This window comes from Carcharhinus amblyrhynchos, chromosome 17, assembly GCF_965287045.1.
Source record: "Carcharhinus amblyrhynchos chromosome 17, sCarAmb.v2.hapA, whole genome shotgun sequence".
NCBI lineage: Eukaryota > Metazoa > Chordata > Chondrichthyes > Carcharhiniformes > Carcharhinidae > Carcharhinus > Carcharhinus amblyrhynchos.
The window spans coordinates 37,890,708-38,019,153 of NC_137340.1; the positions used below are offsets into that span (position 1 = coordinate 37,890,708).

General features: G+C 43.2%; 1 protein-coding gene across 1 annotated transcript; it reads left to right on the forward strand.

Moving 5' to 3' along the window:
• The first annotated feature begins 2,426 nt into the window (after positions 1-2,426).
• Positions 2,427-98,633, forward strand: LOC145354580 (coiled-coil domain-containing protein 172-like). Its single transcript, XM_080206044.1, is given in 7 exon segments — positions 2,427-2,567; positions 48,077-48,193; positions 54,829-54,994; positions 64,330-64,431; positions 75,809-75,911; positions 86,038-86,125; positions 98,532-98,633. Coding segments are annotated over 7 exon segments (819 nt in total).
• Positions 98,634-128,446: the final 29,813 nt, after the last annotated feature.

Consider the following 128,446-nt stretch of genomic DNA (forward strand, 5'->3'; position numbering starts at 1 on the left):
TCATGAACATATTTCGATTGATAAAGTGAAACTGCAGTTTCTGAGACAGTGGAGTACTGACAATCCTTTTCAGTCCGACGCAGCTTCCTTCTGCATAACGTAAGTTGTCATAAGCAACAATACTGTCAGAAATTTCCAAGTTTATATCATCAGTATAAATGGTACAATTGGACTGGTATAATAGAGGAGATGACATGAACCAGTTTTGCTTGCTTAAATTAGATTTGTTTGCAGCACCTGGATGGCAGTGAAAAAAATGATTTTAGCATTAACCCAGTAACACAAAATCTGAGTCAGCATGTGCAAGTTATCATCTTGGTGTAAACAAATATTCAATGCATTTTAAGGGTTCAAGTGCATTTGGACAATAAATGTAATGAGCATGATTTTTCTGTCCCGCGGCGTTGGTCGCGTAACGTAGCAGAACAGGAAATATTCATGAAAGTGCGAAAACATGAAACATGCCTGGCGTCGGATCTTCCGCGATTCTCCCAGGCCATTTTTCCAGCGCAGCGTCAATTATCATGAAATTGATACGATTAATATATCATTAGCAAGTTCATGCACAACCCCCTTCCCCCCCTCTCGTGTGTCGTCACGCTGCCGTCATTTACAGCTGGCCTAAAGTCTGGGTGAGGCGCAGCAGGAGTGAAAGGGGGCAAGGAGGTAACTCTTGATTAAGTAGCAGCTTCTGGAGTGCAGAAGGGTTAACCAGATTTTGCAAAGTTGCTGGGGGAGTTGGGTGAGGGGCTTGCATGAGTGCTGGGTTTTGGGAATGCCTGTGCTGCTATAGGAATCTGCAGGTTGGGGGTTGCTGTTGGCTCCAGGCTAATGATTTGTGCATTGCCCAGGCTACAGAGAGACCCCTGAGAGTGCCACATGAGATCTACCACCAACTTCATGAATATTGACCTATTTGCCCTGCTTGCTGTTCATCTGCTGGCCAGGCACTATGGCTGACTCCAGGCCCCAAAAACAATAACAGTAACAGGCAGCAGGTCTGGCAGCTGCTACCCCAATCAAGGAAGCTCAGCAGGTGTTAACTTGGCCCCTCACACTGCATTGACTCTGTAGTGCTGCCTTTGATGGGAATCCATCTTGTGATAGTCTGAAAAATGATCTACTGATTAGGTGCATTGGTCATTGCTAAATTCTCCCTTTAGTGTCCCAAACAGGGACTGTGTGATGACTAAGGGATTTTCACAGTAACCTCATTGCAGTGTTAATGTGAGCCTACCTGTAACGCTAACAAATAAGCTTTTTAAAAAAACATAGGAGGCTCCCCTTCCCACTGTCTGGCTGAACAGCAAATCATACTTGGAAAGCAATGCAGTGGTAACACCCATATTCATGCCTCAAGAATCTGCTTTGTACACTCCTGCACGTCCACATGAATGCTTTCCCTGCCTGCTGTGGCTGGCATATAAATGGTAGGTAACCCATTCAGGGGACGCATGGCACCCCAGATAGTGTTGGGTTGCCTGTGTCCACGTGTGGGGACACTGGAAGGGAGTGTGGGAGCTGGGGTAGACAACAATATAAAATTGTTTTTTTTTCTGTCACCACCCTGCTTCCCCACCTCCACTTCAGACATGGATTTTGGTTTGGCTGACATTGAGATGGCCATCACTGGTGGCTGCTGAGGAGGAGGGGTAGGAGGAAGTTATCCAGCCACTACCAGACCAGCCAGGGCCAGATGCTGCAGCAGGAGAGCAGGGAGCTGCCAGTCAGGGCCAAGGTGTGGTACTGCATCCTCCTGCAGAGGATCCCTGGCAAGGAGGAGGTAGAGACCCAGGGTCTACAAGACCTGCAGGTCCTTTGAAGGGGTGCGAGAAGCCATGTACTGCTGCAGGCTCTGGCTAAGTAGAGGTGGTTTGGCACCTGTGTCAGGTCCTCATGGACCTAGCACCTTGAAGTTCAGGAGGACACCCACTCCTGAAGGATTTGAAGGTCACAGGGGCCCTCAACTTCTATGCTGTTGGATCCTTCCAGGCATTCACTGGGGACACCTGTGATATTTCATAGCCATCAAGGCACAAGTATGCCCTGTACATACAGGCTAGCAATTACATCCAGTATGTGGAAGCCTGGGCTGAAGACTTTGTTGCCATTGCTGGTATGCCCCACATGCAGGGGTTGTGGATGGCATGCATGTTGTCCTGTGATCCTTGCTTGATCAGGGACTGTGGTTCATTAATGGGAAGGGGTTCCACTTGCTGAAAGTGCAGATGATCATGCACGTGTGTGCATGCCACCTATGACATGCTACCACATCTTGGCCCTGACTGGCAGCTCCCTGCCCTCTGCTGCAGCATTTGGCCCTGGCTGGCTTTGCAATGGCTGGATGAGTCCCTCCTCCTCATCCTCAGCAGCTGCTGAAGTTCACACATCCCTGGACTATTTGAGAACCAGTCCAGGTTGCCAGGATGGCATGTGGGGACAAGAGATACCTGCTGAGGACTTGGCTGATGATGTCAGTGTGGAGGCCTGAAACTGAGATGGAGACCTGCTATAATGAGGCTCACACTGCCACTCGGTCCATCATTGAGCAGCGCATTGGGTTGGCTGTACGAACGAGTTTTTGGTCCAGGCTGGAGGGTGATGACAATTCGCTACAAGGCATACTGTGATGCTGCCTTGGTGCGACACAAGTCTGACTCCTACTATTTGCCAATCACACTAGCACAAAGGCCCACAAAATGAGTAAGTGTTGTGGACGCAAAATGACTAAGTGTGTGGCCTAATGGGTCAGGGGGTTGTGGGGGTGGGGTGGTGTTTGACACAGGGTCCAATGGATGTTGGGGATACCAAGGAAGGCAGGCTGTCTGTCACTTTTGGCTGAAGGGCCAATATCGCACAGAACAATGTTCTGCGCTTCAGTGTGTGCGGTGTGCATTTGGTCATCCTTGTGGGGGAACAGATTAGTCACAGCTGTGAGGTGCAATGACACTTAATAAGTGATTTTCAATGTGACAGTTAACAAAACCCTAACTAGCACTACCCTTCAATGATCCTATAACTTTTTGACTGGTGTCTATTCCTATGACTAGTGTCAGATTGAAGATGGAGGCACACAGGTGGGATCTGCACCCATGGTCTGTGATGCCCTTGGCGGTGTCCTCTGGGGGAGGGGGCTGAAACCTGGATGGTCACAAGTGACTTACGGATGTAGCCATGCCACCCTATTCATCCTGCTGACCATGAAATGCTCTGATGTGAGGAAGCGGGAATTGGAAGGTCTGGGGAAGTCCAGTGACTCCTGGCTGGAAGGCCCTGGCATAGGATCCAGCCCTTTCTCCTTCTTTAGGGTGCCTGTAGGCACTGGGGACACTCCACGGGATAGCGGGGCAGCTGGACTGACTTCCAGAGGTGGCTGAGAGCCTGGTGATGTTTGGGGGGTGGGCAGGGTTGCTGAGAGCCAGTGATCTCCAGGGGGTTGAGAACATGGGCAATATCTGGAGGTGGTTAAGAACCCAGCGATGTCCAGGGGAGGCTGAAAGCCTGGCAGCAGTGTCTGAGGAGCTGAGGTCCAGTGATGTTAAGGGGTCTGAGGGTCCAACAATGTCTAGAGGAGCTGAAAGCATGGCAGTGTCTGTGGGTGGCTGAGACCCTGACAATGTCCAGGTGGGATGTGAGAGGCTGGCAATGTCTGGGGGAGGGACAGCTATTTCTATATGGGGGGAGAGGGTGATGGGAGAGAGGCCAACTCTATGTGTGGGGGGGGGAATTAAACAAATTGCCTTGTATAGTGGAAGATTGGGCATTTGCGCAATGGTGCCCTGACCATTCTACTGCTGACCTCTCTGGTGGGTTTAAGCTCTCCCCCTCCACTGGCATGAATTGCCTGATGGCCTCTGTATTGCACAAAGTGCTGTAAATTACCAAAGATCAGCTCAGTGAAACATTCCATGAAAATATAGGGTGGAATTTCCCCCCCAAAATTCAAAGTGTTGAAGGGGTGAGAAAGCACTTTGAATTTAGGGGACAAAATTCCACCCCATATTTTCACAGAAGGTTCAAAATTACTCTACAGTGGCTGGACGTTGTACCAAGCATCAACTGGTGGAATTGAAATTTGAGTAATAAAATCTGGAATTGGAAGTCAGTCTCTGTGAGCACGAAACTATCTTCATTTGTCATTAAAACTCACCTAGTTTCCCTATGTCCTGTCAGGAAGGAAATCTGATATTTTTAACCTAGTCTGGGCTATACTGACTCCAGTCTGTCCTTAGAAATGGCCAAGCAAGCCTCTAAGTTCAATGCTAATTAAAGACGGGCAACAGCATTTGGCGATAGCACTCACATCCCATGAAATAATACATTTAAAATAAAAAAAAGACCTCGAGTACAGATACTATGTTCTATCAGGATCAAAAATCAAACACTTATCACAATAGTGTGATGAAGCATGAGCAATACAGAGGTTGAAGAGCATACCAGATATAATATCGTTTCATTTTATAAGCTTCCTCTCCTTCAGAGTTTAGTTCCTCAGCAGCTGTAACCCTTTACAAATAGAAGAGGCACTTTGTGTTTGATTTACAAACTGTTTCCTTACTGGTTTTACTTACAAAAGGCACGCTTTAAGAGGAAGGTTGATTATAATTACCGATTCAGCTGATGTCCTGTGCGCTGAGCGCAGTTCCCGCGCGAGCCCTGGCCGCGTGCGGATGGCGGTTAGTTCCTAACGGTTCCCGCTCGAGGGCCAGCAAGATCCAGCGGGCTCGCACCTCGAAACAACTTCTTTAACAAAGTGCCGGCCGATTCCGTTTTTCTGGAAATGAGTCTTGACAATCTATTCGAAGAAATCCTCGTAACGGAACAGAAGGCTTTGGAAAAAAGACAATTTCTGAAGGGCGGCAAGTCAAGTTTTTCAAAAAAAAAACCCGAGTCACACACTCACCCCCGCCATCATGTTGTAGAAAACACCAAACTGGTCTGTGAGACCTGAGTCCCATTTCTACTGGAGTGTCGGGAGGGGGAGGGGGGGAAGCAAGGAGGGGAGGGGATGAGGGGGAGGAATGGAGAAGTAGGGGAGGAATGGAAGGGACGGGGTGGAGGAGGGGAGGGTGGGTGGAGAGGAGGTGGTTGAAGGTCAGGGGAAGGAGGGGAGGAGTCGGGAAAGGGTGGAAGTAGAGGGGAGAAGGGTGGGAGTGAGGGTGTGTAGGGTCGGAGTAATGGAGTAGAGGGGTGGGGAGAGTAGGGGGAGGAATGGAATGGGTAGAGAAGGGGTAGGAATGGAGTGGGGAGAACAGGGGGAGGAATGGAGTGGGAGGACTAGGGAGGGGGAGGAGGTTGGAATTGAAGGTGAGGAGACAGGGAGTGGAGGGGAAGGAGGAGCGGGGAGGGGAGGGCTGTACATGTGCTGCATCTGTGTCATGGGAAATTCTCTAATCTGAATGCTCTTTAGACTAGGGAATTTAGAACTAAAGTGCTCTGAGAAGAGGGAAAAAAAACACTGAGGCCGCAGTGCAGCTCAAGCAATGCAGAAGGCTGGGAGACAACAATGGAGACTGCTTTGTGGGCTTCCCGCTGGGCACCACAGCCTTTGCAAGTCTCAGTGGCTAAGATTATTCAGAGTAATCAACTCCGCGCTGGAAAATAGGTGTGGAACTGATTACCATATGGAAATCAGGATTGAAATTTGATTAGCAGGCCTGGAACTGAAGTCCCTGGTCCCAGTAGCAACCCCCACCCCCTCCCCACCCCCACCCCACCGTTGGGATTAGTTTACTCCAGTGGAGTTCACAACTGCTCCCCACTGATGGGGAACAGGTGGCCTGATCCTGCTGGAGGAATGAGAGACCATTGCGGTCCCATCGGGGGATCAGGAGCAAGGAGGGCTGCCTCATGGGCTTGCCAGATGGGCACCCTGGCCCTGCCCAAGGTGCAAACTGGCACTGCCCAAGGGGCATCTTGGCACTGCCCACCTGGCATCAGGCAGTGCTGAGGGGTTGGAGTTACAGGGGGGTGGGACCTATTGGAGGCAGGGTCTATTGAGAGGTCCCGCTGCCACTCTTCACAGGAATTGCAGGCAGTGGAAAGGATGACAGTGAGCAGGGCTGGCCATTCGGGTTGTGGGGGGCGGTGGTGTGGTGTCAGGACTGCGGGAGGGCGGATGTGTCGTGGCTGCCGTGGAAGGGAGGATCGGGAGATTGGGGCTGGATGGGGAAAGATCAGGGCTGGCCATGGAGGGGTGCAGTTGGGGAGATCAAAGTAATGGGAGAGGGGCACGGAACATTGGGGCTGCCCTTGGGAGGTCTGGGAAGCCAGTGAGCAGGGAGTGAAGAGTCGGTCGGCAAGTAATGGGGGGGTCGGGCTGGCTAGTGATCGGTCTGGAGGCTGGCAGTGCGGGGCCACTGCGCATGTGCCAATGGCCACCTGGCAGATAGGTATATGATGTGGAGATGCCAGCGTTGAACTGGGGTAAACACAGTAAGAAGTCTCACAATACCAGGTTACAGTCCAACAGGTTTATTTGATAGTAAATGCCACAAGCTTTCGGGACACTGTTCCTTTGTCAGGTGAGTGGAAAGCTCTGATCAGAAACAGGGCATATAAAGGCACACACAGTTCACAGAATACTGATTAGAATGCGAGTCTTTACAGCTAATCTGCTATTCACGTCTTAAAGGTGCAGACAGTGTGAGTGGAGATAGCATTAAGCATAGATTAAAGAGATGTGTATTGTTTCCAGACAGGACAATAAATGAGATGTTGCAAGTTCACACAAGTCATGGGAGTTATAGATAGTGTGACATGAACCCAGGATCCTTGTTGAGGTCGTCCTCATGCGTGTGGAACTTGGCTATCAGTCTCTGCTCAGCGACTGTGCGCTGTCGTGTGTCACGAAGGCCACCTTAGAGAACGTTTACCCGAAGATCAGAGACCGAATGCCTGTGACCGCTGAAATGTTCCCCAACCTGGAGAGAACAGTCTTGCCTGGTGATTGTCGAGCAGTGTTCATTCATCCATTGTCGTAGTGTCTGCGTGTCTCCCCAATGTACCATGCTTCAGGGCATCCTTTCCTGCAGTGTATTAGGTGGACAACATTGACTGAGTTGCAAGAGTATGTGCCATGTACCTGGTGGATGGTGTTCTCACGTGAGATGATGTCATCCATGTCGATGATCCGGCATGTCTTGCAGAGGTTGCTCTGGTAGGGTTGTGTGGTGTTGTGGTCACTGTTCTCCTGAAGGCTGTGTAGTTTGCTGCCGACAGTGGTCCGTTTGAGGTTGTGCAGTTGTTTGAAGGCAAGAAGTGGGGGTGTGGGGATGGCCCTGGCAAGATGTTCGTCTTCATCAATGACATGTTGAAGACTCCGGAGAAGATGTTGTAGCTTCTTTGCTCCAGGGAAGTACTGGACAACGAAGGTTACTGTGTCAGATGTGTCCCGTGTTTGTCTTCTGAGGAAGTCGGTGTGGTTTTTCGCTGCGGTGCGTCGGAACTGTCAATCAATGAGTCGAGCGCCATATCCTGTTCTTATGAGGGCATCTTTCAGCGTCTAGAGGTGTCTGTTGCAATCCTCCTCATCTGAGCAGATCCTGTGTATACGGAGGGCTTGTTCATAGGGGATGGCTTCTTTAATGTGTTTAGAGTGGAAGCTAGAGAAGTGGAGCATCATGAGGCTAGCTGTGGGCTTGCGGTACAGTGAGGTGCTAAGGTGACCATCCTTGATGGAGACGCGTGTGTCCAAGAATGCAACTGATTCCGGAGAATAGTTCGTGGTGAGTCTGATAGTGGGATGGAGCTTGTTGATGTCATCATATAGTTGTTTCAGTGATTGTTCACCATGTGTCCAAAGAAAAAGAATGTAATCGATGTATCTAGTATGTAGCATCGGTTGAAGGTCCTGTGCGGTGACGAAGTCTTGTTCGAGCCTGTGCATGAAGATGTTGGCATATTGAGGTGTGAATTTGGTCCCCATGGCTGTTCCGTGTGTCTGGATGAAGAACTGGTTGTTGAAGGTGAAGACATTCTGGTCCAGGATGAAGTAGATGAGTTGTAAAATTGCATCTGGAAACTGACAGTTGTCGGCGTTGAGTACTGAGGTAATTGCAGCAATGCCATCATCGTGGGGGATGCTGGTGTAGAGCGGTGAGACATCTGTTGTGATGAGAAGTGCCCCTGGTTCAACTGCTCCATGTGTGCTGAGTTTTTGTTTTGAATGATGAATCAGACTCGAAAGGTCAAATGGCATACTCCTAGTCTTCTTTATAGCTGTATATTCCCTTGTTCTCCTCAGTGACCTCATGGTTATGTGGCAGGCAATTTTTATTATGCTTTTTCTAATTTCCTGGCATTGCACTTTACTTCACACATCTTCATCTCAACATGATTCTAGCAATCTGCTGGTATGGGAATTGTTGATTCCATGTTTGTTTCATCCTGTAGGCATTGATGGCTTCCTCTCAGCTCTATACTGATGCTTTTATCATGCCTTCACAAAGTTTACTGTGTTGTAAGGTTGTTGGTGTGGCACTAAAAGGTCTGGAGGCTTGTATAGTTGAACATAAACTGTTTATTGACAATTCATAACCATATACATCTCTAAGATGTGCAGCCTTGCATGGGTACTGTCTCCATGCTGTTGGGTCCTCGACTACACACACAATTTCCTATCACATGACCCTCTACATCATTGATGGGCAACCAAGGCTAGTGAGTGGGCCACATGTGTGGCTCTCCTCAGTGGGCAGCAAGGTTGAAATCAGCATAGTGCAGTAACCATGACACCATGAATAAGATTAAATACATTTAATACATGCTGAGTATTTCATAATGTGTTACAGAACATGCTAAATCATTCATATAATAGAAATAGAATAGAATATATTCATGGAATCAGCTTCAATTGAGAGAAATATTTACAGTCACCTTACATATATTACAATTTACTGTGCGTGCTTATTAAAGCTAGTACCAGCTACCACTAAACATACATTTCTTCATTAGACAGCTGCATGCTTTAGGTATTTTATTTTTATTTATTGATATTTATTTATCTTTTATTTTTATCGATAAACTGTGCTGCTCCTGATAAACTTTACTGATGCTGTCGCAAAAACTATGCAAAAAACCTTACAGTTACCAATAAACCATAGAAGTATGTAAAGATAAGTGAGGAATCAAAATCAAGTATTTGCCTACCAATCACTTTGCTTTCACTTCCCTCTTTCCAATGCCCTTTTATCCCCAAGGCTCTGCATTCAGTCTTGCTCCCTCCCATGCCTTTCATCCCCAAACTCCGCTTTCAGCCTCGCTGTCACCCATACTCTTTTATCCCCATGTTCCACTTTCAGTCTCACCCTTTCCTGTGCCCTTTTGTCTCTTTCTTGCTCTTTCTTGCATTCTTTTGTCCTCCTGGCTCCATGCTTTCTCTCGCAAACAAAACATCTCATGGGCCACAGTCAGAATCCTGCTGCTTTTTTCTCATATTCAGAGGAATGGTTGTCTCTGCTGTTTTGTGTTGACTTTTTTGGTTTGGCATTGAAATAGTAGTCCTCTGTGTTTCCAGTACCAAGTTGACTCAATTTGATTTAGTTTATATGCTCATTTAAGTTGCATTTATCTATATCAACAACCTGTCTACTTTGTTCAGACATTATGGGTTTGTCCTGTTCCTTCTAGAGGGAATATACACTCTGTTCTTTCCAAGAGTGGACTAGGGATTACTATTTCCATGAGGTCCATCATGTTCTTCCTTGATGTTCTCATTTCAGCAGTGCCATTTTCATTTCCACTTGTTTCAGTTTTAGTCAAATGTTTATTTTGCTCTTATTTCCTAATCCTTCTTCAAGCTTATGAATCTTTTCATTCAACTCAGCAGCTACTCTGATGAGTTCAATTGTTTTTGTTTCAGAGCTGCCTGCTTTCAAAGTCTGGATTTGCTCTTCAATACTGCATGCTTCATCTTTTATTTTCTTCAGATTGGATTGAAATTCAAGAATTTCATTGCTCTTCTCATGATGAAAAATTTTTATCAGATTTGGTTGTTAATTCTGCACTCAACAACTGCTATGATTCATCAGCTATCAGTTCCTAGTCCAGGCATTTTTCATGATACTTAGTAGAAAGTTAATCAAGTTCTAATTTTTAATTGGCAACTTATTTCTGTTTATTAAAATTGGTTCACTACAGAGAACAGTGTCTCTTTAGCAGAGTCTAATTACTGTGTGCTATCCTTCATGCTCACATTCTTTAATTTTACTTTTGCCAGTTGTGACTCATGCTTCTTTGTGAGACCTTTTATTTCTTCTTGTAACTGTTCAACTTTTTTTATACATTCTATTTCTTGATTTTCATTTCAGCCATTTCATTTTTCAACAACTCAATAGTTCTCAGTAAGTTTGAGGCAGCCAGTGCCTTTTCTTTTAGGTCCTTGACCTTCAGTGACAGATTTGTAATTTTCAATCTCATGTCTGTCTTTTCTGTCTCTGAATATAGTAGAACTATTTTCATGCCCTTCATTTTGGTTTTTCTGTTTGCCAGATCTGCCTCCAGCAAAGCCTTAACTTGTTTCAGTTCTGTAATTGTGCTACTCATGGCTTCATTGTCTGCACAAGGCTTGGAAAGTTCTATGGGTTTTCCTTTCAGTGTCTTCTTTTCCACTAAGCTGGTTATTTAACTCTTGCATAGGAACATAGAAAATAGGTGAAGGAGGAGGCCATTTGGCCTTTCAAGCCTGCTCCACCATTCATCACGATCATGGCGGATTGTCCAACTCAATAGCCTAATCCTGCTTTCTCTCCATAACATTTGATTCCGTTTGCCCCACATATTATATCTCTACGTCTCTTGAATACATTCAGTGTTTTGGCATCAACAACTCCCTGTGGTAATGAATTCCACAGGCTCACCACTCTTTGGGTGAAGAAATATCTCTTCATCTCTGATCTAAATGGTCTATCCTGTATCCTCAGACTGTGATCCCTGGTTCTGGACACCACAAGTACCGGAAACATTCTTCCTGCATCTATCCTGTCATAGCCTGTTAGAATTTTATACGTCCCTATGAGATCTCCCCTCATTTGTTTGAACTCCAGCGAAAACAATCCTAACCTAGTCAATCTCTCCTCATACATCAATCCTGCCATCCCCGGAATCAGCCCGATAAACCTTCACTGCACTCCCTTGAGAACAAGAACATTCTTCCTTAGAAAAGAAGACCAAAACTGGTTCTAGGTGTGGCCTCACCAAGGCCCTGTTTAATTGCAACAACACATCCTTGCTCCTGTACTCAAAATCTCCTACAATGAAGGCCAACATACTATTTCCTTCTTTACCGCTGGCTGCATCTGCATAGTTACCTTCAATGACTGGTGCACAAGGACACCCAGGTACCGCTGCACACTCCCCTCTCCCAATATACAGCCTTTCAGGTAGTAATCTGCCTCCTTATTTTTGCTTCCAAAGTGAATAATCTCACTTTGGAGCAAATTATACTGCGTCTGCCATTGATTTGTCCATTCGGTTAGCCTGTCCAAATCATGCTGAAGCATCTCTGCATCCTCATCACATTTCATCTTCCCACTCAACTTGGTATCATCTGCAAACTTTGAGATGTTACATTTTGTTCCTCATCCAAATCATTAATATAGATTGTGAATAACTGGGATCCCAACACCAATCCCTATGGCACCCCACTATCTACTACCTGTTAATTTGAAAAGGACTCATTAATTCTTCCTCTTTGCCAACCAATTTTCTATCCATCTCAATACACTTTCCCCAACCCCATTGCTTTAATCTTGCACGATAAAGTGTTATGCAGGACTTCGTCAAACACTTTCTGCAAATCCAAATATATCACATTGACTGACTCCTTGTCAACTTTACCAGTTACATCTTCAAAGAATTCCAACAGATTTATCAGACATGATTTCCCCTTCAAAAATCCATGCTGACTCTGTCTGATCCTGCCACAGCTTTTTAAATGCTCTGCTATGAAACCCTTGATGATAGAATTTTCCCCACTACCGATATTAGGCTTACTGGTCTATAATTCCCTGCTTTCTCTCTAGCCCCCTTTTTGAATATTGGAATGACATTAGCTATCCTCCAATCTGCAGGGATTATTCCAGACTCTATAGAATCCTGGAAGATGACCACCAATGCATCCACTCTTTCTAGAGCCTTCAGTCTCTTTCTTGTACCCCTTGCCTTCCTGCTAGAATGTTGAACGTTTCTGAGTCATCTCTAGGGATTTGTTTTTTAGTTCATTCAGAGTGACATTTAATTAGCTTTGCTTCTCTTTGTAATTTTCCAGAGGAACAAGCTTTGACCTGGAGGATCTCTATAGCAAGTGGAAGTCCTTCAGCAGGTTTTCCTTTTCTTTGTGCAGTTCAGTTGCTTCATCTTGAAGTTTCTAATAATTCAACACTTTCTCTTCAACTTTTTTCTGCTGTTCAAGACTATGTTCATTTATGCTGCTGAAGGATTTTGTACTCTCTTTGCATTTGATCTAGAAGAGCAATAAGCTGTTCTTTGAATTGTTTATTGACTTGTTCAGCTCTTGCCATCACACTCTGCATTTCAGTGTCTTGCTTAGTCGTCACTGATAATTCCAACAATAGTAGTAATCAACACCTATTTTAACTTCTCATGTTTATGCAGGGCCATGTGCATATTGATTACTAAAATAGTCGTTCAGGGCAGAAACTTCCTATTTTGAGGCCAGCAATTTCTTTAATAACCTTTTCCACCTACTGTTGTGCTTAGCAGTTTTTTCAACTCAGCTTTGATATGAACATATGAAAGCTTCATTTTCTTCTTGCAGATTTTATTTCTTTTGGGTTACCTCAGGTAGCTTTCTTTCATGCATAGTCAGTTGTTCTGCTCCATGACATGTGGTTACACTTTGGGTACTGTATCAGCATTTTCAAAAACCTCTACTTTTAGGCATTTTGGCGGCTTCACAACCTCTTCTTTCCTCTGCACTTCACAACCTTTTTCCTTTGTACTAAACTCTTTGACTCAGACATTTCACTGTACTTGTAGCAGGGAATAAACAAAGAGTCTTTGAGTCCATGTCAGGCTTCAGTAAAATGGTTTTATTTCCAATGCATGAAGGAGAACCAGCCAGACCCAGTGAAGTCCAGTCTGTATCAAAACTGATTCTGAAGATACAAGGACTGTACACATTACTTACGCAGTTCTCTGGGGGTCCAGGATATTGTAATACAGGATTGATACGAATAGCTTGAATTGATTATAGTTGATCACATTAAGCAGCGCTATTGTCCTGGGTACTTTACGTTAATCAGTTGTGTCCAGCTATCCTTATCTGTCTGTTTTGTGATACAAAAGTGATGTGTGGGATAAATAGGTTTTAATGGCATGATAACAGTCCCATCTCCCCTGTTTCTAAGAAAAATGGCTTCTCTGTACTCAGTAGAGCCTTGCTAATCAGTATCAGAAGAACATAAGAAATAGGAGCAGGAGTAAGCCATCTAGCCCTTTGAGCCTGCCCCGCCATTCAATAAGATCATGGCTGATCTGAAGTGGCTCAGTTCCACTTTCCTGCTTTCTCCCCATAACCCTTAATTCCCTTGCCTACCAAAAACCTATCTATTTGTGTCTTAAATATATTTAGCGAGGTAGCCTCCACCACTTCAACGGGCAGAGAATTCCAGAGATTCACCACCCTTTGAGTGAAGAAGTTCCTCCTCAACTCCGTTCTAAACTGCCCCCCCCCACCCTTATCTTGAGGCTGTGCCCTCTAGTCCTGCTGTCCTTTCTGAGCGGGAAGAATCTCTCTACCTCTACCCTATCCATCCCCTTCATTATCTTATACGTCTCTATAAGATCCCCCCTCATCCTTCTAAACTCCAACGATGGTATCCAACAGGTATCGACCCTGCATTGTTCACTAAGGCCTTGAAATGATCTTACCTGTAAAGTAACTGTGTTGGCAACCTGAGATGTTAATTGGGTATGTCTGCCTGCAGTTACGATGGACCCTGTATTTTAACCCTTACACATTCCTTTTCCTGTTGATACATGCGCACTCTGGATTTGCGCCAATACTGGATTCTGCCCTACTACAGTACTGACATCATCTGTGACCCACCTTGTGGTTTGCTGTAGTATTGTTTCCCTTTGCTGGAGTCCCATCTTCCTTTCCTTGGAGTCTCCTCTCTGTGTTACCTGGGGTCTTCTGTCTCCCCCACCTTGGGGTCTCCTTGCTCCTTTGATGCTTTTGGAGGTGATCTAGACATTTTTAAGATCTGCAGTCTCCACAACTTGGGAGAGTACAAAATATGTGTCAGAGACCTTTAACATCTTACAACATGTCGTTGAGGATTCATCCAGAACTTGTCTGAGGATTGCTTAACCCGCAAATGCACCAAATAAACATAAAAACATTAACTTGCACTTTTTCTGATTTTTGATTTAATTCTGTCTTATGTATTCTTGTTATCGGAATCTATTCTTCTCCATGACATGCAATTTTGCATGAGTTCAAATTGATCTGGTAATTTTAATTTATGATCCATGGTTGTTTTTCATACGTGATCATCTCTTCTTTCTGGATGGCTCTGCAGCAGCCTCTTTCTTTCCTTTACTCTTCTCACACCCGCAAGATCTTGATGGGCTTCAGAACAAACCTGGCCAGATTCTTTAAAGTGTAGTGCATGTAATTAAACGTGATTTTTACTTTTAGCTCCGGTTGCTCTTTTAAAAATTTTTTATTTCATTCAGTCAAACTCAGTAATCATGTGTTATGTTGACAGCTGTTGCACCTTTCTTCTGGAAGCATTCTTTAAATAGTATGCTAGTGTTCATCCTGATTATTGCTGATTCTTAAGAGTAGTTTCTGCCTTTTTTACTGTATTTAGCTTATCCTTTTGCAATCTGATTAGTTCCTATAATTTTGCTTTCAGTCAGATCTGGCTTTTCATCTACACAGTGGATTCTTCTTCTGCACTTCAGCCTGTTTTCTTTTTGAATTTTGCGTAGTCTTTTGTGATCTGGCTAGGTCCTCTGACTCTGTGCTCAATTAGGTCCGGCTATTGTTTATTTCTTCAGTGGAGCTATTTAGGTGATCTCCAACTGTGTATTCAATTTAGATGCACTTCTACAGCTCAGACTGCAGTCTCTACTTTTGAGTACAATAAGACTCTGGGGTCCTTCTGCAGAATTTTTGCGGTTGTGGTTTGATCCTTCACTGCCATCATGTTGTAAAGTTATTTCTGAGTTTGAATCAGACATTTAAGTTGGAGGTGGCCTTTATCTTTTGGAGTCTGTTCCATCTACTCATTGTGATCATGGCTGATCTGCCATCTAACTCCATCTATCCACTTTTTTCCATGTCTCTTAATGCCTTTGATTAACAAAAAGTAACTTATCTCAGATTTAAATTTACAGTTGAACTAGCATTAATTGCTGCTTCTAAAACAGAGTTCCAAACTTCTTTGTCATTCTGGAAGTGTTTCCTAAATTCACCCCAAAAAGGTCTGGTTCTAGGTTTTCGATCATGTCCCCCATTTCTCAACTCCCAACCAGCAGAAGAAAAAAGTTACTAACTTTATTAATAAGTGTATGGAAGAATGTGTGCCAAAGGAGCAAATCCGCGTGTTTCCCAACCGGAAACCATGGAGGAACAGGGATATCCACTGCTTGCTGAATTCTAGGTCTGAGGTGTTCGAGCCAGGTGACCCTGACCTATACAAGAAAGCCAGATACAGTCTAAGGAGATCCATCAAAGATGCCAAAGACAATACTGGACCAAGCTAGAATCCCAGGCTAGCCACGCAGACCCCTGCCGATTATGGCAAAGTCTGCAAGCCAAAACAGGCTGTAAGATGAAAGCATGTAAAATCATAGCTCCAGTACACCCTACTTGATGAGCTCAATGCATTCTATGCTCGTTTTGAGCTAGAGTTCAGTGAAAGCATGACCTCCACCCTGGGAAGCCTTGGATGAATCTATATCTGAGATCACCATTGCAGATGTCAAAGCAGCTTTCTTGAAGGTCAACCCATGGAAAATAACTGGCCCAGATGGAATACTTAGATAAGATCCTGCGCGGATCAGCTGGTAGGGGTATTTGCAGATATCTTCAACCTCTCATTACAACAATCTGAGGTCCCTATCTGCTTAAAGAAGATGACCATCATCCCACTACCAAAGAAAAGCCAAGCAACATGCCTTAATGGTAATCATCTGATGGCTCTGACATCCATCATTGTGAAGTGCTTTGAAAGACTAGTCATGGCACGAATCAGTTCCAGCCTCTTGGACTGCCCGGACCCACAAAGTTTGCCTACTGCTGCAATAGGTCCACAGCAGACACCATCTCACTGGCCCTGCACTCAACCCTGGAACACCTAGATAACAAAGACACCTGTGCTAGACTCCTGTTTATTGACTGCAGCTCAGCCTTCAATACCATTATTCCTATGAAACTCACCTCCAAATTTTGTGGCCTGGGCCTCGGCTCTCCCTGTGCAACTGGATGCTGAACTTCGTAACCACAGACCATAATCAGTAAGGATTGGCAACAACATCTCCACGACCATCTTCAACACCGGTGCCCCACAAAGCTCCGTTCTCAGCTCCCTACTATACTCCTTATACACCTATGACTGTGTGGCCAAATTCCCCTCCAACTTGATTTTGCTAGCAACACCACCGTAGTGGGTCAAATGTTAAACAATGATGAGACAGAGTACAGGCATGAGATAGATAATCTGATGAACTGTTGCGGCAACAATAATCTCTCCCTCGATGTCAACAAAACAAAGGAGATTGTCATCATCTTCAGGAAGCGTAGAGGAGAACATGCCTCTGTCTACATCAACAGTAGAAAGGATCGAGAGCTTCAAGTTTTTAGGTGTCCAGATCACCAACAACCTGTCCTGGTCCCCCCCATGCTGACACTATAGTTAAGAAAGCCCACCAATGCCTCTGCTTTCTCAGAAGATGAAGGAAATTTGGCATGTCAGCTATGACTCTCACCATCATTTACAGATGCACCATAGAAAGCACTCTTTCTGGTTGTATCACTGTTTGGTATGGCTCCTGCTCTGCCCAAGACCTCAAGAAACAACAAAAGGTCTTGGTTAGTACCACTGCCTCACAGCAACAAGGCCCGGGTTCAGTTCCATCTTTGGATCGCTGTCTGTGTGGAGTCTGTACATTCTCTCAGTCTGCATGGGTTTCCTCTGGGTGCTTCCTCCCACTCTCCAAAGATCTGTGGGTTATGTTGATTGGCGGTGCTAAATTGCCCTAATTGTCAGGGGGAACTAGCAGGGTAAATGTGTGGGATTACGGGGATAGGATCTGAATGGGATTGTTGTCAGTGTAGGCTCGATGGGCTGAATGCCCTCCTTCTCCACTTTAGGGATTCTCTGATTCCATAAACAGCAAAGGAATCCTACAAGACATCGATTTATAAGAACAACTCATAGGCTGGTATTCAGGAGAGGTCAAATCCTTGACGGTCCACCATATCAGATTTAAAACAAATAAATTGCATTGCAATGTCTAAACTCATCCCACTCAAAATGAACATATTGTTAAATGGACATCTAGCACCAATGGAGGCTGATACCAGTGTGGCCATATCAGTCATCGGAGAACCAGTGTTCCATACAATTTGCTCTGGACTCCAGCTCTTAACTTTACTCAAGATCTCAACAAGGCTGGGGACCTTTACAGGAGAACCTTTGGGAATTGTGGCTACAATCTCATTCACTGTCTCCTATGAAAGGCAGCTGGTTTGGTTATCAATGACTGTAGTGACGAGCTCAGAACCAAGCCTAATTAGAGTGAAATTTTGGTTGTGAGAGATCCATCTAGATTGGCTCAACATCTTTTAATTGGAGAATGGCCGCTTTAGTGAACTCCTGCTCATGTAGCCTGAAGTTTTCCGGGAAGATCTAGGGACCATCAAAGGAGTCAAGGTGACCTTACATATTGACCATGAAGTGATTCTGTGATTTTGCAAGGCCCAGCAGTACCATTAGCCTAATGGGAAAAAGTTGAAGCAGATATCCGAAAACTGGAAGGTGAAGGGGTCATCAAACCAGTGCAATTTGCACAATAGGCAGTACTAATTGCACCAATTTTGAAGCCAGATGGATCAGTGTGCCTTTGCGGGCATTTTAAACAGGTGGTAAATTGTTTTTCACTGCAGGATGAATACCCGATCCCTTGGTTTGAAGATTTATACATGGAGTTGGCAGAAAGATTCTCGTTTTTGAAACTTGATATGAGTCACGTCAACTTACAATTACTACTTGATGAGGATTCCCAGAGGCCTTTACCAATACACTAAACTGCCATTTGGGGTATACCCGATCCCTTGGTTTGAGGATTTATACATGGAGTTGGCAGAAAGATTCTCATTTTTGAAACTTGATATGAGTCACGTCAACTTACAATTACTACTTGATGAGGATTCCCAGACGCCTTTACCAATACACTAAACTGCCTGCTGAATCTTTCAGTGAATGATGGGAAACATTTTGCAAAGTTTACGTCAGGTTACTATATATCTGGGTGTCATTCTCAAACAGGAAAAACAAATAATGATCATCTAGAGAACCTCAAGGAAGTTCTAAATCGATTTTGCAAGACAGGCATATATCTAAGAAGGGAAAAATATGTATTCCAGGCTTCCCAAGTGATCTTTCTGGGCTACAGAGTAGACAAGCCTGGTCTATATCCATCCAAGACTTGAGAGCATTCCTGGGGCTGGTAACCTATTGCGGGAAATATATCCAACCTTGCCTCCATCCTGGCTCCATTACACCAACCACTAAAGCCTTGGAAATGGTCTTCCACTCAATCCTTTGCTTTAAATAAAGTAAAGAAACAGCTTTCTTATTCAAACGTTCTGGTGCATTATGACCCCAGGAAAGAACTGTTACTGACCTGTGATGCATCCACCATGGCATCAGGATGGTATTGGCATATAGGTGGCTCAACAGAGAGGAAAATTCAGTTGTGTATGCCTCCAGGACTGTGGATCTCATGAAATGCAAATGTATCCCTATCAAAAAAATGGTTTGGTGATGATGTTTGGTGTGGAAGAATTCCACCAGTACCTTTATTGGCAGAATTTTGTAATTATCACAGACCATAAGCTACTCCTGGGACTGCTAAAGGAGGACAAGGCAATATTGCCCATAGCATCGGCTTGAATCTAGTGGTGGATGTTATTACATGCCACCTACAATAACCAAGTTGCAAATGCAGGTGCCTTGAGTCGACTACGGTTATGCAGTGGTGGTACTGCAATGAGAGAAATTATAATGGTAGTTAATTTTTTGGAGACCCTCCCAGTGGCAGCGAATAATATTTGACTGTGGACTCAAAAAGAGGCAGTCCTTGCTCAATGAAACAGCTGAGGCTGATGGGAGAAAAGGCTGTTTTGACCAAACTTCACCCATTGGAGTTAGTTGGCTGACAGGACTACTGGCATTCAGGGTTTTACACAGCAAACCAGTAATAAAATTTAAAATGTAAGAATAAATCAACATCATTTCCTCATTGCCATTAAATGTATTTTTGTATGAGCAATTGAAACTGAAAAATGACAAAACCAGGCATTCGGCATGCTTGGTTTCATTGGCCAGAACATTGAATACAGGAGTTGGAACATCTTATTAAAGTTGTACAAGACATTGGTAAGGCCATACCAACACTCTATTAAAGAAATGATATCATAAAACTAGAAAGAATGCAGAAAAGATTTACTAGAATGCTACCAGGGCTTGATTGTTTGAGTTATTAGGAGAGCTGTATAGACTAGGACTTTTTTCCCCAGGAGCGTAGGAGACTTAAGGGTGATCTTATAGAGGTCTCTAAAATAATGAGGGCTTAGATAAGGTAGAGGTAGTCAACATCTTTTCTCAAGATGTCTAAAGGCTAAAACTTGAGGGCATAGGTTTAAGTTGATAGGGGAGAGATACAAAAGGGTCCAGAGGGGCAGTTTTTTTCACACAGAAGGGGTGAGTGTCTGGAACGAGCTGTCGGAGATAATAGTAGAGGTGGGTACAATCTTGTCTTTTAAAAAGCATTTAGACAGTTACATGGGTAAGATTGGTATACAGGGACTTGGGCCAACATGGGCAATTGGTATAGACGGACTAGCATAATGGTAAAAGTGGACAAGTTGGGCTGAAGGGCCTGTTTCCATGCTGGAAATCTTTATGATTCTTTGAAACAATGGAGATCACTCAAGCTAGGTTATTATCATTTTAAACAAGTATATGTGTGCAATAACCAGTCCAGCAGAATGAGATATTAATTTTGATAGTGTTGAAGAATGTAAAGAGAGAAAACAGTTAAGAGGGTGATTCTCTCATCCCACTGCGCTGCATTTTTAATGCAGCGGGCCGGAAGACTCTAGCGGTGGCCAGTTCGCGCTGGGCGTCCAGGCCTCCACGCGTCTTCCAGCGTCAGATTTCCAGTTCCATCAGTGCAGAGCTGCTTTATATATGCAGCAGCTCATTATAATCTATCTTAAATATGACTGGTGGGCCTGGGACTGAAATCTCTGGGCCCGCGAGCCACCTTCCCCCCCCCCCAACCCTGCTAAGAGTATTACTTGCGAGGAGCTGGCAGCCCGACCCCACTGGAGGGAAGGGGGGGCAGTTGAGGCCCCAGAGGATTAGGCACTGTGGAGGATGCACCTTGGGTATTGCCACCTTGGCAATGCCAGCCTGGGCCCCCTGGCACTGCCCTAGGGGCAAAATGCTAATTGGAGATTGGGGCTGTTGGGGGTGGTGGAAAAGGTAGATCAAGGTGGCTCACAGTGTGGGCTGACGGGGGGCAGTGATACGGGGTTAACAGGGCTGGCCAGTTGTCATAGTGCTGACAGATTGGCGCAGTCTTTCTGATGGGAATAAGCCTCACCCACTGGTTTCTGGAGTGAATCATGCTAGTGCACTCTGCAGTGCACAGAGTATGGGAGATTCATTCTGAAACTCCCACTGGAAACAACAGCATGATTTACTCCAGTTTTTACGCAAATTTTTTGGGAGAATCCCACCCTAAAAGTCCAATTACACTATAGTTGTCTTCTGCAGTGATGTATAAGAATAAGAAATGCTGAATAAACAATAAAAAGTTCCAATTCAATTTTTTATTCTAGGCTCACAGTTCTAGCTATATATTATAAACTGTAACAGTCTCTGTGGCGGGAGCTCAGGGCTGCAGTTCCTTATCAGGGTTCAGAAGATGCACATTAATCATTTGAGCTGCAGAAATCAATTGCAATGGGGTAATTCTTTCATTTAGTGTGTCCAATCTAATCTTGCTGAGCCAAAGCTATAAACTTAGAAAAAATATTTTTTCCCCAATCCTGATCAACTTTTAAAAATTTATAAATTATCTATAACATATGTAAAGCAGGAATTGAAACATGTTGCTTAAGTTTAGAAATTGCATCATTTGTATTGCAGTGAAATCAGAAATAATTAGATGCAATGAAAAGCTCAGAGATACTTCAGAAAATCTGCGTATAAACAAAGCTACTTTGGAATCAAAGGTGAGCATATACTTGATTCAAAATAAGTAATTTCAGCCAGTGCTTTGTAAAGGAAGTAGATTTATTCTTTCAATTGCTGGAGTGAAGAGGGTGCAATCAAGGTCCTCCAGAGGGCTGGGTACTGGGGGAATGCCTGTTGAGTATTGCCACCTTGGCAGTGCCACCCTGGGTGATTGTGAACAACTAAGCTGGTTGGAAAATCACTATTCTTGTAAACCATAGGTATTGTATTGCCCTGAGAACTGGGAAGCAGTGTCACAAGAAGGTCAATGATTTCAACCGGCCAGCAAGGGTGAGTGTTTAACCCCATTTAGCATCTTTCCCCAAATCTTCATCAGATCCTCCAATCCCCAGCATCCTGCATGTTTCCAGTCCCTGACCCCCCAAGCACCTCCTTCCTATATCCCCCAAGAGAACCATTGCATTTGCCCTCTAAGGGCCACCATCTGATACTCTGCAAGAATCACACAACATTTCTTACATGACTCCTTCTGTCTCCACAGGAGAAGACAGGCCATAACACCAGAGAGAGGGTGAAGACAGGAGTTGGTGAGCCAGACTTCCGCATCCTCATCCTCTTTGAAGAGTGGGTGCTGGAGATGTTCAGGGGAGAGGAGATGTGGGCTGTCAGCAACAGCATGGTCAGGCTGGAATCAAGAAGCCAGCACCTGTCAATCCTCCACTCAATTTCAGGCAACTTCTTGGGGGCATGAGTTTTGAGTGTGAGGGGCAATGTTTAAAGGAGATGTAGGAAGTGAGTTTATTTCAGAGAGAGGCTGGTGGGTGCCTGGAACTCGCTGTTGGGGAAGGTTGCGGAGGCAGATACGAGAGTGACCTTTAAGGAGCATCTTTTCAGTTATGTGAATGGGATGGGAATCAAGGAATATGGTCCCTAGAAGGGTAGGGGGTTACAAATCAGATGTGTAGCCTGATTGCTGCAGGCTTGGAGGGCTAAAGGGCCTGTTCTTGTGATATAATCTTCTTTGTGCTTTGTTCTGTGTTCACTGGTGAATTGTGAATCACTTTTTTTGCATCCTGGATTCCTCTCCCTCCCTTGCACTTAACCTTGTGTCCTGTGTTGCAGGGACAGATCCGGATACCCCAGGGCCATCTGGCATTGTGGCCCCCACTGTGGCTCCCACCCATCCTGCTCCAGACAGCTCGGATGAGTCCTCGGAGTACATGGGTGAAAGGACCTCCAAGGGTGGCAACGTTTTAGCGTCAGCTTCACCTCGCAATCCACCATCCCAGATACTGACACGTCATGGGTCCAGTTAGTGGTGAGGTTTCTGGGTCACTCTCTGGTGAGCACGACACATCTGATCATGAATATCAAGCGGAGCAGGGAATGTCCGAAGCCTCTGGCATGTGGGGGCCTGCCAGAGGCGAGGACTCAGTTGGCCCCAGGCTTACATGCTGGGCCTCTGAGATCACTTCTCCCTCAGCTGCTGGAGATGCAGCAACAGAGCCAGGGAATGCAGGAACGACTGATGACACACTGGACCAACTGTGAGGCTGTTGGAAACAGTCCCAAAGCTTTCAGGTGGACCCACTATTGCCTATTTTGCGTGGTTCCAAGGCCACCACTATAAAGGTGGCACCTGCAGTGGAAAGCCTGGGATAGGGGATCCTCACCATGAGTGGCAGGTTCCAAGCAATGGCCGAGTCACAGCAGGTCATATCAGAATCCCAGTGGGGCATGGCCAAGTCACAATGGGCCACAGCTGAGGGACTGAACAGGCTTCTCTGGATTCTGTGGTCTGTGGCTGAAAGGCTCAAGAGCTTGCAGGAGACCCAGCGGGACAGTGCTGAGACACAGCAGGCTACTGCAGCAGCCCTTGAGAACGTGGCCCAGTCGCAGAGAGTCATGGCTCAGGGGCTGCAAGGCGCGGCCGAGCCTCAGATGCACTTGCTGCAGCCACTGATAGGTGGCCCCTGACTCAGGTGGCCATAGTGAGAAGTCTTACAACAACAGGTTAAAGTCCAACAGGTTTATTTGGTAGCAAATGCCACTAGCTTTCGGAGCTCTGCCCCTTCATTAGGTGAGGTATGCACCATGGTCCTGGGGGATTCTTTCAGGTCAAACCAGGTAATCATGGGTTCTGGGGAACCAATGGCCTCCTTTTCTCAGTGACACAGCATTCAGGGGGCTCCCCAACTGACATCGACATGAAACTCTTCACCGTGTTATCTCAGTGCAACTACAACTTCATAACCTTACGTGGCCTGCCACTACACCTCAGTGTCTCCCCAGAATGTACGATCATCTGGCAATCATCAATGGATGAATTCCTATTCGAGACAAATTTGAGTCAAATTAGCCACAGTAGCGTGGTGGAAAAACATTTAATGATTACAATAAAGGTGTTTAAATCATAAATTGTAACATAAAAACTTGTGACGTAAAAAGTTAAGGTGCTTAAAGATCTATCCAACTAGTGCAGCCCTAAAGCCCCAAAAGCTAGTGGTGCTTGCTACCAGATAAACCTGTTGGACTTTAACATGTTGTTGTGAGACTTCTTACTGTGTTTACCTCAGTCCAATGCCGGCATCTCCACATCAGGTGGCCATTGCAGAGGGCTTGACCACCATAGATAGGACGTAGGTGATCCTCCAAGACTGGCAGGGCCAGGAGATGCTGAAGCTTCTGGAGCTCACCGCAGAAGCACTGCAGTCGCATGGAGTGACCCAGGGGCCCCAAGGAACCCCAAGGGAGGAGAAAGGGCGCGAGACCATGCCAGGGCTTTCTAGCCAGAAGACTGGCTGTGGCGACACCTTCTGACTTCACCTTTCCTGACGCCAGGGCATCTCAGGGACAGCGGGATGAAGAGGGTGTCGTGGAAACATCTCAGATACCTGGAAGCCGGCCAGGGCCCTCAAGGTCCAGGGCTGCCAGAGGATGCCCGCCACGTGCAACACAGACAACGGGGTTAGGTAGGTGGCTGGCCACCTCCACCTCCGATGTACATTCTGGGGAGACACTGAGATGTAGTGGCAGGCCACGTAAGATTATGAAGTTGTAGTTGTACTGAGATGGCACGGTGAAGGGCTGCACTAGTTAGATAGATCTTTAAGCACCCATCACAAGTTTTTATGTTACAATTTATTATTTAAACAACTTTATTGTAATCATTAAATGTTTTTCCACCACCCTACTGTGACTAATTTGACTCAGATTTGTCTCAAATAGGAATCCTCATCCATTGATGATCACCAGAAGGATACTTCATGTCAATGTCTGTTGGGGAGGCCCCTCAATTCTGTGTTACTGAGAAAAGGAAGCCATTGGTTCCCCAGAACCCATGAGCGATTCCCTCTCCTCTCTTACCCCACACGCCCCAGGGCCCTGTATAGGGTTTTCAGATCCCTTACTTACTACACAGATGTGGGCCCAGGTGCCAGCATGCATGCAGAGCTCAGGTAGGAGTCAGACTAGTTTGCACTAGGCATCATCATAATGGTGCTAAGTGCGTTGTCATCACTCTCCTGCTTGCCAAAGAAACTCGCTAACACAGCATACCTATGACCACCACTCGGCTGTGACAATGTTGCAGGAGAAAGAAGGACTTTGGGGGAGAGGCTGGAACCCACAGACACATGTCCCTAGCGACTGAAGTGCCTGGTGATCAGGACCTCCCTAGCCACCCTCACATGCCTCACTTGAGCTGCCAGCCCTCCGGTGCCTGAGTGGTGTTGCTCGGCGTGCTGTTCTTCTTCCTCCTCCTACCCTTCCTCTTCCTCCCCCTGCTGGGCAGCCTTCTCCTCAGCGACACCCAGCTGGTTAGTTTCCATGGCCTCCTCCTCTTCCTGCAATAGATATCTCTCCGCTTTGCCAGGTTGTGCAAGGCACAGCACACCACCACAATGTGGGAAGAGATCAGAGGGCAGTATTGTAGGGTCCCACCCGAGCAGTCCAGGCACTGGAATCGCATTTTGAGGAGCCCAATGCACTTCTCCACTACCACTCAAGTGGCTACATGGGACTCATAGGGGGTCTCTGCCTCAGTCACAGGCCTCCGCACAGGCGTCATCAGCCATGTCATCCACAAGCCAACCCCGCAGCCTGGGTTCCTCCTCAAATGTCTCTGGGATGTCAGAGCTCATGACAATGAAGCTGACGTGCACGCTGCCTGGGTGTCTTGTGCAGACGTTCATAATGTACATATTGTGGTCACATACTAATAAGACATTCAGGGAGTGGAACCCGTTTTTGTTGATGAATCTTTGTGGATTCTGCATGGGGTCCTTGAGGGAGATGTGGGTGCAGTTGATGGCCCCCTGTACATTAGGCATTCCCACACTGGCTGTGAACCCTGCAGCCCGGGCTTCCTGATGGGTCCGGCCCAGGTTAGATTTGATGTACTGCCCAGCCCAGGCATACAAAGCTTCCGTAACCTGCTTGACACAGGTGCCACATACATCTCCGCTAGGGTTCTGGAAGGAGCCGGTTCAGAGCAGCCGTCAATTTGACAGCCACCATGAATGTGTGCCCCCCCACCCTGCCCTGAGGTACTAGGTGCTGCAACAGCTGGCAAAGGTGTTGTGCTGTCTGTTTTCGGAGGCAGAGCCATCAGCAGCACAGAGTCGGCACCATTGGGATCTTCACTCCCTCTTTCTCCCCTGCCCCCTCCTTCGGGCGAATGGAGGCCACCTCCTGCCTCTAGTGGTTGTCTCCCTCTACTCCTGCAAATAGTAAGGCCTGGACCTCCTGTGCCCATAATTCTTCCTCCTGCTGGTTCACCTCAGCTGCAACAGCAACCAGAAGAACAGCAGGATCAATCAGTTGCATTGCAAAGGCCATCTCGTCACTCTGAAGGTGAGGGGAGTTGGAGATGGATAGGAACATGTGTAGAGGTTAAGGAACTTTGCTTGCCCCTAGCCCATCAACAGTCACTGTCCATATTGTCCATTCCCTCAGCAACACGCTCTCCAGAATCACAGCTCCTTGAAACATTGAGAGGCTGCAGCAGTGCAATTTTCAAAGACTTTGTGCACATCCTTCAGCTGGCGGAATGCTGAGTGCACGAGGGCCCAGCAGCATTCACAAGATCTGAGGTCTGTGCTGAGACTGGGGCCGTGCTGTAAATCGGACATCGGATACCCTACTGAGCAATAGCATTCCCCCCCCGCAACACACACACACACAAACTCGCAGAGTCTCCACCGACTCAAGAAAGAAAATGGCCACAGTGAAAGGACTCCTGTAACTAGCAGAGAGCCACCGGATGCTCGGCACTTACCTCCTCAATAACCCTCAATGATGGAGTGCCCGAATGGGACTTATATGAGCATGTCTGTTTCACACCAATTCTGGATGGGCGAACACCGTGGTAAAGGGGGAAGAGCTAGTAAAGTTGGGTGTGCAGTCCATTAAGTCAGTTTAAATGCATGCAAATCTTTTAAATGGCCATCACACCAATTTTGGGCACGGTCCCAGTCGTGGCCATTTTCAGACCTTGGTAAAGGATGAACCAGTGGATCGCGCTACTCACCTCATGCCCGACTTTACCAAGAATTTGTGCCTGAAAATGGGTGCAACGCAATGGTAAAATAGGACCATAATATATCACTGTTCCTGCACTGTTACTGGTCAAATTCCTAGAACTCCCTCCTGAAAAGCACAGTGGGTGTATCTTCACTACACAGTGGTTCAAGGAGGCAGCTCACTATCACCCTTTCAAGGGCAATTATATATGGGTACTACTGATGTCCATTAAATGGAGAGAAAAGAACAATGCTTAGTTGCAGGGCACATCGAAATGTGTTGGCAAAACACACACATCACCAACACTGCTTAATTCAAAAAAAGAATTTGTTATTCCAACTTCCAGTACTTTTGTCATTGGCTTTAATAAACAAAACAGATTCAGAAATAAACAAATATCCGAGCATTTTATGGGGTTTCTTTTCGTTGTTCTGTTGAAGTTATGATCAACGGTCAGGTAAAACCTCTCAGAAAATTACCCTGGTATCATCATTGTACAGAATTACTAGAAGCACTGGGCAATATCACTCCTACATGTGTCTGGCTGTTTTCATTGGACGTAAGCTGCTGATTACTCTGCAAATGTACGTAGTGTGATGCAGTACTTGAGTTACATCATATCCTGTATCTAATTACACTTCTAGAGGCTCAGCAATTGAAAGCCATTGAAAGCATTCAAACATGCCTGTGAGGGTGGTGTGCCAAGTGCTTCCAGTAGCTCTAATTGGACAATATGAGACGCTGATTGTCTACTGTAACCTCAGCCAAAGAGTCACAGAAACCCCAGAAAATGTATAAATGTTTGTTATTTCTGTGTAATGAATCTGTTTTGGTATTTGGCTTTAACATTTCACTTCTTGCTCAATTATATAAAATTACATATTAGATGTTGCAGAAACAATAATTTTCTTAAATTATACATTGCTGGTGAGAGGCTGAATAATTTATTTAAATTGTATTTGAATGCTTTTTTGCATAAAATTAATGAACCTGGGAAGCAATCATCCGGGTTCACTTGCCTTTGTGGCCTTGCCAGGTTCTGTTTGGCGAGGAAAACAGCTGGTCCCCACGAGCTGGGATCAATTGTGATGGACTCGCCGGTAGAACTGAAGGCCATTGAGGCCCCCCAAGGTGTTCAAAGGCAAGGGAGGACTGCCCTTGGGCTGTGCCAGCCTGACATTGCCAACCTGGCATCCTGGCAATGCCCACTGTGTGCCTTGTCACTGCCCACCAGACAGTGCCAGGGAGCAGGGCCTGTGGGGTTGGGGCCTAAGGGAGAGTGGCCCAAAGGGGTGTGGCCTGAAGGGAATGGCTGATTGGGTAGGGAGGGAGGAGGCCCACTGCCACTCTGCATCACAGTTGGTGGGAAGGGAGGAGATGCCTGCAGCCATTCTGCATTGTGATTGGTGGGGATGGGAGTGATAGGTCTGGGCAGTGGGATGGGAGGGGGGCAGATGCAATATTTCTGCATGGTGTAGAGCTCGCGATCAATCGTGGGCCCTCCTGACAGCTGGTAGGATGATGTTTGGGTTGAGGCTGGCTGCAGCATCAGAAGCCTGACAGGTCTCTCTCCCTCTCAGACCTGTTAGCTCTCTGCTGTTGCAATTGTGCACGTGCAGCCACAGAGGCCTGCACAAGTGCAATAGCTCCTTTTGTTGCTGCGGCAGGCTGGCTAGCGATTTAGTGATTTTTAGCCCATTCCATTTAGTACCTAGAAGTAGTGTAACCCATTTTTTAGTTGTCTAAGTCCATGATATTCAGAGTAAAGACTTGCCCAAAAATGGGTCTGAAACTTCCCACGTTCACACTAGCTGGACATTTAGAATTTTTTCGTAAAATTAAAGTTATGATCAACGGTCAGGTAAAACCTCTCAGAAAATTACCCTGGTATCATCATTGTACAGAATTACTAGAAGCACTGGGCAATATCACTCCTACATGTGTCTGGCTGTTTTCATTGGACGTAAGCTGCTGATTACTCTGCAAATGTACGTAGTGTGATGCAGTACTTGAGTTACATCATATCCTGTATCTAATTACACTTCTAGAGGCTCAGCAATTGAAAGCCATTGAAAGCATTCAAACATGCCTGTGAGGGTGGTGTGCCAAGTGCTTCCAGTAGCTCTAATTGGACAATATGAGACGCTGATTGTCTACTGTAACCTCAGCCAAAGAGTCACAGAAACCCCAGAAAATGTATAAATGTTTGTTATTTCTGTGTAATGAATCTGTTTTGGTATTTGGCTTTAACATTTCACTTCTTGCTCAATTATATAAAATTACATATTAGATGTTGCAGAAACAATAATTTTCTTAAATTATACATTGCTGGTGAGAGGCTGAATAATTTATTTAAATTGTATTTGAATGCTTTTTTGCATAAAATTAATGAACCTGGGAAGCAATCATCCGGGTTCACTTGCCTTTGTGGCCTTGCCAGGTTCTGTTTGGCGAGGAAAACAGCTGGTCCCCACGAGCTGGGATCAATTGTGATGGACTCGCCGGTAGAACTGAAGGCCATTGAGGCCCCCCAAGGTGTTCAAAGGCAAGGGAGGACTGCCCTTGGGCTGTGCCAGCCTGACATTGCCAACCTGGCATCCTGGCAATGCCCACTGTGTGCCTTGTCACTGCCCACCAGACAGTGCCAGGGAGCAGGGCCTGTGGGGTTGGGGCCTAAGGGAGAGTGGCCCAAAGGGGTGTGGCCTGAAGGGAATGGCTGATTGGGTAGGGAGGGAGGAGGCCCACTGCCACTCTGCATCACAGTTGGTGGGAAGGGAGGAGATGCCTGCAGCCATTCTGCATTGTGATTGGTGGGGATGGGAGTGATAGGTCTGGGCAGTGGGATGGGAGGGGGGCAGATGCAATATTTCTGCATGGTGTAGAGCTCGCGATCAATCGTGGGCCCTCCTGACAGCTGGTAGGATGATGTTTGGGTTGAGGCTGGCTGCAGCATCAGAAGCCTGACAGGTCTCTCTCCCTCTCAGACCTGTTAGCTCTCTGCTGTTGCAATTGTGCACGTGCAGCCACAGAGGCCTGCACAAGTGCAATAGCTCCTTTTGTTGCTGCGGCAGGCTGGCTAGCGATTTAGTGATTTTTAGCCCATTCCATTTAGTACCTAGAAGTAGTGTAACCCATTTTTTAGTTGTCTAAGTCCATGATATTCAGAGTAAAGACTTGCCCAAAAATGGGTCTGAAACTTCCCACGTTCACACTAGCTGGACATTTAGAATTTTTTCGTAAAATTCCACCCATTGACTTCCTCTGTCACCAGGAGAAGAACAATTTCAAAGACTTCCCTGAGTACACTTATACTATCAGTCCCTAATCAATGGATCAGAGCACTCAGTGTAAGTTCTTTTCTTCTTGGGCGAATGGGATCTGTGCTGGATGTCTTCTGGCCATTGCTTGTGGGAAGCAGCCAATACCAGTGATCTTTTTAACTGCTTATCACTGTTTCCAGGCAGAAGGCTCTGCCAGGCAGTGTGTCTACTCCACTGACATGTACGATAATCATCTGAACACATTTATATGTAGCAAAGTAGGTCTTCCTACTTTGTTTCCGACACAAAAACAGACAATGCTCCTGTTTCCCTCCACTGTGGTTAAAATTTGGTTCACATTGTGCCCTATTCACATTGGTCGAGTACAATACTGGGGTGAAAATCTGGACCATTGTACTTATTTTGATGGGGCCTTAAATCCATTTTTTATTAAATAAACTCAAGATAGTGCAACTGATGGAAATCTGAAATAAAACAGAAAGTGCTGGAAGAACCCAGGGAGAGAAATATTTGTCAGGAAACAAAGGTCATTTTAAGTAATATATATTTGTATTTGTGAATATTTGAAATAAAGTATAGTTTTAAGTAAGTTTAATTTTGTGTTCCTGTTTTTGAAAGGGTCAACAAGAAAGTATGTTAAACAAAGATGGCTACGTGTCTGTGGGTTTTGATTTCATTTCAGACTCTGCCAGTATTGGTTTACGATGCAAAAGTCAACAGGGTTAAATAAAGACTAGGCTATTACTCAGCAGCCAGAGGCCATCTTAGTTTAGAAAGAGCTTTAGTTTTAAACTGGACCCAGAAACAGCTGGACAAGACCAGGGAGCAGACCTCCCAAAAGAACAAGAAGGTCCAGGAAACAGCGAGTTCAGACAAAAATTATTTCTCTGACAGGCGGTTAAGTTAAAAGAACAAAGAGCCAGTAGTTGAACAAGGTCTTGGTGGATGAAGTTAAAGTAAAAAGGAATAAATTGTTCTGAGTTAGAGACATCTTCAGTAACCAGGTTTAAAATGGGGAACCAGATATCAGTGATAAATCAAAAGTTTGATGATGTCTTACTACAGTCCATGAAGCAGTTGTATTCTGTTGGCATGACTTGGTACCTTGAATACGTATGGCAGTCCAGGGCAGAGGAATACTGAAAGAAGAATTTGAAATCCTAATTGTGGATCCTTGGTGAAGACATTGGTGAGAAAGCATTGCATGAGAGAAGTTTTCAAAGTGTGTCCTTTGAGAGTGATGATTAGAAACCTTCATATGGAAATCAAATTCTGGTGAGAGCAGTTGGCTGACGCTGTGATAAACACCTGAGGGGGGCAGTGTGGGGAGGATATGATGACAAATCCACAGCAGGTGGTATCTGTCACTTGGTTTCAGAGCAGGTTGTGCGGAACCACAGTTGGCCTGTTGTTTACAGGAACTATACTTATTGAGAACATTATAGTATAAGATACATTTTGTAACTTGTTATTATTAAAAATATACATCTATAAAGATATAGGTGGGTTGAAGGAATAAAATAGTCAATCTTTTTGTGTTTAAAGTTACGGTTTATTGAACCAGGGTTCCATTCTGGGATCAGACTGTCCAATAGTAACATCAGCTGGGACCATAACACATTTGGAGTTATTATGTTGTGGATGATAAATCTGCCTCACCCCTGACCAGCTGAGTTTTACTCGCATTTTCTATTATTTCTTATCTTAGTTAATCTGTTCCATGTCTGCTGGGAAAATTGCACAAATACCCTTGCAAGATACAAAAGCCTGTTCCTCTAACTCTGTGAACTTCAGTGGAAATGGTTATAGGAAGTAACTCATGAACTTTCAGTATTGAAATCTTTTTTGAAACCCAAATTAATATGTGATTATATCTCTACAAACTATGATGAATGTCATGAACAAATCATGGAGAACTAAGAAGAGTGTATAGTTTCATTGATTCTGGAGAGTGGGTTTTCATCTACACAGCTAACGGAAGAGGATTAAAAGTCAATGTACATATCAAGGAGGATTTACTGAAAATTGATAGTTCAGAGATGCCAATGTGCTGGATAAACCATAAAAGCTCAAGTAAAAGTTTTAAGAACAGTTAAACCCAAAAATATTTTCTGCTAGAAATTAACCTATAAACCTTATGCAAGCTAATCTGTTAAGCGCCGCCATATATAACATTCTGATCGGGGTATTCATTTTTAATTAAATATAAGATAATACTGAGAAGTAGAAAAGTTTAAAGTGAAGTATATTCTAGCAGTCTCCCACTGTTGGGACCAAATCTTTTGCTTCATGCTTAAATTCAGTGGTGGGGATGGGAAGACGGAGTGACTTCCACTGTAGAGAGGAGCAGTCTAGCTGTCAAATCGTGCTGCTCTCCTCATTAATTAAGTAGCTGCACATTTTACTTTGAATCAAGTGATGGTGTAGGAAGGAAGTTACACACTCTGCCATAATTTCTGGGCACTATATTTAAAATGAATCCGGTCAGCCATTCATTAATTGTGTCAGGACTTTAGGAGAAAAGTATCTATATGAAGGCAGCAACCTCACTTCAGTGATGTTTCCCTGGAGAATCTCCTTCAGGTCATCGAGGAAAGGTGAGACAGCTTTAAGATGGCGCTGTGCCCATGTGTCTACTGCCCTTGCCCTTATATAGAGATCATAGATTTGGAAGGTGTTGTCAATAAAAATTTGTTGACTTGTTGCAGTGCATCATGAATATGGTATATGTTGCTGCCACGCTGCATGAGGGCTATTGGAGGAAGTGAACGTTGAAGGTAGTAGATGGGATGCCAATCAAGTGGGCTTATGCTTGATTGGTTCCAGCTTCTTGAATGGAGCTGCACTTATCCAGTCAAGTGGGCAATATTCCATCACACTACTGACTTGTCCTTGTACATGTTAGTTTGACTTTGGGGAGTCAGGACTTCAGTCATTAGCCACAGAATAAGCTGACCTCAATCTTGTATTTCATCAAATGTGCTCAAATATATGTATTTATGCAGGTGGAAACAGCCCACACAGGATGGAGAGAGAGGATAGGAAGTGGAATGCCAGACCTGTAACTCCTCACTGCATTCGAGCAGTAGACTACAGGACTGGCAGGGAAGGATTGCGATCGTGGGTGTGCGGATAGTGAGGTGGACCTTTCCCAAGAACCTAGTGAAGAAACATATTATTCTGAAAACCTCAAAAAATCAAGGCGATTGAAGCTATGCAATGTTTGAGTCAGCAGGAAGAGAGAGAAGCCAGCCCCAGAAAAGAGCCTCAGCTTCCTGGAGACCTGAAAGGAAGATGACAAAACTTTCACAGCTGTGAAGCTTTCACCTGAACCTGACACACAACTCAATGGTTATATATTTGGTTTATGCTCAGGTTCACACTATGGTGGTCACCTCACAGACACAGTCCACTGCAGGAGGAGGCAGTGACAACCAAGGTCTTTGGCACTGGAGAGAGGTCACCTGCCAAGCCGGTCCGATGACGAGTCTCCAGAAGCATCCATAGAAAATAGATTAGAAATTCAGAGAGACATCTGACAGAGTTCCATGAGAAATGGAGGTGTCTGTCTGCATGCTCTCTAATGTTGTGGCTATGACAAGTGAGCACATGCAAGTCCTTATGGGAAGAATGGCAGATGCCATAGAGACCCAGGCCCAATAACTTCTGCGAGATGCACACTCAGACTTGTACACTGTGGTCATGGCTATGTTCCAGCAAAAATGGGATTGGGCTCTTTGACATCCCTCCTGATGCTCCTTTTCCTTAAGGAGTCAGGAAAGGGCCCTCAGACTCCCTAGGGCATCCACCCTGGACATTCTAAGGATGTTCCAGTATTCCCAATCTACTCTGCCTGTGACCCCATCAGCTCCGGCTGCTTAGAACACAAAGGGTGTACCTGCCCCTGAGCAGAAGATCCAAAGAAGGCTAGGGTCCTCTAGGCTTCAGATTTCCAGAGGCCATCCGGCAAAGATAATGCAGATAAGACAACATTGTATTCAACAGGTTACCTCCAGCTTTGCTGCGGAAATTAGGAATGCAACAAGACAAAGTGGTAGAGTCAGACAAGTCAGAAGTTTGAGTAAGCACTGGTGGCACAGGTGTACAATCACTCTTAGTTTTGGTTTTTGTAAATGTTTGTTTACTTGCACTGGTTAAAAATCTCCTGGATTATTCTTACTACTAGTTGTAATGGTCACATGCACTCCACTCCTTCCAGGTGAAAGACATCCTGGGGGATCAAGGACGGACATTCTTTCCCTTAAACCAAGCCCATAGATGGAGTCATCACTATTTGACAAGGGTGATGGGAGCCATGTGCAATAAGCCACCCAATCAGACTATTCCACTGCCCCTGAGACTCTAGAAAGACCATTGCCTTGTCATGATAGAAAGACTAACCACATGAATCCTTGTCCGGCAGGTCACTTGCCTCGGGCGAATAGGGGTTTGTAGTCGTATGTTGGCTACAATTCATCTGTATGTCTCTTGTTGGCATCCATCTCTCCCCTCCCTTCTTCTTTAATTCTGGATAAAGTTGATGGTAAATGGATCAGAGTGAACAGTAGCAGCTCAGACACCTTGCTGGAATGCCATTGTAATGAAAACCCTCTGGACCAGCCCTGCTGCCCTGTGGACTTCAGCAGACAATGATTATTTCAAAAGCACAAAGCTCTCATACGGTCTTGGCAGGATTATTAGAGTTTTCCTTGGTTGTAAAGTTGTTCTGACCTTCAGCTCCACCCACCTGTAAAGACTCTTCGTCCACCTTATTTTGCAGTTGGACATTGAGACTTTTGCCTTCTTGGTGAGCTGTCTGTATCTTAGAATGCTATGTGTAATATTTGAGAACATTTTCATCACCTTTTACTGTCCTCCTGTCAGCCATTAATTCCAACCTGCATCAATTCACTACAAAAGTCAGGAGATGAAGATCCCTATCTCATTTCCCAACATCGGGAAACCAGTTTTTTACGTTTCACCATATCTTCGGCACCTCATATACTATAAATACTGCTGAAGGAGGAGAAGATTCAACCTTGATTTTTGATAAAGTATATTTTGTATTCTAAGAGTTGGACTTTGCAAGACTTTGGTCTAAAATATCCCCATTAATTCAAGGTGAAACAGATTATTCTGGAGTCAGGGGTTGTGGTTGGTGGCCATACTAATCCTCTGCTTATAGACAAGCCCATGTGATCTGGTTATCATTGGGAAAGAAACCAAAACCTTTTGAAAATCAAGAGAGCTTTTTCACACTTGAATGCAGAAAACGGAATAATTACATTTTAGATTCAGAGACACAGAGACATGGGGAGAGAGATGCAAAGAGAGAGAGAGAAACAGATACAGAGAAACAGCTGATGCTTCAATATGAAAAGTACAGTACAGAACAGGTGCAATGTTTGTAGATTTAAGGAATAATGCATGTTTGTTCAGGAATACTCAGATTGAATGAGATGGTCTTTAAGATTGGTGAAAGAATGAAAGTTTCAGTCTGGTGTAACATAGAAGTGAGCCTGCTGGAAAACTGAGTAACAGAGAATTTAATCTTTAATGCTGCATATGTGCCAGAAGCATGATGTAAAGTTAAAAACACCATGGGGCATATTTTAGTTGCTTATGATAGTTATTATGGGAGTACATTTTCTTTAATTTGGTGTTGTAGTTATCTGTTGAGTAATGTTTTGTTTCTATTGAGTTTAGTTTGTTTTTCAGTGACAGTCTTAATGCAAGAAATTTTGTCTTTTGTTATTTCTGTTGGTCACTGACAAATTAGTCTCTTTTAAAAAAATGTTATTGGGCCCAATTCTCCCAAGACAATGCGCTGGTTTTTTGGCATGTCCCTTGAAAGCCAAAGCCTCCTTTGGACTGGAGCTCTGTCATGTCAAAGTAGTTTGTCTGCTGCCTGCAAACCCTGGTAGCAAGGCAATGGCATCGTCTGCAGACATAGTGTCCTTACTTTCTCTGCTGGTCCTAATCAGCCTGTGCCTACAACTCTGCCTAAGGGGGATGCCTGTGACCACCATGCCTCCTCATTCTGCTCTCTGTTCTCCTCAGAAATGGAAGTGCTCTGTGCTGAGTAGACACTAACCAAGTGCAGGTGATTGGGGCTCATCTGTGAACAAAGGGTGCCAGAGGCATCAAATCCCTAATGCTGAAAGATAGAAATGGCACTGTGATGAACCCAACACAGAAAATACTTCGTCAACACTCCAAAACACCACCTCATCTCACTCCTAGAAACTCCTAACTCCTCAACTTGCAGCAGGCTGCTTTAGTATTGGCCTTGCATGAAAAAAATCAAATCTGTTTGATCCGCCCACACATGTTACTCATACAATGTGCTTAAGATCACACAGGCCACATTAAATTCTGGTCAGTTGATTTTAATCCCTTTAACCATTTTATTTGGTTAGGGAATTAACCATACTAATCCCCTATCTCTGTCCAATCATCTGTTTGCCACAGCAGATGATGAGCATCTGATTTCAAGAAGAAACTAGAGAGAGCTCTAGGGGCCAAATGAATCAAGGGATGGGGGGGAAGGCAGGATCAAGACATTGAATTTGATGATCAAAATGAATGGTGGAACAGGCTCAAAGGACTAAATAGACTACTCTTGTTCCTAGTTTCCATGTTTCTATGTAACATTCATCCATTCCATGAGCCCATTCCCTTCCAAATTAAGTTTGACAACTTAGACATCTCTCAGCAGTCAAGGATGAGGTTTCCACCAGTAAAGCACACAGAATTCGGACTTTTGGAAAATGGAATTACACCTTTTACCTTTTTTTTCCAATCCCTGCCCTGGCATGGCAGCCACCACATGAACAGGCGCCGGAGTGTGGTAACTAGGGGATTTTCACAGTAACTTCAGTGTTAATGTAAGCCTACTTGTGACACTAATGAATAAACTTAAAACTCAAACTCTTAAGAAAAACGGACATTTTTGCCCTTGGGCACGAATTTTCTCCCTGTTTTGTCTGCAGCTATTCTAATCCCTAAAATGAATTGTTCATATTGTTCATTTAAACTGCAGCTCTTATCTCCATATATTGACAATGCACATTCTCTGATGCCTTGTTGGTTATTTGTAGTACTGGTGAGGACTTACATTTTTTAGAAGTTGATATTCTGCACTGAAGTCTGAAACCAATCAGATTCTTTCTACAAAGATCAAGAATTGAAACTCGAGGAACTGTTAGGTAACAGCCGATGTCATTGAACCTGGATTTCCTAAATGTCAATAAAGATTAGAGAAGCTTCCGAGATCTTGTCCCTTCACTTGCAATGCTACAAAGAATAGCACAGATTTTTTTTCATTTTTACAAACCATAGCATTCTCCATGGCAAAAGCATTATATTTGAAAACCTTAATATTAGTTACATATATTACAATTAAAATTATCTTTTTTCTTGGCTTATTTTCAGAGTTCTTTTGTCATTTTACTTGTCTCTTTCTATAAATTCCTTTCTGTATAGATGTATCAGAATAAGAGCTTTGTCTTGACAAATATTCTCTGAAGAAATTGTGAGTAATATTATTTAATACATGGCAATCGGTACGTAAGTGTAACTCTTTTTATTGCACTTGTCTATGAAACTTATCAATGAAACAAGTACAGTAAGCTCCCCAACAGATAAATAATACTTATCAGAATTTTAAGACTCTGTCACTACAGAGTTTAGAAATAATTGTTTTGAATGCTCCTTTAGAATTTCAAGATGAATGCCTCATGCTTCGAACTCTTAGCGTGGGATTTTCTGATTGTGCTTGCTCTGAAACCAGAAAATCCCACCTGAGGTCAATGTGTTTTTCCATGGTTCGGCCCTCACCTGCTACGATTCCTGTGGTGGGCGGAACAGGGAAACTTCCCCCTTAGGCTGTGATTTTTGGGCCCTGTTGTGGCGGGACCCACCACAGGAGATTTGGTGGCCTAGGCAAAATCCATTGACTTTCACCAAGACCAGACGATACCAGTGGCAGGTAGGGATAGAAAATCCTGCATTCAAGGTGAGAGGCAGGAAGGGAAAACTTGGGAGAATGGCCAAATGTCAGTTTGCTTGTGCATGAAAATGGTTTGAAATTTTGCACTCTCGACTTCCATGGTAACTTAGCTATTCCAGTTTAATGATTTATTCATACTGGGTGCATCACGTTGATTCTTAGGTGATTCTGAAGCTACATGGACAATCTATTAAAATGGGGGTTGATGCTGGTGGTGAAGTATTTTTAATTCCTGAGACTACTTACCAAATACTGAAACATCAACAGCGGAGTTGCCTCTCCAGGTGGTAATTTAGTTAGGAGATCCTGGTTGGAGAAGGTAAAGCTTAACTAGCGTACTGTCAACAGATTGATCAATGCCAAAACAGACCTACAACACCTTCTAGGTAAGTACAAGAGCCTTTGAAGAGACGCTTGGTTCAATGAAGGAAGTTCAAGTAAAACTCAAGATAAAGCCTAATAGTCAACAAAAGAGCCTCAAAGCGATAGTGGTGCCATGGGCAATTCATCCCAAGGTCAAAGAAGCATTAGTATAGCTTAATAATGCTGGTGTGTTAGAGCCGGAGTGACTGGCTATCCCCATTGTACCTGTCATAAAACCAAATGGTTCAGTTAGTATATGTGATTTTAAAACAACCATACATCCAGGTCCAGATGAATTGTGCCCTAGGCTGCTAGAGGAGGCAAGAGAGGAGATTGGGTTTTTTCAATTCCTCTTTGGCCATGGGGAGGTGCCAGATGACTGGAGAATAGCTAATGTTGTTCTGCTATTTAAGAAGGGTTGTGGAGGTAAGCTAGGGAACTATAGACCAATGAGTCCTGTGTCAGTGATAGGGAAACTATTGGAGAAACCTCGGAAGGAGACTGTCTATTTCCACTTGGGAAGGCAAGGCTTGATCATGGATAGTCAGCATGGCTTTGTCAGAGGGAGGTCATGCCTAACAAATTTGATTGCATTTTTTGAGGAAGTGATAGGTGCGTAGGTGAGGGTAGTGCAGTTGATGTAGCTTATATGGATTTCAGCGAAGCCTATGACAAGGTCTCACATGGGAGATTTGTAAAGAAAATAAATGCACATGGGATACAGAATAATTTGATAACGTGGATTCAAGTTGACTCAGTTGTAGGAGATAAAGGGTGATGACAGAAAACTGCTTTAGTGACAGGAAGCCAGTGTCCAATGGCATACTACAGGAATCTGTGTTGGGTCCCCTGTTATTCATCATTTATATAAACAATATTGATGACTAGGTTAGGAATAGTAAGTTCGCGGATGACATAAAATTTGGCCAGGTGGTCAACAGTGAGCTAAGTGTCTTGGCCTACAAGAAGGTGTAGACGGCATGGTCAAATGGACAGATAAGTGGCAGATGGAATTTAACCATAAAAAGTGTGAGATGATGTACTTTGGAAAGAGTAATTTAACAAGGAAGTATTCAATGAATGACAGGACACCAGGAAGTTCTGTGGAACAAAGGGACCTTGGTGTGTTTGTCCAAAGATCTCTGAAGGCAGAAGGGCATGCCAGTATGTAGTGAAAAATGCGTATGAAACACTTGCCTTTGTCAATCGAAGCATAGATTACAAAAGCAGTGAAGTCATTTTGGAGTTTTATAGAATTTTGGTGAGACCACAGCTAGAATGTGTACAATTCTGGTTGCCACATTATAGGATTCTATGATTTTGTAGAATTCCATGATTCTTTGAGTGCAGAAATTTCACCTCAGTCGTATATGATTGACCCGTTGTGCTGACATTCTGCTGCAGATTCTCTAGCCAGCAGAAACAACATGGCCTTTAAGAATCTTCTATGTTTTTATGAGATCACCTCTCATTCTTGTAAACTCCAGAGAATGCAGACCACTTTAATAGGCCTCTCATCATAGGACAATCCTGTCCTCCCAGGGAACAAGTAAACCTTTCCTATGCTTCTTCCAATGCAAGGATTTTCTTTCTTAAGCACAGAGACCAAATCTGCTCTCAGTGCTGAAATTATGATGACACCAAAGCCACAATGTCACAACATGAACAATTTATTGCAGTTCATCTTTCAATAGCCATCTTTCAATAAACTTTACAACAATCTGAGGTCCCTATCTGCTTCAAGAAGACAACCATCATACTGGTACCTAAGAAAAACCAAGCAGCGTGCCTTAATGACTATCAGCCAGTGGCTCTGACATCCATCAAAGTGCTTTGAAAGGCTAGTCATGGCACAAATCAATTCCAGCCTCCCAGACTACCTGGATCCATTACAGTTTGTCTACTACTGCAACAGGTCTCCCTGGTCTTGCACTCAACCTTGCAGTACCTAGATAACAGACGTCTATGTCAGACTCGTATTTATTGACTACAGCTCAACCTTCAACGCCATTATTCCCACACACCTCATCTCCAAACTCCATCGCCTGGGCCTGGGCACCACTCTCTGCGACTGGATTCTGAACTTTCTAACTCACAGACCACAATCAGTAAGGAGATGCAACAATACCTTCTCCATGATCATTCTCAACACTGTTGCCCCACAAGGCTGTGTTCTCAGCCACTGACTATAGTCATTATACACCTGTGACTGTGTGGCCAAATTCCTGTCCAATTTTCAAGTTTCCTGACGACACCACTGGAATGGGTCGGATCTCAAACAATAATGAGACAGAGTAGAGGAATGAGATAGAGAATCTGGTGAATTGGTATGGCAACAATAATCTTCCTCAATGTCCACAAAATGAAGGAGTAGGAATAAACGTGTCGGCCAGGATTCTTCCAAAAGAATTCTAATTGCTGAAAACTGGAATGAATCCTGCTGCCTTTTTTAGCTGGATTTTCAAAATGAATCTCCCACATTCTATGCATCACAAAGTGTCCTTGTGTGAATCATGATAAAAATCAAGAAGTAAGGTCTTTTCCCACTGGAGAGGCCAACAGCATAGCACTGAGCGGGCCACTGTGGATGCGCCAGTCTGTCAAGACTGGAGATCAGCGCATGTGCAGTAGCCCCACACTGCCAGCCTCCTGATTGCTGGTCAACTCAATTGCTGGGCAGTCCCATGACGCTGCATCACTGATGTGCGACCCTCTCCCCACCCCCTATCACTGGGCTTCTGGACATCTCTATGCCAGCTCCAACCCCCCCACCTCGATCTCCACACCCACCCATCCCTGGGCAGTCCTGATCGCCCAATTTCCATCGCCCCACTGGCAGCCCTAACCACCACCTTGCAGTCCCAATCCTCCTTTCACCTCGTTGGCCAGCTCTGATCAGCCTCTCCCTCCCTCTGCCACTGACTCCAAGTGCAGAGTGGTGGTGAGACCCCCCCACTACCACTGATCTCCGCCCACAGGCCCCAGCCCCAATAAGTCCCACCCCCTCTAGCCCTGCCCCCTTGGCACTGCCCGATGTCCAGTGGGCAGTGCCAAGGTGTCCCCTAGGTATTGGCACTTTGCTTCTTGGGCAGTGCCAGTGGGGCCTCAGCTAGTGCTGCCAAGGTGGCAATGCCCAGAGGGTACACCCCAGTACCTGACCCTCTGGGGGGCCTTGATGTCCCTCTTCACTCCAATGAAAAGGATATGGCAATAGTACAAAATGCAAAACTAAAAGCTGGGCCCAGAGATATAAAATAGAAATAGCAGAATCATTGCCAACATCTGTTGTCTTGGGAATAAAATTAGGGCAGTGGCCATGATGGTCAGTACAGTTTGTAACATTCAGTATTTACTGAGAATAAAATGGAATTAACAAGGTAAACATTCCAGTTCAGCCAACAGTCCTAAGGTGTGCAGGTTAGGTGCATTGGCCATGCTAATTTCTCCCTCAGTGTATCCAAACAGGCGCTGGAGTGTGGTGACTAGAAGGTTTTCACAGTAACTTCATTGCAGAGTTAATGTAAGTCTACTTGTGACTAATAAATAAATAAACTTTAAATAAAGAGTCTGCCCTAGAAACAGAGAAAATAGGAGCAGGAGTAGGTCATTTAGGTTTTCGAGCACGCTCAACCATTCATTATGATCATGGTTGATCATCTAACTCAATAACCTGATCCCATCTTCCACCCACATCCTTTTATTCCATTCACCCCAAGAACTATATCCAGCACCTTCTTGACAACATGCAATGCTTTGACCTTAACTACTTTCTGTGGTATCAAATTCTACAGGTTTGCCATTCTCTGGGTGAAGAGATTCTCTTCATTTCAGTACTAATAGGTTTATCCCTTATCCTTAGACCATGACCCCTGGTTCTGGACTCTCCCACCATCAGGAATATCCTTCTTGCACCTACCCTGTCTAGTTCTGTTAGTATGTTGTAGGTTTCTATGAGATCCTGCCTCATTCTTCTGAACTCCAATGAATATAATTCTAATCTCTCTTCATACGTCAGTCTTGCCATCCCAGGAATCAATCTAGTAAACCTTCTCTGTACTCCTTCTATAGCAAGAACATCCTACCTCAGATAAGGAGACCAAAACTGCACATAATGTTCCAAGTTCAGCCTCCCTGTGGCCCTGTATAATTGCAGCAAGAGGGCAAGGCAAGCTCCTGTACTCAAATCCTCTTGCTATGAAGGTCAACATACCATTTGCTTTCATTCGCCTGCTGCACCTGCATCCTTATCTTCAGCAACTAGTGTACAAGGACATCCAGATCTCTTTGCACATTTCTCTCTCTCAATTTATGGCCATTCAGATAAAATAACCTGCCTTCAAGTTTTTCTTACCAAAGTGGTTAACTTCACATTTATTCACATTATACTCAACTGCCATGCATTTGCCCACTCATTGAACTTGTCCAAATCACTATGAAACTTCTCAGTATCATCCTCAAAGCGCACCCTCCCACCCAGCTTTGTGTCATCTGCAAAAACATTTAGTTCCCTCACCTAAATCATTAACATATATTGTGAATAGCTGGGGTCTGAGTACCAATCTTGTGGTATCCCACTAGTCACTGCCTGCCATTTGGAAATGACAGGCCACTGGTCTATTTTGCTGCCCTTGAAGATAAAGATGCAGGTGTAGAGAACTAAAATGCAAACCGAGCCTCATAAATTGAGTTTTGGTAGGATTTTAAACCAGAAAGAAGGTGGGGGGAAGTTGGGAACTGATGCAAAATACGTAAGCAAGAAGGCAAAAGCAATAAGAGCTGAACATGTCAGAGCTGAGATCAGACTATTAAAGAACAAGGGTAGCATCAGTCATGTGGGAACAAGCATTGTTATAATAGAGACAAAGAAAAGGACTATTAAAGATGAAGGGCACAACTACTAAAGATTAATCAAATTGCCTGCGCAGTTTTTTTTTCAAAAATTATTTTGTAGGATCTGGTGTTACTGACAATGCAGCATTTGTTGCCCATTCCTAATTGCCCTTATGAATTTGACTACATTGGGGAATACTTATTTTTACATTTACTTTACCTGTTGGAGAGTGTCTAATTTGCACTCCAATTCAAGGACTGAACTGAAGTGTCTCAAATTAAAACAGCAGCTGTGGCAGTGCAGTACAGTCTTGCTGCCCTCAAATCCTCGCAGATTAAAGCTCTGCACACAAACTGCCGCTACCATTTCTAGTTTTTATTTATTAGTATTTTTAAATGTAACAATCGTTTGAGATCTGAGTTATATTTAGACATCCTGTAATGAGTTTGTAGCTGCTGTGTTGCTTAATTCCAGGAAAGCATGCAATGGCATCCTCTCCTCACAAGGCAGCAAAATGGGACCTTCTGTTCTAGATAAATGATTGTTTAATAAAGTATTGTCCTTTTCCAGATTTTCCTGGCATTAGTTTCTTTCTAGACAGCTCAGAATGATTGCCAAAGGATGCCTTTAAACTATATCCTAAACTGTTTTCAGGATTTTGTTTCCATTGTATTTACTTACTAGTAAAAGCACAGTCACAATAGAGCTAGTGCTATGTGTGCTTTAATTCAGTCTTGAGGTTTGGTCAATGAATATAACTTGTTGACGCTGAGGCTATACAGTATTATATACAATATTAACTACAAAACTTACTCTATTTTCATTTTAAAACATCAATATAAATGTAATTTTTTACTCAGATGTATTTCCAGTGTGTTTTCTTAAAGGGTCAGGGTAAGACTTGGGCGAAAGCCATTCATTTGGTATCAGGCATCTTCTATTCAAAAATGCATTTGGGTGTGTGTTTCAGCCTCTAGTCCACAATGTTCTCAAAATGTGATGTGCACTGCAGTGTAGGTGGTGTGCACACTCTTGTACTGAAAGTCTGTGCACAAGCAATTCCTAGGCTCATTAACTCCTTGATTCAATGCAACTTACTCACGGGACTTGGCCAACGTTGTTGACTTCATATGCTGCAGTTAAGGATGTCCCGAAGTACGCTATACCAGCGAGACTATGCAGACGCTTCGACAACGGATGAACGAACACTGTGCAACAATCACCAGGCAGGAGCACTTCCTTTCTGTCAGGGAACACTTCAGCAGTTCAGGGCATTCCGCCTCCAATCTTCGGTTAAGCAATCTCCATGGCAGCCTTCAAGACACATGACAATGCAGAATCGTTGAGCAGAAACTGATAGCCAAATTCCGCACACATGAGGACAACCTTAACCGGGATCTTGGGCTCATGTCACACTACATATAACCCCCACCATTGACCAGGGCTTGCAAAGTCCGACTAACTTGCCTGGTTTGAGACAATTCACACCTCTTTAACCTGTGATTATCCCTCTCTGCACTCGCGTTGTCTGTACCTGTGAAGACTCGCATTCCAACCATTAACTTGCAATTGAGTCTCTGTCTATATATGCCGTGTTTGTGAACCCACCTCTCCACTTATCTGATGAAGGAGCAGCACTCCGAAAACTCATGAAACGAAATAAACCTTTTGGTCTTCAACCTGGTGTTGTGAGACTTCTTACTGTGCCCACCTCAATCCAATGCTGGCTTCTCCATGTCAATGCAAATGAGGCAGTCACATCATTATGTCATCAGATTTCCTGATCATTACTCAAGTCACACAACAGCTGTTTTGAAATGGAAAATACCAGTCTATTTTTTAAAAATGCAGTCACGTCTGCCCTTTGCTACTCTCGTTGATCCACCTGTTTGCTCAGTACCTTTGTGTCCCTTATCTCTTGCCAAAATTTTTTCTCTGTGTTGGGGTTAGGGTTAGCATAGAGTGAGTAACCAGAAGCCTTTCACTGGCTATTAATGGTTTCAGCCAATGTTGTAAGTTGCGATATGTTTGTCCTTCGACATTTGGCCCTACCCGGTGTTTGCCGGGAAGAAAGTTATGACTGGTGTGAGATAGTTGAATCCCAAAATTATTAATCATTAAAATGTAAATCTAATAGTTTTCTTTTGGAAAATAATATTTTGCAATGAAGTATATGGATATTGAAACTTGTATATTAAGTGCTAAATTCTTGGGAGAAACAAGTGATTTTGGAGCTATGTTTCCCAAAACTTTTCATTACGAGTGCCTTCCATTCTTTCCTATCTGAGTCTGCTGAAGTTTAATTAATTGCTATGATTAGTCAACAGCATTGTTGTGTAATGCAACTACTGGGATGATAGAAGATGAACTCGATGAATCTTAATCTGTTCTTATCTAACAAATTTTGCATCAACATATAGCAAAGCCTATCCTGTACTTCAATTGGTAATGTCTCTGCTTAGCATGGCTAGAACAGCTGCAGAGAAATTCTTCACTGTGGCACATGTCTCATCCAACTGATGATCAAGAGGATCATCGGGATCTTAACAGCATACCTTTGTTGCTTGGAGATGTTAGGAGGGACTCTGCAGTGTGGTGCAAATTACATGTCAAGAATAACTGCTGCCTGCTGTTCACAGCTGTAACCTTCATAAAAGGCTAATCTTTGACATTGCTGGAGCGAAGCCTGTGGCTCATTTGAAACTAAAACTACAGTCACATTGATCAACACTCAGGGGACTCCTCTGTTCCTGTTGCTGAGGGCATCGGAGCACATCTTAGCATTGCCCTGTGCAACAGTTTCTAGCTTTGATAACACCAACTTAATCTCTTCAAATAAAGAAATGTTTGCTCAATTGATTATCCATCTTACACATGACAACACATCAGGCCTATATGAACAAAGAACAAAGAAAATTATAGCACAGGAACAGGCCCTTCAGTCCTCCAAGCCTGCACCGACAGGCTGCCCAACTTAACTAAAACCTCCTATCCTTCCGGGGACCATATCCCTCTATTCCCATCCTATTTATTTACTTGTCAAGACGCCCCTTAAAAGTCACCACCATATCCGCTTCCACTTCCATCCCTGGCAATGAGTTGCAGGCACGCACTACTCTCTGTGTAAAAAATCTGCCTCGTACATCTCCTTTAAATCTTGCCCTTAGCACCTTAAACCTGTGCCCCCTAGTAATTGACTCTTTCACCTCTTTCTGACTACCCACTCTGTCTGTGCCTCTCATAATCTTGTAGACTTATAAGAAAATAAGAAATAGGAGCAGGAGTAGGCCATCTAGCCCTTCGAGCCTGCCCCGCCATTCAATAAGATCATGGCTGATCTGTCGTGGCTCCGTTCCACATTCCCACCCTCTCCCCATAACCCTTAATCCCCTCGCTTATCAAAAACCCATCAACCCGTGTCTTAAAAATATTTAGCGAGGCAGCCTCCACCACCTCAACGGGCAGAGAATTCCAGAGATTCACCACCCTTTGAGTGAAGAAGTTCCGTTCTAAACTGCCCCCCCCACTTTATCTTGAGGCTGTGCCCCCTAGTCCTACTGTCCTTTCTGAGCGGGAAGAGTCTCTCCACCTCTATCCTATCCATCCCATTCATCATCTTATATGTCTCAATGAGATCTCCCTTCATTCTTCTAAACTCTAATGAGTACAAGCCTAGTTTATTCAGCCTCTCCTCATAGCTCAACCCCGGTATCAGCCTAGTAAACCTCCTCTGCACTCCCTCCAAGGCCAAAATATCCTTGCGTAAGTACGGCGACCAAAACTGCACACAGTACTCCAGCTGCGGCCTCACCAATGCCCTATACAGCCACAGCAAGACCTCCCTACTTTTATATTCAATCCCCCTCGCTATGAAGGCCAGCATCCCATTCACCTTCCTGACCACCTGCTGCACCTGCAGGCTGGGTTTTTGCGACTCATGCACAAGGACCCCGAGGTCCCTCTGCACCGTCGCCTGCTGCAGTTTTTCGCCACGTAAGTAATAGTCCTTCCTACCATTATTCCTACCAAAGTGGACCACCTCGCACTTGCCAACATTAAATTAGACTTCTATCAGGTCTCCCCTCAATTCCTTTGCTGCAACTCGATCAAGTTTGTGAGACATGAACTCCCCTTCACAAAACCATGCTGCCTCTCTCTAATACCTCCACTTATTTCCAAGTGGGAATAAATGTCTCAAAGAATCCTCTCCAATAATTTCCTTATCACTGATATAAGGCTCACCTGCCCATAATTACCTGGATTATTCTTGCTACCCTTCTTAAACAAAGGATAACATTAAAAAAGTACCCTTTTCTGCATGACTGTAATCTTGTCTTGAAAAAAATTGTAGAATGTCACTGCCTATTTGCTTTTAACGTACTTTGTTTTTAAACTGAAGTGTTAATTTATGTTTTATATTAGTGCCTGGAAAGATTTTATAGCGCGTTGTAGGGTTGAGAATAGTGATAGCCCTTACTGTTACTTTGGTGCAAGGTCAATATTCAAACAGATCATCATAAACCACCTCATTTAACTAGTCACAGAAATTCTTTTACAGATGATATTCTTTGTCTAATCAATTGAACATTATATTTACCAAAAGATGAAAGATCTTTCAGAAGAGATTTTCCAACTAGATTTGTTAAAGAAGCAGGAAGAAGGCTTGAAGAAGCAAAAAGAAGAAATAACCAAGGAAAATCATATCTTACATGAAGCTCTGGTAAGGTTTTTTTGGACGGAGCATATTTTTAATTTTGATTAGAAGTTAGAATATTACACCTTGAAGTAAGATATGATAAACTGTTGCAGTCACACTAATAGGATGAGGGAATTCAGCCTGGTGTTTTCAATTTTCCAACTGTTTTTCCCATTCTACTAATATAGCTGTGTGTTGAAGAATGGTCCCTTTCAAAATGTGTACTCATCTATTCTATACAAATATGTATTGCCCTGATTCGTATATCCATATTTTGTTTTCCTACATTTATTTCTCCTTCAATTTTGACTCAGTGGCAATTAAGGCACTGAGATGCATATCCAAACTGTTCTTGCCCAGAAAGTTAGTTGGTGTTGGAATAGAACTGGAATCAATTTTTATATACTTTTATATTTATTTGCAGAGTGATAAATTATGAGCATTTACCTCCTAACTCAACAACAATGGTTTCAGTTTGTATCCATTTAAAGACATTCAAGTAAATAAACAGTTAATGTGTACCAATTACAATAACATACAGTTAACAGATCAGCTTATATCCTTTAAAAAGACTTAATAATACGTGCAAACAAAATTTCAAAGCAAATCATTAAGAAATCTCTATATCCTGTAAAATAATAGCATAAGACATTGCTCCTCCAGGACTGCTTACAATTTGTTTTATTGAGACAAACACTTGATGATTTGCAACCAAGCAATTAACTTAAGATTTTCTTTTTCTCAACATTCAAGCAAGCAAGGCCAGTCACTCATTTCTGTTGAGTGTAGGGTTACCATATTAAGTGATTGGGTGGGATTCTCCCAAAACAATTTTCAGTGTTGAATTCATGTAAAAACTGGAGTAAATCTCACTGTTTTTTCAGTGGGACTTTCAAAATGAATCTTCGAGTGCACTAGCATGAATCTTTCGTGAAATGAATGGAAAGGCTAGCAGCGGGCCACTGCGCATACGGTGATCTGTCAGAGCTGCGATTGGCACATGCACAGTGGCCCCATGCTGCCAGCCTCCTGACCGCTGGCCAGCCCGATTGCCAGCCAGTCCCACACTAGCACACAGAATCTTCCCCATGCCCTGATCGTTGGCTATCCAGAGCTATCTGGGCCATCCTCAACACCCCCAACCCCCTGCAGCCTCAAACCACCACCCCCCACCCAAGCTGAACCCACCCTGATGGCCAGCCCCAATTTCTGGCCTCCCTTCCTCTGTCAGTCAGAGCAGTACTTTCCCTCCAACCCCCCCAGAGGCCCCACCCTCTTGGCACTGCCTGATGCCTGGTGGGCAGTGCGAAGGTTCCCCCTTGAGAATTGCCACTTTACCTGTTGGGCAGTGCCAGAGGGTCAGACTGGCATTGACTAGCTTGCAATACCCAGGACCTCACCCCCCCCCCCTTTCCCCCAACCTCCTGGGGGGCCTCCATGGCCCCACTTCACTCTAGCTGGTTGAGGCCACCAGCTCCTTGCAAGTGCAGCGGGCTGGGAGAATCACCTGCATGATCTTTATAGTGGGTATACCATTTGTTCAAGAGGTTAAATGAGAATGATAGCGATTGACACCAAGGTAGCATTTGATCGAGTGTGACATCAAGGAGACCTAACAAAATTGAAAATCCAAACATACCAATTAAAAGTCAGTGGAAATGAAGGAAATACTCTCCACTGGATGGACACATATTTAACACAATGAGAGATTATTGTGTTTGCTGGAGGCCAATTATATTTGCCTTAGGACATCACTAAATGAGTTCTTCAAGGTACTGTCCTAGACTCAAGCATCTTCAAATGCTTCAGCAATGACCTTCATAAGGTCAGTACTGGGAATATTCATAGAATCATAGAATCCTACAGTGCAGAAACAGGTCCTTCGGCCCATCAAATCTGCACCGACCACAATCCCACCCAGGCCCTATCCCCATATCCCTACACATTTATCCACTAATCCCTCTAACCTACACATCCCAGGACACTATGGGGCAATTTTAGCATGGCCAATCAACCTAACCCACACATCTTTGGACTGTGGGAGGAAACCGGAGCGCCCGGAGGAAACCCATGCAGACACGAGGAGAATGTGCAAACTCCACACAGACAGTGATCCGACCGGGATTCGAACCCAGGTCCCTGGAGCTGCGAAGCAGCAGTGCTAACCACTGTGCTACTGTGCCGCTCAATATTCGCTGAAGATTACATCATTTTCAACTCCAAAGATACTGATGCAGTCTGTGCTCATATACAGCAAAATTTGGTCAACATTCTGGTTTAATAAATAGCAAATAACAATCACACCATACAACATTCAGGCAATTACCACCTCCAATATGAGAGAATGTAACCATTCTTCCTTAACATTCAAGAATGTTACCATCGCAGAATTCTGCACCATCAAAATCCTGGAAGTTACTACTGATGAGAAACTGAACTGGACCAGTCATATAAATATTGTGACTCTAAGAGCAGAACAGAAACTGGGAATTCTGCAATGAGTAGCTCACTTACTGCCTCTCCAGAGCTTGTCCACCATCTACAATGTTCAAGTCAGGAATGTGATGGAATATTCTCCACTTGCTTGGATGAGTGGTGCTCCAGCAACATTCAAGAAACTCTCCTGCCACCCAGGATAAAGCAACCGCCTGGATTGGCACCCCTTTCATACTTCAAATGTTCATGCCCTCCATCACTGATACAAAATAGTGGCAATACATACCATATACAAAGTACGCAGCAACAATTCACCAGACCTCCTTCTCAACAGCTTTTTCTGAATCTATGACCTCTACCACAAAGAAGGACAAGAGCAGCAGATGCATAGGACACCATCACCAGTAAGTTCCCTTCCAAATCATGCACTGTCCTGACTTGGAATTATATTGTTGTTCCTTCACAGTGGCTAGATGAACCTCCTGGAACTCACTTTCTAACAGCACTGTGAGTGGACCTGCACCAGATAGGTTATAGCGGTTTAAGAAGCTGGCTCACCTACCCTTGTCAAGGGCAATTTGAGTTGGGAAACAAATGCTGGCCTTTCCAGTGATATCCATCTCTTATAAAAGAATTACTGAAATCTTCAGTACACCCATTATGTAGAATCTCATTTAAAATAGTTTTATAAAGGTAATCCCATATTCACTGCCTCCACAAAAACCAGTGTTTCAGCAATTATAATACTTTTAGCAATTACTTTTATTTTCTTGACTTCCCAAGCCAAAAGCAATCAGTTTGCAGTTTGACATATCAGAAATATTTTGAAACCAGATGCATGAGAATTCCCATCAGGAAAATTAACATGTAAAACATCACTAAAAATGATACCATAGATGCTGATGTATGTCTTGAAGCCTCAAGTTGACTTGTATACTGAGTATATTCAAAAGAATGGGCCTATAATTTTCTTGGAATGGCCATCACTGGCACTTTGACACTCTGGAGGGACCTAGCTTGGTTGAAATTCCAAAGCCCTTGTCTTGCCCAATCTCCTTTGCTCAGGCTGGGTGAGATAGAAGCAGCAAAATATGTGCCAGATGCATCACCATGGAGTAAGTGGAGCATAGAGAGGGAAGACCCTTTTTATGGCACTGACTGACTTAAAGAAGGTGTTTAAGAGAACAATTTAAAGGGAGGAAGTATGTTTGAAAGGTCAGGGGTTGGTTGAGGGGGGGCGCGGCAGTTTAGACATCAGATGGGATACAGAACCAGACCAAAGTGGGAGGGAGTGAGTACCCAGGAGATTCATTCTGGGTGTTTAAAGTAGTTACTGTAGAATTAGAATGGGTTTTTTCCCCTCCTACTGTTTCAGAATAACTACGAGAGTAAAATGGGCAGAACTATCTGAAATTAGCAATTTAAATTGCTTTTTCAGTTGGTTCTAGCCCAGTGCAATTGTCCAGGGAATTGACGCTGGGGAACCCTGTGGAACCCTGGGCTATCCTCTTTCACTCCCCTATGCTCTTGACCCCACTGCAAAAAACCCCTTCTCATTATTCAGCCTTGCCAGTCCCAAGCTTCTTGTAAGAGTCCATTCTGCTACTTCCCTCCCGTTGCGGTAGCCTTAATCAAGAAAAGTTGCTGACATCCCGAGGGTACCCACCCCCTCCCAATTTGGTCTGGTTCTGTATCCCATCTGATGTCTGAACTGCCGCCCCCTCCCCCCGCAACCTTTCAAACATACCTCCTCCCTTTAAATTGTTCTCTTAAACACCTTTTTTAAGGCAGTCAGTGCCACAAAAAGGGTCTTCCCTCTCTATGCTCCACTTACTCCATGCTGATGCATCTGGCGCATACTTTGCTGCTCCTACCTCACTGAGCCTGAACAAAGGAGATTGGGCAAGATAAGGGCTTTGGAATTTCAACTAAGCTAGGTCCCTCCAGAGTGTCAAACTGCCAGTGATGGCCATTCCAAGAAAATTACAGACCCATTGTTTTGAATATACTCAGTATACAGGTTGACTTTGGATTGATTTTGAGACATTACACACACCAGCACAAAGCCGACAGGTACGTGGCATCTTTAAACTATCATGAACCAGGTGCCATACGATTCACGTGCCGTTGATTTTACCTTGAAGGTAAAACAAAATGTTAAAATTTTACACTAATGAGTATTCATGGCACACAGCTGTATTACATGTAGGAACCCGTCATAGGCTGGTGCAATGTTTGGTATGCCACAAACACGGTGCTGACTTTATTTCTGCATTTCAACTACTATTGGGAAATTGAAATTTCCCATCTCACTTAATTACTTCATCACCTTATCCATTCCTTTGGACTTCAGAAAATGAGCCCCTTTATTTCTGGCTTTATTTCTTTTAGAAAGCAAAGCCATACCTTTTTTCTTCTTTGGTAGGTACATAACCAATTTATTCTTCCACTGGTCAGATGGTTCAGTCTCTGGGAACATTGGAGGGTAATCATATTTTGACCATTTACACTTATTTTCTGCCATTTTTCCAAATGACTAATTTCTATCAGAATATCTTTTTTTGGAAGGTAACTGTTGTTTGCTTCCAAGTCTTCTCCTTAACATCAGTGGTGAAGTGTAGAACTGGAGCCAATCTTTACTCACTTTTCTCTAATTCAGGAGGTGTATGCTTTTAATGTGTAACTAACTCAGTAACCAGCTTCTGCCTGTATCCATTTTGAAAGACTCAAACAAATCACCAGTTAATTCTGGCCTTCTGGACAGAATTAAACACAACTAATATACAATTAACAAAAGTCAAGGTAATCTGTGGCTTTGAAGGAAACCAGAAGATGGTTTTCATTTCATAATTTAATTTTTTGTTTCGTGTTTAGACATTAAATACTTGAGACAGGGTTCATATCGTGTTGCAGGGAATTGATGTTCCAATGTGAAAACAGTGGTAGAATGCTTATTCATCCTTGTAGAATCCTGCATGAATTTTTGCTGTTCATTGTGCTGTTAGAAGAAATGATGGGAGTTGAGCTATTGGCTAGAATTCATTGGTCCCACATGCTACTACTGCCAATGAGAACAGAGAATTTGGTGCTCAGCCAAAATTCCATTCACAGTAATGGTCCTGGAGAATCACAGGTGCAGGCAAGGTTTGGAAATTTCGGGCATTGTCTGGCACGTTTGGAGTGAAAATCAAAGTGTGAGTCACCTTGGTTAAACTCTTCTATGCCTTCAAGAATACAGCCAAAAAAACAGCTGGGAGCATGTCACATTCGCTGTCAAAATGGTACAGGCTTTGGATTGTTTGATGCAGAATGATAATTTGTTTACATAAAGTAATGATTATTGCTATATTGTACAGTATGTGCATGCAATTTATTGAATGAAATTTGAATATTTGAAGTATAAGTTATTACTGTCTTGTCAAATTCATTGTTATGGTTAAATAAAACAAATAATTGAACTTGAACACTGATAAACAGAGGAGACCGCAGTTATGTTCATAACCAGGTAGCCGTAGGGAGGGAGCACATGGTGTCCACCAGCACCCTTCAGGCCTTCCATGATTGGTAGCTGCCATGGGGGCTGAGGTGCATCATCATGCCAGTAATAACATTTATGTTTTGTTAGGTTTCTTTTGACATTTTGTTTTAGTTGCAATACCCCACCAGGGACAGCCACCCCTCTTTAATTTGTTTATTTCACTGTCTAGTTTAAAGATAGTTTGAAGTTTCCTTTATAACTTTTCATTTTTTTTATTACAATACCGTACAAGGGGCTGTCACTTCCTCTTTTTGATCTAATTTATTGATTTTTTTTGTTCTATTGGAAGAGTATAAATGGGGGTTAGCTGGGACAACGGGTTGTGTGGGTGGGGAGCTGTAGGAGGTTTTAAGTCAATAAAATTCCTGAATAAAGAAAAGCTATGTGTCTGGGTTTCGGCTTCAACAATCAGCTTGGATCTGATTACCGTCAGTTTCTTTGCCAGAGATCTAGAGCAGTGTAATTAATATCTTTGATTTTGAACTGACTTTTTAATTCTTGCAGAGCACAAAGATAGAAGAGCAAAGGAAATAAAATTAAATTATCCTCCTTTATTCTATGAATCTTGCACAGTTAAGCAATAGTTCAAAATAACTCATAATGAAATTGCAAATATTGACAAAACTTCAAATTGCTAACCCTTTTGGTCTTAAAACTATCTAGCAACATGTTTTCTCCCTTATAGGAGAAAAAGAAAAAGAAAATTGCTGAGGAAAGGGAGAAATTTGTTGAAGAGATTTCACAATTCAATACTGAATATGACCTACTAAGTAACAGAACAATTACAATTGAAATCAATGCAAAGTCAAAAATATTTGACTTGGAAACAGAAGCTAAGTGCCTGAAAAATGGTTAGTATGTTTCTTTTTGTCATATTTTATTAGTTTATAATGTCAACTTCAATTTATGAAACACATTTTATAATTTTTATAAATTCTTCAGATTAAGGATTAGAGAATTGCTTTAAAAAATTCTACAAAATAGCATTTACAACTGAATGACATGAAATGGCATTAGACATTGAGTTGCACACCTGTGGTGCCCATACAAAATTTTTACTGAGGTCAAGATTCCACCATACTGAATAAGCCATTGATACTGAGTTTTATTAATTTAGATGAAGTTATAGTTATAATAGTCAGCAGTACATTGATGAACAAAGTGCTAAAAAGAACATTACACATCACATAACTTCCAGATCCATTGCTTTATTTGCTGTTTCACAATTCTTGTGTGAAATATTGGTGGACAGTGCATTTGGCTTATTCAATGGTGGATCTTGGACTCAGTGCAAGTTCTGTTTGGACACTAGAGATCTGCAAAGCATTTTTTTTCCTTACTGCAACAGTATTTCTTTAAATTCCCACCTTGTGCCACTCCTTGTCTTCAGGCCATCTCTCTTGTGCTTTACTCACCCCTCTCTCTCTCTCATAACACTCCAGTACATTACCCATCCCCGTGTTTCGTATGCAATTCCTATCCATCCCTGTCATCCCAATCCCATCCCCCATTCTATACTACCATGCTGTTCTCCCATGCAGGCCATTTCCCCCTCCCTGATGCTCTCAGGCCTTCCCATGCCACATTCAGCCCTACCCCCCTGGGGTAGCCCCCTTATCCTCCCACGTTACCCACGCCCATATCATGTTGGGGCCCCCACAAATGTTGATAGCCACCCTCGCCATATTACCAGTCAGGGTAACTTTCTTCTCGGGCTTCCCTTGCCTTTGGTTATCTTTTTACTCCCACCTGAGCCCTACACGTGAAGAAGAAAGAGTCGGCACCTCAACTGACCGTATCCAGGAGACAGTAACTTGGCATTTCACCTGAATACATCCTGGACGAGAGAGGTTTGGTTCCTTATTTGATTATATGCCAGGAAGCTTTTACTTTCAGTTAGCAAACACTTCCCAATGCACCATTTTACAAACTATCATGCATCTCATCAGAGTTAAAACAAATGTCATTTTTGCTACTAGCCACTTTCCCATTCAAAAGTGGTGTGGAAAACTAAATATGCCCCACATGGGTGACATTTTTATCTCTCAGTTTAATTTAATGCAATAACTGGAGTAATTTTTCTTTATATCTGTTAGCAACCAATTTGCCACAACAATATATTTACAAATTTGTCACATATCTTTATCCCAATAGAAAGATTTCACTTTGGTTGTCACTTTCATCCCAGTTGTAACTGAAGCTAAATCCCAGGCGCAGCCATCAAAGAAACCCACCACAGACACACCTTACCATAATATTTTATTGCAACATTAGATACCAAAAGCTGTGAGTTTTTACCCATTTGTAGAAACCATGTTGAAAAAAGGGAGAAGATCCTAAGCCAACAGACACATCCCTTAAACTGACCATTCAAAACACCCTGATTAGACAAAATCTTATTATAGATAGAATCAATATAAGTTTGCCTTGCTAACATAATGGGCAGAATTTTTTGAAAATCGGCAAAGATCAATGGCAGGCAGGAAAAGTGGTATTAAGCCTCCTAATGGCTAAAGCAGCTTCCCCTGCCATATAGTACACACTTAGTCATGTGATGAAACTGTGCTTTTGGTATATTTTATGTTTCTGTAGAATGTTTAGAATGTTTAGAATGTAGAATGGAGGCTACCTCGCTAAATATTTTTAAGATGCGGGTTGATGGGTTTTTGATAAGAGAGGGGATTAAGGGTTATGGGGAGAGGGCGGGAATGTGGAACTGAGCCACGACAGATCAGCCATGATCTTATTGAATGGTGGGGCAGGCTCGAAGGGCCAGATGGCCTACTCCTGCTCCTATTTCTTATGTTCTTATGTTTAAAATTCAGCTTTATTCTGCAGGTAGTCAGTATGTCTAGAAAACATTCAACTCAAATGCTAGCAAAGTAGGGGGCAATTCTCCCAGCCCACTGCACTGCTCGAGTAGCCAGCTTCCCACTGGGTGTCATGGCCTCCATGAATCTCCGGCACTAAGGTTTCCAGCATCAAAGAATAAAGGGGGCAATTCTCCCAGCCCACTGCACTACTCGAGTAGAGACCTCCCACTGGGCATCGCAGCCTTCATGAATCTCTGGCACTAAGGCTTACAGTAGCAAAGAACAAAGAACAAGGAAAATTACAGCACAGTTACAGGCCCTTCAGTCCTCCAAGCCTGTACCGACCATGCTTCCCCACTGAACTCAAAAGCCCTACCCTTCCGGGGACCATATCCCTCTATTCCCATCCTATTCATGCATTTGTCAAGACGCCCCTTAAAAGTCACTACCGTATCCGCTTCCATTACCTTTCCCGGCAACAAGTTACAGGCACTCACTACTCTCTGTGTGAAAAATCTGCCCCATATATCTCCTTTATACCTTGCCCCTCGCACCTTAAACCTGTGCACCTAGTAATTGACCCTTCCACCCTGGAAAAAAAGCCTTTGACCACTCTGTCCATGTGTCTCATAATCTTGTAGACTTCTATCAGGTCTCCCCTCAACCTCTGTCGTTCCAGCGAGAACAAACCAAGTTTCTCCAACGTATCCTCATAGCTAATGCCCTCCATACTAGGCAACATCCTGGTAAATTTTTTCTGTACCCTTTCCAAAGCTTCCACATCTTTCTGGTAGTGTGGTGACAAGAATTGAACACTATATTCCAAGTGCTGCATAACTAAAGTTCTATAAAGCTGCAACATGACTTGCCAATTTTTAAACTCAGTGCCCGGCTGATGAAGGCAAGCATCCTGTATGCCTTTTTGACTACCTTCTCCACCTGCAGTGCCACTTTCAGTAACCTATGTACCTGTACACCCAGATCCCTTTGCCTATTAATATTCTTAAGAGTTGTGCCATTTACTGTATATTTCCTATCTGTATTAGACCTTCCAAAATGCATTACCACACATTTGTCCAGATTAAACTCCATCTGCCATTTCTTGCCCAGGTCTCCAACTGATCTATATCCTGCTGTATCCTCTGATGGTCCTCATCGTTATCCGCAAATCCACCAACCTTTGTGTCGTCCACAAACTTACTAATCAAACCAGTTACATTTCCTCCAAATCATTTATATGTATTACAAACAGCACTGATCCCTGAGGAATGCCACTTGTCACAGTCCTCCATTCAGAAATGCCCCTTCCACTGCTACCCTGTGTCTTTGACCGAGCCAGTTTTGTATCCACCTTGCCAGCTCACCTCTGATCCCATGTGACTTCACCTTCTGCACCAGTCTGCCTTGAGGGACCTTGTCAAAGGCCCTATTGAAGTCCATATAGACAACATCCCTACCCTACAAGGCCCTACCCTCATCAATCATCTTCGTCACTCCTTTGAAAAACTCGATCAAATTTGTGAGACATGACCTCCCCTTCACAAAACCATGTTGCTTCTCACTATTATGTCCACTTATTTCCAAGTGGGAATAAATCCTGTCTCAAAGAATCCTTTCCAATAATTTTCCTACCACTGATGTAAGGCTCACTTGCCAGTAATTATCTGGATTATTCTTGCTACCCTTCTTAAACAAAGGAACAACATTGGCTGGTTTACTAGGCTGATACCAGAGTTGAGGGGGTTGAGCTATGAGGAGAGGCTGAATAAACTAGGCTTGTACTCATTAGAGTTTAGGAGAATGAGGGGAGATCTCATTGAGACGTATAAGATGATGAATGGGATGGATAGGATAGAGGTGGAGAGACTCTTCCCGCTCAAAAAAGACAGTAGGACTAGGGGGCACAGCCTCAAGATAAAGAGGGGGCGGTTTAGAACGGAGTTGAGGAGGAACTTCTTCACTCAAAGGGTGGTGAATCTCTGGACTTCTCTGCCCGTTGAAGTGGTGGAGGCTGCCTCGCTAAATATTTTTAAGACGCGGGTTGATGGGTTTTTGATAAGAGAGGGGATTAAGGGTTATGGGGAGAGGGCGGGAAAGTGGAACTGAGCCACGACAGATCAGCCATGATCTTATTGAATGGCGGGGCAGGCTCGAAGGGCTAGATGGCCTACTCCTGCTCCTATTTCTTATGTTCTTATGTTCTTATCATGACCTCCCCTGTTGCCACTGAGGATATAAAGATTTCTCTCAAGGCCCCACTAATTTCCTCCCTTGCCTCTCTCAGTATTCTGAGGTATATCCCATCTGGCCCTGGGGACATATCTGCATTAATGTTTCTCAAGAACCCCAATACCACCTCCTTTTTGATCTCAACATGACTTAAACTATCTACACATCCTCTGCCAGACTCATCATCATGAAATTTGTGCAGAGCTGATTTCAATAAGGAAATCGCTATTTGCATTTGATTTGCAAGCTTGGGGCTTATTTCTCTGGCCCACTAGCGTCTCCCCCCCCCTCAATACTCCGCCCCTCCTGGGAGTAGTTCACTGTGGTGGGATTTACTCCTGTTCTTCACTAATGGGGAACAAGTAGCCTGACCCTGCCATAGGGTTAAGAGGCCTCCCTGGGAGGTGAGGGATAAGGAAGGTTGACCCTCAGGTAATAGTAGATTGGTCTGCAGCACATCCCAATGGGCAAACTGGCAATGCCCACTGGACATTGGGCAGTGCCAAGGGGGCAGGACTACAGGCTGTGGGACCAACTGGGGGAGACAGGGCCTAATGGCTGATCAGTGGTGGGACCTGCTGCCACACTACAATTGGGATCACTGGGAAAAGAAGGAAAGAGGGTGATCGGGGGCTGGCCATCCTATTTGGGGGGGGCATCAGGACTGTCGGGAGGGGCTAGGGTTGGGAGGGGAGGTGGGTGGGGACTGTCGAGGGGGAGATCAGGAGATTGAGGGTGGCCAGGGATGGTCTGGGAGGCCAGCAATCGTTGGGGGTGGGGGGGTGTGGGGGGGGGGGGGTGGGTGGGAGGTGATGTTTGGAATGCCAGCAAAAGGGAGTTATGGGGATAGCCAGCGATTGGGCTGGCCAGCAACTGGGAAGTCGGCAATGCAGTGCCACTGCGCATGTGCCGGTTTCCACTCTGACAGATCAACACAGCGGCCAGCTCAGTGCTATGGTGCCAGCCTCTCAGATTTCCAGAGTGAATCATGGTAGGCACTCTGTGATGCACAGAGTGTCAGAGATTTGTTCTGGAAATCACGCTGAAAAAACAATGGGATTTACTCCCATTTTCCCGTATGCTGGGGCCTTGGAATTTTTGGGGGGGCGAATACTGGCCGTAGCATTTGCTAAGATGGAACTGATGACTTTTGTAAACAAAAAAATTATCCACTGGGGTTTTTGATTAAAGGAATGAAATGTGGATTTTTGATTAGGTTGAGTGACATGGTCAAGTGATTTATGTGGTTAATGGGAGGAGCTAGGTTTGTAGCAGAGACACAGCTTTCAGTTTCTGGCTAGGGTTGTTTAAAGGCAGAAGTCTGCAACCCTCTCTAAAAATCAGAGCTTCATGACTGTTGACACAATTTACAATAAGTATGTTTTGGTTTGCTGACTGTATTTAAAGCAGCATTTAAGTTTTAAAAGGAATGATGTAAACTGAAAAGTTAGAAATTAGAGTTGTTACCTTTCATTTTTTAACTACTGCTCAACTATTTAGTTTTTATCATGTAACCAGCCTGGTGCTGGGAAATAACTTGAGACTGATTATAATATTTAATTTCAATTTTCAATATCATTAGTGAGCCCAGGATTGTCCATGCTTGCTAATATTTCTGCCCTTTCTGGGAGAAGTTGCCACCAGCAGGGATTAAAACATCAACTATCAATGGGACCAGGTGTGATGGCCTCGCTGGTGGGGATAGAGGCTGTTGAGGTCTCCCTGGGAGGGCAGTAGGTGGGGGCAGTATCCCTTGGGCAGTGTCTGACTCGCACTGCTGGCCTGGCATTGCCCATGGGGCACCAGGCAGTGCCAGGGAGGTGGGACCTGAGGGGGCAGGACCTTCTGGTGGTAGGACCAGATCAGGCAGGGCAATCGGTAGTGGTGGGGGGGAACCGCTGTGCACTCTGCATTGTGATTGGTTGGGGTGGGAGGGAGGGGGAGTGATTGGGGCTGGCCATGGGGATAGTGGTTGATCAGGCAGGCAATTTCTGGGCAGGGTTGGGGTCGGGGAATTCATCAAGACACCTGTAATCGGAAGTCTGGCAGTGGGGTAAGGGTCAGTGTACATGTGCCAGTATTCCTATTGGGAAACAGGCACATGCACAGTGGCCCACTCACTGGGATGATGCTGACTTCTCAGGTAGGATTAGCTCCCCCGACTCCCCCACCTTACCCACATGAATCTCCCAGCAGACTCTGATGCAAAGAATACCAGAAATTCAACTCATTAAGTGCACCCAAAGGGTGGGAAAACCTCTGGTTTTCCTGCCTGTTGGGCATTTTGTTTCTTTTTGGGAAAATCACCCTCTGTTTTTATCACGATTACTAAAAATTTGTAACATTTATCTACAAAACTGATTTTCTGAATTCAAGTTCTTCCTCAGCCTTGAATAAGGAGATATCTATTATTCCATAGAGCTAAGTCACCCGACAGTAATTCACTTTTATTTTCTACCTCATGAAGCATATTGCACACCAGGGATCGGTATCGGACCATTACACTTTTGGATATACATTAAAAAACATGTGCACTTGTCATAACATGTCAGTATTAAAATTTGCATATGGTATAGGGAGCCTGGATAACTGTAAAGAAGATTATCAGAGAATTCAGAAGGAAATGGGTGAGTTAATAGATTAGACTGATGATGTTTGTTGACATCAAAAAATTGCAAATATAACTGGCAGTATTTGATGCTCTCTCCTATGGCAAGGTTGAAATGGGGGAGAGCATTCAATTGAGCAGGATGGGGGCTGCTCCCACCTTCCCACCTCTATCCAATCTTGTTTCCCAAATTTTGCAAGGTTTTGGGCCTATCAGAGCTTAAGACGTTGGAACAGAAGTAGGCCAGCCTGCTGAGTCTGCTCCACTGTTCGATGAGATCACGACTGATCTGATATCATGCTATCAGACCCAATCGATACAGTCTAGAAGTAGAAACTCTTTCACCTGATGTTAGGAACAGTTTCCTGTCAGAGTTCACAAAATAATAATGGAACGTCTTGTTGAAGTCCTACTTGAGAGGTCTGTTACATCCAGAATCTTGGAAAAGTCAGCAATCTAGCAAAATCAAATTAACCCAGCTTGCTGATGATTTGCTATGACATCAAAAGTGATGAATTCCACAGCTCTCCAGCAAAACATGTCATTCACCTGACAGACACATGTCTGTGTTATAGTCCAGCTGATTATATCCTACGGTGTGAGTGCTGTCCTCGAAGGCATGTCCTTGGCTCATTGTCTACTGATACTTCACCTTGAGCCATTTAATTTGGTAGTGTATTTTTGTCAGTGGTGGTTAGCCAATATCTTCCATTCTCCAGGACAGAGTGAAGAGGTAGACTCTAAACAGCCAGAATGGGAACTTGCGCTGTTGGCATTATTCTGAACCACACATCAGCTGAACTATACATTTGACTGAGTTAACCAGCCCCCAGTATTCTAAGCATCCCCCACATATGCTAAAATATGCCGGCAAGTTAAAGGAAGGGACTGGTTGCCAGTCAAGAGCTACAGAGAGAGCGATATGGACAAAAGATGATGGCTGCGTATCTCCATTTAGTACTTAACAAAAGCACAAAGTAGGTTGTTGCATGAGGTTAAATCTCACGGGATCCAGGGTGAGGTATCTAATTGGATACAAAATTGGCCTCTTGACAGAAGCCAGAGGGTGGTTCTAGAGAGTCGGTTTTCAAACTGGAGGCCTGTGATCAGTGGTGTGCCTCAGGGATCGGTGCTGGGTCCACTGTTATCTGTCATTTATATTAATGATTTGGATAAGAATATAAGAGGCATAGTTAGTAAGTTTGCAGATGACGTCAAGATTGGTGGCATAGTGAACAGTGAAGTAAGTTATCTTCAATTGCAGCAGGATCTTGATCAATTGGGCCAGTGAGCTGATGAATGGCAGACGGAGTTTAATTTAGACAAATGTGAGGTGATACATTTTGATAGATTGAACCAGGGCAGGACTTACTGAGTTAATGGTAGGCATTGGGGGCAAGTTGCAGAACAAAGAGACCTAGGGGTACATGTTCATAGTTCCTTGAAAGTGGAGTCACAGGTGGATAGAGTGGTGAAGAAGGCCATTCAGCATGCTTGGTTTCATCGGTCAGAACATTGAGTACAGGAGTTGGAATGTTTTGTTGAAGTTGTACAAGACATTGGTAAGGTCACACTTGGAATACTGTGTGTAATTCTGGTCACCCTGCTATAGAAAGGATATTATTAAACTAGAAAGAGTGCAGAAAAGATTTACTAGGATGCTACCGGGACATGATGGATTGAGTTATAAGGAGAGGCTGAATAGACTGGGACTTTTTTCTCTGGAGTGTAGGAAGCTGAGGGATGATCTTATAGAGGTCTACAAAATAATGAGGAGCACAGATCAGCTAGATAGTCAACATCTTTTCCCAAAGATAGGGGGGTCTAAAACTAGAGGGCATAGGTTTAAAATGAGGGGGAGAGATGCAAAGCTGTTCAGAGGGACAATTTTTTCACACAGAGGGTGGTGAGTGTCTGGAACAAGCTGCCAGAGGTAGTAGTAGAGGCAGGCACAAGTTTGTCTTTTAAAAAGCATTTAGATAGTTACATGGGTATAGGGGATATGGGCCAAATGCAGACAATTGGGATTAGCTTAGGGGTTTCAGAAAAAGGGCGCATGGACAAGTTGGGCCGAAAGGCCTGTTCCCATGCTGTAAACCTCTATGATTCTATGATAGTAATCAATGCAAATATTGCAATGGAAATAGGCGCCAGATATTTTGACTGCATTTTTCTGCTCAGAAAAGTTAATTATGAATACACTGGCTGGAATTCTCCAGTCTCGCATGCTCTGCTACTGCTGCCAGTGGGAATTTGGCACTTATTCTATTCACTGCAGCAGGACCAGAAAATCCCAGCTGCGAGCAAGATGGGAGAATTCTGGTCAGTGCTGAAGATGGCAAGAATTTCTAGACTAGTGGCTTTTGTTTCAGCAAGGTCAATTTACTAGTTTGATATCTTGATACTTTTAATCCATTACAATTTCGAAGTAAATTTACCAAAATACATAGGTTTAAAAGTAAAATTCAAGACAAATAACTTAAAATAAAAATGCTACATGTAATGAATTTCATCATCGTGTATTGTATGATTCCAGATATGAAGTGTCTTGAAGAAAAAAATGTTCATTTGAATGCTCTCCAGAAACAGAAAAGTGAATTAAAAGAAGTTGTTCAACAACTCGGGGAAAAATTTCGAGGTTTCATAATTATTAATTATTTTTGTTTTTATGGTTCTCATTTATGATTGGTGAAGCATAATTTCTAACTAGTATTGGAATGAAGAAAATATTTAAAATGTCTATGTTCAGAATTTATATTCGTAACTAGCTATACTATATATAAGTAAACTCCCCATAATATTGCTCACAGTAAGTCAAATAATAGGGTCGGGGGGAAGTAAGGTTTACAACATACTATTTTGCATCAAGCAAAGACTGAAGTGGAAAGTTGAACAGAGCATAATGGTGGGGCTGAGAAGCAGATGAGAAAGGTGAAGAAACAATCTATACCAGGGGGCAATGGGTGGGGGGCAATGGCCAAAACTAGGAACATGGAATAAGTAGTGGATTAGACCTGAAAAGAGGCTGTTGGGTTGAGATTGGAATATTACTGAGTAGTTAGAAAAGATTAGAAGCGGAATCTGAAAATGTGATTGGGACTGGAAATTGTGACAAAAAAACAGTTGTAACTAAAGGCCCGATTTTACCATTGCGTCATGCCCATTTTCAGTCATGAACAGGTGGTAAAGTTGAGCGTGAGGCCATTTACACAATCCGCGCCTGCATCTGCACAGATGCCCACTTTACTAAGGTTCCAAAAAAGCCGCAATCCGATTCACGCCTGAAACAGGCATGCATTTAAATTGAATTAATGAAGTACCTGCCCGACTTTATCACCAGTTCTCCCTTTACCATGGACTTTGCACATCCAGATTCACCGCGAAACAGACCTGCTCAACAAAGGTCTGTTTCAGATGCTCCAGTTGCTGGAAAAGTAAGTTCAGAGCTTCCAATGGCTCTCTGATTCAGACTGATGGTGGTGGGGTGGGGGGTGGTGGTGCAGGGAGCACGTGGGTTGAGAGGCAGACCAGATCATTCTCTGACTTGGGGGGGCAGGTGGGAGAAGAGATGCTTGATCATTTTCTGGTGGGGGCGGGGGCTGGGGTGGAGTTGGAAAGAGGAGGAGGTGGGACAGATGTACCTCTGGTGGATGGAGGGGAGGGAGGCCAGATCATTGTCTGGTTGGGGTGTCGGGGGGTGCGGGGGAGGCCAGATTGTTTGATGGGGCGGAGGAAGGAGGAGATGGGTCAGATGTATCTCTCGTGGTGGCGGGGGTTGGGGGAGGAGGGAGGCCAGATCATTGTCTGGTGGGCGTGGGTAGGGAGACGGGGGAGTGGGGAAGGAGGCCAGATCATTGTCTGGTGAGCGGGAGTTGGGGGACGGGGGAGCGGGGAGGCCAGATCATTGTCTGGTGGGTGGGGGATTTGGGCGGACCGAAATTTCTCTTGCAGTGGGGGGAGTGGGGTACTATTGATCATTCTCTGGTGGGAGAGGGGGAATTAATTCTATTGCATCACCCATCTAATTCTGGTCATTCCTGTTATAAGTGCTACTTAGATTACATTTCACTCGCCATGAATGTTGTTTTTATTCCCCTACACCAGCAAGTTCAGAAGAAGTAGAACTTATTAACATTTCTGAAATTATCTTCTAACCTTAATCTGAAATAAAAACAGGAGGAGCTGGAAAAACTCAGAATCTGGCAACATCTTTGGAAAGATGAATGACTAGAAGTGTGCTGTCTGATATTCTGGGAAAGGATGTTCCACTGGTGGAATGAGCACATAATGCCAGTATTTAAAGACAAGAATAATTTATCTAAATTAGTGGTAAGAACTGAAAGTGCTGAAAGAACTCAGCAGGTCTGGCAGCATCTGTATAGAAAGAACAAATGTGACTTCTTTCATTCATCTTTCCAAAGATGTTGTCAGATTCTGAGTTTTTCCAGCTCCTCCTGTTTCTATTTCAGATTTCCATCAACACTATTTCATTTTTACCTAATTAGGGTTTTGTCACTGTAGAACTTGATCTCGATTCGCTCACTATGTGTTGAAGTTGCAGAGCGCAACTAGACACTAATGGACAAGAGGGCCACCCCTTGGGATGATGTAGCATTTCATAGTTATATAGGATATACAGCACAGAAGTAGACCATTCAGCTCAAGTAGTCCTTGCTGGTGTTTATGGTTCACTCAAATGTTCTCCTAATTATTCTCATCTAAATCTATCATTATAACCATTCTCCCTCATATGCTTATCTAGTTTTCCCTGTGACTTCCACTTTCTTTTACTGTTATTTAGGTGAAAACATTTATTCTGGATTCCCTATTGGATTTCTTATTGACTGATCATTGACCCTTAAGCTACTATTTTTGGACCATATTAAGGCATACTTTGGTTAGCTGCGAGTCGAGTGCAAAGATGGTCATTGATCTTACTGCAGACTCCATTGATATAACATATTGTTATTCATAGTGCTATACTAATGCAATATGTGAAGGCAAGCATTATCATGCTTGCCTTCACATATTGAGCAGATGCCACCAACTGGTATTGCCAACATTTTTTATTTTTCTCAAGTAGATGATTTATTTGCTTGTGACACCTTTTCAAGTTCAGGGACATCCAAAAAATTATCCTGTGATGGGGAAGGTGATGAATAAGTTATTGAAATATACAATAGTTGGAATACATTATGTACATCCTGACTTAAAAGCAAATGTGTCAAGAAAGTTGAGTTGATCATCCATACTGAGTATCTATTGTAGGGAATCCGAGTGATGATTCCTCCTCATCTTCATCAAAGAGTTCTTGAACAACCATATGAAGGACATCTTGGTATAGTCCGGATAAAGGAATTAGCACAAAGTTATTTTTGGTAGTCGAGTCTAGATGCTCAGACTGAAGAAAAAGTGGGGCAGTGTCAAATCTGTGCACTAGTGCAAAATGCACCACGGTTGTCTCCTTTGGACCCTGGGGAGTGGCCTAAACTGCCATGGCAATGATTGTATGTAGATTTTGTGTTCCGCTTGAGGGTTACATGTTCTTAAATATTATTGATGCACACTCGAAGTGGCCAGAAGTTGTAATCATGAGATCTACTACAATTGAACAAACAATTGAAAAACTTGATGAAAACTTTGCAAGATTTGATAAACTGGAATAGATTGTAATAATATTAGTTCACAGTTTACTTCACATGAGTTTGTGGATTATCCCAATGCAAATGGTATTCAGCATCTAAAATCTGCATCCTATCATCTATTAATCAATGGATTCATTGACAGATTTGTGTACTCCTTGAATCATTCTTTAAAAGCTTCAAGAGAGCAAGGTTTGTCATCACGTTGTGTGAATGACCTTTTGGCATCTTATAGAAACACTACTCATGTGATTACCCAAAGTTCACCTGCATTCCTACTCTTAAAGAGAAAGTTGGGAATTACATTTGATTTGTTATTACCTCCAGAAACTCTGAAGATATTGGGGCATCAACAACAATTTCAATTTTCTAGATGAGCAGTGAACACAAAACAAAACTCATTTCAACAAGGAGATCGGGTACTAACATGTAATTATGCCACAAGTGAGAAATGGGTACCAGCCATAGTTTTAGCAAAAACAAGTCCAACATCTTACACAGTTCAAAGATGGACTGGTTTGGCGATGCCACGCTGACCAGTTGTTGTCATCTCAAAATGATTTCTCTGGATCATCTCCAAAAGTACCAATTCTTTTAATCCCTAATATTGTGAATACTACCACAGAAGACTTAGTTGAATCTGAGTTGAACATAAGAACATAAGAACATAAGAAATAGGAGCAGGAGTAGGCCATCTAGCCCTTCGAGCCTGCCCCGCCATTCAATAAGATCATGGCTGATCTGTCGTGGCTCAGTTCCACTTTCCCGCCCTCTCCCCATAACCCTTAATCCCTTCTCTTATCAAAAACCCATCAACCCGCTTCTTAAAAATATTTAGCGAGGCAGCCTCCACCACTTCAACGGGCAGAGAATTCCAGAGATTCACCACCCTTTGAGTGAAGAAGTTCCTCCTCAACTCCGTTCTAAACCGCCTCCCCTTTATCTTGAGGCTGTGCCCCCTAGTCCTACTGTCTTTTTTGAGCGGGAAGAGTCTCTCCACCTCTATCCTATCCATCCCATTCATCATCTTATACGTCTCAATGAGATCTCCCCTCATTCTTCTAAACTCTAACGAGTACAAGCCTAGTTTATTCAGCCTCTCCTCATAGCTCAATCCCCTCAACTCCGGTATCAGCCTAGTAAACCTCCTCTGCACTCCCTCCAGGGCCAAAATATCCTTGCGCAGGTGCGGCGCCCAAAACTGCACACAGTACTCCAGCTGCGGCCTCACCAATGCCCTATACAGCTGCAGCAAGACCTCCCTACTTTTATATTCAATCCCCCTCGCTATGAAGGCCAGCATCCCATTCGCCTTCCTGACCACCTGCTGCACCTGCAAGCTGGGTTTTTGCGATTCATGCACAAGGACCCCGAGGTCCCTCTGCACCGTCGCCTGCTGCAGTTTTTCGCCACGTAAGTAATAGTCCTTCCTACCATTCTTCCTACCAAAGTGGACCACCTCACACTTCCTGCTGCTTATGTCTATGCTATTATACCACGTGCAAATGATGCAGAATTCATTCCAAGAGAAGAAGTACTACTGAAGTTTTCATATTATACTTTTAGGGTTAAGGACAGTCAAATTCCAGAATATCATATACAACAAAGAGTAGATGTACTCCTGATTGACTTCCATATTGGCTGTGTATAATGATTAATGATGCATTATACTGTGTCTAGAGTATCATATGTATGAGATCATTGTATTTGTTGTCATGACCACAGACGTAAAGGAGGAGGGATGTTAGATAAGTGGATGCATAATTGCTTTAAGAGCTGCTCATGTGATTTGATAGTGATGTCATTGGGCTGTTTCATAGGTTCCTGATTAGTTTCAGTTTCTACTCGGTACAGCTCCTCGGTAAACCTTCATTTTGTTATTTTGAATCTGTGCATAAACCATGTCTTTTTCTTTTTGTTTAAAGACCACAACACTTAACATAGGTAAGACATTATGCAAACAATCAACTATCAGCTTAAAATCTTAAACAAAGACAGGAAATGCAGGAGAAATTCAGCACATCAGGCAGCATCTGTGGAGAGAGAAACAGTTAATGTTTTGACTTCAATATGACACTTCTTCAGACCTGGAGAGAGTTAGAAATGTAATAAGTTAATACTGTTGAATTAGAGCAGTGCCTTGGCCACTGAGGTAGAGTTCTGCAGTATTTCCCTGAAAAGGTTTCCTGATTAGTATTGGTGTACTGAATGCTACACAATGTTGTGCAGCGGAGGGACGACAACTGGAAGGGGAAGAAGTTGTGCCAAGAGCTTCAACATCCAGAGGAGAGGAATATGAGAAAGATGGTAAGGAGGAGAAGGAGAAGGATGTCCCTGTTCATTCTAAAGAATCTGAATGGAGGGGCATGAGGACAGCAATGGCTGAGCAAAATTATGGTCAGGGATAGGTTGGAGGACAAGAGAGATTAAATGACAAGGATGTCATGGAACATGAGACAAAAAGGAATGTTAATGATAGTATTCATCACTAAAGCTTTGGTCCAGAGTAGGTGTTAATATCAGAATAAAGGTCAGCACTATCTGAAATCAAAAAAAAATTGAGAACAAGATAGATTCTGGCAAGTGGGGAAGAAAAACCAAAGTGGAGACAAAGAGTCCATGGTCTAAAGTTGTTGAACTCAGTGTAGTGTTGTGTCCAGAATGCTGTAAAGTGCCGAATTGGAAGATGAGCTGCTATTTTTCTAGCTTGCATTAAGCTTCCTGGAATATTGTGGCAGGCTGAGGGCAGAAATATGAGCATGAGAGCAAGATGGTGAAGTTTTAAGTGGCATGCAACCAAAAAAAGATTACGCTTGTGGACCGAGTGAAGGTGGGCATTTATGCTGCACACAAGACCCTGCCCATCTCTCTTCATATAAGTTTACCAACATATCCTTCCATCTCTTTACCATCATTTATTTTTCTGGCTTCATGTCAAATGCCACAGAGGCAGGAAACAGGAGCTGACTCTTTTTATATTAGATACCCCATCTCTCGTATAAACCTGATTTATGTTCAGATTTTTGTGGAGGTGAGTTCTTAATTGATATGGATTGGGTTTTCCTGTGAAGCCAGTGGAGGCAAAAATGGAGGTGGGTTTTGTTGGGGTTGTGTTTGTTGCAGACATTAAAAGAAGCCTGCATAGTCTTTTGTACATTAACAGCAAGTCTTTATTAACTACATGTAACTATATATACATACATAATGAAAGGTACAGGCAGGAAGCTAGCTTCATCTTAGGTCTTACTACATCTCTGGCCAACACCACACTGATCTTAGGTTGGGGTCATATGCCACCTTGTATCACTGCGTGGGTGTTTCTGTACTCAGTCTCACGTTAATTACATACAAGCTCTTCTTCTACATGTCCCCCCAAATCTTTATCTCATTGATTAGAGTCACTTCAATTTACATTGTTATCAGTTTCATACATTTACCTTATTGTTACAACATTAATGCTATTCCAATGTTACTGCTATTATATTAGCAGTAGAATTAGAATTAGAATTCCTAGTACCCCATTTGTCCCTTCATGTCCTTGAAGTTAGAGGTTCAGGCAATCTGGAAGCTTTATAACTTTTCCACGTCTTTTCTGTTGTTCTGTTGTTAGAGTGGTAGGTTCTATTGGTCTGGCTCTTGTTGGCTTGGAGGTGGAATAGGCATTTTGTTCTTCTCATCATTAGTCCTTCACTAATCAATGGAGGGAGCCTATCTAGGGAGAGTGTGGAGACTCCTCCTATACTACCTGACTGTGTCCTCTGGTGTGCCACTTTGGTAAGACCAGGATTGGTCTTACTTCTGTCAGATGACTGTTCATTGCCTCCTGAGATCAGGAATCCAAATCTTGTCACCCTACTGTGACTGTCACAAGTATCTGGTGCAGTATCACCTGTTGTAGGCAGAACCCTGCTTCTATCTATAGAACTGCTCTGTTGCTTGTACATCTTGGTAGACATTGGCTACCGGTCCTGGCAGGAGTTTCTTCAGTAGCATCAGAAGTTGTGTACAAAGTTTCCTGCCTATCAGGAACTCAGATGGGGTGAGGCTACACTGTAAGGGAGTGGATCTGTAAGTGAACTGTGTGATGAGGAAGTCCTCATTTTTCTTCAAAAGAGCCTTCATTGTGCAGATCCCTCATTTTGTTTCACCATTTGACTGTACATTTCTTGGGGAAGTAGTGCAGTGGTGGAAACCAGCTATGTATGCAAAGTGAATAAAGCATTTGTTGGAGAATTGTGAGCCCTTATCTGGAATGCCATGGCTGACAAACATCGCTTTCAGTGCTTTGATGACTGTTTCAAGGACAGCCATATGAAATTGCTTTACCTCCACCTGTCTGGAGAAGTAGTCTAGGAAGATTGGGAATGATTTGCTATTGTAGGCAAACAAGTCCATGGCCAACCTTTTCCATGATCTGTTGGAGAAATGTGTAGGAATGAATGGCTCCCTTTGGTCCAGGCTGTGTGTTGTGCAAATCTGGCAATTTGGTCTCCTTTATTGCTTTGGAGATACTCAGTCATCCGATGGAAGATTGGGCCCATGCCCTGCACTTAGTAATTACCAGATGACCCTGGTGTATCTTCTGCCCACAGAAAGCCATTCATCATAGACCAGGAGGACATATGTGACTGTAAAATGGTACTGCTTTGTGAACTACATTTTGGTTGAATCACTACTTGGTCTTTCACAAGGGTACGCTTGTTGGCAGTTGGTGTGGATGTGGGCATTCTCTTTATCACAGAGATGCCCTTGATGGATCAGTTGGGGCTTGGTCATTGTTGTCTACAAGTGTCTAGTCATAGTAGATTTCCAGCTCAGCATCAAATTCAACATCCTGTTTAGGTGGGGTGGGGTGGGGGGAGGGGCAAACATCTGCTGTAGTTGATTTCATTCCTCCAACACAGAAAGTCTCATCTGAAAATTTCATGATGTTTAGGTGAAGCCTCTGGATCTGAGGAGGCATTTTTGTGACATACTTTTCACTTAACAAGGAGACCAGTTGTTAATGGTCTACCTTAATTGTGACCTTGAGGTTGTGGTTGGATGTAGCTGAAAAACTTCTCACAGGCCCTCATGACTGAAAGAGCATTCTTCTCTGGGTGAGTCAACTTCAATGGGGCAAGAACGGAGTTGGGCTGGGTAAACTGAAACATGAGATTGGTGAGCAAAATTGTAGCTGAACAATGGGCTACCTTTAAAAAAATGTTTTGGGCACAGTTGGTGGCACAGTTAGCATTGCTGCCTCACTATTTACATGCCTATAGAAGATCCAGGTTCAATTCTGGCCTCAGGTCACTGTGTGTGTGGAGTTTGCATGTTCTCCCCATGTCTGTGTGGGTTTCTTCTGAATGCTCCAGTTTCCTCCCACAGTTCAAAGATGTTCTGGTTAGGTAGTTTAGCCATGCTAAATTCTCCCTTAGTATCCCAAGATGTGTAGATTAGGGGGAATTAGCTTTACCTGGTAAATACGTGGAGTTATGGGGACAGGGGCTAGGTGGGATTATTATTAATGTAAGTTTGATGGGCTGAATGGCCTCCTTCTGTACTGTAGAAATCCTATGATTCTATGAAAAAAGAGACCAAAATTAAGATGAAAAAGATAAAGTGTGCTTATGACAGCTGTCAGCTAGAAAATGCAATGGAGAACCAGAGGAATACAGAAGGGTCAGAGGGTAGGTGAAAAAGCATATTAGTGAAGCAAAGGAATTATAAGAAAAGACTGTTGGCCAACATAAAGAGAAATCCCAAAGTCTTTTATAGGCTTACAAATAGTAAAAGAGTGGTAAAAGAAGGAGTAGGGTCAGTGGGAACCTATAAGCAAATTTACCCATGGAAGCAGGAAGCATGGCTGAAGTATTAGATGAATATTTTGCATGTCTTTACCAAGGAGGTAGATTCTATCTAGGCCAAATTGACAGAGGAAGAAACTCAACAATGGTGCCCAACAAGGTTGTATCCTCAGTCCCTTACTATACTCCTCATACACCGATGACTGTGTGGCCGAATTCCTCTCCAACTTGATTTTCAAGTTTGCTGATGACACGACCATAGTGAGTCGGGTCTCAAAGAATGGTGAAACGGAACACAGGAAAGAGATAGAGAAACTGGTGAACTGGGGCAATGACAATAATCTCTCCCTCAATGCACCTAACCAGCACATCTTTTGGGCTGTGGGAGGAAACCCAGAGCACCCAGATGAAACCCACACAGACACGGGGAGAATGTGTGAACTCTGCATAGATAGTGATACAAACTGGTTCCTGGCACTGTGAGGCAGCAGTGCTAACCACTGTACCACCATAATATTATGTACAGTTCTGGGTGCCACACTATAGGAAAGATGTGAACGTGTTGGAGAGCGTGCGGAAGAGATTAACAAGAATGGCTCCAGTCATGCCCAGTACAAGCATGAAAATACCACATATTATAGCTGTGTATTTTTCTAATGGACACAACAATTTCTAAAATAGCATAACGTGTGACTTTGGCAATATCAACTCGAGACTGAAACTTCAATCTAATTAAAATATGAACAATCTCAGCCACTTGTGAAACTCCCAAATCCTTTTGTTAAGGATGAACTGTAAACAATCAGAAGTATGCCAGTCAATTTATCTTCTTGCCTCACCATGGACAAGCAAGATGCCAAACTCAATGTGTGTTATATAGATGAAATGAGCTTTATCAACCTTTCATTGTATTATGATGGTCCCTCATCTCAAAACACTCAAAGCTTGAAAGGCCATAACATCTGATGTGCATCGATTCAACACTCTATGTTATTTGCAAAAGATCTTTGGACTTCTATAGCTCACAGGGTTAAGGCAGCCATATTTGTTCCTGTTTTTGAAAGTTACAGAAGAGGCTGTTCAGCTCAGCAGAACAGCATGAGAGATTCCATCTGAAAAGCTATCACAGCAGCTGTAAGACAATGCAGCCAAGGTAAAACAACTATACTTTGTAAGAGGAAGAAGGAATCTTACCAACCTATTCCATCTTTAAGTTCAACTGAGAGCTGACCTCCTGGAAATTCAATTATAACCAACTTCACCGCTTTCTGAGATTCCTTGGCTTTCAGCATATTTCCACTCCAACTACAGCACCAGTTCAACTAAGTATTAGAATAACAAAAGTAGTTTTAAGAGATTTATATTTGTATTTGTAAACATTAGAACAAAGGTATAGGTGAAGTGTAACGTTTCTATGCTTGAAACGTTAAAACCTATAGTTACATTCATGCTGCACAAAGATGTTTGTATGTGTGGGGATTAGTTTTCAAATTCAACTTTGCTTAGAGAGGGTTACAGTCTGAAGAGTGAATAGATGCTGGCCAAAGTAGAAGTGGTTACTTAGCAAATGGGGTCCTTGTAAAATAGGAAATTTAGTTTTACAAACAAAACAACAAAGAACAACCCAGCACAGGAAACAGGCCCTTCGGCCCAACGAGCCCGCGCTGCCATTTCAACAAAGCATTTTCCTACACCTACCCTGCCCCGTGTGTGTGTGAATGGTACCCCTAATGTAGCCAGATTCAGGGGAGAATAGTGTAGGGTCAATTTGGTACACCAATCAGCCTAAGAGCACATCTTTGGGGTGTGGGAGGAAACTGGAGCACCCGGAGGAAACCCACGCAACCACAGGGAGAATGCGCAAACTCCCACAGACACAGGCCCAAATCCATGTATCTGCACAGCTAGCAGTGATAGTTGCTGAGCTGTTGTGGTGCCCGTCTGCTGGTCCAGGATTAAGCACACACAGTGACACAAAGTACTAGGCCACTCTCGAAACCTCCAAGAGCAGCCCACGCACGACCCACCGTGTGCATGCCCCTCGTTTGACAACTGAATTTTTTGCAGAGCCAGAAGGACATAAGGGAATGAATATCTTTAAATCTGCCAGGAGAAGCTGAACAGGACAAAGCATTTAAGAGGTAGATTATCCAAAGGATGAGGTTCAGTCCAGACGCAATATAAAAGTCCAGAAAAGTTTGGATTTAGCCTCAGCTGAAATGATTGTAATGTAATTGCATTAATGTGTCAATGAAACAAGCAAAAATTTGAGCTGGGTAACAAGAAGTCACCCTTAAATTGTGAAAGTCCAGGACATTGTGTGGTTCAGCTATCATGGGAGTAATCTGATAAAATTGGGCATAGCTTAAGGTTTGAGTTTGTATAGTACTGCCTCCTGCAATTAACTGCTGGAACTAGCATAACATTACCTGTTGCACTCAAGGGCATATATGCCTTGAATTTCAGTGCCTTCTGCTCTTTGAAGACTGCTACTGAGAATATTAGGTATTCTACGGTGATTATTTCTGTTTTGCCAGATTACCACGTTATCTGTAAGCTGATAATTACCCTTATTGTTTTTTAGGTCTTGAAGATGAACTGACTACAGTTATTTTTAACACAAAAGCTTTGGAAGAGGAAAAAGTAAAAATTTGTCAAAAACCACAGACACACCATGAGTTTTTAAGGTGAGCAAACATGGTTTAACCATGTATCTCCTGATAGAGGTTTTTTTTAAAAAAATTGGGACATGTTCTCACTTGTGCAAGAGGTTCCTTTTTTTTATAAGAAATAACTTTTTAAAAATTATTTCTCTCGCTTTTTTAAAGTTTGTTCTTGGAATGCAGCAATACTACATGTAGGTAAAGCTGGCTAAGCAAGTATTTATTGCCCATCCCTAGTTGTCTTTCAGAAAGTAGTGTTAGATCTTCTTGAATTGCGCCATCAGTGTTGAAGGTGCTTCCACAATGTTGTTAGGTTCCAGTAATGAGACCCAGTGTCATTGAAACTTTAGGAAGTTTCTCACATAAATTGGAAGAAGATGGGTATTCTGTACTGAGTGGCTCACCTCTTGACTCTCCAAAGCCTTTTCACCACCAACAAGACATAAGTTAGGAGTATGACATGCCTCGAAGTATAACACACAAGAAGCTCTCCACCATTCAGGTAAAAGCAGCTTGCTGGATCGGCACCCGATCTACTATCGCAAACATTCCTTGCCTTCACCCTCTGGTGCAATGTGTCTGCAGTGTACACCATCAAAGGCAATTTTGCACGGCTTCTTTGACAGCACTTGGCAAATGTGCAACCTCTAGCACCCAGGACAAGGACAGCAGACGTATGGGACCACCACCACTTCCAAATTTCCCTCCATGTTGCACATTATCCTAACTTCAAAATATATTGCCATCTTTCATCTCTGGGAATCAAAATTCTAAAACGCACTACCTAACAGTATAGTGAGATTGCCTTCATCACACAGATGCAGCAGTTCCAAAAATTGACTCACCACTGCCTTCTCAAGGGTAATGCAGGATGGGTACTAAATTGCTGTGCAATACATCACACTCCTGACTTTTAGCCATCTCAAATTCTGGGCGCTGAAGACTCATAGCTAACATTGAGCTGACCTTACTATCACACATCTGACAATGATGTCAGCTTCACACCCAGCTCTTGCTACCTCCACACACTTCCAGCCATTGAGCTTTGACTTGCTAGCAATGTCCACATCCTATAAATGAAAGAGTTGCAAATCTTGTTTTTTAACTCAGTCTACAAAATAGTTTTGATGAAGAACAGAGAGGTTTATTATATATACAGCAGTACTAGAGATGTAGCTGGCTGTAGAACTCATCTACCATGAGTTCTCCTTGGAGGACTACATAAATACTGAGAATAACCTTATGATAGAGAAAAATTAGTGATGAAACATTTAAAGAGAGTTGGGTTGCAGGTGCTGCCATCAGGAATGCCTTGTTAAAAAATTCATTCATAGAATGTGGGTGACACTGGCAGGGTGAAATTTTATGCTGACTCTCCTTCCTGCAGTCCATATAGTGAAGGTCTATTTTGATGCATTCAAAGGATGTGACCTTTGCTAAATAGGCCAGCATTCAGTGCCCACCTCTAACTGTCCCTGAGAAGGCAGTGGTGAGCTAACTTATTGAAACACTGCAGTCCAGATAGTGTAGGCACACCCCCCAGTGCTGTTCTTTTGATCTCCATAGGGAAACCATAATCTAAAATAAATCAATTCACCAATCCCCATATCAAGAAATTACCAATGATATATCACTTTTTCTAATGTTAACTTAACATGAATTGGAATTAACATAAATTGAACATAAACTAACAGCAAATTAACTAACATGGCAGCATGACGGCACAATGTTCAGCACTGTTGTCTCACGGCGCCAGGGACAATCTCCTCGTGTCTGTGTGAACTTCCTCCAGGTGCTCCGGTTTCCTCCCACAGTCCAGTGATGTGAGGGTTAGGTTGATTGGCCATGTTAAATTGGCCCTAGTGTCAGAGAAATTAGCACAGTAAATATGTGGGACTACAGAAATAGGGCTTGAGTGGGATTGTGGTTGGTGCAGACTTGATGGGCTGAATGGCTTCCTTCTGCACTGTAGGAATTCTATGAAATTATGGTTGGAACAAACTGTGAATTATATGTAGGATAGCAGTGACCATCACCTGAGATTCCAAGTATCCACAAGTTTGTTTGGTTCAAATGTGGATAAAAGAGCTGAATGCCAAAGGTGAGATGAGAGTGACTGCTCTTGATGTCAAGGGATCATTTGACTGAGTGTGCTGGCAAAACTGGAATCAGGGAAAGAACTGCTGGTTGGATTCATTCCTACAAAAGAAGGTGGTTGTGATGGTTCGAGGTCAATGATTTCAATTCCAAAACATCACTACAATTCTACAGAGTAGTGTTAAAGACCCAATCACCTGTAGCTGCTTTACCAATGATTTCCTTCCATCATAAGGTAAGAAGAAGGGATGTTCACTGATGTTCAACACCTTTCACAACTCCTCAGGTACTGAAGCAGTCCATGTCCAAAAACAGCAAGACCTTGACAATATCCAGGCTTCGACTGACAAGTTGCAAGTAACATTCACACCACACTGCTGCCAGGCAATTACCATTTCCAACAACTGAGAATCTAACCATTTGGAGATGTTGCATTCAATTCCTTTGTCCAAATCATTAATGTATATTGTGAACAGCTGTGATCCCAACTCTGAACCTGCAGAACCATGCAGATCATTCCAAATCAGCATGGATTCACTAAAGGGAAATCGTGCTTGACAAATCTGCTGGAATTTTTTTGAGGATGTGGCCCATAGAGTGGACAAGGATAAACCAGTGGCTATTGTGTGTCTGGAGTTTCAAAAGACTTTTGACACAGTTCCACACAAAAGATTAGTGAGCAAAATTAAAGCTCATGGTGTTGGGGGTGATCTATTGATGTGGATAGACAACTGGTTGGCAGATAGGAAACAGAGAGTGGGAATAAACAGGTTATTTTCAGAATGGCAAGCAGTGAAAGTCTATAGAATGCTGGAAAATGACCAATAGGGCCACCATATCTAAGGCCACTTCCTTAAGTACTCTGGGATGCAGAGTATCAGGCTCTGAGATTTAGCAGGTTTTAATCCCAGCAATTTCCCAAATACAATTTCCTGACTAATAAGGATTTCTCTCAGTTCCTTCTTCATGCTAGACCCTCTGTCATTTAGTATTTCTGGAAGATTATTTGTGTCCTCCTTGCTGAAGACCGATCCATACTATTTGTTCAGCTGGCCTGCCATCTCTTTGTTGCCCATTATGATTTCACCTAATTTGAACTGTAAGGGACCTACATTCATCTTCACCAGTCTTTTTTTCTTCACATGTCTATAGAAGCTTTTGTAGTGAGTTTTTATGTTTTCTGTATTCTATTTTCCCCTTGTGAGTTAAATCCTTTGTCCTCCTCTGCTGAATTTTAAATTTCCCCAGTCCTCAGGTTTGCTGCTTTCTCAGGCCAATTTATTTGCCTCTTCTTTGGCTTTAATACTATCCTGGTTTCCCTTGTTATCCATGATTGAGCCAACTTCCCCGTTTTACTCTTACACAAGACAGGGATGTACAGTTGTTGAAGTTCATCCATGTGTTCTTTAAATATCTGCCATTACCGATCTATTGTCAACCCCTAAGTATCGTCTGCCAGCTTATCCTAGCTAATGCATGTATCATAACACCAAAGTTAGTTTTCCTTAAGTTCAGGACCCTAGACTTAACTGTGTCACTTTCCATCTTAATGAAGAATTCTACCATATTAAGATCAGTCTTTCGCAAAGGATTTCACACCACAAGGTTGCTAATTAATCCTCTCTCATTACACAATACTCAGTCTAGGGTAGCCTGCTCTCTAGTTGGTTCCTTGATACGATGGTTGAGAAAACCATCCCTTATACGTCCCAGGAGATCCTCCACTATCACGTTGCTGCCAGTTTGGTGAGCCCAATCAATATGCAGATTGAAGTTACCCTAACAACGGCTGTACCCTTATTGTGTGCATCTCTAATTCCCTGTTCGATGCCATCCCCATTGGTGGTCTATACACAACTCCCACTAATGTTTTTGTCCTTTGGGTCCCATAGCTCCATCCATACAGATTCCACATCGTCCAGACTATTATCCTTCCTTACTGTTGCATTAATCTCCTTTTAACCAGCAATGTTACCCACCCCCTTTCTTTTCCATCTATCTTTCTTGAATATTGAATATCCCTGGATGTTGAGTTTCCATCCTTGGTCACCCTGGAGCCAGGTCTCCATGATCCCAATTATATCATATCTATTAATAACTGCCTGTGTAATTAATTCATCCATCTCATTACAAGTGCTCCTCGCATTAAGACACAGGGCCTTCAAGCTTATTTTTTTGGCATTTATTGCCCTCTTATAATTATGATATACTATGGCTCTTTTTGATTTTGTCTTTTATTTCTCTGCCTTCCACAATTTCCCTTACTGCCTTTTGTTTCTGTCCTCACTTCACTTCTCTCTGATTTCTGCATTGGTTTCCATCTCCCTGCCATATTAGTTTAAATCTTCCCTAACTGATAATCAAACCACCTTCCAGGACATCAATCGTATAACCATTGTTGAACTCTCCAGCATCAAAATCCTAGGGGGCAGTGGAAGTTGCTGGTTAACATTGATCAGAAACATAACCACTTTAGCTACATGAATACTGTGACTGTAACAGTAGGTCAGAGGCATCTATACTGTGACAAATAAGTAAGTAACTCAGCTTCTGAATCTCCAAAGTTCAGAAGAATGAGGGGGGATCTCACAGAAACCTATAAAATTCTAACAGGATTAGACAGAGTAGATGCATGAAGGATGTTTCCAATGGTGGGGATGTCCAGACTAAGGGTTATAGTCTAAGGATATGGGATATCTTTTTAATCTTTTAGCACTGAGATGAGGGAAAATTTCTTCAGCCAGAGTGTCTGGCCTATGGAATTCATTATCTCAGAAAGCAGTTGAGGCTAAAATATTTTATGTTTTCGAGAAGGTGTTGGATATACTTGATGCAAAAGGGATAAAAGGATATGGGGAAAGGCAGAATCAGGCTATTGAGTTGATGATCATCCATGACCATAATGAATGGTGGAGCAAGTTCAGAGGGCTAAATAGCCTACTGCTGCTCCTATTTTCTATGTTAGTTTGGAGAGTGGCATGGGGGGGAACTTCCAGGTTTCTATTTGTCTGCTGTCCTGGTCCTTCTAGATGGGAGTGATCATGGGTTTGTCTAAACAGACCTAGTGAGTTCCTGCAGTGCTTCTCATAGATGGTATACACTGCTGCACTGTTCATTGGTGGCGGAGGAAGTGAATGTTGTGCAAGGGGTGCCAATTAAGTGGGCTGCTTTGTTCTAGATGATGTCAGGCTTCTTGAGTGTTATTGGAGCTGAACTCATCCAGGTATGTGCATCCAGCACAGCCTTGACATATGCCTTGCAAAGTGGTGAACAGGCTTTGTGGAGTCAGGAGGTGAATTACTGGTCACAGAATTATTAGCCTATGACCTGCTCTTGTAGCCATAGTATTAATATTGTTTGCCTAGTTGAGTTTCTAGTTAATGGTAACCTCTAGCATGTTAACATCTTGTGGTGGCCCAAGCCGTGGAAGGGCCCAGCCTTAAGGGTCTTCTCCTCAGGAATAGAAGTTCTTTAGTGCAGCTAGAATTGGTGCGGACACAGGCAGAAGGGACTCTGAGTGGTTGCATATCCTTGAGGTGTTCTGAGTGGTACCCTGTCCCCAGGGTATCCGTCTGATGCTCATCCTTCTTATTGGTATTACAGGACCCTGCCATGATTTCAAGAGGAGATGGAACACCTGGAGGGAGATTAAGGTACCTGGCCCTACATCCTGATGGCACCCACCAGAGTGTGTGGCCACGGAGTGCATGACCAAGTACAAATCCAGCAGGACCAGCTTGGACCATCAGCCTAGGGCTTGAGCAGGTGACTGGTCTCTGGTGCCGATAACTTGGACTGTCCCTGCCTCCAACTGCTGCAGGGAATGTTCTGAAAGGTGCTCTCTAGAAAGTGACCTTGAGATTAGTCTTGAACTATATATCCCATTGAGGTATGTGCCTCTTGCTGGTAAACGGTGCAGATGAGAGACTTGACAGATCTTCCAGAGCTTGATGTGGTACTCAAGTGTGCTTTGGCACTTAAGGAGATACTGGGCTGACTAGCTGGTTTGTTGGTACCTTTAAACAAAAGGACAGTTTTAGTGGATGAGCTGAAACTAATTCAGAGTATATTGCACTCACTTTGAATTGCAGGATTGGGTGAAGTGATGCAGCTGAGATCTGTACTAGATTGTTGTAAATGGGTGAGAAGGGAGAGATGCAAAACTGTCTAGAGGGGCAATTTTTTCACACAGAAGGTGGTGAGTGTCTGGAACAAGCTGCCAGATGTGGTAGTAGAGGTGGGTACAATTTTATCTTCTAAAAAGCATTTTGATAGTTATGTGGGTACAGTGGGTATAGAGGGATATGGGCCAAATGTGGGCAATTGGGATTACTTTACGGGTTTAAAAAAAGGTGGCATGGACAAGTTGGGCCGAAGGGCCTATTTCCATGCTGTAAACCTCTATGACTCTAAATGGCCAAGCTATGCATTGCCCTGAAAATTGCATCCTGACACATTTTTTGCACTATGTGCTGTAAGATTGCATTTTCAAACTTGCTCCAAAAACAACTCAAAACTCTTCTGTTTTCTTGCTCATTTGGCACTTAGAACTTTTTCATCAAATTTTGCCCTGAGTGCTGATATATCCCCCGCTACTGGATGCATGACACCTGTGAAGAGAGTAGCCATTTGAGTACATAATGTCGTGCAGATAATTTGATATTGAAGGGAGCTGAGAACTTTCCCTGGCATAATGGATGAGATCATTCTTGTACTGGATGGTGCGTCGTAGTTGGTGACAACCATGCTAATTTCCTGGGCATTGATCTCCCAGGCCAGAGTATCATGGTTGGTGTGCTTCTTTGAACCATCCTTTAGGTAGAGAACATGTTGATGGGCCTGCACTCCCCAAATAAGGACCTTAAGGACCCTGCGCTGAAACTCAATGCTACCTTCTTCTTGAGGCTGCTAATCTTTTGCATTTGGGTTCTGAACATATTGACGTGTCTGATGAAGGCAGGTGGGCTGGAGAAAGTGATATTGACATGCTGGGCAGCTATTTAAATATTGCACTGGGACTTTGAAACCCATCAGCTGCTGACCCATCAGGAGATTCGGCAGGGAGCTCACTTGTGCATAGTTAATGAGCTTCTAAGCGCTGACTCTGATGCAGGATCACGTTATTCTGATCAGCAGGTCAGGCACGGCAAGAGCCACTGCCACTGCACCTAGTCTGGAAAAGGAAGAATTCCACCCTATTTTTCCTGTTTCTCACTTACAGACTGTCTCTGCCTGTGACTATGCCATATGCATCAAAGTACCAATCCAACAAGCCCAATACCAATGCATGTGAGAGACTGACCGTGCCCTGCACACCCTTCCCATGTGTCACTATGAATCCTTGCCTCCCTGATGTTGTGTCTCTGTGCATGCTTCTCCTCCAGTCATGTATGGGTGTGCACCTTCCCTAGTCATGCCCTGTCATTTATTTCTGGCACCCTTCCCCAGTTATCCCCCAAGTCAGATGTGTCTGTCCATCCACTCCCCCCATCGGTCCAGTTAACACCCCATGTGTTCATGATATTCAAGTAGTAATTGTGTTTCCTGGCATGATGCAGTAGGCTACCTGACGGTCCATGAAAGTAGGAAGCTGACAGTTTAAATGCATTGTTATTTTGGTGGGAAAGTGACTTCTGGCCGCACTCCAAATTTTCATGTCCTGCCCTTCATGATACCTGCCATTGGTGGGACCAAAAAATTCTGTGTATTAAATTCATTATTCAATTTGAAAAGGAAAAACTTGGAACAGCTTCTCAAGTTCTAAATTTAGTTAAGGCTGCCTTCATTAGGTAAAGGTGGTACAAGGCAATGTACTCGGCAATTAATGGGTAAAATGACAGAAGGTCAGTGGACAATATTTGAAAGGAATTTTAACATAATACTGAGCTAGTTTATAGCTCTGAGGGGCAAAGTACCATTTCTCAAACAATGTCCCTTCACTCCAGTAAAAGCAAAATTCTGCAGATTTTGTAAATCTGAAATGAAAACAGAAAATGCTAGAATAGCTCAGCGGGTCTGGTAACACCTGTGGATAGAATCAGAGTTAATATTTTGAGTCCAAATGACCCTTCTCTCCACAGATGCTGCCAGGCCTGCTGTGTTTATCCAGCATTTTTCTTCTTCACTGCAGTGTTTAGTCTTCTCCATCCAGTGAACCTCAATGCATTCTATTGATTCCAGACGTGCAGAGTATAAAGCTACGTATCTTTATATTCTGCACCTCTGGAATCAACAGAATGAAAATAATTGGATAAGTTATAATAATTGACAAGCAATTCATTCTGTCAGATTACTAGTGGTAAAGCTGAAAATTATCCCCTTCAGTTTAAACTTTTCAGAGCTTAACTATAGTTCCCACTTTATTTTTGGAAAGCGATACCAACAATGTGGAATAAATAAGCCAGCATTTGTGGGGAGGTGTTGGTGGGTGTTATAAAATGATTTGGTACTTGGAGTTTGTAATGTCCTAACAATGTTAGGCAGTTGTGGATTTTAAACAAAAAGAAAAAGATATGGTTTGCACACATCTATTCAAAATAACAGCAGGTTTATTGCAGGAATTGTTGATTGTACAGAGTATAAAATTAACCTAGAGCAGGAGCCTGTGAAACACCCCAGTGATATCACCATCAAATCCTGTGACTGGCTCTTAAAGCAATCATGCAACCAGTTACAAATACAACAGAGTTAGGCTCCAGAACACCAAGCTGACAAGGGTTTGCACCATTGACGTTAACTTGCATTTTTCTTCTCTTGGCTCTTGTTGCTTTGCCAGTTCTGCTTTCTTCCATTTCTACCCACATCCTTCTCACCTCCTCAGTTGTTTACGCATTTTCTTTGATTCATAAATGCATTTTTATGCATTTTTATATTTCCATCATTATGCTTCCTTTTGTCTCATACAAATATCATTTCTGCTATTGAACCATTATGTTCTTCACGTAAACACTTAATGAATTTTTTTTTGTGTATGCCTCTGTATAAATGCTGTTCATTTGCAGTACTTTCTTTGTTTCTGTAATATTGTTTTTTTTTCTGTTATTTGATTATCTTTTTGTTCATAACAGGTTGTATTCTTTGTTTGATTAAATATATATCTTTTTTATTCCTTCATGTAATGTAGACATTGCTGGCTCAGCCAGCATTTTTGCGCATCCCTAATTGCCCTTGAACTGAGTGGTTTGTTAGGCCATTTCAGAGGGCAGTTAAGAGTCAACCTGTGGATCTGGAGTTAAATGTAGGATAGACCAGTTAAGTATGGCAAGTTTCCTTCCCTAAATGACATTAATGAACCAGATGGGTTTTTATAATAATCAACATGGATTTGCAGTCATTGTATGACTCTTAATTCCAGGTTTGGTGGACTTCGAACCCATGTCCCCAGAACATTATCCTGGATATCTGCAGTACTAGTCTAGTTATAAAACCACTATACCACTGCATTCCTGATATGATGATCCATTTAAAATCTGTCCATCCATCATAAAAATTCAAATAAATCACTTTCACCCAAAGAAATTAAAGATTTGACTGGGTTGGTTCAATGTGCTGATTTAGTAGAAACAATTAAACTATACTCAGAGCTTTGACTGTAAATATATAACTACTACATGACCATGATTATTCTGTTATTGATACTATTTTTAATATTTTGAACTGAAAATAAGATCTGATGTGAAGTATCACTGCCTTTGAACACCAGAGAGAGATCTTGCAAGTTAAAGGCTAACTTCCAGTGCAGTATAAACAATTACCCAGACAGGAATTGCTATTATCCTGAAACTGTTATTGACACTTTACCCAGTGACTCTATGAGGATATTAAGATAGGAGAACCGAAGAAATCTACTTGTCTGCAGTCAGGTACAAAATATTAAACTTTGATAATAGAGAGAGAGAGAGAGAGAGTTTAATTATGAAGACGCTTCAAGAACTTGGAGGAAAAGACTATTTATGATAATTATTTGTCATAATTTGTTCTTTAATAAAAAATGCCAAAACTGAATTCCAGGCTGAAAAACATTATTTATTTTCTGAAAACATTTTTGCTCTAGGTTAAAGAAAGAATTGGAATTATACAAAGTAGATGATTTGGAAAGTGTTTGTGAAGCTCTTCGGACAGAGATACAATTCCTGCAATCGGTAAATGATGGTTATTTGATTTTTAAAATAATTGTTTCTGGTTTACATTTGATTGAAACTTACGTAAAATAATTTTGCATGGTACTTTAAAAAATGGGCAGACTTATTCTACTGTATATAGCCTCTTTACCATGTGTAGCCAGATTGTGGCACATTTATAATGAATGTAATAGTACCCTCTGTGACATTCCTCATGGCTGGTCTTGGAGTCCGGAAAGTTTTATAATTGTTAGTTGTTAAATTGAATTGTTCAAACTAGTTTGTCCCTTTAAGACTATTGCTCAAGCAGTCCTTGTGAAGAACAGCTTAAAAAAAACTCTTGGATAAGATTGCAGTTGACCCATTGAGAGAAGCTTCTGTTGATTGAAACGAGCTGCACCTCCTTTGTTCTTGACCTTGGGGTGAAGTTAGCAAAACAAAATCACAAAATTACTGACTTGTTTTCTGTTTTAATAAAAAGTTTGATAATCTGAAATGTAGCATTCAACATATGATGGATATGCAGTAGACACAAGGGCCAGACTGTTTTAAATCCTCTGAGGATGGAGTCAGAGGCAGTTTTGGGCATATTATCACATGGGGAAGCTTTGGAATGGAACTACAGTGTTATCATGTTAAATCCAGATTTGGGTAACAATATGGTGGGATGGAAAGGCATCTTGAACTTACAAAGATGTTAATTGGGCTGATTAATATGCATTAGAATGCTATTTTCCAGACTTGTTTGAATTTTAAAGCATCAAAGCCCGACAGGCATATTAAAGCACAAAGCACCGGTCAGTTCTGGTTTCACTTAACAGGTTGTGGATGCTTCATCATTAAAGCTTGAGATCAATAGATTTATAGTCTCTGATAGAATCAAAGGATATTGCAGAGTGGGTGGGCAAGTGGAATTAAAAGCAAATGTCAGCCATGATCATAATGAATGGCGGAGAAGTTTCTACAATCCGCAGAGCTACCCCCCTGTTTCTTATGTTCTTAATATATTGAGTAGAGAAGTCTAAGCATCATGCCTCATTTTGAGGAGGGAGGATTTCAAGTGGCAAGGCTTTAGGGCCATGCTGCTAGTGTGCCATTTGGAAGCTGACATGTATTATTTTAAAGGGATTGGGTTGGTTGGAGCAAATGTCTGAATGAAAGACATTGGAGCCAGAGAGTGCCCACCTGCCATGGGAGGTGGAACTTCTAGTGAGAAGGAGCTGACAGGGACTGAGTTGCAGCAAATAGCAGCTGCATAGCAGCAACGTGGTGACCAACTAGAGAAGTAAACTTGGAATGGGCAAGGGAGTTAAGGCAAAAAAGGGTAATGCAGGTACCCTCTGATGCATAGAAGAATGTGAACAGATTCTTCCGTACTCCTGTGAGCAGCCCAAGGATAGATGCAGAGGAGAGGTACAACAGCAGCCACAATCAACCTGAGCGACCATTGAACAGGACGTAAGTCTCTTGAAGATACAATTTAGGTACCTGGACTGACCTGGTAGCACCCATCAATATGCTTTTGCAAAGGTCTTGCATATTGTGGTGTTCTGCACAACCTGGCACTGGAGATATGGGAGGGGGAATTGAATAAGCAGGCTATAGTGGAGCATGATGTCTCCTCATGCGATGAAGTTTCAGAGGAAGCAGAGGACTAGCGAAGCTAAGGAGGTTCAGGACATACATGTACAAACACGTTTCAGATGACTCTTGCTACCTGATATTTCCAACCCAATAAAGGTCAAACTTGCTGCACTGTTGCCATTCTCTTTATTTAAAGACTCATGGCCTTGCTCCTAGTGACACCTTAATCTTTAGCATTGGAAAAACAATGGCCATGCACATAATGTTCGCTGATCAGCATTTGGGGCAAGCCCAGATCCTCTTAACATTCCAGAGGGCGCAGGTAATGGAGCGTGACAGAGTGTTGCAAACATAAGCAGACAGAAGCAGTAATGCCTTAATAGTTTAATTATCCATAAACCCCAATTGCAGCTGGTGGCTTTTCCTAATTACTTCACATGTGCTACTGAAAATGTTTTCCTTATCCTATAAGAAGGGGTGCTGCCAGACGTGATCTTGCTGGGATGACCTTGGTAGTGGTCCTCTGGCTGCCTGAGGCCTGGAGGGGACTGGAAAGCTAACGGGCTCCCGCACAAGCATTTGTTCTTCCTGCGTCTTCATGGCTACAAGAGGTGCTGGTGTCACTAGCAGAGGAGTCAAGGAGCTGCTGACTGCACCAAGAGGATCCTGAGACGTGCGCCAGATGCAGAAAACAACCACTCCTCCCTCATAAGGCACACTTGCACAACACTGTTAACTTGAGTAGTCCAAGGACCTGGTGGAGAGTTTAAGCACTTTACTTTAAAAGGGCTGTAAGGACTGGCATGCAACCAGTGCTCTTTGTGTCCTCCATCCTGGGTTGCCTTACCACTACTCAATGACGCTCATGGATAAACTCTGAATGCATCTCTAGCAATCATTAATTAGTCCATGAAAATTGCTACTCTTTCAGTGAATGGAGGCCAGGTTTCCAAAGGGAAATAGCAGCACACATGGCCTACCTCTGCAATTTCTGTCATTTTCATGCTGCTCACACAATGAGCGAAATCTTATCAAAAGATGGCAGAGTGTTGGTTCTGGTGCGAGAAACAGAATGTTTCCACTGATGGCGCAGGTGTATTTTTGGATCGAATCTTATGTCTAATTAGTAATCATTTTTATGCCCGTAAGTGCGGCATGTTTGCTCGCCCTGCAACAACTTAACTTCTGCAAACACTGGGAAATTCCATTTTAACGGCTGACCAGCACTTCTCCTGAACCTTAACTGCACCAAATGGCTCCCAGGGCTTCACTGTGAACCTGCTGAGTATGGGCTCCAGTCACACTGCAGCCATCCTCCCCTTAGTGTGAAGGCCTTCAGATTGCATAAAGGGAAAGGCAACCTATTCCTGAATCTCCTACTGTGCCCTGACAGACCGACCTCTCCTGGGACCCCTTGCCGGTGAATAGCGATCTGCCTCAGGGGTCAGTGCTGGAACCACAACTTTTCACAATATACATTAATGATTTGGAAGAAGGAACTGAAGACACTGTTGCTATATTTGCAGATAGTATAAAGATATGTAGAGGGACAGGTAGTATTGAGGAAACAGGGGAGCTGCAGAAGGACTTGGACAGGCTGGGAGAGTGGTCAAAGAAATGGCAGATGGAATACAATGTGGAAAAATGTGAGGTTATGCACTTTGGAAGGAGAAATGGAGGCATAGATTATTTTCTAAATGGGGTATGCTTCAGAAATCAGAAGCACAAAGGGACTTAGGAGTCCTTGTTTAAGATTCTCTCAAAGTTAATATGCAGATTCAGTTGGCAGTTAGGAAGGCAAATGCAATGTTAGCATCCATTTCGAGAGGGCTAGAATACCAGAGGAGGGACGTACTTCTGAGGCTGCATAAGTCTCTGGTCAGACCCCATTTGGAGTATCGTGAGCAGTTTTGGGCTCTGTATCTAAGGAATAATGTGCTAGCCTTGGAAAGGTTCCAGAAGAGGTTCACAAGAATGATCCCTCGAATGAAGAGCTGGTCATATGAGGAACGGTTGAGGACTCTGGGTCTGTACTCATTGGAGTTTAGAAGGATGAGGGGGGATCTTATTGAAACTTACTGGATACTGGGAGGCCTGGATAGAGTGGATGTGGAGAGGATGTTTCCACTAGTAAGAAAAACTAGAACCAGAGAGCACAACCTTAGACTAAGGCACAATTCTTTAAAACAGAGGAATTTCTCCAGAGTGGTGAATCTGTGGAACTCTTTGCTGCAGAAGGCTCCGGAGGCCAGGTCATCGAGTGTCTTTAAGACAGAGATAGGTAGGTTCTTGATTAATAAAGGGATCAGGAGTTATGGGGAAAAGGCAGGAGAATGGGGATGAGAAAAATAATCAGTCACGATTGAATGGCGGAGCAAACTTGATGGGCCATAGAGTCAGAGAGATTTACAGCGTGGAAATAGGCCCTTCAGCCCAACTTGTCCATGCCACCCTTTTTTTTTACAACCCCTAAGCTAATCCCAATTGCCTGCATTTGGCCAATATCTCTCTATACCCATCGTACCCATGTAACTACCTAAATGCTTTTTAAAAAATAAAATTGTACCTGCCTCTACTACTACCTTTAGCAGCTTGTTCCAGACACTCACCACCCTCTGTGTGAAAAAAATTGCATCTCTGGTCACTTTTGTATCTCTCCCCTCTCACCTTAAACCTATGTCTTTAGTTTTAGACTCCCCTGCTTTTGGGAAAAGATATTGATTATCTACCTTGTCTATGCCCCTTGTTATTTTATAGACCTCTCTAAAGTAACCCCTTAGCCTCCTACGCTCCAGAGGAAAAAATCCCAGTCTATTCAGCCTTTCCTTATAACTCAATCCATCAAGTCCCGATAGCATCCTAATAAATCTTTTCTGCACTCTTTATAGAAAGGATATTATTAAACTAGAAAGTACAAAGGGACTTAGGAGTCCTTGTTTAAGATTCTCTCAAAGTTAATATGCAGATTCAGTTGGCAGTTAGGAAGGCAAATGCAATGTTAGCATCCATTTCGAGAGGGCTAGAATACCAGAGGAGGGACGTACATATAGAAAGGATATTATTAAACTAGAATGAGGTGACCAGAATTGCACACAGTATTCCAAATGTGGCCTTACCAATGACTTGTACAACTTTAACAAGATGTCCTAATTCCTGTATTCACTGTTCTGATCGATGAAACCAAGCATGCCGAATGCCTCCTTCACCACTCTATCCACCTGTGACTCCACTTTCAAGGAGCTATGAACATGTATCCCTAGATCTCTTTGTTCTGTAGCTCTCCCCAGTGCCCTACCATTAACTGAGTAAGTCCTGCCCTGGTTCAATCTACCAAACTGCATCACCTCACATTTGTCTAAATTAAACTCCATCTGTCAACCCACTGGCCCAATTAATCAAGATCCCATTGCAATTGGAGATAACTTTCTTCACTATCCACTATGCCACCAATCTTGGTGTAATCTGCAAACTTACTAACCATGCCCCCTATATTCTCATCCAAATCATTATTATAAATGATAAATAACAATGGGTCCAGCAATGATCTCTGAGGCACAGCGCTGGTCACAGACCTCTAGTTGGAAAAACAACTCTCTACAACTGCCATCTAGCTCCTGTCAAGAAGCCAATTTTGTATCCATTTAGCTACCTCATCCTAGATCCCATGAGATTTAACTTTATGCAACAACCTACCATGTGGTACCTTGTCAAAGGTCATGCTAAAGTCCATGTAGACAACATCAACTGCACTCTCCTTATCTGCCTTCTTGGTTACCCTTCAAAAACCTCAATTAAATTTGTGAGACATGACTTTCACTCACAAAGCAATGCTGACTATCCCTAATCAGTCCTTGCATCTCTAAATACCTGTAGATCCTGTCTCTCAAAGTATCTTCCAACAATTTACTCACCACAGGTGTGAGGCTCACTGGCCTGTAGTTCCCAGGCTTTTCCCTGCAACCCTTTTTAAACAAAGGCACAACATTCGCCACTCTCCAATCTTCAGGCACCTCACCCATGACTATCGATGATTCAAATATCTCAATTAGGGGACCCGCAATTTCCTCCCTAGCCTCTCACATCGTTCTGGGATATACTTCATTAGGTCCCGTGGCATTATCTACCTTGATGTGTTTTAAGACTTCCAGCACCATCTCCTCTGTAATATGTACACTCCTCAAGATATCACTGTTATTTTCCCTAAGTTTCCTCACATCCATGCTTTTCTCAACAGTAAATACTGATGAGAAATATTCATTTAGGATCTCACCCATCTCTTGTGGATCCATGCATAGATGACCTTTTTGATTCTTAAGAACATAAGAAATAGGAGCAGGAGTAGGCCATCTAGCCCTTCGAGCCTGCCCCGCCATTCAGTAAGATCATGGCTGATCTGAAGTGGATCCATTCCACTTTCCTGCTTTCTCCCCATAACCCTTAATTCCCCTATCAGAATCCTATCTACCCGTGACTTAAATATATTTAGCGAGGTAGCATCCACCACTTCAACGGGCAGAGAATTCCAGAGATTCACCAGCCTTTGAGTGAAGAAGTTCCTCCTCAACTCTGATCTAAACTGCCCCCTCCTTATCTTGAGGCTGTGTCCTCTAGTTCTGCTATCCTTTCTAAGCAGTAAGAATCTCTCTACCTCTACCCTATCTATCCCCTTCATTATCTAATACATCTCTATAAGATCCCCCCTCATCCTTCTAAACTCCAATGAGTACAGACCCAGTCTATTTAGTCTCTCTTCATTGGCCAACCCCCTCATCTCCGGTATCAGTCTAGTGAACCTCCTCTGCACTCCCTCCAAGGCCAATATATCCTTCCGCAAGTGCGGCGACCAAAACTGCACACAGTACTCCAGCTGCAGCCTCACCAGTACCCTGTACAGTTGCAGTAAGACCTCCCTACTTTTATACTCTAAGAGCCCTACTTTCTCCCTTTTAACCTTTATGTAGGCTTTGTGGCCTAATTCTGCTCCTATGTCTGATGGTCCTGTTCTCCTCCTGTATGTGCATTGGACAAGGCAGCTCGCTATTGTGCCTGGCCTGCATGAGAGAACAGACAAGGATTTTGCATTCCTAAACACCCACATCCAAAACCAAGCAGTGTGTAGCTCCATCCATGTTCAGTGTCTTGTGATATAATCAAAGCCAGACACACAAATTTTGGTATGATCCTGGATGCGCCCCAATTTATGTTACAATCCAGTTTTGTTTAAAGAAGGCAAAGTTTGAATCCCATTTACCAACAAGGAGAATAAAGACACGAGATCTCATGGTTTTAACAAAACAAAAGTAAAACAACTTACAATGTCCATTTTATGCTCTAACATTCAGAATTATCAAGAGGTAAAGATGAAATAACAGGCAAACTGTGGTCAAACACTATAGATTAAATGGCAGATGCAACCAAGGCAGATACAGGGTTTGCAATTCTTCACTTTTTAAGGTCTCCTGACAAGACCTTACAGTCCTTCCAAAGTCTATTGGTTTCTGCGTGGCTTACCTACCTTGCTGCTAGGGAACCCTTGAGGAACATCGATTTTGGCAGGATCAGTGGCTCCTGAAGGGCCAGAAAATCCCGCCGTTTGCCTCTGAATGCCCTCAGATGTTGCTGCAACTTGGACTGCCTCAATGATTGAACATCCCCATGATGGTTCAATTTTTTTCTCTTGGGGCTGTATTCTACATGATTTAAAGGACTGTACCTCCTGTTTCTAATTATCAGCTCAAGTCCAAATCCTTTGCAAACAATGAGCTTCCCTAACTTGCCACTGCCCCAAGGTTTGTCTGAACTTGAGTTTGATTACACTGATCTTCAAATGGCTTCTAAAACTTCAGAGCCCTAACCCTCTTCAGCACAAAACTGTTGAGCTTCCACCACCTTCTCAGATCCCTTGGACTTCTCCAAAGTCTTAACAGCAGTAAAATTTCTCCCAGGGCTTCATTTTGAGTTGAAGCCGCATGAGGTGGAAACCGCAAACAATTACCTCTCCCAGGAAATTCACAAATAAATTGAAACCAAAGAACCTGGTTAAGCTCCATCCATTTCAATGACAATGTAGCTTTTCAGGGCTCACTAAACAAATTTAGCTTTAACTTCAAAAACAAAACATATTATTACCTCAATGCCCTCTCTGTTCCTTTTAGCTGCTGGTGCTCTGTGATACCTTTGTTTCAGTTGTACCTGAGTTTAATTTTTTTTGCGTTCTGAGGCAAGGGCATCAGTAATGTAAAGATGATGTAACTGGATGACTCACAAAGCTTAGTAAAGTTTCATAAGAGTTATGATCCCAGATGATACTACTGGACAAGTCCAATCCCAGGTTGGAAATTAGCTTGATAGATCCTAACTTTTATTTTTTTGTTTAGGAATATGGAGGATAGCCACAAAACAAAATCACAGAGACTGCAGATGTACTTTGAACAACAAAATCATTAAACAAGAAAATATTAACTTTACCTTTACAGATATATACAGATTTGTAAGGGTAACACAAGTTACAAAATCTATCCTATACTCTGATGTTCACAGTAAGTACACAGTCCATGCAAACCAATAGTGAACTGTGTTCAAACACACGGCACACTGAAACCAAGTGACAGATGTCATCCAAAGCAAGTTCTACAAATTTCTCATCAATTCCCCAGTTCATATCTGAACTACCTGGTCTCACTGGAACTCTGTCTTTCACACAAGGATTTCCAAAAACCACAGTTGAAGAACACACGTTGGAATCTTCTTCCACATGACACTTTCTTTTGAATATCTTCACCAATGATCCATCTCCATGGCTTCAACCTCTCCTTTTGACCTTCCGTCCTCCAGATTGCCATGTGCATTCAAGCTTCACTTTCTAGGCAATGTCTCAGATATCCAGCCATGCCAGCAGAACAGCATTGCTTCACAGGTCGTATTAAAGAATACCAGGCTGTCTCCATGAATTTTCTGGCCTCTCACAAGCCAATTTTAGTTTACATCTGCTTCCTTCAGTTTCCTTCTTTTAATTCAAAGCCTTTTCTTCTTCTCCTTCAGCTTCACTTAACAGGATCTCTTTCAGGTTACTGTCCTTAATCTTTGACTGAACTAACTTCCTGGGACTTTCAGATCTTGTTTTTGGGATTTTTTATTTGGTTTGGAACCTGCTTCTTGCAGCTCCCACTCTTGTGCTCAGCTTCTTCTGTTCTTCCTGCAGAATGGCATTTACTTCTTGATCATCTGATCTTTTAACACCATTTCACTGCTTTTTGTTTGTCCACTTGTGAAGATGCAGGGCTAACTTTAAATCTAAAAAAACACAGAAAAGAACAAACTGTGCAAGGCTGTTTACTGGCTTTTCATTTGGGTCCTGACCAACTGTGCATATACAGCTATTCTCCAGCTGGCACATGTCCAGAACCCAATGATTACAGAAAGGAGCAATCTGTATATGTGTGACCTTTGAGGACTGGCAAATGTGCAGAGACTGCTGAGGCCTACTGGAATTTGTCGTTATCTTGTCTCAAACGTCTGATCTCCATTTTAATAAGTAAGTTTTTTTTTCTGGGGCCCGTAATAAAAGGGAATGTTTTAATTAAATGGAGGAAAGTTTCTACACGTGGTGATGGGTTGCTTATCGGATTATTCTATCAATATGTGCTTATTTAGGATACACAAAGGGTTTTTATTTTAGGAGGTTTTGCTCTAACTTGTGAATCAGAAGATGTGACTGCACAACAGCTATACCTTTAAAGTCATCAAAATGCCTGCATACAGAAGAAACTCATGCCAGGAATTTCTTTGAACATTCTCTCAATCAGCAGCAAGTGGTAACTTTGGCAAAAAAATAGCAAAAACGGGTTGATTTTGACTTGAAAAGGGTTTCAATTTGTGGAAGACAGAACAAGTAAAAAACACAATTACTGTTTAATTGCAATAAGAAGTTCCAAACTATATTCTGCAATCTAAAGAGAGCACTAATTATCTTTGTACTGGGCACACCAACTGCCACCCTCCAACTCACCTGTCATTTACAGCACTGGCTTCTTTGTCTGTTTCTTCTGTGTCTGGCCTTTTAACTTTTTGTATCTTAGCTTCCTTCCTGTTGATGCAGCTTCCAGGTCAAGGGTCATATGGCCCAGTACTTCTTATTGTCCAAGAAAATTACAATTAATCTCTTTCTTACTGATTCAAATGCTTAAAAGTTAGTTTCAAAAATTCTTCAAACAAGTATTTTTTCTGACTATAATGCTTGCAGGTTGCAGGTTGTCACAATATAGCAAACTGTATTCCTTGACCTGTAACAAACCCTCTCCTGAGCTGTCCGCAATCCTCTTCCCTCCCCCCAATGCACCTTGCATTAGCTTGGATTTATTCATGTTAGAGAAGTCTCCCCTTTAACATCAAATAAGAGATTCAATTTTATTGTTCACTGTTAATTTTTATTGCATTACTACCGACTAATTAATGGAAATACAAGTATTGTCTTCCAATATAGTATTCTCCATTAAGGTTATATTGCTCAGAACTGTTTGTTTTTACATACATTGGCAATTCTTATAGGGCATGTTCACATAGAGGGTGGTGCATATTGGGACAAGCTGCCAGCGATAGTAGTAGAGGCGGGTACAATTTTGTCTTTTAAAAAGCATTTAGATAGTTACATGGGTATGATGGATATAGAGGGATATGGGCCAAATGCTGGCAATTGGGATTAGCTTAGGAGTTTTAAAAAAGAAAGGATGGCATAGACAAGTTGGGCCGAAAGGCCTGTTTCCATGTTGTAAATCGTTATGACTCTATGACTCTATAACTGGGCATTTAACAACGGATTAATTCAGCATGGCAACTAAGAAGAAACATTCTTATGTTCTTTATAATACTTATACAGTCCAAACAAATCCGAACATTATACATTCTCAAGAGACTGTTTATGGTTGTAATCTCTGAATGTTTTGTACGTTTAGTTAACACCCCCAACTATACCTCCACTCTATAATCCACCCCGCTGTTAAATCTAGCTCATAGACTGTAGTCCAACATAATAGTTCTCTTTTGCTCTGGTGAAGAGTCATCCAGACTCGAAATGTTCGCTCTGTGCTCTCTCCACAGTTGCTCTCAGATAGGCTGAGACTTTCCAGCATTTCCTGTTCTGGTTTTGGACCAACATATTCTAAGAAGGACTCTCCGAAGCTCTCCACTTCAGTGTAGATCCTCTCTATGACAATTATCACTGCCATATAATAGCCCTGGCTGCAAATCACTTGTTCCCAGCCTTTACATAACTTGATTATATTTCCTGAATTAATACTTAGTGGAGTGCCCCAGGGATCCAGTGGAGTGCCCCAGGGATCTGTTCTGGGATCCTTGCTGTTTGTAATTTTCATAAATGACCTGGATGAGGAAGTGAAGGGATGGGTTGGTAAGTTGGTGGTGTTGTGGATAGTCTGGAGGAATGTCAGAAGTTGCAGCGAGACATAGATAAGATGCAAGACTGGGCGGAGAAGCGGCAGATGGACTTCAACACGGATAAATGTGTAGTGGTCCATTTTGGCTGGTCCAATGGGATGAAGGAGTAATAATATCAAGGGTAGGACTCTTAGCAGTGTAGAGGATGAGAAGGACCTTGGGGTCCAGGTCCATAGGACTCTTAAATCGGCCTCACAGGTGGAGGATGTGGTCAAGAAGGCATTTGGTGTACTAGCCTTCATTAATCGAGGAATTGAGTTTAGGAGTCGGGAGATAATGCTGCAGCTTTATAAGACCCTTGTCAGACGCCACTTGGAGTACTGTGCGCAGTTTTGGTTGCCTCATTACAAGAAAGATGTGGAAGCTATTGAAAGGGTGCAGAGGAGATTTACATGGATGTTGCCTGGATTGGGTGGCATGCCTTCTGAGGATAGGTTGAGGGAGCTAGGTCTTTTCTCCCTGGAGAGATAAAGGATGAGAGGTGACCTGATAGAGGTTTATAAGATGTTGAGAGGTATAGATCAGGTGGATCCTCAGAGGCTATTTCCCAGGGCTGAAATGGTCGCTATGAGAGGACACAGGTTTAAGGTGCTGGAGAGTAGGTACAGAGGAGATGTCAGGGGTAAGTTTTTCACTCAGAAGGTGGTGGGTGAGTGGAATCGGCTGCCGTCGGTGGTGATGGAGGTGAACTCGTTGGGGTCTTTTAAGAGACTTCTGGATGAGTACATGGGATTTAATGGGATTGAGGGTTATAGATAGGGCTGGAAGGTAGGGATATGATCAGCGCAACTTGTGGGCCGAAGGGCCTGTTTGTGCTGTAGTGTTCTGTGTTCTAATGCTCAGAAGGCCTTGTAATTGTCTACAGTAAGTATCAACTATTTTTGATCTCGGACATACTCTCCCCATCATTATTATTCAATCATGTGAGTTTGTCAATGCATTTTTATACATCCAATCTCAGCAACTACCACAAAGCCAATTATTTACTATTCGCCCGGTGTTCCAAAATGCTGTGGCTTAAAATTATCTTGTCCCTTTAAAATGTTCACACTTTTCTCAGTGACATTTTATACAAAAACAAAGCATTGGCCTTATTACATTCACTTACCCCATCAAATTCTATGTATGTTCTGATTAAATCTCTCTATTCCAGTTTATCACTCAACATATATTTTACGTAAAATAAAGCGATTGTTGTTTCAGTGGCCATCTGGTGTTCTTTGTTATGACTCCTGGGTCAAACTATCGTTTATTAATATATTGGATAGTAATGGTATACTCGTCATTGGTATGTGAGGCCCACTTATGAGAATGATAAATGATACTGAATTCAAGAGAATATTAGATTTGAGACCTGCAAAGTTTTAACAATCCCATTTTGTCTTTTCAGAAACTATCACAGAGCAACCATCCTCAAAATGACAAGTCACAAATTTCACAATGATGTGGCTCTGACTTGTCAAATGAGCAAAAACATTTTGGAAAAAGATAACAACCATAATCAGAAAAAGAAAGAAGTAAGAAGGAGGTGGAAAAGAATGCGCAAAACTGAATTTGAAATGTGCTAATGTTCTTCCCTCTCACATTGTAGTTTCAGATTGGAAACTAAACAAAACAACTGTTTTCTTTTTTGTTACCCAAAGCATGGACTGTGTCACTATGACAAACACACACTTGTGGTTCACAGCCAGAATAATAATTCAACATGCTTCCTCTGGTTGATTAATAAAGAAGCACTGCTGTGAGAAATGAGGTATTTTAGAATGTATTCAGTCATTTTTCCCAACTGGAACATTATAGCAATATTGGTGACAGACAAAATCCACAATGTTAAATTTGACTCCATCTGTGGATGCATTCATGCTTACATTACAAGATCATAACTTTGTACAGAATTAATTTAGTTTGTAAGGCTAACTTTAACTTTCTCCTGACCCACAAAAATATTAGGCCATTCCATGCCCCAGGCTAAACCACTGGTTGGAAGTGGCCAACACTTCCACCTCAAATGGTTGCTTACTTACTGTGGACAATTTTCTTGGGTATCTGGCAGTAGCCTGGCAACTCAATCAATTTTGACTCCTATCTGTTGGCAGTGATGTCTTTCTCATCGGCTTTGAGAAGACGTCAGTGTGGGGGTATGCAAATATGGCCTGGAGGTTAACAATTTTGGGGCCACATAAGTATGGCAGTGGTTCCCCATTTGCTTTGCTCCAAGTAAGTAAATAAGTGAAAACATAGCAGATGCCCTATCTTTAATTTTAGCTGAAATGGAACTGAGGGCAAATCATTGACCATTTAGGAGATAGGTAAGGCTCTTCTATGACAAGTTGTGACTACTGATGCCCCCTCTGAGAATCTATGTTGGGGCTTCAAATCTTTGTCGTCTTTATTAATTACTTTGATGAGATAGAAAGCCACATTTCAAGCTTGCTGATGACACAAATATAGGTGCTATTGTAAGCAGTATTGATGGAAGCTTAAAATTTCAAAAATATCAATAGTTTAAGCGACTGCGCAAAGCACTGGCAAATGTATTTCAGTGCAAAAAGTGCTACTTGGCGAAACAGTAGAGGTCCAAAAACTCTTGGAGCTCCATGTATATGGATCATTAAAGTATCATGAACAGATACAGAGGAGAATCAAAACACTTTTGGAATACTGATCTTTAGATCTAGAGGACTAACTTAAAGGGAGTAAAAATTATGTTACAGCTCTACAAAACCCTGTTACATTTGGAGGACTGTGTTCAACTCTGGGTACACACCTTAGAGAAGATATTTTGGCTTTGGGAGGGAGTGCAGAATTATGATTAGACTCACAGGTTAAATTATAATGAAAAATTTTATAAACTAGGTTTACATTTCCTGGAATTTATGATGAGAAGGGTAATTTGATCAAAGCGAATTACTCATTTCAAATATTTGGGTGCGGTGCTGATGATCATATTAAAATTTGAATTTCAATATGATTAGTGGTCCAAGATGGTATTCCCTGGGCCCACTAGCGTTGCCCACCCCCCACCCCCCCTTGCTGGGAGTTGTTCCCTCCAGCAGCATTTACGGTGGCTCCCCATAAACTGGGAGCAGGCATCCTGACTCTGCTGGAGGGAACAGAAGCCACTGAGGCCCCCTGGGATAAGGGGGAAGATGCCCCTTGGGCAGTGCCAGCCTGACACTCTGAGATTGCTCAAGGAGCAAACTGACACTGTCCACTGAGCACCTTTGTACTACCCACCAGGCACTAAGCAGTGGCATGCGGGCAAGGCCAGATGGGCAGAGCATACTGAGTGGGTGGAGCTTATTTGGGGGACAATCAATGGGGGTGCGGTGACCTGTTGTCACTCTGCAATCTGGATCAGTGTGGGAGGGAGGGAGGGACGGTTATTGGGGCTGACCATCAGGGTGGGGGAGGTCAAGATTATCTGGTGGGGGATGGGAGGGTCTGATTGTCAGGGTGGGTGGTCAAGGCTGGCCATGGGAATGGGGGAAGATCGGGGCTGGCCTGGGGGGGGGTTCCAGTGGGCCAGCAATCAGGGTTGGGGGGGGGGAGCGGGCTGCAAGAGTTAGGGGATTTACAAGACTGGCCAATGATTGGAGGCCAACAATGTGGGACCACTGCACATGTACCAGTCTCCACACTGACAGATCAGTGCATGCACAGTGGCCCACACAATGCTTTGCTGCTGGCCTCCTGGGTGGGAATAAGCCCCGCTCATCACTGGCATTGCTCAGAGTGTCAGAGGTTTGTTCTAGTAATTCTCATGTTTACCTACCCTTTGGGCGCTTAGTTTTGTTTGGAAGAATCCTCGCCTCACTATCTCACGCTTAGTATCAGTTTTAAGCTTTTTTGCATCTTTGACTTATTTCGTGGTCCTTCTCTTGCAGTACTGTAATTTTTTTTATTGTTACATTTTGCCTCTGTAGCTCTGATCATTTTGTCCACTGGCCAACATTTCAACTTGTTTCACCTGATCTTTTAGTCATTCCAATGAGCACATCTCCTTTCTCCTTGCAGGATTTACAGGTGACATTAGTCCTCTTTATCACGCTTCTGGTTTGTTGTTAATTCATTCATTTGCTCTTGTTCAGTCAGTGCTTAATGATCTTAGATAGGTACTTGCCTTACATGTACAATATTATTCTTTTTAAGATCGTCATTTTGTTTTCAGTACTGAAATGTTTGCAAACATTGTCCTTCCAACACACATTAAAGATCTGTGTCCCAGATATTGCTGAACTTTATAACTGTGGTTGTTATCCATTTCTTCTATTTTATCTGGTTATGTACAAATACTAAGAAAAACTAAGTATTGTCTGTCATGATTTCTCATAGAGTCATAAAGCCTTTATGCATAGTATTCATAATTGATATTAAATTGATTAACGTCCCCCATTTAATAATCTTCCTATTTGCCCATCTTTATTATTGCTTCAAGTAATTATGACCTACATAGGGGAACCATAAAATTAACCAAAGTACCAACCAAATGTAAAATTACCAACGAGATTTCGCTTTTTGTAACTTTTACTTTAACATGAATTACTGATGCAAAATAAACATGAATAGGCAAGTGATAACTTCAAAGAAAAAGATAAATTTTATCTTACACAATGCACCTTACACAATAAGCAACATTCCCCTTCAGCATATATGACAGTACGTAACTACAAGTTCCAAAATATGTTGATCTTTATTTACAAACAGCAGTTCCAGAATCATATATGACAACAGCTTTCATTGTTTCACTGGTACAATTATCATCGACCAGGTTTATCTTTTCAAACCCTCTCTTCGTTGGGTCATGACAGTCTTGATAATGTAGCTCTCCTGAATTCCTTTTAACCAACCAGCCAAGGACACCCAGTTCCCAATCTGGTCTGTTGATGCAAACGCTCAGCTCTTTTGCATGCCTGAGCATCACCTTTTAGAATTCAGCCCTTTTTAGTTCATTCATACATCACTTTCCTAAGCATTTCTGGAACTTAATTTTTTTTTTCTTATTGCCAAGCAGAAAACCTAACTTTTCCTAGATTTTTGCTGGCTATTCTCCTCAAACAATTTCTGTGTTCCCTTTTTCACTCTGTATACTTTCTCTTTGTGTCCACATCTGTGTGCTGATCACCTTCACCCTCCAACTCTCCTGCTTGTACCTCTCCTTTGCCATTTACAGGAGTGACTTCTTTGTCTGCCTGGCTTTTTGTATCTTCCTTCCTGTTGATACAGCTTCCAGGTCAAGGATCACATGTTTCAGTATTTTAATTGTCCGACAAGGTTACGATTAATCTCTATCCTATTGATTCAAATTCTTAAAAGTTAGTTTCAAATATTCTTCAAAACATGTACAGATTCCATAGGCATTTTTAAGAAATTACAAATATCCCTTACTGTGATGCTTGCAGTTTGAAGGTTGCCACAAAATAGCAAACTATCCGCCTTGACCTGTTACAAACACTAGCTTGGATGTATTCACATTAGAGAGGTCTCCTCTTTAAAGTAGAATAACAGATTCAACTTTATTGCTCATTGATATTTTTTATTTACATTACTATCTACTGGTTAATGGAGATACAAATTTTATCTTTCAATTTCTTAATTTTCCCATTCAGGTTATCCTTTACAATTCTTATCCAGTCAAAACAAATACTGACTTTATACATTCTCAAGAGGCTAACCTATTTATGGCTGTAATCTGTAAATTTTATTAAATGTAATGAAACTTGAAATGTAACATTCACTATCCTGACTGGTGCATTTAATCCATTCAAAGCATTTAGTAGGTCATATTAATGTGTAATTATTTCAGTTGTCAAATACCATGGTTTGAAGACAAATGTATGGGTAATACTCAGTGTTTGTGTCATTTGATTGACTGTTGAATTATTTGACATGTTAAATGTTAAAAGTCTACACTGTCGTAGAGAATGATAACTATTTTATTATATAATGTCTTACTGAGAATCTACTTGATGAGAGCTTTATTCCACTCTTTTATACAGTCCATAGCTTAAAGTAGTTCTATAACAAAAGTAAAATGAAACACAAATATACTTGTACCCATCAACAAATGATAGAGGCTTTCATTCCCAGTTCAAAAAATTATAATGTGTGCACAATATATTTTATCTGCTTGAAGTCTTTAAAAAGGATCATCTCTCCAATATGCAAATTTATATGTCAGGATGTAACATTTGTGAAAGTGCCATCTTAGACCTGTTTTTCTTCAGTAATTTCAACATAATATACCAAATGTTCTGTGTTTAAAATTGTCATTTTTGTAATTAACTCATCATAATTTATTGAACAATGTAATAAAAATAAAGAACTCTGTAATTATGTGCCTTTCAAGATACCTCAAAGAACCTTGCAGCCAAGACTTTTGAAGTACAGTTACTACTGTAATATAGAATACACCCAATTTGTGCAGCAAGGTTTCAAATACAGTAAGTAGATAATGGGGATGATTTTCCTAAAAAGAAAATAAGTGCCCAATGGGCTGAAAAATGGGAGTGTTTCCTGTCTGTTTCCTGGGCGTACCTAGTCTGCTGAATTTTTGGCACTCTGTGCTTCACAGAGTCCACCAGTGGACTCATGCTGGTAAGGGAAGATGGGGCCTAATTCTGCCTGACAGGCTGGCAGCTTAGTTCTGTGCAGGCCACTGTGCATGCATCAATCTGTCAGTAGGGAGATAAGCATATGCATACTGGCCCCCCAATGCCAGTCCCCGATCGCTGACCTTCCATGTTTCCATGTGACAAAAATGGTTGACGAAGGAAGGGCCGTGGATATCGTCTATATGGATTTCAGTAAGGCATTTGACAAAGTCCCTCATGGCAGATTGGTTAAGAAAGTTAAGGCTCTTGGGGTACAAGGAGAGGTGGCTAGATGGGTAGAGAACTGGCTTGGCCACAGGAGACAGAGGGTAGCAGCTGAAGGGTCTTTTTCCAGCTGGAGGTCTGTGACTAGTGGTGTTCTGCAGTGCGCTGTACTGGGATCTCTGCTATTTGTGCTATATATAAATGATCTGGAAGAAGGTGTAACTGGTGTTATCAGCAAATTTGCGGATGACACAAAGATGGCTGGACTTGCGGATAGCGATGAACATTGTGGAACAATACAGCAGGATATAGATAGGCTGGAAAATTGGGTGGAGAAATGGCAGATGGAATTTAATCCAGATAAATGCGAAGTGATCATTTTAGAACATAGAACGTTACAGTGCAGAACAGGCCCTTCGGCCCTCGATGTTGTGCCAACCAATTAAGAAAAAAGCAATGACCCTCTAACCTAAACCATTCCCTTTCCATCCATAAACCTATCCACGGACCTCTTAAACGCCCCCAAACTTGGCGCATCTACAACTGCAGCAGGCAGGGCATTCCATACCCTTACCACCCTCTGGGTAAAGAACGTGCCTCTGACATCCGTCCTATAACTACCACCCCTTAATTTAAAGCTATGTCCCCTCGTGCTAGCTTTCTCCATCCGAGGAAAAAGGCTATCACTGTCCACCCTATCTAAACCTCTAATCATCTTGTATGTTTCAATAAGGTCTCCTCTCAGCCGCCTTCTTTCTAACGAAAACAACCTCAAATCCCTCAGCCTCTCCTCATAGGACCTTCCCTCCATACCAGGCAACATCCCGGTAAACCTCCTCTGCACCCTCTCCAATGCCTCCACTTCTTTCTTATAATGTGGGGACGAGAACTGTACACAATACTCCAAGTGCGGCCGCACCAGAGTTTTGTACAGTTGCAACATGACGTTGCGGCTCCAAAATTCAATCCCCCTACCAATAAACGCCAAGACACCGTATGCCTTCCTAACAACCTTATCGACTTGATTTCCAACTTTCAGTGATCTATGCACATATACACCTAGATCGCTCTGTTCGTCAACACTATTCAGTGTCCTACCGTCAGCCCTATACTCTACACATTTGTTATTCCTGCCAAAGTGAATTACCTCACACTTTTCCACATTAAACTCCATTTGCCACCTCTCGGCCCAGCTCTACAACTTGTTCAAGTCTCTCTGTAAACTATGACACCCCCCTTCACTATCTACCACTCCTCCGACTTTGGTGTCATCAGCAAATTTACTAATCCATCCTTCTATACCCTCATCCATATCATTTATAAAAATTACAAACAGCAGTGGCCCCAAAACAGATCCCTGAGGCACACCACTTGTAACCGAACTCCATGACGAATACTTTCCATCAACCACCACCCTCTGTCTTCTATCAGCTAGCCAATTCCTGATCCAATTAACTAAATCACCCTCAATCCCATACATCTGCATTTTCTGCAGAAGCCTTCCATGGGGAACCTTATCAAACGCCTTACTAAAGTCCATATATACCACGTCAACTGCCTTACCCCCATCCACCTCTTTGGTCACTTTTTCAAAAAACTCAATAAGGTTAGTAAGGCACGATCTACCCTTCACAAAACCATGCTGACTATCTCCAATCAATTCATTACTCTCTAAATAACTATAAATCCTATCCCTAATAATTTTTTCTAATACTTTGCCCACAACAGAAGTAAGACTCACCGGTCTATAATTCCCAGGAAAGTTTCTATTCCCCTTCTTAAACAATGGGACAACATTTGCTATCCTCCAGTCTTCTGGCACTATACCTGTGACCAACGACGACCTGAAGATCGGAGCCAGAGGCTCTGCAATCGCCTCTCTTGCCTCCCAGAGAATCCTAGGGTAAATCCCGGCCGGCCCAGGGGACTTATCTATTTTCAAACTCTCAAGAATATCTAGCACATCCTCCTTATCTACTTCAATACTATCCAGTTTACAACTCTGTAACCCAGTGTTCTCCACAACTACATTTACGTCTCCCTGTGTGAATACCGAAGAGAAATATTTGTTCAGTGCCTCTCCAATCTCTTCCGGCTCCACACATAACTTCCCACTGCTGTCTCTGACTGGCCCTAATTTTGCCCTAACCAATCTTCTATTCTTAACATATCTAAAGAAAGCTTTAGGATTCTCCTTAATCCTATCAGCCAAAGTCTTCTCGTGTCCTCTTTTAGCTCTTCTTAACTCACTCTTTAGCTCCCTCCTGGCTAATCTATAGCTTTCCAGTGCACTACCTGAGCTTTCAAGCCTCATCCTGACATAAGCCTCCTTTTCCCTTTTAACCAGCGAATCAACTCTTTTAGTGCACCACGGTTCCCTAGCTCGACCATTTCCTCCTTGCCTGACAGGGACAGGGACAGGGATTTTGGAAGAACTAATGTAGGATGGAGCTGTACAATAAATGGCAGGGCCATCAAGAGTATAGAAACACATAAAAACCTAGATGTGCAAGTCCACAAGTCCCTGAAGGTGGCAGAACAGGTGGAGAAGGTGGTGAAGAAGGCATATGGTATGCTTGCCTTTATAGGACGGGGTATAGAGTATAAAAGCTGGAGTCTGATGTTGCACCTGTATAGAACGCTGGTTAGGCCACATTTGGAGTACTGTGTCCAATTCTGGTCGCCGCACTACCAGAAGGAGATGGAGGCTTTGGAGAGAGTGCAGAGAAGGTTAACTAGGACATTGCCTGGTATGGAGGGTCTTAGCTATGAGGAGAGATTGGGTAGAATGGGGTTGTTCTCCCTGGAAAGACAGAGAATGAGGGGAGACCTAATAGAAGTGTACAAAATTATGAAGGGTATAGAAAGAATGAATAGTTGGAAGCTTTTCTGAGGTCCGAGATGATGATCACGAGGGGTCATGGGCTCAAGGTGAGAGGGGCGAGATATCAGAGGGACATTTTTTATACAGAGGGTGGTGGGGACCTGGAATCTGCTGCCAAGTAGGGTGGTGGAGGCAGACATGCTGGCATCGTTTAAGAATTACCTGGATAGTCACATGAGCAGCCTGGGAATGGAGGGATACAAACGAATAGTCTAGTTGGACGAATGCACAGCACAGGCTTGGAGGGCCGAAGGGCCTGTTTCCTGTGCTGTACTGTTCTTTGTTCTTTATCTTCCCTAACCCTTCCCAATCACCAATTTCCCTGACCTCACCCCCACAATTGCCAGCCTCTCTGACCCTTCCCCCTGATGGTCAGCCGTGACCCTCAACCTTCCATAGCTTGCCCAATCCCTTCATGGACAGCTCCAAATCCCCCCCTCCCAATGGCCAGCCCTGATCGCCCCTTCCCTCCCCCACTGATTCCTAATGCAGAATGCACCACAGTCCACCCTCACCACTGCCCCCCCCAAGTAGGCACTGCCCCCTTCAGCCTCCCCCCCTTGGCATTGCCTGGTGTCTAGTGGGCAGTGCCAAGGTGCCAGGCTGGCAGTGCTAGATTGGCACTGCCCAAGAGGCAACTCCCACCCTTGAAATCTCAGGTGTGCCTTAGTGGCCTCTGTCCCCACTAGCAAGATCATCACATCAAGTCCTCATTGATGTGGACCAACTCTAATCCCCGTTGGTGAGAGGGAAGAATTGGTGAGCCCGGACAATACTGTTCCAGACTCACTAATTATATTGAAATTGAGATTTAAGTATGGTTATCAGCCTCGTGCTGACTTCTGGCACAAGGCTGATTATGCCATAAAGAATGACTCGGGAAAGTCATGACTGGCATCTGTGACAGTCCCCAGCTAACATTTCCCAGCCCACTGTGCTGCTTGAGCAGCACAGGGTGCTGGGAAAATTGTGCCCAATATCTGAATAATCTCTTATTTTATTTTTATTAGTTGAGGGATAAATAGTGTCCAGGGTACTGGGAAAAATGCTCCTGTTCCCTTCAAATAATTCATTTGAGATGTGAAACAAACTGAAATAAAATTTATTGAACTCAGTCTATCTCAGAATATGTTCAGGTAACACTCCCAGCCTCAATATTCCTCTCCTTCATGCTTGGAGAATTTTCAGTTTCAACTTGCTTGGGGTCTCATTCTTTTACATCACTGCGATTTCCATTAATGTAGATTTTTGCCTGTGGAAAGCTAAGCATACATAGGGCATAAAATACATTGCTCCATTACTGTTAGAAGTGGTATCATGGAAGCTAAGTGTTAGTTTACTGGGGCTCAATGCACTTGTAATCTGCTTCCTGCATAGCATTTCATTAGGCATCCACAGCATGTGCTGCCAATCTGTGAATCAATGTTATCCCGGATATCACACCATCCAATCAAATGATGCAATGCCAGGATAACTAATTTGGACCATCAGGTCCAGGCCACAAATTTGTACATCATTCGGCTAAAGTCAGACATTCTGCTGCAAGATGGGCTCTGAACCAAGGCTAATTAATGGTCTATTCAACAATTGCAGGTGGGCTGCTTTTGACTTAACATTGCTTTAACTGAGTGGAACAACCTAGCTTGGTTCTTGGAAGCAAATTTTACCAGATGTGAATATATTCAGGACCGTAAGACAAGTATCTGAAGTAAAACAGAAAATGCTGGAAAAACTCAGCAGGTCTGATAGCATCTGTGGAGAGAGAACAGAGTTTGTCCTGAGCTGCTGAGGTTTTCAGCATTTTCTGTTTTGCTTCAGATTCCAGCATCTGCAATAATTTGCTTATATTTAAGGACCTGAATTAGATACGTGGGTATTCTGCTGTGCCTCGTGGTCAGGAAATGGAGCAAAGGAGGGGAGAGAGAAGTTCTGCAAAGAAGTAGGGGGAATTCTCCATCTCCATTAAAAGTTCTACCACACACAAGGGTCTGAATTCTCCCAAAAAAAACTAAGTGCCAAATTCATGTGAAAACTGGATTAATTCACGTTGTTTTTCTTCAGTGGGAGTTGAGAGAAGAATCTCCCACACTCTATGCAATGCAGAGACCACCAGAGGCTGTAAATATCATTAAATTTCAGGAGGCAGGGCCTATTCTCACTGGAGAGGCTGAAATCAGCATGCTGATGGACCACTGCACATGCCACAATCTGTCAGCGCTGCTAGCCTCCCGATTGCCGGCTAGCTCACCCTCCCTCCTCAATGTGGAAGGGTGGGGCCAGAGAGCTGGCATTGCGGGACCCCCATGACCCTTGCAACATCGGGTCTCGGTACCACCACACGACCCAATTGCTGGACCCCGGACCATTCCTGGGCCCAGCTCCGACACCCACCCCCCCGCAACCCTGCCCCACCTCTGCTCCCCCCACCACCACCCCCCCACCCCACCCCAGCCCACCCTGATCTCTAACTGCCCCCACTGATTCATAAGAACATAAGAAATAGGAGCAGGAGTAGGCCATCTAGCCCTTCGAGCCTGCCCCGCCATTCAATAAGATCATGGCTGATCTGTCATGGCTCAGTTCCACATTCCCGCCCTCTCCCCATAACCCTTAAACCCCTCGCTTATCAAAAACCCATCAACCCGCGTCTTCAAAATATTTAGCGAGGCAGCCTCCACCACCTCAACGGGCAGACAATTCCAGAGATTCACCACCCTTTGAGTGAAGAAGTTCCTCCTCAACTCCGTTCTAAACTGCACCCCCTTTATCTTGAGGCTGTGCCCCCTAGTCGTACTGTCCTTTCTGAGCGGGAAGAGTCTCTCCACCTCTATCCTATCCATCCCATTCATCATCTTATACGTCTCAGTGAGATCTCCCCTCGTTCCTCTAAACTCTAACGAGTACATTCCCCCCTATCAGTTACAATCCTTGCAATGCCGACCCTCCCAACAGGCCAACCACCCCCCTATCGCGGCCTTACTGTACCATCGTAGCCCACCCTGATTGCTGGCCTCCTTCTTCCCCCAGTGAACCTGTCTGCCGAGTGGCAGCTGTTCACCCTACCCCCACCAATTGCCACCTAGGTTCTGTCCCCATCAAGCCCTGCCACCCTCGGTCCTGTCATCATATGCCCTGCCAATGCCCAGTGGGCAGTGTCAAGGTGTCCCATGGGCATTGGCTGTTTGCCCCTTGGGCAGTACCAGGCACCCAGGTTGGCACTGCCAATGTGCCAATGCTCAGGGGGCACCTCCACCCCACTGCCCGATCCTGTGGGTAGCCCGATTGTCCCCCCGGTTCACTCCAGCAGAGTTAGGCTGCTAGTTCCCCAAAAGTGGGGAGCTACTCTAAACCCCGCTGGAGTGAAATATTCCTAATGGGTTGGAAGATGCTTGCGGACCCTGTCAATTTCAGCCCCAGGCCCGCTAACCACATGTAAATAATATTTAAATGAGCCCCTGGATCATAATGTAGCTCCACATCTGTTTCTGCGTTGAAGCTGACAGCACCAGAAATCTGGCACTGGAAGAGGTGCTCCGGGCTGCACACCCAGCGTGGATCGTGCTAATCCGGCCCTGTTGGAGAATCACCCCCAAGATTTCTGGAAACAACTTTCCATTCTTCACATGATCTGTCCATAATCCCTGACGTAACTGAGATTCACCAAGGAGGTGGTTATGAAACTCTGTCAGCTCTACACCTTGACCTCAAGACTCAGCGGGATAAGAATCTGTCAGTGGCTTTAGAAATTATCATTGGTATCGCCTTCTTCTTTCATGACTTTAGATCCTTCCAGGTAGGACTCATTGCAAACATCTCTCATATGCTGGATATCTTATCACCTGACAGGACATAGAGGGAATTTACAACAAGTGAGGGGATCCCTTTCCATGTTCAAACTGAATGCTTTATCAGGATAGCAAGATTCCTGATGATGCGGAACATTATTGACTGCACTGATTTGGCACAGTGTGCTCTGTATGTCAACTGGGAGAGGTGCAGAAAATGAACAAGCCTCCATAACTGTGCAGATGGTGCACGATCTCATCACAGAATCATAGAATTGTTGCAGTACAGAATACCATTTGGACCCTTGTGCCAGTGCCAACTCTTTGCAAGAGCAATTCAGCTGACCCCATTTTCCCCCACATCCTTGTGAATTATTTTCTTTTCAGATAGTATCCAATTTTCCTTTGAAGTTCTTGACTGAATTGCCCTTCAACACACTCTCAGGTAGTGCATTCTAACCACTTGCTCCATTCATCAGGTTGTTATGGCTCTTTGAAGCATTCACTTTAAATCAGTGTTTTAGGAAGATAAGTGATCCTGTGTAAAGAGATCGACATTTACCTTATCACTGTGTGGACTCTAGGAACAGATCCAGCATACCCCAAGTTTGCATGGGCTGGGTGCAATTGTTGCGTGCACAATCCAGCATCATAGAGTTCTTTAGATGGAAGACAAAGGCCCAGTGGACAAAAGCCCAGTGCACCTGTGTATGAAGAAGATACTGCAAAAACCAAATCATCCGACTCAGGATAGTAGTGAATATCAAAGGGGAATCCTGATTAAGAAGAAAGAGGAGCAGAGGAGGAGACTCTGAGCATGTAAAGGACTGCATTTGGCAGATCTGAAGTGGAAAGGGCTCAAGAGAAACAATGGCAATGCAGGAGGGCTCAGGAAAAGCCCTGGCAATTTAGGAGGCAGCAGAGGGTTGGTGCTCTGGGCCATTAGGCAAAGGTATCCCTATGGAGGAGTTTAGTTCTGCTCTGTGTGAAAAATTGCCCTTCTGGACCCTTTTGTATTTTTCCCCTCTCACCTTAAACGTATGCCCTCTAGATTTAGACTTCCTACCTTTGGGCAAAGATATCAACTATCTAGCTGATCTGTGCCCCTCATTATTTTACAGACCTTTATAAGATCGCCCCTCAGCCTTCTACGCTCCAGAGAGAAAAGTGCCAGTCTATCCAGCTTCTTCTTATAACTCAAACCATCAAGTCCTGGTAGTAGCCTAGTAAATTGTTTCTACACTCTTTGTAATTTAGTAATATCCTTTCTATAATAGGGTGACCAGAACGGTACACAGTATTCCAAGTGTGGCCTTACCAATGTCTTGTACGACTTCAACAAGACGTCCCTACTCCTGTATTCAATGTTCTGACCAATGAAACTAAGCATGCTAAATGCCCTCTTCACCACTCTGTCCACCTATGGCTCCAAGGAGCTATGAGCTATGAACCTGTACCCCTAGATCTCTTTGTTCTGTAACTCTCCCCAGTGCCCTACTATTAACTGAGTAAGTCCTGCCTTGGTTCAATCTACCTTGCATTTATCTAAGTTAAACTTCATCTGCCATTTGTCAGCCCACTAGCCCAATTGATCAAGATCCTATTGCAATCTGAAATAATCTTCTTCACTGTTCACTATGCCACCAATCTTGATGTCATCTGCAAACTTGCTAACCATGCCTCATATTCTCATAAGAACATAAGAACATAAGAAATAGGAGCAGGAGTAGGCCATCTAGCCCTTTGAGCCTGCCCCGCCATTCAATAAGATCATGGCTGATCTGTCGTGGCTCAGTTCTACATTCCCGCCTTCTCCCCATAACCCTTAATCCCCTCTCTTATCAAAAACCCATCAATCCACATCTTAAAAATATTTAGCGAGGCAGCCTCCACCACTTCAACGGGCAGACAATTCCAGAGATTCACCACCCTTTGAGTGAAGAAGTTCCTCCTCAACTCCGTTCTAAACAGCACCCCCTTTATCTTGAGGCTGTGCCTCCTAGTCGTACTGTCCTTTCTGAGCGGGAAGAGTCTCTCCACCTCTATCCTATCCATTCCATTCATCGTCTTATACGTCTCAATGAGATCTCCCCTCATTCTTCTAAACTCTAACGAGTACAAGCCTAGTTTATTCAGCCTCTCCTCATAGCTCAACCCCCTCAACTCCAGTATCAGCCTAGTAAACCTCCTCTGCACTCCCTCCAAGGCCAAAATATCCTTGCGTAAGTGCGGCGACCAAGACTGCACACAGTACTCCAGCTGCGGCCTCACCAATGCCCTATACAGCTGCAGCAAGACCTCCCTACTTTTATATTCAATCCCCCTCGCTATGAAGGCCAGCATCCCATTAGCCTTCCTGACCACCTGTTGCACCTGCAGGCTGGGTTTTTTCGACTCATGCACAAGAACCCCGAGGTCCCTCTGCACCGTCGCCTGCTGCAGTTTTTCGCTACATAAGTAATAGTCCTTCCTACCATTATTCCTACCAAAGTGGACCACCTCGCACTTGCCAACATTAAATACCATTTGCCAGTTCCTGGCCCATTCGCCCAGCCTATCTAGATATTCTCATCCAAATCATTAATATAAATGACAAATGACAGTGGACCCAGCACCAATCCCTGAGGTACACCGCTGATCACAGGCCTCCAATTGAAAAACATCCCTCTACAACCACCCAAAAAGAAAATGCTGGAAAATCTCAGCAGGGCTGGCAGCATCTCTCCTTACAGATGCTGCCAGACCTGCTGAGATTTTCCAGAGTTTTCTCTTTTGGTTTCAGATTCCAGCATCCACAGTAATTTGTTTTTATCCTCTACAACCAGCCTCTGGCTTCTGTCATCATGGTGTGGAGATGCCGGCGTTGGACTGGGGTAAACACAGTAAGAAGTCTCACTACATCAGGTTAAAGTCCCACAGGTTTATTTGATAGTAAACCCACAAGCTTTCAGGGTTTGCCCCTTCATCAGGTGAGTAGAGAGTTCTGGTCTCTGACAGAGCATACAACAGCACACACAGTTTACAGATTACTGATTAGAATGCAAGTCTTTACAGCTAACCTGCTATTCAAGTCATAAAGATGCAGACAATGTAAGCGGAGAGAGCATTAGGTTAAAGAGATGTGTATTGTCTCCAGACAGGACAGTAAGTGAAATTTTACAAGCCCAGGCAAGTCATGGGGGTTACAGATAGTGTGACATGAACCCAAGATCCCGGTTGAGACCGTCCTCATGTGTGCGGAACTTGGCTATCAGTCTCTGCTCAGCGACCCTGCGCTGTCGTGTGCCATGAAGGCCGCCTAGGAGAACGCTTACCCGCAGATCAGAGGCTGGATGCCCGTGACCGCTGAAGTGTTTGCCAACAGGAAGGGAACAGTCTTGCCTGGTGATTGTTGAGCGATGTTCATTCATCCATTGTTGTAGCGTCTGCATGGTCTCCCCAGTGTACCATGCTTCGGGACATCCTTTCCTGCAGCGTATTCAGTAGACAACATTGGCCGAGTTGCAGGAGTCTGTACCATGTACCTGGTGGATGATATTCTCACGTGACATGATGTCATCCATGTCGATGATCCGGCATGTCTTGCAGAGGTTGCTGTGGCAGGGTTGTGTGGTATTGTGGTCACTGTTCTCCTGAAGGCTGGGTAGTTTGCTGCGGACAATGGTCTGTTTGAGTTGTGCAGTTGTTTGAAGGCAAGAAGTGGGGGTGTGGGGATGGCTCTGGCGAGATGTTTGTCTTCATCAATGATATGCTGAAGACTCCGGAGAAGATGTCGTAGTTTCTCCGCTCTGGGGAAGTACTGGACATAAGAACATAAGAACATAAGAAATAGGAGCAGGAGTAGGCCATCTAGCCCTTCGAGCCTGCCCCGCCATTCAATAAGATCATGGCTGATCTGTCGTGGCTCAGTTCCACATTCCCGCCCTCTCCCCATAACCCTTAATCCCCTCGCTTATCAAAAACCCATCAACCTGCGTCTTAAAAATATTTAGCGAGGCAGCCTCCACCACTTCAACGGGCAGAGAATTCCAGAGATTCACCACCCTTTGAGTGAAGAAGTTCCTCCTCAACTCCATTCTAAACCGCACCCCCTTTATCTTGAGGCTGTGCCCCCTAGTCGTACTGTCCTTTCTGAGCGGGAAGAGTCTCTCCACCTCTATCCTATCCATCCCATTCATCATCTTATATGTCTCAATGACATCTCCCCTCATTCTTCTAAACTCTAACGAGTACGAGCCTAGTTTATTCAGCCTTTCCTCATAGCTCAACCCCCTCAACTCCGGTATCAGCCTAGTAAACCTCCTCTGCACTCCCTCCAAGGCCAAAGTATCCTTGTGTAAGTGCGGCGACCAAAACTGCACACAGTACTCCAGCTGCGGCCTCACCAATGCCCTATACAGCTGCAGCAAGACCTCCCTACTTTTATATTCAATCCCCCTCGCTATGAAGGCCAGCATCCCATTAGCCTTCCTGGCCACCTGCTGCACCTGCAGGCTGGGTTTTTGCGACTCATGCACAAGGACCCCGAGGTCCCTCTGCACCGTCGCCTGCTGCAGTTTTTCACCACATAAGTAATAGTCCTTCCTACCATTATTCCTACCAAAGTGGACCACCTCGCACTTGCCAACATTAAATTCCATTTGCCAGTTCCTGGCCCATTCGCCCAGCCTATCTCGATCCTTCTGCAGACTCTCCACACCCTCCACGCAATTTGCCGTTCCACCAATCTTGGTGTCATCAGCAAATTTCGACACCATACACTCGGTTCCCTCCTCCAGATCATCTATATAAATGGTAAATAGCTGAGGCCCCAGCACCGACCCCTGGGGCACTCTACGACGAAGGGTACTGTGTCCATCGTGTCCTGTGTTTGTCTTCTGAGGAGGTTGGTACGGTTTTTCACTGTGGCACGTTGGAACTGTCGATCGATGAGTCGAGTGCCATATACTGTTCTTATGAGGGCATCTTTCAGCGTCTGGAGGTGTCTGTCATGATCTTCCTCATCTGAGCAGATCCTGTGTATACGGAGGTCTTGTCCGTAGGGGATGGCTTCTTTCACGTTTTTAGGGCGGAAGCTGAGAAATGGAGCATCGTGAGGTTATCTGTGGGCTTGCGATACAGTGAGGTGCTAAGGTGACTGTCCTTAATGGAGATGCGTGTATCCTAGAATGCTGGACCACAATGTCTTCACCTTCAACAACCAGTTCTTCATTCAGACACATGGAACAGCCATAGGGACCAAATTTGCACCTCAATACGCCAACAGCTTCATGCACAGACTCGAACAAGACTTCTTCACTGCACAGGACCTTCAAGCGATGCTATACACTAGATACCTCGATGACATTTTCTTCCTTTGGACTCATGGTGAACAATCACTGAAACAACTATATGAAGACATCAACAAGTTCCTTCCTCCCATCTGACTCACCATGGACTACTCGCCAGAATCGGTTGCATAATACGCTGTAGGGAAAGATGTCCCGAAGCATGGTACATTGGGGAGACCATGCCAACGCTACGACAATGGATGAATGAATATCGCTCAACAATCACCAGGCAAGACTGTTCCCTTCCTGTTGGCGAACACTTCAGTGGTCATGAGCATTCGGCCTTTGATCTTCAGGTAAGCATTCTCCAAGGTGGCCTTCACGGCACACGACAGAGTCGCTGAGCAGAGACTGATAGCCAAGTTCCACACACAAGAGGATGGCCTCAACCAGGATCTTGGGTTCATGTTGCACTATCTGTAACCCCCATGACTTGTCTGAACTTGCAACATCTCACTTATTGTCCTCTTTAATCTAATGCTCTCTCCACTTACATTGCCTGCATCTTTAAGACTTGAATAGCAGGTTAGCTGTAAAGACTCGCATTCTAATCAGTATTCTGTAAACTGTGTGTGCTGTTATATGCTCTGTCAGAGACTAGAACTCTCCACTCACCTGACGAAGGGGAAAACCCCGAAAGCTTGTGGGTTTACTATCAAATAAACCTATTGGACTTTAACTTGATGTTGCGAGACTTCTTATTCTGTCATCAAGCCAATTTTGTATCCATTTAGCTACCTCATCCTGGATCCCATGAGATTTAACCTTATACAACAACCTACCATGCGATAGCTGGTCAAAGGTCATGTTAAAATCCATATAGACAAGCATCAACTGCACTGCCCTCATCTATCTTCTTGGTTACCCCTCCAAAAAACTCAATCAAATTTGTGAGATGTGATTTCCCATTCACAAAGCCATGCTGACTGTCCCTAATCAGTCCCTGCATCTCTAAATGCCTGTAGATCCTGCCTCTCAAAATACCTTCCAACAACTTACCCACCACTGATGTGAGGCTTACTCAGTTGTAGTTGGCAGGCTTTTCTTTGCAGCCCTTCTTAAAACGAGGCACAAAATTTGCCATACATCAATCTTCACGCACTTCACCTGTGCTGCTAAAAATGGAAAATTACTGAGCCAAAAAATGGTTTAGCCAGTTACCTGATGGCTTGCAGCAGTTTCAAGGTAACAATGGCCGTAGGGACAGGGAGTCTGGTCCAGCTAACTCCAGACAAAGGATAACCATCGCAAATTGTGATCTCCCATAATAGTGCTAATGGACAAAGCATTAGCAGTCTTAACCTGATGGTTTTGACAAAAAGAATGGCATTCAAGTTAACTGAACCTCAGTGTTTCCAAAAAACAGAAGGACCTGACTCCAATTAAGCACCTACATTCCAGTCTTGGCAATATGCATCCTGTGTCCAACATTAAGGAGAAATGTCCACCACATGCTACACTATGATCTTGTCTTTTTGAACAATTAGTGTTTCATCCCTCATTTTGAAACAGAACTCCAGTCTGCAATGTCCATCATCAATCTGGTGACAGCAGAAAGCATTGAGATGCTCATCAAACCTACCAACTGCTGTACCCTTGGAAATTGTGTCTTCTCCTGTCATACAGGCCGTGGGCTGAGAAAGATGGTGGCAGTAAAGTCCTGATTATGTAGGGGTTGTGGATTTTAAACAAAAATAAAAGGTATGGTTGCACAAGCAGATTCAGACCAACAACAACAGATTTATTGAAGGAGATCTTGCCTTAACAGAGGACATATGAAATTAAAACATCACTCTGTGCAATATCCCAATGACATCACCATCAAATTGTGTGATCAGCTTTTAAAGCAACTTTGCAACCATTTAAATATATTGCATCCCTCCCCATTTACTTCTGTGGTCATGACAACAAATTACTATGAAGTTATATATAGGATCAACAATACTCTAGATACAGTACTTTACATTATTAATCAATATACATAGTCAATAGGAAAGTTGATCAGGAGGATATCATTAACTATGTGCTAATTCCTTCATCCAGACTATACCTGGATATTCTTCATGTCATTGTTCGCACACTAGGAAGAAGCACAAGTCGGATTCCCCACAATAGACACCCACTTTGGATGGTAGGTTCAAAGTTTTTTTGACAATTAGGAGTTCAAGTAAGGATACAGATGATACATTCCAGCTGTCATTCCTTTCATTACCATTTTCATCACCTTCCCCATCACAGAATCATTTCTGGTAAATCCCTGAACTTAGAAGCTACCACAGGCAAAGCATCTATTAGAGAAAAATAAAGAATGGCAATACTAGTTGGTGGCATCTGCTCAAGAGGTAAAGATAAGCATGATAATGCATCAGCATTAGCATGGCACTCTGGTTGATGATGCTTTATTTCATAGGAATGTGCAGATAAGATCAATGACCATCTTTGCAATCAGCTCACAGTTAACAAAGATATGCCTTTATACATTCCAAAAATAATAGGTAAGTGTGGATGATCAGTAACTAATGTGAAATGACAACTAAATAAATAATAATGGAATCTTTGTATGTCAAAAATCATACTCAATGCATCTTTTTACTAGCTGAGCATAGTTAGATTCACTAATAGTCAGAGAATGTGAAGCAAAACCTATTGGATGTTCTCCTCCCGAAGGCATAATACATGAAACTACTGCTCTCATTCCAGATGGTGAAGTATCGCAAGCAAATAGTAATGGTAGCTTCATATTAAAATGAACCAATATTTCAGACTTCGGCAAAGTACCTTTGACATCCTTGTCTGCTTTCTCACATTCTGTTGTCCTTTCCCATGACTGTTTCACACATCGTGAATTGTGCAATGTCTTCAATAATATAAATAAGTTAGGAAAATATTTGCCATATTAGTTCACTGATCCTCAAAAGGACCTCAATTAAGTCACATTTGTCAGATTTGGGGCTTCTAAATAGTAACCACCTTTTTGTGAGTTTTATGTAGGCCTTTATTACCAATAATGTGAACCAAATACTGGATTGGTGTCTAGAAAAATCCACACTTTTCTTTCTTGAAATGCAGGCCATGTGCTTGAAAACATTCTAATGCTGCTTTTAAATCATTCAAGTGCTCCTGTTCACCGACCTTGTAATCATAATATAATTCAGGTAGTGATATTATACCAGAGACCACTTAAAAGTCTGATCCAAAGAACTTTGAAATAGGGCTGGTGAGGGTGTTATTTCAAAAGGTAATCTTTTACAACAATAAAGATCTTTACGGATAACAATGGTAAACAATGGTTGCGATTCAGTGGTTACATTCATCTGTAAATATGCTTGCAAAAGATCAACCTTCCTGAATTTTTGCCCATCTGATAACCCAACAAACAAATCTTCAAATAAAGGAAGTATGAAACTGCATTTATGGTCATTTTAAAACCACCACAACTATGAACTGAAACTTCTAGCTTCACAGCAGATACGATGGGAATAGCCCAGTCACTCATTATAACCAGCTGTAACATGCCAGTGTTAACAAGTCATATTAATTCTTCTTCATATCATATTAATTCTTCTTCAACAACAGCAAAAACAGAAAATGCTGGAAAATCTCAGCAGGTCTGACTGCATCTGTGGAGAGAGAATAGAGCCAGCGTTTTGAGTCTGGATGACCCTTAGTCAGAGCCAACGTTAATTCTTCTTCAACTTTGGGATGAATTGCATATGGCATGGCTCCTGCTTTGAGGTCTTCTGGTTGACTTTTAGGCTTTATGCTGTGTTTCACTTGAATTCCCTTTATTAAGCCAAGTGTCTCTTTGAATATGCTTTTTTATTTACCCAGCAAGTGCCGTAGGCCTGTTTTAGCATTAACCAATCTGTTGACAGCACTCCAATTAAGCTTTATTTTCTCCAACCACAATTTCCCAGTTAGAACTGGAAAATTACCATGGACTATTTTGGGGAGGCAACTCTGCTGTTGTCCATTCAATTCTATGTTGACAATACTGTGATCTTCTAAAGGTCTGATCTCTTCCATGTAAGACCTTAAAATCACATTAGCTGATTTTAAAGGAAAATGCTTTTGTTGGTATCTAGTTTCAAAAATTAAAAATTCAATAGTACCAGTATCAACCTGTACCCTAATGAGTTGTCCAGTTAACTTCTAAATCACCCAAAGCATATGTGAATCACCTTGTGTAGATAAGATGTTGAGTTGGAGCTCTTCATCATATTTCTGGACATTTTCTTCTTCATATTTATAATTCTTTTACTATCCACAAGGGAGACTGATTGGAAAGGTTAAAGCACATGGAATTCAGGGAAACTTGGAAAGAAGGAATCATAAACTGGCTTAGTAATAGGACACAAAGGATAGTAGTAGAAGTCTGTTCCAGTGACTGGAGGCTGGTGTCATACAGTGTACCATAAAGATCAGTATTGAGACCCTTATTGTTTGTTATATATATAAATGATGTAGATGAAAATGCGGGGGGACTTTAAGCAAATTTGCAGATGACACCAAGGTTGGTGAGATGGATAATGGTGAAGAGAGTGGTTGTATGTTGCAAGAAGATCACGATGGGTTGGCCAGATGGGCAGAACAGTGGCAAATGGTATTTAACTCTGATAAGTGCGAGTGTTTCACTTGCATTGGAGTTCACAGAACATTAATTAACTTCATTCATGGGATGAATGTGTTGCCTTACGAGGAAAGGTTGAGCAAGTTGCTCTCATTCTCATTGGAGTTTAAAAAAATGAGAGGTGACTTCTTGAAACATGTCAGATTCTGCAGGGGAATAGGGTTCTGCAGGATACATACTGAGAAGATGGGCATTATTTAGAACGGAACAATCTCATTTGTAAGAGGGAGGTCATGCCTTACAAATTTGGTGGAGTTTTTTGAGGAGGTGACAAAAACAGTTGACGAAGGAAGGGACATGGATGTCGTCGATATGGATTTCAGTAAGGGATTTGACAAAGTCCCTCATGGCAGGTTGGTGAGAAAAGTTAAGGCTCGTGGGATACAAGGCGAGGTGGCTAGATAAGTAGAGAACTGGCTTGGCCATAGGAGACAGAGGGTAGTAGTCAAAAGGTCTTTTTCCGGCTGGAGATCTGTGACCAGTGGTGTTCTGCAGGGCTCTGTACTGGCACTTCTGCTATTTATGATATATATAAATGATTTGGAAGAAGGTGTAACTGGTGTGATCAGCAAGTTTGCAGATGACACGGAAGATGGCTGAACTTGCTGATAGCAATGAACATTGTCGGACAATACAGCAGGATATAGATAGGCCGGAAAATTGGGCGGAGAAATGGCAGATGGAATTTAATTCAGATAAATGCGAAGTGATGCATTTTGGAAGAACTAATGTAGGGGGGAGTTACACAATAGATGGCAGAACCATCAAGAATATAGAAACACGGAGGGACCTAGGTGTGCAAGTCCACAAGTCCCTGAAGGTGGCAGCACAGGTGGAGAAGGTGGTGAAGAAGGCATATGGCTTGCTTGCCTTTATAGGATGAGGTATAGAGTATAAAAGCTGGAGTCTGATGTTGCAGCTGTATAGAACATGGGTTAGGCCACATTTGGAGTACTGCGTCCAGTTCTGGTCGCCACACTACCAGAAGGACATGGAGAGAGTGCAGAGGATGTTGCCTGGTATGGAGGGTCTTAGCTATGAGGAGAGATTGGGTAACTGGGGTTGTTTTCCCTGGAAAGAAGGGGAATGAGGGGGGACCTAATAGAGATGTACAAAATTATGAAAGGTTATGTTATAGGGCGAACAGTGGGAAACTTTTTCCCATGTGGGAGGTGACGATCACGAAGGGTCACAGGCTCAAGGTAAGAGGGACGAGGTATAACTCCGATATCAGAGGGACGTTTTTTACACAGAGGGTGGTAGGGGCCTGAAATGCATTGCCAAGTAGGGTGATGGAGGCGGACATGCTGAGATCATTTAAGACTTATCTGGATAGTCACATGAGCAGACTGGGAATGGAGGGATACAAACGAATGGTCTGGTTGGACCAATGAGTGGCACAGGCTTGGAGGGCCGAAGGGCCTGTTTCCTGTGCTGTACTGTTCTTTGTTCTTTATTTTACAAGATTTTTTTCTAAGGACTTGATTTTACCATCAAGTTATGCCCCGTTTTTGAACTTGGTGAAACTTGGTAAAGTCATACGTGAGGCAAGTAGCACGATCCGCCGGTTCCCCCTATACCAACGCCTGAAAATGGCTGTGATTGGGACTGCACCCGAAATAGGTACGATGGCCTTTAAATGCATTTGCATGTATTTAAATTGACTTAATAGGCTGCATGCCCAATCTTACTGCACTTCCCCCTTTACCACCTTGTTCACCCACCCAGAATCGGCGCAGACCCCCCTTCCTCCTTATTGATCTCAGGCAGATTGGCAGCAGACCCCCCCCATTCTGATCTCAAGCAGAGAGCCATCAGATGCTCCGCAGTCACCTCCTCGCTAACTGGAGCGTCTGAATCAGACTTTTGTGCAGCACGTCTGATTCACGCCGATTCTGTATGGGCGAACGCGGTGGTAAAGGGGGAAGTACCGGTAAGGTTGGGCATGCAGCCTATTAAGTCAATTTAAATGCATGCAAATTACTGCTCCAGAATTCTGGGTGTGGTAAACTTGTGCCGTTTACGAAAACTGGTGCCAATCACACTAGCAAAATGGGCATAAAGCGGCCATAAAATTCCATTGGATGTTTCCCCTTATGGGAAAACTGAGAAACTGTCAGTATTCACCATCATAGAATCCCTACAGTACCGAAAGAGGTCATTCGGCCCATCGAGTTTACACCTAACCCCGTAACCCCACATATTCAACCCAGTAATCCTTCCAGTCTATGCATCTTGGGATATTAGGGGCAATTTAGCATGGCCAACCCACCTAACCCACACACCTTTGGACTGTGGGAGGAAACCGGATCACCCAGAGGAAACCCACACAGACACGTGGAGAACATGCAAACTCCGCACAGACTGTGACCCAAGCCAGGATTTGAACCCGGGTCCCTGGTGCTGTGAGGCAACAGTACCACTGTGCCACCCTGCCACCCATTTTTTTCAGTTTTTCATTTTTTTTATTCATCAATGTATAAAACTGACAGCAATTTCTGGCATCCGCACACATGCAGTTAGACATGCAAATTCAGAAGCTGCTGTCAGTTTTATCGTAATTTTGTATTGGCTATGCTGTCACAGTCTTTGATGTGAACTTTCACTTTTTATGTACTGTCTTATTAAAAATTCGTGATAGTGTTAAACCTTTCAGTCCGAAGTAGTTGAGTTTTTATTGGCATACTGGGCTCATAATTGCTGAACAACCTCTCTTGCACTGAAAATTTAATTTTATACACATCTCTCAAAAGAACATATAAAAATTGCATGATTTTTAAATTAATAAAAATGCAGTTTTTCAAGTCTAGCATTGAGAATTGTCATGTTTAAAAAGAAAAGACAAATCTGTGACAATAATGACAATAAAGCACTGTGAATGGTATGTAAAGTTGAAATTTTTAACAGCAAATGCAGGAGAAAATAACTTCTGATTAAAACAGGGTAGCATATAAATTTGGTGTGCCCACCTCATTTAAAAAGTTAACGTTTTATTTATTAGTCACAAGTAGGCTTATGTTCACACTGCAATGAAGTTACTGTGAAAATCCCTTAGTTGCCACATTCTGGCGCCTGTTCAGGAACACTGAGGGAGAATTTGGCATGGTCAATGCACTCAACCAGCACGTCTTTCAAACTGTGGGAGGAAACCGGAACACCCAGAGGAAACCCACACAGACACAGGGAGAACGTGCAGAATCCTCACAGACGGCGACCCTAGTTGGGAATCAAACCCAGGTCCCTGGCGCTGTGAGGCAGCAGTGCCAACCTCTGCACCACCATGCCATGTGACCATATGACTGTAACATGTGGTTGAATGGATCCCATGGAGCTTCCTTCATGCAGATTACTTTTGCACTTGTAAGAGGTCTCACAATACCAGGTTAAAATCCAACAGGTTTATTTGGAATCAAAAGCTTTTGGAGCATTGCTCCTTCCTCAGGTGACTCGTTTTCTGCTTTTGATTAGGAGTTAGACTCACCTGATGAAGGAGTGGCGCTCCAAAAACTCGTGATTCCAAATAAACCTGTTGGACTTTAACCTGGTGTTGTGAGACTTCTTATTGTGCCCACCCCAATCCAATGCCGGTATCTACACATCACTTTCGCACTTTTTTTTTGCAGAGAACTGAATAGAGTTGTGTAGAGACCACATGATGCATGCAGCCTGTCTGTTTTTTAAGGGACAAAAGGAAAGTTGCATTCCTCAACTGAAAACTGCTGGTAAACCATGCTGGAAGACTGAAGCTGCAAGGAAATTATGCAGAAGGCAGGGAGAGGATTCTCAGATTCACTGCTACTGCCTCAGAGGCACTAGTTACACTGGTGGAGTCAGGGTGCAAGCCTTGTTTCCAATGGCTGGAGGGGGTGAAGTGGAGGCAGGAAGCTCTGAATAAAAGTCTTCTGAAAGGAGCGGGAGCCAAGGTGAATGCTGAGAGTCTTGCATTGTGGACATGCCAAGAGTGCCAGGAAAGGGTTACAGACCTCACAGAATAGGACAAGGAAAATGAATGCATCTTTACAACATATCCAATATGTACGGTGGCAATGGGCAGTACAGTGGCATGGTATTGCTGCCAAACAGTGCCAGCGACCCGGGTTCAATTCCAGCCTTGGGTTACTGTCTCTGTGGAGTTGTAGGTTCCCCCTGTGGGGTTTCCTCTGGGTGCTCTGGTTTCAACCAACAGTCCAAAGATGTAAAGGTTATGTGGATTGGCCATGCTGAATTGCTTCTCAGCATCCAAAGATATGTAGGTGGATTAGCCTTGGTAAATATGCGGGATTACAGGAATGGGGCGGGATTGGACTTGGGTAAAATGCTCTTTCGGACAGTCAGTACACATTTGATGGGCTGAATGATCATCTCCTGCACTGCAGGGATTCTATGATCCTATGGCATCACACCATTAACTTCTCAAACTGTTCAATGCACCACAAACCCATCACTCAACCAGCAACTGGTACATAGGATTCATAACTAATGGTCAGATACTTCACTCACCAACACAAACCGAACAATATTGTTACCCTTAAACATCACGTTTCTTGCAGACCTCCAGCATGGCAAGTGCAGCCCTCAAGCATAATGCTCAATAATTACTGACAGTTTTCTCCTCTTACAGGGGAAGGTGACCTCTATGACCAGGGAGACCCAGAGAAACATGAGTGAGCTGGCACAACTCCATTCCAAGCCTTCTCAAACTCTTGAAAGTCAAACCAGCAACACCAGAATCCATAGCATTTAGCATCGCTGAAGCTATTGGAAGTGATGGTAAGATGGTAAGATAAAATTTTGTGATGTGAGCATCATTTACAAAGCAAACATTTATTGACCATCCCTAATTGCCCTTGAGAAGGTGGTGGTAAGCTGCCTTCTTGAACCTTTGCAGCCCCTGTAGTGTTGGACCCACAGGCAGTAATGGAAAGAGATCCAGGATTTTGGAATCTGGACAGTTTCAGAATAAGAATGGTCCAAAACTTCACGTTTTTAAGTGTCCAGATCACCAACAACCCGTCCTGGTCCCCCCCATGCTGACACTATAGTTAAGAAAGCCCATCAACGCCTCTACTTTTTCAGAAGACTATAGAAATTTGGCATGTCAGATATGACTCTCACCAACTTTTACAGATTCACCATAGAAAGCATTCCTTCTGGTTGAATCAAAGCTTGATATGGCTCCTGCTCTGTCCAAGAGTGCAAGAAGATTGGAGCCCAATCCATCACACAATCCAGCCTCCTATCGATTGACTCTGTCCATACTCCCCACTGCCTCGGCAAAGCAGACAGCATAATTAAGGACCCCCACGCATCCCGGACATTCTCTCTTCCATCTTCTTCCATCGAGAAAATTATACAAATGTTTGAGGTCACATACCAACCGACTGAAGAACAGCTTCTTCCCTGCTGACTTTTGAATGGACAGATCTCATATTAAGTTGATCTTTTTCTACACTCTAGCAATGAACGTAATACTACATTCTGCACTCTCTCCTTTCCTTCTCTATGAATGGTATGCTTTGTATGTATAGTGTTCAAGAAGCAATACGTTTCACTGTTTACTAATATATGCAACAATAATAGATCAAATCAGATCAAATGTGGGAATGCCCATTTAAGCCAGATATGAGAAGGAATTTAATCTCTGAAGAGGGCATGAATCTTTAAAATTCTCTGCTCCAGACAGCTGTGGAGGCTGGCTCATTACACATATTCAACACTGAGTTCAGCAGTGTTTTGAGTTATAAGAGAACCAGGAGTTATACGGAACAGGCAGGAAGGTAGACTTGAGGCCGCAATCAAATTAGCAATGATCTTATGGAAAAGGCCATCGAGGGATCTACTCCTGCTTTTATTTATTTCTTAAGTTTTATGAACATTTTTGTGAAATTCACTTAATTAAATAATTTTCTAAAAATGTTGCATGCATCGCACATATAATATTGATTCCTTGTAAATTCGCCATGTGTCACTATTTTGAGCAGTATGAGCTTTATGTATCACAAGGTATAGGTAATATATAGGTAACATATTGCTGTATAAATTAATATTGAAATAGTTTGATGAAGATAGTGTTGATGAGGTGTGAGAAATGAAATGTGATAGTGCCATCTTGTGGCAAGTGAATAATATATCGAATGTGTGAGCTCTAATTAAATCTTGAAAGCACTGCTTTACAGTTGACTCTGCCATGTGGGTGGTTCTTTGATAATCAGAAAAATATTTTAATTAGTGTGATTCAATGTCCACAGAATCTCTTACTTCAAACAGGCACACAATTATTTAGGTATTTATTCATGTGCACCTATTGTGTATTTTATCCCAATGGACCCATGAACTTTTCAGTGAGTATATTCAGCAAGTTTCACTGGGTGGGATTATAAAAAATGCCCAGATTCTTCTTCTGAATATTCTCCTCAGGGGAAGCTGCTCTAGCCCAACAAATATTTTGCAATGTGACCCATTTTACCACATCTGAGTGGCCTATTTTGGCATATCTGTGACATGTTTGTTGCTGTTTTGACTTCTTATGGGCAGTTCCCAACTTGTGGACCTTCATTCCTGTAGCAAATTGTGAAGCCTCTTCAGCAGCCAGTTCCATCGACACTGTGATTTCTATTACTATCGTTAAAGTCAAAGCATGTTCTGTAAGATTATTTGGATACCTCACTTTAAAGACCACAAACTAGATGATTTCAAAGCAAATCTTCTAATGACTCACCAAACTCACAATGTTGTGCCAGCCTTTTCAACGTTGCCACAAATTGAGCAATGCTTTCGCCTTCCAATTGATTCCTTCAGTGGAACCTGAACTGCTCCATGATGATTGGTAGCTTTGGAGAGTATGCTCCTCAAGGTCTTTGTCAAGCCATCATAATTTTTGGTCCCTGACTTTGCTGAATGAACAAACCTCCAGAGCAAATTGAAGGTTTTACTTCCTATTGTACTGAGAAAAGCTGGTATGGGCAACTCATTTGCGGTTTTATTCGCTTGTAAAAATTACTGAAACTACTCTGCATAGGAACTCCTTGATTCATTTTCTTTATTCAAAGGACTCATGGACCCTAATTCATCAGCTATTTATTACTCTTGCAGGCATTAGAGACGCGAGACTGCTCAATATGGAGTCATCGAGCCATAGAGGTTTACAGCATGGAAACAGGCCCTTTGGCCCAACTTGTCCATGCTGCCCTTTTTTTTAAAGCCCTAAATTAATCCCAATTGCCCGCATCTGGCCCATATCCCTCTATACCCATCATACCCATGTAACTATCTAAATGCTTTTTAAAAGATAAAATTGTACCCGCCTCTACTACTACTACTTCTGGCAGCTCGTTCCAGACACTCACCACCGTCTGTTTGAAAAAAATTCCCCTTTGGACACTTTAGTATCACTCCCCTCTCACCTTAAACCTATGCCCTCTAATTTTAGACCCCCCTACCTTTGGGAAAGGATATTGACTATATACCTTGTCTATGCCCCTCATTATTTTATAGACCTCTATAAGATCACCCCTCAGCCTCCTTTGCTCCAAAGAAAAAAGTCCCAGTCTATTCAGCCTCTCCTTATAACTCAACCAATCAAGTGCTGGTAGCATCCTAGTAAATCTTTTCTAGTTTAATAATATCCTTTCTATAATAGGGTGACCAGAATTGCACACAGTATTCCAAGTGTGGCCTTACCAATGTCTTGAACAACTTTAACAAGATATCCCACTTCCTGTATTCAACATTCTGACTGATGAAACCAAACATGCCATATGCTTTCTTCACCACTCTGTCCACCTGTGACTCCATTTTCAAGGAGCTATGAACATGTACCCCTAGATCTCTTTGTTCTGTAACTCTCCCCAATGCCCTC